The 144179-nt window shown below is 39.2% G+C and overlaps 4 protein-coding genes and 1 long non-coding RNA gene across 5 annotated transcripts; 2 read left to right on the top strand and 3 right to left on the bottom strand.

The window, feature by feature from the left end:
• Positions 1-43075: 43075 nt before the first annotated feature.
• Positions 43076-53927, bottom strand: LOC311056154 (somatostatin receptor type 5-like). Its single transcript, XM_084072576.1, has 4 exons — positions 53562-53927; positions 50314-51086; positions 49194-49622; positions 43076-45706 (listed from the first exon to the last, which is right to left on the bottom strand). Exons 2-4 carry the CDS (start codon positions 51028-51030, stop codon positions 45623-45625), a joined length of 1230 nt encoding a protein of 409 aa, XP_083928702.1. The 5' UTR covers positions 51031-51086; positions 53562-53927; the 3' UTR covers positions 43076-45622.
• A 3410-nt stretch (positions 53928-57337) lies between these two features.
• LOC311055617 (L-rhamnose-binding lectin SML-like) lies at positions 57338-64775 on the bottom strand. The gene is made up of 9 exons (XM_084071866.1): positions 64735-64775; positions 63651-63695; positions 63287-63337; positions 62457-62592; positions 61029-61138; positions 60882-60926; positions 60249-60381; positions 58274-58377; positions 57338-57957 (listed from the first exon to the last, which is right to left on the bottom strand). The coding sequence occupies exons 1-9, from the start codon at positions 64763-64765 to the stop codon at positions 57944-57946; spliced, it is 669 nt and encodes a 222-aa protein (XP_083927992.1). The 5' UTR covers positions 64766-64775; the 3' UTR covers positions 57338-57943.
• A 10957-nt stretch (positions 64776-75732) lies between these two features.
• Positions 75733-82552, bottom strand: LOC311054616 (uncharacterized protein; the record flags this gene model as incomplete). The annotated part of the gene is made up of 3 exons (XM_084070623.1): positions 75733-76623; positions 80743-81285; positions 82286-82552. The coding sequence occupies 3 exons, from the start codon at positions 82550-82552 to the stop codon at positions 75733-75735; spliced, it is 1701 nt and encodes a 566-aa protein (XP_083926749.1).
• Positions 82553-85961: 3409 nt separating this feature from the next.
• LOC311054618 (chemerin-like receptor 1) lies at positions 85962-87042 on the top strand (the record flags this gene model as incomplete). Its single annotated transcript, XM_084070625.1, has 1 exon — positions 85962-87042. The coding sequence occupies one exon, from the start codon at positions 85962-85964 to the stop codon at positions 87030-87032; it is 1071 nt and encodes a 356-aa protein (XP_083926751.1). The 3' UTR covers positions 87033-87042.
• A 15508-nt stretch (positions 87043-102550) lies between these two features.
• Positions 102551-104123, top strand: LOC311055666. The gene is made up of 3 exons (XR_014601816.1): positions 102551-102676; positions 103212-103298; positions 103456-104123. It is a non-coding gene; the product is annotated as an uncharacterized lncRNA (long non-coding RNA).
• Positions 104124-144179: the final 40056 nt, after the last annotated feature.

The following is a 144179-nucleotide window of genomic DNA, read 5'->3' on the forward strand; positions in this document are numbered from 1 at the left end:
TAAAGTAAAACATATCTCAAAATTGTACTGATAAGTAGGCTACTGTACTTGAGTAAATGTACTTAGTTACTTTACACCACTGGAACTGGACGACCATTTTCCACAGCAGGTTGAATCGTTGGTGTGTGCATGCATGGCCAGGAGACAGCAAATATGCTGATTGTATGACATTCTGTATAGTAGTGTGTATATCTGTCTGTCTCATATGTCATCATGATTTGTGTGCATGGGGATCTCATCTTAAACAAGCTCAGTGCTTAATGAGTCTTCCAGTTTAGTAGACCTTGTATTGTGAATTTGTACTTCCATGTACTGTTGTTCTCATGTCCTACTAAATAAAGTACATCAATCAATCAATCAAAATCAGCAGGAAGTTGACTTATTTTATTTTTTTAACAGTACTGGGTTTTGTGATGTGTATATTAGTATATATTTATTTTTAAAGCCATCTCAGGAATGCTCCCCCCTTTTTGTTCTATGTTGGATCAGAACCCTACATACCAGACCTGCTCGAGTGATCTCCTGACACTCAAGGTTCCTTTTGCGCAGACAGAGTCACTCACAGGCAAGACAGCATTTTCTGTCAGTGCTCCATCTGCCTGGAATGAGCTCCAGAGGTCCTTGAAAATCAAATCACTTCAATCCTTATAGGTTATTTCAGGGAAATGGTTTCCAATATTTTTGTTCAGAATTGTAACTGCTTTATTTAATTATCTAATTTTGGTATATCTGTTCTAGTTCTCTCTTTTAGTTTTTTAAGTGCTTCTGTATTCTGATTCATTATTCATATTTTTTATGTTGCTGTATGTGAAATGAATGTCCATTCCTGCTGATTACTGTGTTCTGTATCTCGGCTACATTGAAAATGATGGCCTGCCCCTCAACTGTACTCCAAGCTGAAATAAAGGCTATGATGATGATGATATAGGTGTCTATATAGTAAAAGAAATTCCAACGATATAAAATGCAATTCCAATTGGTATTAATGAAGGGGGGAAATAAAAATGACCTAAATAACGTTTATGTTTAAGTTTTACTATCCACAAGTTTCCTAGGGCGTTGTGGGCATCACTTCCTGTCGATTTGATCGAATCAAATCCATGAGAAGGATTTGTGTTTAAAACTTTAAAATAATGATCTGTTATCTATGGAGTTTGAACACAGGACCTTTGGACATGTAGAGACTAGAGAGCATCTAAACACAGTGAGCTATTATTGTGCTTGCTGTGTGTCTAAAGTCAAATAGATTAATCACACACACACACACACACACACACACACACACACACACACACACACACACACACACACACACACACACACACACACACACACACACACACACACACACACACACACACACACAAAAAAAAAGCCTATAGAAGCTTGTTACCATAGTGCTGTCTCCATATTCAAGCATCTAAACAAGGAACAAAAACAAAAATGAAAAAATTAACTGCATATCTTGATATATTTAGTTTGTTGTTAGTTAAGCCATTAAGACCGGGAACGCATGTGTGTCATTTTTAGATGTCTTTGGCTATTCAAAAATAGAAGATCTACAAGCTCATAGCATGGCTATGAGCTTGTAGATCTGCTATTTTGAAAAATCATGACCATCTTTGAATATACATTTTTTAAAGCAAACATTTGTAAAATATGTTGTTCCAGGAGCCAAATAAATCTAAAAATGACACAGATGTGTTCCCGGTCTTAATGGGTCAGGGTGGCTCACGGTGATAGGACACTGTCTACATAATCCAAAGCTTGTGGGTTCAAATCCTCCTCCTGCATCTCTGAAGCATGTGTTGAACACTGACATCCAGGAACCACACTTAAATGTGTCAAGGTGCCGTAAGGAAGTGGATAGTTGGTGGACACCTCTGTGGGCTTTGGCACAGAAAGCCACACGGCGACCAGGGCCACAGGTTCAATTCCCATCTCTGCAAGCAAGGCCACAAGTTCAAGTCCAGCCTAGCGCCGGCACCGAAGCCAATACTCATGGATGTACTCAGTACAGTGGGGGCGTTGTTTCCACAGTCCACACAGTAAAAGTGGGTGTTATGGCAAAATAAATAACACCCGCTTGAACTTTTATGAAAAACAGTGACTTGTCATCATGGACAGACTGGAAAACTGCTGTTTGGACGCCATCTAGTGTCCATCATCAGACACTACATGTGTATGGAGATTATTATGGATCTATAAATCAGTTCTCAAACTTCTTCATGTCAAGGACCCCCACATTAATGCATGCATTTGGCCACGGACCCCCATCTGAGAATATGTTGTGCCAGGGACCCCAGAAGAGAAGATTTATTAAGAAGATTGTTAAGAAATTCAACATTATTCAAACTTTTCCAAACATTTTCGGGATTTTTCAAAACATTTCAAAAATTGCAGATCTACAAGCTCACAGCCAGCCACGAAGTGACGCTGTGAGCTTGTAGATCTGCTATTTTTGAAAAGCCAAAGTATAAAATGTGGAGCTTTGTGACTCCACACAGGTGTAGATGGTTTAGTGTTGATGATGACTGATAGCAGTCTGGGGATCAACATCCGGTCAGAAAACGGAAACGGAAATGGTGCGTCTATGTCTTGTTCAGCGTACCGGATCCAGTAGGCGGGGCTTTGGACCGGATGTGAATACGGGTTTAAATTGGACCCAAGCGCAGAACGCCTGCTTGATTCGAAAAGTTTGGTGTGTGAACCGTGCCACTGTGCTTTGTAGAAGGTAACTAATGTTTGATTTGTATCAACATGACACGTTTTTATCCACTAATATTTAACACAATTATTATTTAAGCATTCGAGGTGTTGTAGGACTGTGAATTATTATGACACCAAACATGGACAAATATAAGAAATATTGTGTTTTATAACCGAGAGAGAAAATGCATCAAACTAGTCATTTTTATCGAGTCTTGACTTTTACTTCATAGATATAATATGCAAATGTAAAATCGATGAATTCATCTATTATAGTCTTGATTCAAGGCTGTAGCATCAAACATACATTACAAATGATCACAACTAAATTGTCACCTAAAGTTTAAACGTTAAACCACACTCACTGTGAGGTTTGTAGATCTAACACCGCCATATATACATTAATGTGCGTTTATAATCTATTTTAGCCTTGGAACAAGACGGTCAGGGATTTTATTGATGGTGATCGAGTCTGATGTTTGTTAGTAGTTTTGAACGGCTCATAAATCCCCATAGATGAACCTAATCCAACACATAAAGTGTTTAAACAAAGACACGGATGTAACTCGTCCATACGGGTCTGTTGTGTTCCGTAATATTACGTAAAGTTGAATAAAGACTCGTTTTAATCCCGTGTGTGTCGGAACGCAGTTCTATTTCCACATTTACATGGAGTGTAATACCGGCGTTCACCTGCTTTAACAGTGCCACTTACACCCATTGAATGATACAGTGATGTTCAGACAGACCAGATTGAAACATTTATTCATTGAATGATACGGAATATTACTGAACATAAGGGTCCGTATGGTGGGATAACATCTGTGCCTTTGAGATAAACACTTATATTTAGAATTGATACATTTATGGAGATGTTTGAGACTTTAACATGGAACTAACTACAAACACCATTTTGGAGAGTTCAAGAATGTCATAGATGAGATAATAATAATAATAATGTTTTATTTGTGCAGCACTTTTCACATTTCATACTTGTCATAAAATATCTAGAACAAAACAAATGTAAAAGCCTAAGGATAGGATAGATAACGGAGCTAAGTTGTAACGTAACATAACATAACACTCAGGCAGGAGAATAAGTAATCTAAACTAAATATCGATATCAAACTCGATAAGAAGAAATCTGAGTCTTGATCCAATGCTAAAATGAAACTATAATATAGTCTTTATCGGCAGGAAACCTCAGAATGTCCAAAACTGTTACTTTTCAGGATTCAAAAATGGCAAAAGTAGCAGATCTACAAGCTCAAACCGTGTTTTGTGCGTTTCAAGCTTGTAGATCTGCTACTGTTGATGCTTTTATGCGACGCTGTAGTATGATCAAGTAGGACGAGAGGTTGAACCACTTTAACCATTATCTTATGCTTTGGGCCATTCAAAAAATAGCAGATCTACAAGCTCATAGCGCGGCACCGAGTGCCACGCTACGAGCGCCACGCTACGAGCTTGTAGATCTGCTATTTAAAAAAAAAATCATGAACATTTTTCAAAATATGTTTTTAAGATTTACATTTTTAACTCTAATATTTGCTTCTGGGGGGATTCTACAAATGTCTTCTAAATCATAACAGTTTTTTGAAAATAACTTATGTTGCTATAATCAAACTTTTTCATGTCAAGGACAAGGACCACCCAGGACCACGGCCAAATACACGCCATGTATTTGGCCGTGGACCCCCATCTCAAAATGTTGTTCCAGGGACCCCCCAGAAGCAAAGATTTGAATAAAAAAAATATGCACATGTTCACGATTTTTCAAAAAATAGCAGATCTACAAGCTCATAGCGCGGCACTCTGTGCCTCGCTATGAGCTTGTAGAGCTGCTATTTTTGAATAGCCAAAGTGTAAGATAATGGTTAAAGTGGTTACACTGATGCGTTCCCGGCCTTAAAGGGTTAACACTATAGCATACATGGGCAACTGGTGGCCCGGGGGCCACATGCGGCCCTCACCTTCACTTAGTGCGGCCGCAGGTTAATAGTGATATATTATTGATTTCAGCTGTTCCAATTCCAAACATGCAATCATGACCCGCTTTAATTACTTCAGTCTGATATTATTAGTTTAATGACTGTCCAATGTATTTGTATTTAAGTTCATAAAGTTAACTTAAGTATAACTAAATGTATTTGAAATTGAATAAAAAAATATTCGTTTCAGGATTCCAATTAAAAAATACCAAAAAATAATTAAGGATTCAGAAATGGCAAAAATAGCAGATCTACAAGCTCTGAGCTTGTAGATCAGCTATTTTTTTTCTGTCCGACAGTAACAATATGCAATGTGTCCCTCTTGAGTGAGTGTGGAAATATAGTGGCCCTCTAGTCTACATCCTCAAAGTTGCATGACCCCTGCACTATAGCCTACTTAAAAACTCGATTTTCTATTATTGTTTTTATTATTATAAAATATATTAAATGTAATGTTGGTGTATATCTGTGTCTTGCAGGTTAATTATGTGGTGACCTTCTGCAGAGTGGACTAAATCTACTTCATACAGTGAGTTGAAAACGCTGAGTCATGGCTTCTAGCTATGACTCAGCGTTTGACTTGCTGTATGAATGCTTCAGGGAAGGTTCAAAGGATGGATGGAGTCATCAGGAGATAGCTGGTAATAGAGTGTCTGTAACTCAGGACAAGGGGCAGGAAGATGGAACCTCGACAACGCAGCAACGAGCCCTGAGAGCTGAAACGTATAACGGTGCCAACGAACGCTCTCCGTTGGAGATACAAGGCGTACGGTGCTCGGGACGTGGTGCCATACAACCTACGCGGCTCTATTAATACCAGCTATCTTCAACCACGCGGCGGGAGACCCCACACGGTACGTACCTGGATCACACCTAGCCAGCAGTGGTGGAAAGTAACTAGGTGCATTTACTTGAGTACTGTATTAAGTACAATTTCAAGGGATGTGTACTTTACTTGAGTATTTCCAAATTTCAATACTTTTACTTTTACTACACTACATCTCGGATCCAAATATTGTACTTTTTACTTCACTACATTTATTTGAAAACTTTAGTTTCCAGTTACTTTGTAGATATTAATTATAATTACAAAAAATGTATTAACCACTTCAGCCCTATATACATTTCGGCCATTTGAAAATAGCCGATCTACAAGCTCACAATGTGTTGCGATGCGACACATTGTGAGCTTGTAGATCGGCTATTTTCAAAAGATTTTAATATATTTTGAAATTTGTGAAACAGGATATTCTACATAATGAGTACTTCTATTTTTGGTACTTTAAGTACATTTTGATACCAGTGCCTTTGTACTTTCACTCAAGTTAATTTTAAATTCCGGACTTTTACTTGTAACAGAGTATTTCTACATTGCAGTATCGATACTTTTAATTAAGTAAAAAAAATCAGTATTTGTTCCACCACTGCTGACCATTATAAACTAGGGCTGTGTCACCATTATGTTATTATTATTATTATATATTATTAAATATAAGTTGACGATTCATTGTCACATAAATGATTGCGATCAAAGATTTAATTGTGTTTGACGTTGAGCATTGGAACATTATGAATACAAATGTAATTTATTTTAGGCTTTTAGGGCTTCGTAAATAAAAGTTGCACACGGCAGATATGACAAATAATATACATTATTTAATTACAAAAAAATACATTCATAGTGGGATTAGCAGAGTGGAAATAGCCAATCTACAAGCTCCAAACGTGTCGCCTTGCAACACGTTTTGAGCTGGTAGTTCTGCTATTTCCACAAAATGTTTGAAAATATTTGAACATTTTTAACATGGTAATGATTATGACGATTATGCAAAACATAATTGCAAATTCAAATAATTGCAATTAGGCTATTATGTAATAATTGTGACAGGTCTAGAATAAACCCTAGGGTTTATACTCATGGTAACTGATGACTGGTATTAGACCACACTTTGAGAGCCACTGGTCTAGCGGCTCAGAGCTGAACCAAGACGCCTGTGGTTTTATTTTCAAGCCGAATCCCAACCCTCAACATTCTGCCTCCACCAGTGTTATGGAGAAATTGGTGACCTGACAAAAGATGTGTCCATCTTGTGGACTTCACATGTCAAACATCCAAAGTCAATCGCTGTTAGTTTATGAACGGAGTTGCTCTGTTCATAAACAAACAAACGGTTGTTATTTACATTTGGACATGGTGATGTTTTTGTGAAGTCCACGAGATGGTCGCATGTTTTCTGAAGGTCACCAATTTCACCGTAACACAACACCTTGCTGGAGGTAGGAGGCACAAACTGGAGTTTTGGAATCAGCGGCCATATTGGAAATAAATTGGGCCTCTTCCTCACTTCCCTTCACAGGTGTTACCAATGGTGCTAATGAAGGCTCTGTTCCAAACGCACCCTTACGGGTGTGTAACTCTTGAGTGTACATGATGTAAACAAATCACAGGTCCATTTGGTTCCATTTGTACACTCAGAGTTATGGGTGTCCTTTGAGAACCACTGTGCTGCACTAAATGGAACAGAGCCTTCATTAGTATCATTGGTAACACATGTGAAGGAAGTAAGGAAGAGGCCCAATCCTTGGCCAAATGCATATTCATTTGGGGGTCCTTGATATGAAACTTTTGAGAGCCACCGTCTTTAGTTGTTTCTGGAACTTGATGAAATGATAAGCATTGTAGACTTTACTTGGTGTTTGATACAGGAATAGATGGCACCTCTTTGCTAAATTGGCAATGTTTCTCCCAAAATGTAAAACAAATGACGAATTTGCAAAATGTTCTTAAAGCAGGGGTCTTCAACAGGGGGTCTGGGACCCAGAGTTACTACAGGGGGTCCGCCAAATCTTTTTTACATTAACCACTTAAACCCTAGCATCCCTTTGCTGAGGAGAACTTAAGCCAAAAATAGCAGATCTACAAGCTCACAACGCCTCGGGCTGCAAGGCGTAGTGAGCTTGTAGATCGGCTATTTTTAGCAAAGAGTTATCTAGGTGTAGAGGGAAAAAAGAGCAGCAAAAGTTTATCTCAAACACAATTTTATACAATATAGAGGGGGTCCCTGCTTCATCTCTCTCTCAGCTAGGGGGTCCTTGGCCTGAAAACGTTGAAGACCCCTGTCTTAAAGGGATAGTTTAAAACACTTTTTCCTATGGATTAGTCACCCCATGGAGACTTGAATTCATGGATATGTTTTTGTCTGATTCCTAAACCAATAATTTGATGACCGGCAGCGGTTCCGGTAGGAAACACAAAGAGTCTCCTTTGTGTCTCCTACCGGAACCGCTGCCTACCGGTCCATAATTCAAGGCTCCATGGGGTGACTAATCGATAGAAAAGAAGTACGTTTTTGGGTGAACTATCCGTTTTTAAGTAATGTAAAGTATACATGATGTGAACATGTACGGGTGAGTACATCATTATCAGACCTAAAACGTATTGTTTTATGCCCACAGTGGCTGTAGGCCAGTCAAGCATCTTCAAATCATGTACTTAAAGGAGTAGTTCACCCAAAAAAATACTTATTTTCTATAAATTGCAGACCCCATGAAGCCTTGAATTCATGATTTTGTTTTAGTTTGTCTCATTACTAAGCCAATAATTTGATGACCGGGTGGATTTCCGGTAGGAGACAAAAATAATTTACTTTGTGTCTCCTACCGGATACATTAGCCGGTAGGAGACGGGAATATAATTATTGGCATAGGAATGCGACAAAAACAAATCCATGAATTCAAGGCTTCATGGCGTGTGCAATTGATAGAAAATAAGTCATTTTGTGGGTGAACTACTCCTTTAAGTTACTTAATTACTTACTTTGAGGAATAGAAATGGCCAATTACACATTGAAGTGCCCACTTTTCCCGGGTGCCCACTCTTCTGGTTACAAAAATGTTAATTTATTTTCAAACATGTTCAATGTTCATGTACAATACAATTAAATCCTTAATCGCAATTATTTGTGACAATTACGCAAGTAAAATGCCATAATGGTGGCACAGCCCTGTCAGTGACCAGCTTATGGCTCTACAGACCATCTTGGCTTCCAAAATGTCACCCTGTAAGGCCTGCTCAACTCAACGTTTTTGTTTTCTTTTTTGTGTCTTTACAGAACACGAAGAAGACGTCCGTAAGTGAAGATGGCAGGAAGGTAGGAACCTTTTGATTGCAGCTGCTGCTTGTTAAGGGGGCTACATGCTACATGCTACCATACCATGTATGTGGTCATTTGCGTTGTCTATCGTTTCACGTCATTTGCATCGCGTCATTTGTGGGTAAAGCTTCATCACGTCGGTCCACATCACATAGGACCATGTGCCTTTCTGTGATGTGGATTTATGTGATTTTATTTATTGTTTCACGTAATTTGCGCCCAAAGCTTTGATCACATCGGTCCACATCACATACGACCATATGTGGTCGTAACTTCTCCTCTTTTTCTCTATTCTTTGCTTTAATAAATTAATAACAAAATTATTTGTTTTTATTTACTTTTGTGTCTGAGTTATTTGATCGATTTTTTGTTTTAGAAAAACTTTCTTTCTTTTCACAAACACATTTCTTTCTTCTTGCCTGTCTATTGCACTAGTTCTTCACTAGTGGTTTGTGTGTACAAATGTATGTGATGTGGAGCTATGTGATTTATGTCTGGTATCATTATGGTAGCATGTAGCCCCATTAACACTGTGTTTACAGTCATCTATGCTGTAGGTCTGTGCAAACTAAAAGAGAAAGCAAATGATGTTTGTTGTGTCATTTGCTTCTTTCTTAGTGTTTTTTTTATTTCATTTGCTGTTTGAGTCGTGGCTGCTGTTGAAGGTAAGTGCTAGTAGTGACACGGTCTATCATTGGTTGTCGGGCAGAAACCTTGTATCTCCATATTTAAACATTATTTTTTGTAAATACATTTCTTTACTTGGTCATACTACAGTGTCACACACTAAAGCAGTACAAACAGCCGATCTACAAGCTCACAAAGCAAAGATCATGATAATTACATTGGATCCATTGGAACACAGTTTTATTTTGTGTCCATTTTAAAAAGTAACAGTTTTGGACATAAAAGGTTTCTACCTGACCTCCATACTTTAACTTTCCCTCTTTTCTCTTTATTATTTGCTTTAATAAAGTTATTACTTTTTTCCCCCTAGTGTGTCTTTGTGTGGTTTTTGTGTGTACAAATGGAACCAAATGGACCCGTCGCTGGTCCATTTGGTTCCATTTGTCGTACTGACAGTATACGTATACTAGGCTGTTTATGTAATGACAGGGTACAGTATATCTAGGCTCACGCTAAGCTGTATAATATAGTGACAGGGTACAGTATATGTGTACTAGGTTGTATAATATAGTGACAGGGTATAGTATATGTGGCTCTTGGTCACATAGCAAACTCACATAGTTAAACCTATTTGCGCTTTATCTATTTTTGATAAAGTTAAAAATATAGCTTTTTTTTGCCCTGTCATAGTATCAAGTAAACCTTTTTTAGTGTTGCTTGCGTTGTGTCATTTAACGGGTGGCGGGCCAGCGGTTTGCGTCGTTTGCGTTCAATGCCCGTCATTCGTGAAGAATAAGTAAGAAGGGACTGGACCAGTGTTTTTTTATTATTGGGTCACGGCCAGCGTTTTGATTTGATTTGCGTCGCGTCTCAGGATTTCACGTAACATCCGTGCAGGTAAGTCATCACGTCAGCCCACATCACATAAGTCCATGGTGTGGTGTAGTGTAGTGTAGTATGTGATGTGGATTGATGTGATGTATGTGTTGTCATTTCACAACACATGCGGGTAAAAATTACATTTGATTTCACGTCGCTTCCGTCATATGCAGGTAAGTCTTCATCACGTCAGCCCACATCACATATGACCGTACAGGGGGGCCGTATGTGATGTGCATTGATGTGATGTATGTGTTGTGTTGTGTTGTGTCATTTCACAACATATGCGGGTAAAACATCATCACGTTAGTCCACGTCACATATGAACATATGTGGAGGTATGTGATGCATGTCGTCCTTTACGTCGTGGGTCGTTTCGCGTAATTTGATTGCCGTTGTACCGTTTCAGGCTATTTGCGAGTAAAGCTTCATCACGTCAATCCACATCACATAATAATAATAATAATAATAATAATAATAATAATAATAATAATAATAATAATAATAACACATTACTGGTCGTATGTGAATTACTGGTCGTATGTGATGTGGATTTATGTGATTTTGTGATTATTTCACGACATTTGCGGATAGCTCGTCATTCACATCGGTCGGCAATTTTTTCTTTTAGGCGAGGTACACGCTGTTGTTTACAGTAGGTCAGAACAGGGAGAGATGTAGGGCCATCATTCATATCATATGTATTTAATGACTTTGGTTATTCCTGTTGCTTGTGTTGTATGTTGTGTATTAATGTTATTCATAGTGTTGTATGTTGTTTACTAATGTCATTCATAGTGTTGTATGTTGTGTACTAATGTCATTCATGCTGTTGCTGTATTGCTGACAAATTGGCACAATTGATTTTGCGTTGCGTCATTTGCGTTAAAGCTTAATCACGCCAATCCACATCACATATGACCAGTATGTGATGTGAAGGTGTGTGACGGATGTCGGCATGTGCATCACGTATAGTTGCTCGTTATTTGTGCCGTCATTTGCGAGTAAAGCTTCATCACGTCAATCCACATCACATAATAATAATATAATATAATATAAACGATACATACAACCATATGACCAGTATGTGATGTGGACTTCGTTTCACGTTGTTTGCGTACAATGCTCGTCATTTGGCAGGAGAATAATGAAGAAAATGGACTGATGCTGGACTGAGACTGATGCAGAGAACATGAAGCAAAGAATGCTGCTGCCATTGCGTCATATGCACCTCGTATAATTTATGTCAATCGCCCACAAATGATGTAAATTATACGAGTCTCTCTCTCTGTCTCTCTATCCCTCTCATCTCTCTATCTCTCCCCCTGGTGAGTAGGTTGGCGAATGTAATGCACATTACAAAGTGCTTTGGTTAAAGGTACTATAGATAAATGCACCATTTAAATTGTAAACTTTGAATTAAACTCATAGGCATCAGCTAGCAGCCACTGTGACACTGTGTAAGAGGCAGTTCAGTCACTGTAGACTGTATTACTTCTGGAAAATAAAATAAACATTAGTCATAACTGTGTGATTGCATTCTAAACATTAGTCATAACTGTGTGATTGCATTCTAAACATTAGTCATAACTGTGTGATTGCATTCTAAACATGTGTCATAACTGTGTGATTGCATTCTAAACATTACAGTCATAACTGTGTGATTGCATTCTAAACATGTGTCATAACTGTGTGTTGCATTCTAAACATTACAGTCATAACTGATGACAATCAAAATGTGTAAGCACTATATTTAACTGCTACCAGGCATTGACCCACTGCAGAGGGTCCCAAACCTTTTAGCTCCGGACCCAAACTAGTGAAAACAATAGATTTGCAAGCTCACAACAAGCTTGTAAATCTATTAACACAAACACTTTTTTTGGTTTATAATTTATTGCTTAGATTTCTTTTGTTTTCATGAAATAGCACATGTTCTATTTTTGCTTTCTTTTAATTCATTTTAATTGTACTATTTGACCCTAGGAAGAACAGTCACTAATGAATCTGGATCTGAAATTAACAATAAACAAATGATGGCAAAAACACCCTGGGATGTAAACATTTCAGTGTAAAGAGTATCATAACCTTTTAGCTCGAGACACGTGATGTCTCTCTGGGACCTAGTGAAAATAGCAGATCTACAAGTTTGGCTTGTAGATCTGCTATTTTCACTACTCTTAATATTTTAAACAGAATTTATTTGATTTGTTTTTAAATGTATGGGGTTCTTTTGAAAAACTTTGTTTACTCAAAATTGTTTTATAACCCTAACCTTTTATTTAAAATAAATTGTAGCAAACTAAAATGGAAAAGAGGAATATTTACTGACTGTAGCTGGTCTCAAAAACAAAGCAAAACTGGCAGAAATAAAGACTCACTTCACAAAAAACTTTAGGAAAACTCCTTAGATGGAGACCAAGAAAATCTATTTTTATTTTATTTCATGTTCATAAAGTGCTCCAAGTGCACTAAGTGAAAAGTGCAGCAACACACATTTAGGTCATAGGACCATCGTCAGTGCTATATCATCAGATCTAATCATTTGCGGTTAAAGCTTCATCACGTCAGTCCACATCACATATGACCATAGTGTATGTGTAGTGTAGTGTAGTGTAGTGTAGTATGTGATGTGGACTTATGTCTCGTATCATTTTGCGTAATTTTATTTGCGTCTCGACTTATCATTTCACGTCACTTAAGTCATTTGCAGGTAAGTCTTCATCACGTCAGTCCACATCACATATGACCATAGGCGTTGTATGTGATGTGGATTTATGTGTTGTCATTTGTGGGTAAAGCTTGATTATTAACGGCGGTCAGTAGGCGAGGCACTGACGATGGTCCTTTGACCCAAACGTTTGCTCCTGCACTTTTCACTTTTAGCACTTGGAGCTCTTTATGAGCATGACAAAATAAAACACTAATATATTTTCTTAGTCTCTGTCTAAGGAGTTTTCCTTCAGGTTTTTGTGGAGTGAGTCTTTTCTTCTACCGGTTTTCCTTTTGTGTAAAGATGTTAACATGGCTACCCATTCATGGTCTGTAAATGATTAAATTATTACAATAAAAAAAATGTTCGGAGGAGTCAAGATTTTATTTCAAACTTGTAAGTTCTGTGGACATTTTTGTTTTTTGATAAAAAATATGATCTATATATTTACCCAATTTAAAGCATTATCAGGTTTTTATTAAAACAACGTAAAACAATGTCCACCGAGCTTTAAAAAAAGTGTTGAATAAAATAGTTCCTCTAAAAATGATCTTGATTGCGAAAGTTAATTAAATGTTGCTCATGTGCAGAGCGTTAACCGATAGGGTTATGTTTTCATCTGCCGTACTTGTAGATCTTTGAAATGTGTAAATCAGTGGTTCTCAGCCTTATTCTGGATCTGACCACTTAACATGGCAGCCGTGTTAAGTGGTCAGATGGGTGGGCCTTGTCAGAGCATGCTTTAAAGACTAAGACCGATCAATCCATTGGAACTAACTTAGTACAGTATACTAAGTTATTTGGTATCACTTTTTTTTATATTAAATCTTAATGTTTTTGCCAATTATTTAGGTGGAGAACCACTGGTTTAAATTTTAACTAAATGCAAGTTGTATGTTAAACAAATGTTTACCCTACTTTATGGAATTGCTTTTCTTTCTTTTTTATTTACTTTATGAAATTCGTTTGAGCTTGTGAGCTTGTAGATCTTCACTCTTGTAGATTTTAATTATTTTCTTTTCTTTATGTAATCTTTTATTTAGCATTTTCTTAAATTACATTCTTTTGAATGTTTTTGATTATTTTTGTGACATTGATCTTGTAGATTGTCTATTTTCACTTTTTATCATGTTTTTTGGACATCAACAATATTCCAATATGTCTTATCTGCTGCTCCATGCAGAACAAACCGATGTAATTTTCAAATGTATTTAATACATTACAATGTTCAATGAACGGTAATCCATGGGCCAATCACCTGCTGGAAGCTTTTATTGAACACTTAATTAACAAGTTTGGGGGGTGGGGGATTTACTCATGACCCAAGAAAATGTGTCCACGACCCACTATTGAGTCCCGACCCATAACTTGGGAAACAGTGGACCAGGGTCCATTTGGTTCCATTTGTTGCCGTAAATGTATGAGGTTCCTTAGAAAAATAAACTTTTTATTTGTGTAAATATATATTTTTTAATTGTAGGAAACTAAAAGGAAAAAGAGGAATATTTACTGACTGTAGCTGGTCTCAAAAACAAAGCAAAACTGGCAGAAAAAAAGACTCCCTCCACAAACTCAGACGGAGACCAAGAAAATCTATTTTTGTTTTATTTGTTTCATGTTCATAAAGTGCTTCAAGTGTTCAAAGTGAAAAGTGCAGCAGCAAACATTTAGGTCATAGGACCATCGTCAGTGCTATATCATCAGATCTAATAATTTGCGGTTAAAGCTTCATCACGTCAGTCCACATCACATATGACCATAGTGTGTGTGTGGGGTGTAGTGTAGTGTAGTATGTGATGTGGACTTATGTCTCGTATCATTTCGTGTATTTGATTTGCGTCTCGTCTTATCATTTCACGTCACTTAAGTCATGTGCAGGTAAGTCTTCATCACGTCAGTCCACATCACATATGACCATAGGCGTTGTATGTGATGTGGATTTATGTGTTGTCATTTGTGGGTAAAGCTTGATTATTAACGGCGGTCAGTAGGCGAGGCACTGGCGATGGTCCTTTGACCCAAACGTTTGCTGCTGCACTTTTCACTTTTAGCACTTGGAGCTCTTTATGAGCATGACAAAATAAAACACTAATATATTTTCTTAGTCTCTGTCTAAGGAGTTTTCCTTAAGGTTTTTGTGGAGTGAGTCTTTTCTTCTACCGGTTTTCCTTTTGTGTAAAGATGTTAACATGGCTACCCATTTATGGTCTGTAAATGATTCAATTATTACAATTTTTTTTTAAATGTTCGGAGGAGTCAAGATTTTATTTCACACTTGTAAGTTCTGTGGACATTTTTGTTTTTTGATTAAAAAATATGATCTATATATTGTTTACCCGATTAAAAGCATTATCAGGTTTTTACTAAAACAAAGTAACAATGTCCACCGAGCTTTAAAAAAAGTGTTGAATAAAATATAGTTCCTCTAAAAATTATCTTAATTGTGAAAGTTAATTAAATGTTCATGTACAGAGCGTTAACCGATAGGGTTATGTTTTCATCTGCCGTAGTTGCAGATCTTTGAAATGTGTAAATCAGTGGTTCTCAGCCTTATTCTGGATCTGACCACTTAACATGGCAGCCGTGTTAAGTGGTCAGATGGGTGGGCCTTTTCAGAGCATGCTTTAAAGACTAAGACCAATCAATCCATTGGAACTAACTTAGTATACTAAGTTATTTGGTATCACTTTTTTATATTAAATCTTAATGTTTTTGCCAATTATTTAGGTGGAGAACCACTGGTTTAAATTTCAACTAAATGCAAGTTGTATGTTAAACAAATGTTTACCCTACTTTATGGAATTGCTTTTCTTTCTTTTTTATTTACTTTATGAAATTCGTTTGAGCTTGTGAGCTTGTAGATCTTCACTCTTGTAGATTTTTATTATTTTCTTTTCTTTATGGAATTTTTAATTTAGCATTTTCTTAAATTACATTATTTTTAATGTTTTTGATTATTTTTTTGACATTGATCTTGTAGATTGTCTATTTTCACTTTTTATCATGTTTTTTGGACATCAACAATATTCCAATATGTCTTATCTGCTGCTCCATGCAGAACAAACCGATGTAATTTTCAAATGTATTTAATACATTACAATGTTCAATGAACTGTAATCCACGGGCCAATCACCTGCTGGAAGCTTTTATTGAACACTTAATTAACAAGTTTGGGGGGTGGGGGATTTACTGACCCAAGAAAATGTGTCCACGACCCACTATTGAGTCCCGACCCATAACTTGGGAAACAGTGGAACAGGGTCCATTTGGTTCCATTTGTTGCCGTAAATGTATGAGGTTCCTTAGAAAAATAAACTTTTTATTTGTGTAAATATATATTTTTTAATTGTAGGAAACTAAAAGGAAAAAGAGGAATATTTACTGACTGTAGCTGGTCTCAAAAACAAAGCAAAACTGGCAGAAAAAAAGACTCTCTCCACAAACTCAGACGGAGACCAAGAAAATCTATTTTTGTTTTATTTGTTTCATGTTCATAAAGTGCTTCAAGTGTTCAAAGTGAAAAGTGCAGCAGCAAACATTTAGGTCATAGGACCATCGTCAGTGCTATATCATCAGATCTAATCATTTGCGGTTAAAGCTTCATCACGTCAGTCCACATCACATATGACCATAGTGTGTGTGTGGGGTGTAGTGTAGTGTAGTGTAGTATGTGATGTGGACTTATGTCTCGTATCATTTCGTGTATTTGATTTGCGTCTCGTCTTATCATTTCACGTCACTTAAGTCATGTGCAGGTAAGTCTTCATCACGTCAGTCCACATCACATATGACCATAGGCGTTGTATGTGATGTGGATTTATGTGTTGTCATTTGTGGGTAAAGCTTGATTATTAACGGCGGTCAGTAGGCGAGGCACTGGCGATGGTCCTTTGACCCAAACGTTTGCTGCTGCACTTTTCACTTTTAGCACTTGGAGCTCTTTATGATCATGACAAAATAAAACACTAATATATTATCTTAGTCTCTGTCTAAGGAGTTTTCCTTAAGGTTTTTGTGGAGTGAAAACATGGCTACCTATTTATGGTCTGTTCATGAATTTTCCATGGCCAGTCATTTGGGATCAATATAAGTAGGAAAAAAGGCCGTTATTCTAGTCCGGACTTGTCCTTTAACATGGCAGCCTTAAGTGGATAAACTAAATTGGTAAATGGATGAACTGTGACGGGATAGATTGAGGTCAGCAAGAGGGTTTTTTGTACAAATATTAATTTGAATATCTGTTAGTTTATTGTATCTATTATGTGTATTTTGTTTTAGTTTTTCTCCTTTTATTGTTGTACTGTTAATTATTGACATAGGCCTGTCAAAATTACATAATAGCATTAGTCTTTTATGGATAATATCATTGGAAATTATGTAATATCCACACAAAAAAATCAGTTGTAATGTATGTTTTGTTTTAACTTCCATTTACTGGATTTTAATGTGATGTTTTTTTTGTATTGTTTATTTATTGTATTCCTTTTTTTAAATAAAAGGCGCTATATCGCTAAACATTACCGTATCTAATCTCAGTAGACTCATTATCTGTAACTGTACAGCTGTGCTGCTTCAGGAATTCTATGTGACCAACAGCGTAACTCATCATTGTTGTAATGTGAAGACTCTCCTCTTCAGACTCCACCTCAGCCTGTAGCACTTAGATGCATTTTGAGCTTGTAGATCTAAGTTTAAATAGGGTTAATGTTTGTGTGTGTATGTTTTGTAGTAATCAAAATCTACAAAGTAACTAAAGGTTTCAAATAATCGTAGTGGAGTAAAAGTACAATATTTTCCTCTGAGATGTGGTGAAGTAAAAGTACTGCAAATTGGAAATACTCCAGTAAAGTAAAAAAAGACCTCAGATGCTGGGTTCATTTGTTGACCTGGTTAGTTGACCTATAGTTTCTATGTACAGATTATTCATTTATTATACTGTTTATTTATTATACTGTTTAGACTGATGCTATCTTCTTGGTTTACCTGTGATCCTAGTTTACTGAGACACTACACCGTCTCTGCATTCTATGTATGTGTTTACTTTGTTTATTGTAAGTCACTCTGGATAAAGAGTATAGATGAATATCTACATTGTAAATTGTGAAATGACTTTACTGTTGAAATGTAAATATGAGAATGGTACCATGTGATTGTAAATGACAAAAAAAAAAAAAAAAAGGCTCTGGTGTGGTTCTCCTGGTTTACCGGGATGGGGTTCAATTCCCTGCAGTGCCCTACTCGTAGTTGTATTTACCATTTATATGGTCTGTTTTATTTATGTTCATAGTGTTGTATTTACCCTTTATATGGTTTATGTTTTATTATTTACGCTCATTGTGGTGTATTTACCCTTACATGGTTTGTTTTATTCTGTGTTCATAGTGTTGTATTTACCCTTTCGTGGTTTGTTTTATTCTTTGTTCATAGTGTTGTATTTACCCTTACATGGTTTGTTGTATTCTGTATGCTCATTGTGTTGTATTTAGCCTTACATGGTTTGTTTTATGTTTATATTCATTGTTGTATTTACCTGGTTTATTCTTTATGTTCATTGTGTTGTATTTACCCTTACATGGTTTATGTTTTAGGTTTATGTTTTATTTTTATATTCATTGTGTTGTATTTACCTGGTTTATTCTTTATGTTCATTGTGTTGTATTTACCCTTACATGGTTTACGTTTTAGGTTTATGTTTTATTTTTATATTCATTGTGTTGTATTTACCTGGTTTATTCTTTATGTTCATTGTGTTGTATTTACCCTTACATGGTTTATGTTTTAGGTTTATGTTTTATTTTTATATTCATTGTGTTGTATTTACCCGGTTTATTCTTTATGTTCATTGTGTAGGGTTGGGATCCTTCATTATCATTATAATTTCTTGACCCAAGGAATCCAGGGAATAAGAAATTTTGATTTTACGACCTACGGTTCAAGAGTTATAGGCCAAAAGGTAAAGTGGGCTGTTATAGCGCCACCATGAGGCCGAATGGTGTAATATTTGTTTCAATAATTTGGCAATCAACTATGAACCTCCCCTCCAAATCTGGTAACTCTAGCTCTTACGGTTTCTGAGAAAAAAATACTTGAATTTGAGTTTTTTCACTTTTCCATTAAAGTGGATGGGGAAATTAAATGCACTAATAAATCAATATCAATAAAACTATGCAACCAATCTCTTAGCAAAATACAAGCACACGATTCCCGGTGAAGCCGGTCATTTTGACATATGGCACTAAATTGGGAAAAATAAACTGTGGGAGGAATAGCACGGCAAACTATTGTTTATATAGAAAGACCATGAAATAAAGAGTATAGAGTACTATAGTCTGGTTGCCCTGTTAGGGCAACCACACTAATAAAGTCGGTAGAGAACAATAGTCTGGTTGCCCTGTTAGGGCAACCACACTAACTAAACTATTTTGTCATTTGATAAACAAGCAAACAAACAAACAAATAAATCAATACATAGTGTTGGCTCCATCAACAGAACAGACACATGGTGCTGTCCAATGATAAGATTAGGATAACATTAGGAGATGCAGACAGCAGAGGGCAGTGTTGGAAAAGCTACATTGGCTCAATGCTCCATGCTGTTTGATTCACCAGCATCAGTACTATCTGTTTGTGCATAAATGATTTCCTGTTTCAATTCCACCTGATGATCTCTATATGACCAAAATGCTGGGCTAATTAATTGTCTAACAAAGGATGTAAGAGATCAGATGAAGTGTGATGGCCATATAATCTATATATCACCTCTGCCATCGCCTTCTATTTTACCAGCTCCAATCAATCATTATGTCCATGGTCCAGTTGGCTGATTACATAATTACCTGCACTGGACGGGAGCAGGAATGATCTGCTTCATTTGGTGCAAAACCACTGGCCGTTGATACACTCCACTCCAACATGGCTGATAGGAGTAATCTATTCCATTACACAGAGTCATTTCAACCCAATCAATGCAGATAGGATGCCATTTACAGTACACGAAGGCCGCTTGGCTCTCTGAATTCAGTTCCAGCAGAGTACATGCCGTACCAAACTGATAAGTACAGCAGCAGTGATATGCAGTTGTCTTCTTGTTTTTCTTGCTTGAGGGTATATATGTCCAAGTCCAAGTCAAATCTCCAGTATGTCAAAGTCACCTTATCTCAAAGAGGGGCGGCAGTGGCTCAGGGGTAAAGTGGCCGGGTAGTGTGAGCTGGAAAACCGCAAGGTTCCCAGTTCGATCCCGGGCTGGGGCGCTCCCCTAGAGTTAGTGTCGAAGTGTCCTTGAGCAAGACGCTGAACCCCTAATTGCATGGTTTCCTCCGCCATCGGTGTATGAATGTGTGTGTAAATGGGTTAATGGCACAATCAATGTAAAGCGCTTCGGATAGAAGCGCTATATAAATGCACCATAAAAAGAGAAATCTCCAGCATGCAGCACTCAGATCTGAGTTAGTCACCCAATTGCCAGCTTGAGTCCCATCCCCAGTTCTTCCAACAGCTCATCAGGAGGGAGGAAAAATGATGTCCAAAAGGCATAAAAAATCCAGGTCAAGGAACCTTAGTTTATAAGCAAAAGGCATTACATTTGGGCTAAAATTCACCAACGCGTGTCGGCTTGAGCCTTCTTCAGGGTTAGTGAAACAAAGAGACACAGAGTAGGCCTAATTGTGAGGACATACAGTGAATTCCTCTGGCCCCCTGAGGGCATCATACATATACATATAAACATGGAAAGAAACTACTCTTGTTAATGGCTTGTACGGTCCTGAAGTGTCAAACACTGATGAACATTTAATGGCTTTTTGAGTACTAAATACTGTAGCGGTTTATGTACCAACTAGGCGGCAGGAGGGATGTTTAACTTCATTGTATTACAAGTGTGTGGAGAGTAAGTCATGATACAGAGTGAACATCATCGAGATCAATGTAATATTACAGAAGATGATTAAAAATTGCCCTCTGTAAGAAAGTCAGTGTAAAAAGAACTCCATGTCTGAACATCTCCAGTCCAAAGTTACAGGCGAATTGAGTAGTATAAGACTGTTTGATGGATTAATTTAGTTGTTTTAATGGAGTCAGTGTCTTACTTACTTTCGCCTACTACCCCTTCTGGGGCATAGGCCGTCAACAAGCGATCTCCAAGCATAGGAGAAAATAAATCTATTGATTATTGTTATCAAGCCTGGCTGACCTTCTGCATTGATAGTGCTGAGTGCGCCCTGCCTATTGCAAGATGTCATAACAAACATCAACAATAATGAAGAGAATATAGCAGATCTACATCCAAGCATGGAGATTGGTTTGCTATTTTCGGGAAAGAAATTGAAAATGAAGATGTTCCACATTTGAATTGAAATTACGTTTGTGGATGTACGTAGTGAGACAACCTTGCAAACCGCTGGACCAGAAGTACCGGGTCACAGAAGTACCTTCATCACGCACGCACGCACACACACACACACACACACACACACACACACACACACACACACACACACACACACACACACACACACACACACACACACACACGTTTTCAGTTTTCTTAGCTTTCTTCTCCTTTTCAAATGCCCCACCGGCATCCCCTACAGCCCCCACTTTGAAAACCTGTGTTACAGTCAACAGATGAGTCAGACACCCTTATAAATCCAAAAGAATTTGAACGCCTGTGATCCTTCGGACGGACGGACAGACAGACAGACAGACATGTCAGTGAGTCATTATGACAGTCAGTGAGTCATTTGTTATCACTTATTTATCCGACCTTTAACAATATGTTTCTTTTTTCTCCTTCCAACCATGCCATTAGTCATTCTTAGTGTTTGACAGCCTTTGAATTTCAAACAGAAAATACAGACACATTTCAAGTGAAATTTGGCATGCATAATGTGTTGTGGAGAAGATGGGAGTTACCCCATGTGTGCGTGAGGTGTGTGTGTGTGTGTGTGTGTGTGTGTGTGTGTGTGTGTGTGTGTGTGTGTGTGTGTGTGTGTGTGTGTGTGTGTGTGTGTGTGTGTGTGTGTGTGTGTGTGTGTGTGTGTGTGTGTGTGTGTTTTATGGAGTTAGGAGGATTACAATTACGAAATCAGGAAAAGATTCAGGTCATGGTTAGGGTTAAGATTGGGCATTGTTAGGTTTAGGTGTTGGGGTTAGAGTTTTCCATACTTTATACGTAGTTGTGTGGCGATGTCACACACCTATTAGCCCATCTACACAACACATCACGCTGTGACATGTTGTGAGCTTGTAGATCTGCAATGTTTCTGCAATTTTCTGCCTATTTTCAGATATTTTCAATGCCTTCCTATAAGAGGTATAGTAATACAAACACGCGTGTGTGTGTGTGTGTGTGTGTGTGTGCGAGAGAGAGTGTGTATCATACTCACCGACTCAGAAGAGGTAAGAACCCCCACGAACGGCATTAACGATCAGGCCAAGAACTGAAAGGTCTAATCCAGCAAACAGCCAAGATTCAGAACAAGGAGATCCATAAGCCAACTTAATGAAACTCAACAGACGGGCATCAGGCCGAGCATCAGAGTCCAGGAAATCAGACAGAACTTCAGACAATGTTCAGGAATTCAACTGCTGCTTGGACACTGGTGGAAGGTTCTCAACCTTTTCTGGATCTGGGCCCACTTGAAAATCAGGAAAGTGTTCGCGGCCCACCCATCTGATCACGTAAATCACTTAACTTAAGTTATCAGATGGGTGGGCCACGTGCATTTATGTTCAATTTAATGGTCAATCAATCGATTGCGTTCCGCTTGGATCAATGATGGAACTAAACATAGTATACTTATACATAGTAGTTACTATTTATTGGTATCATAGAGAAAACTAATTTTCCCCCCCAAATTTTAAAAGAACAAATGCCATGATGACATTGTTTTTTTTTACATTATTCTTTTATACTAATGTTATATTATTATTACAATCTTAGTGTTTTGGCAATTATTTGGGGGCCCACTTGCAATACGCTCACGGCCCACCACCAGTGTACCCACAGGTTGAGAATCGTTGGTTTAGCATAATGCAAAAGACAATGGAGAACAGAAGGCTATATATGTTCACACTGGCAGCCCAAATCCAATGTTTGGCCTCCAGTATTTAGACTGGAATCAGACTGGTTTTCATCAAGTGTGTGTGAACAGAAAAAAATCCACATAGAAACTGATCGAATCAGATTGGAGCCACATTAGGTAGTTTGAAATAAGATTTAAATCTGATTTTTAGAGATCAGTCTTGACACTGATGCCTGATTTATACTTCATCATAGGGTGTCGCCAGGCATGCAATGCTCATTTGGTATGTTCTTGCACTCTATTTCAATGACGTGATGCGCACGTCGCTTAACACCTAACACTGCAAGTCACACAATGGACAATTGATATGCATCTAGGCATATTCCTATATTAATTCGCTAGGTGTGAGTCGGGAGCCTTTGAAAACTTTGTTGAGGTGCAAAAGTCGTTTTAAATACAGTATATGCGTGTGCCTGCGTGTGCTCCTGGTCAAATAGGTTCCGGCATGGCATGCAAGGCCGTCCAGTGAGCATTGCACCCCTGGGTGTCGCTCGCCAAAAATAGCTGATCTACAAGCCCACAACGCATCACAGTGTGTTGTGAGCTTATTGCTATTTTCAGAGTATACGTTAAGTGATAGTCTATGTTGTTACATCATTACCACAGCCAATGCAGATAGGTGGAGCTGGTGTGTCTGAATAATACACAAACACTCCGATCACTTGCAAACAACAGTGAGGACAGTCAGTCCAAAAGATCAGATCTGAGAAAAAAAATCTGATTTGCCCGCAATCTTTACAAAGACTTTATACTGTATACTGATGGTCTAGGGACAAGGGAACAAGCTGCAGGTATGGAAATTGGCAAGTGAGAAACCCTGGTGAAGGTAATAAGGTGACAGCATGGCATGAGGGACTGGCAGTCTCTGAGTTCTGCGTGCAGAGTTCTGCGTGCCAGTCTCGGTTTGGTGTTTGTCCCATTTCTCCCAGTTTGTCCCAGTTCTTGGTTGGCAAGGACGGAGTGCATATGGGTGCATACTGGGAAATCAAAGTGTCAGCTTGACATTTGGAGCACAGGGTCTCATATCTAAAACAAGACATCCATAAAATTAGCATACAGTAGACTACATGCGTGGACGCACACGTATGCAGCGCATGCACACACACACGCACACATGCACACACGCACACATGCACCAGTGGTGTTAAGTACATTTACTCAAGTAATGTACTTAAGTACAATTTTGAGGTATTTTTACTTTACTGGAGTATTTTCAATTTTCAGTACTTTTACTTCTACTCCACTACATCTCAGAGGTAAATTTTATACTTTTACTCCACTACAATTATTGAAAACTTTAGTTACTAGTTACTTTGCAGATATAAATTATGACTTTATAAAACATAGGCCTACATTAACCACTTTAGCCCTATTTCATACCTAGGCTATTTTCAAACATTTTGGTACTTTTACTTTTGGTACTTTAAGTACATTTTGATACCAACGCAACTTTTGTACTTTTACTCAAGTAAATGTTGAATTCCGGACTTTTACTTGTAACTAATTTTACTTAATAAAAACACTTGAGTACTTTTTCTACCACTGACATGCACGCACACACACACACGCACGCAGGCACGTACGCACGCAGGCAGGCACGCACACACGCACGCACACATGCACCTACACACAGGCGCCATAGGTATACATTGAGCTCAGCTAAAGCTTGCATATTCATTGAGGGTTTCATTAAAGGTCAATTATGCAACGGTACTCGTTAGCTGCATTTGAAGCTCCCTGATTGGGACCTGATTGGGTTTATCCGGACTCTGAGATGAGATCTTAATTTCCCCTCGCAGTCGAAGAGGACATTTCCACTGAGGGCGGAGTTGAGTGGCAGGCACACACAGGAGCAACACATGAACTTGATGAAAAGAAGCAGATGGCAGAAACGCAGAAGGTAATTTCTGTCATCAATTATAGGCTAATCCAGAAATAGAGGGATGGAAAGAGAGAGAGAGAGAGAGAGAGTGGCAGAGATGCAGAGACAGACAGAGGGACAGCTAGAGAGACAAGTCAAGTCACAGCACATTTTTTTACGACAAGCACAGACTCAGTTTGCTTCAAAAAGAACAAGAAAAGAAACGGAATAATGTAAAGGTTAACAATGACACAAAATACACATAATTATATATGATTAAAACGTAAGAATGAATTACAATAAAGTAACAGTAAGATAAAATGAAGTAAGAGAACTGCACACTTCAAACCTAGCTAAAAGCTTGTGAAAATAGATATGTTTTTAGTCTGCTTTTAAAAGAGGACACTGTTGTAGCACTAGCAGACCTTAGATCAATTGGTGTAGAATTCCATAGAGTGGAACCATATGGTGACTGAAAGCACCGTAACCTGATTTAGAGTCAATTCTAGGTTTAGAGAGGAGACCTTTATCTGATGATCTAAGGGATGTGGTCGGTGTGTATGGAGTGAGCATGTCAGAAACACAGGAAGGACCTAAGCCATTGATAGATTTAAAAACAATAAGAAGCACTTTAAACTGGATTCAATTATCAGTTTCACTGGGAGCCAGTGAAGAGAAGATCAATAGGAGTGAAAAAAGGATATTTACTCGTGACCCATACAAATGGTTTGGGAAACGGCCTGATCTATGACGTTAGTTATAGTCATTATAGTCATCAGTCATTGAGTTATTACCGTGACATAATCACCCATAACAGCTTCAATCCCAGGACCCTGTTTAAAGTGATTAATTCAGCTATCCCCCTGTTCTCGACGTAGAACAACCATCCCCTGAAAGAACTCCCTTCCTCAAAAAAGTCAACTCACCTCAACATTTCAATTTCACCGAGCATTCTAGATTCACTTAATCAGTTTAAACCCACTGGCTTAGTCTGTCAAGCTCTCGCCTAATCTCTCCAGAACCATATCTCAAATGAAATCCTCATCCCAAGGCTTAAAGCCTGCCTTGCCGACATGCACTGTTGCATGTCCCAGAACTTCCTTCAACCAAACACGGATAAATCAGAGATTCTCCTGTTTGGCCCCATCAGTTCCAAATCCTATATACAAAAATAGTCTTGTTTCTATGTCAGCTAATGTGAAACCAGATGCAAAAAAAACCCTGCATATTTTCTTTGAGTCTGAACTTTGTTTTGAAGCTCAAGTAAAGAGAGTTGTTCTTGCTTCCTGCACATGAGAAACATCTCTAAAATAAGATCCCTTTTCATCTGGCTGACATCCCAATAGAGTTGTTGATGTTAATCTCCTCGCCTCTCTTTTTGTTAAGGCAGCAGCTTTGTACACTTCAATTTATAGTCTACGTATAATTCCAGTTCTTCTGTGTGTTGCTTGTTTGAAATATTATTTTGGTATCAATGGTTATTGGCATTATGTACTGTACAATGGTATTATGTAACCTTGTTAAAGGCATTGTATGTAACTTTGCCCTGTGTTTACATAACAAAACAATAATGGTTTTACCCATCATTTCCCTCTATACCACCAGTTATCAGCCACTGAAGTAGTGTGGTAGTGTTTACCAGCAGAGACACATTGTCCTCTCGCTGTATTTTGGTGTTTGTTTTGGTTTTGGTACATCAAAAACATCCAGTCTACCAAAACAAACAATGAAAACACAGAAATACAGCAGTGTGTTTCTGCAGGTAAACACACTCACACTACTCCAGAGGCTGATAATTCCTGCAGTAGAGGGAAATTAGTGGTAAAACATTTATTTGTTTATTGTTATGTAAACATGGGGCAAAGTTACATACCGTATCTTTAAGATGCTATACAAATACACATTCATTGTCTCATTAACACCGTAGCCATTAATCATATTCCCTCACAGAGGACGTGAGGATGTGTGATTGACAGCTCCCCAGGTCAAAGGGGAGTTCGATGCAAAACAGAGCTCTGTGTGACCTACCATCTTTGTCTGCTTTTGGTGAGGCATGGATTTTGCTGGTGTTTCACTTCTCTAACCCACACCCACACACGCACACGCACACGCACACACACACACACAGAGAGAGCATATCGTGAGCTTTGTTTACCGGCCTTTGGTGTATTAGTAGTGTGTTAGAGTCAGTGGATGTGTCATCACTGTCGACCTTAGGGGACAGACCCAGTTTAGTCTCCCTGTCACATGCCTCATTTAAATAGGACCATGAGTCAACACACACTCACGCACGCACACACACGCACACACAAATGCACATGCACACGCACACGCATTCCTAGGAGGAAAATGGAGGTATGGTTGAGAATAAACAGAAAATTTAACAGGATGTGGAGGAATCCCAGGACAGCAGACTCAGTGTCCTGTTGAGCATAACATCACCAACCACTGGAAACCCCTGTCTGTACCCTGTCAGCGTAGGACATGTCCTCCATCCATCCAGTAACTGTATCTGGTAATACGTGAAGTGCAATCTTTAAGCCAAACAGCAGTGAATGGAAATTTGTTTGATGAAGTCCCATCCTGTGTACCTTTAAAACAATGGTTACAAATGTCCTACATATGTGAACATAGATAGGCCCTTAATTCTTAGATATTTCAAATTAAGTTTGACATATTTTGACTTGTTAGTAAGTTTGTTTTTTTAGTTAAGCTTAAACTAGGTATGGTATTCTAAATAAAGTCTTTAGGTATTGTATTTATTAGTATTTCTTTTCTGTATTTTGTTATGTTTGTATTGTTGTGTTTTTTAATGTGGGGACTATAAAATGAGCTTCTAGCTAAATCCGGCATGTTTACATGAGATTATGATTAGCGGATTAATTTCATACTTTCATGTATGGAATGTTCATTAATGTGCATTGTCCCGTCTAAACAAAAAAGTTATGATTGATTAAAAAAAAAAGAAAGATAAAACATTCAGCCACAGCTCAAGTCATAACCTTTGAAACAATCCAACAGCGAGTCTGCATCGATGCGAGGCTTGCATGAGTCATAACAATACCCCCAGGTCCATTCTGGAATGCCTGATTCTAACCCCAGAGACCCCCAAACCTTATTAGATCCTGTTTGACTCCCAAGCAGATCCAGCCTCCACAGATCCAGCTTCCACATCCTCACCTGATCGGCCAGAAAGCATGTCTGAATAGTGACCACCAAAGGGCTGATGGATAATTTAGTGATGCAGAGCGACGCCAGCAACCTACCAAACAGAGAAACTTCAAACCTTATTTGAGACTCTGGTGGACAACAGTGGTGGAAAGTAAACTAAGTATATTTACTCAAGCACTGTACTTAAGTACAATTTTGAGGTATTTTTTTTTACTTTACTGGAACATTTTCAATACTTTTACTTCTACTCACTACATCTCAGAGGCAAATATTGTACTTTTTACGTCCACTACAATTATTTGAAAACTTGAGTTACTAGTTACATTGTAGATTTTTATTATTATTATAAAACATGCATTAACCACTTTATCTCTATACTTTGGCTATTTGAAAATAGCAGATCTACAAGCCTACAAGACTTGTGAAATGGGACATTTACATTTTGCATAATGAGTACTTTTACTTGGTACTTTAAGTACATTTTGATGGCAATACTTTTGTACGTTTACTCAAGTACATTTTTTACGTGTAACAGAGTATTTCTGCATTGCAGTACTGATACTTTTACTTAAGTAAATCATTTGAGCACTTTTTCCACCACTGGAAACTTCAAACCTTATTTGAGACTCCTGTGGACAAGATGTGATTTTTGAAGTCTACATAATAATATATGTAGACTTCTAGATTTTGTTTATTTAGTGATATTATGTAAACTCTGAAGAAAGGGGTCGGTTGGACAGGAGCTTGTCAATGGAGAAATAATAAATACAATAAAATAAAATGTTTGACAATATCCCTTTGTGCATCTTACATATCAGAGACAAGGATGTTCACACCCTCTGGATGTTATATCCCAGTTAGTGTCATGACCTCTATCACCATTCTGAACTATACTTTTAGGTATACATAGTTTCAGGGGGAAAACGTTCATTAAAGCTACAATCTAAAATGTTAGGACCTTCATTTTATCATCCAGACAAACAATAATGTCTGTATAGGCCAACAACATGATCAGCAATAGTACTCAAATCTATTAATTTTGTCTTAAGGAGATGTAAATCCAAGTGCTAATTGCCAGGTTAGAGCCAGCCGGAAGATACAGGACGAAGATGGGACTGTTGAACAGAAACCTGACATCAGTGAGCTTGTAGAATGGCTTTTTTTCGGCAAAGAGATTTGACGTAGAGGGACTATAGGGATAAAAGGAAGGAACCATGTATAAACCCCCAGGTATGAGTGGTTAACACAACTCTAAGCCAAGGGCCTACAGTATATTCACTCCTATTGGCACTTATTGCAGGTTAAAGCCAATAGAGCAGATGACTCCAAAGGTAAAGTTGTGTACTTATAATGTGCTGCTAAAAGAAAAGCAGTGTCCCCGATCAGCAGACATGAGACAACCAACAGATAGAGCCTACGATAACGGCAGGAGAATAAACGACATAGCTCAAGGAGCGAGCAAGGCTATTAATCTATCCACTATTTGCCGTTCCCTTAAGGGCGTACCGGTCACACACGGTCATACCTAAATAAACAAGGTAAATAAAGTCATTGATTGATAATAAGAAGTTGTGAGTAAAAATACTGTTGTTGCAGATGCTGCAGATGCACAAACCAACTAGCAACCAGGCTTGCAAACAAAATAATATATACAGTAGTAGAGTGTACTATTGATGTCAGACAACATTTACATCTCATTTGCACAAAGCCCCAAGTTGTGCAAATACCCAAGATGTTCTTGTTTACCGCAGAATTCATGAACACATGTTTCCATTCGATGACATTGTGGCGACATATCTGTTTAGGATAAGTGTGTGGGGTATGCAGCACCCATCACCATTCTCTCCTCTCTGCCTCATCCATCAAGCACAGTGCTGATTGATATGGGCATTGATGAGAGATGAGTACAGATGTGTGTTGCTCTCAGTAAAGGCCACGGTAACAAAACAAACCAAAACAACGGGATGATGTGATAGTAAATATATCTGAATACAGCCTTTAAACCCGAGTAAATTGTGCTACTGAATCTCTGCATTCCAGACACGACAATCACAAAAACCTGAATGCAGGACTATTTTTGGTAAGTTTGTGCAATTCAGTTTATTATTGAATTATAATTTATCACAATTTCACACAGGTAATCTGTGATTTGTTATGGATTACAGATGGAAAGAAGGGGGTAATCACATTTGTAAGTGTTCTGTAAATGCTCTGCATTGAGCACAAGTGGTGAATGATGATGACCTTGCTTTCCTCATGATTTAGAGTAAAGATAGCGGTGAATAATAACTCAGTCAAGGCTCCAGACATCTCTGAGAGTCCTTGGTACTGCTTCTCGGCCCTGACATTCAGAATGGTTTAATTTCTTTTTTCATTTACTCCCGCACAAAGTTTCGCTCACTTATAGAAACTTTAGTTGCAACTGTCTCGGTCCATCCAACCTTCATCAGGTTATTTAAAATACTTTAAATGAGGGCGTAATGTATTTCCTAGATACATTTCTTCACACATTAGCAAGTGTAGAAGTGATCAGTAACAAGGCTCTAGTTTTCTCCCTCTCTCTCTCTCTCTTATCTCTTCCTTCCTTCCTTCCATTGTTTCTCAGTTGACCAGACTGAACATGTTACCCTGCCAGTGCTGATTGTTTTGTAAGGCTATGAGTGATGGGACACCACCGTACACAGACAGTCTGTCCCAGCACCACACTCCACTGTCCAGAGAGTCTATCACTCACATGTCAGCTTCAGTTGATGGAAAAAACGTACTGAAGGAAGTGTGTGTGTGTGTGTGTGTGTGTGTGTGTGTGTGTGTGTGTGTGTGTGTGTGTGTGTGTGTGTGTGTGTGTGTGTGTGTGTGTGTGTGTGTGTGTGTGTGTGTGTACGTGTGCTTGCGTCAGTGTGCATGTTTGCGAGCTGGTCTCTGAAGTGGGCAGAAGCATTCTCTTTTTCCTCATGGCAGAGGGAGGAGAAGACTCAGACAGAAGGGCAGCACACAGATTTAATTAGCCACACGGGGCTCCCTGTTCCATCCTCCTCCATCTCCTCCTCCTCTCCTCCTCTCCTCCTCTCCTTCTTCTCCTCCTCTACCTCCACCTCCGCCTCCGTCTCCTCTCTTCACATCCCTTCATCCGGTCCCTTCTTCTCCTCACAACTTTTCCCTGGCATAATTTACACCTTCAAGGCTTTTGTCTGTGAAGTGAGTGACTAACTAACTAACTTTACCTTTAAGCAGTGTGGGGCATCATTATTTTTATTTTATTTTTTGTGAAAGATATCTGATCAGGACAAGCCCGAGAGACTGAACAGACTTTAATGAGCACGTTCTGCGTTGAACAGACGGGTGACAGGGAGCAGGTGGCTGTCTGCACTCTGCAGACAGCGCTTCCTCTTCGCCTGACATCGTTTCACTGCTCTGTGTTCAGGAATTCAGGAGAGCAACGTGTCATCAGGAACCGTCTGTCATCTCATGTCCCTATGAAAGGTCCTGCGTCATGAATTTTTATTGATCCTGTCATGCTCTTTCTTTCTTCTTTCCTTCATCCCTTTTGTGTCCTCTCTCTCTCTCTCTCTCTCTCTCTCTCTCTCTCTCTCTCTCTCTCTCTCTCTCTCTCTCTCTCTCTTGCTCTTACACACGCACACACGCACCCACGCACTCAAGCATCATGCACGCACGCCACGCACGCAGGCCACACACGCACGCACGCACGCACGCACGCACGCACACCTTTACCATTACAATTTATCCAGAGAGACTAAATGGCATGGCATGAACCCTAATCAACAAATGATGGGGTAAATAGTCACATACATAAATTCATACGTAAATAGAGTGCAAAGAAAAACAGTTAAGTAACTAGGATACCAGGCAAACATCAAAGCTCTGCATCGATCATCTGTCTAAACAACATGCAATCTGCACAGTAAATAACATTCTTAGCATTCGTGTCTTCTTAAATAGCGTGCGAACAAAATGTGAAGAATAACCAGCGTACATCAGTATATTATAACACCTATCCAGAGCAGGCGACAAGACGTGATACAAGGAATGATGAGTGCCAGGGGGTGAGGTACTGCACGGTCTGAAGAGGTGAGCTTTCAGACTGCGGCGGAAAATGGGGAGTGAGTCTGCAGTCCTGAGGTCTCATTGCAGAGGGAACGCACGCACGCACACACGCACGCACGCACGCACGCACGCACGCACGCACGCACGCACGCACGCACGCACACACACACACACACACACACACACACACACACACACACACACACACTCTCTCTCTCTCTCTCCTCCCATCTCATTGACAATTTGCAGCATTGCTTCATTTTTTTTTTCTTCAATAAGTTCCAGTCTTACAGAAAACAGCACAGATGGAGCTCACATTGCTTCAGGCTTCATCGCTGTGGTGCCGGGTTCTCTCCCCTTGATGTCCTGCTAGTAGCCATTGAGATAGACACGGATGAAGTACTGTGGTGTCAGATAAGGTGACCTCCCTCAGGGTGTCCCACCTACTGTACAGCGCTCCCCCTTCTGCGTAGTGTGTATTCTCCTCATGCTCCTTCAACTTTCATTAATAGTAGAATTTGAGTTTTGAGTTTGAGCTCTATTTACTGTATCAGCAGACAAATCAGTACACATGTCCGGTGTCTTGTGATCAAGATGTGATCAATGTGATATCTTGCGGCTAATTTTGTCTATACAGAGGTATACAGGAGTATAGGGGGTTTAAGTGGTTAAACTGCTATTGCATTCATTTTACATCGATGCATATAAGCACACGTTGATATTTCAAGTTCTTGTAGTGGACCTGCCTTCAGTGGATGATCAATATTCCCCTCGTAGTTCAAGGACATAGCTACTGCCCTAATGTCAAGGTGTCTAGCTGTCATCTCAAAGTGAAATTACGAGACGAACCAAGAATTATTCATCTGTTTTGAATTATTCATCTTACAATCCCATGATGGACTAGTAAAACTTGAGAAAGTCCTTGTGATCGAACGCCAACCTTTTTTTGTGCAGGAATTAACTTTTTTCTTTGAACTTACATAGCAGCCAAATGTTTCGCCTTCTGCCTTCCTCAGTATGGCAAATTGTTTGGGCCAAAGGCCTTTTACGTCATTCGATAATGACCAGGGGGAATTATGTTCTGTAGACAGCAATTAGCATGAAAGAGTTCATAATTGTGATGCTCTGAACTTGAATGGAAGTTATGACTGGCATGATTACATATGGTCCACATCCATTTTCCTTTCATTTGTCTCTGCATGGGCAAAATCCTGAGTGTTTAACTCTGAGTGTAAACACTTACCTGCATCTGGCCCAGGTACCGAACCAGTAAATCGGTAGCTCTGGGCCACAATGACATCCCACAAGGCTCCCCTGGGCATCGCGCTGTCACCCTTCCTGTTCACCCTCTATACCTCCGACATTGGCTTCAACTCAAAGACGTGTCCCCTCCAGAAGTTCTCTGATGACACCGGCATCACCAGCTGCGTCATGGGTGACAGCACGGACGAGCACAATGCCCTTTTGGAGAGCTTTGTGAATTGTATTGACCACCTCCATCTCAACACAGGCAAAACCAAGGACTTTAGACTACTGCACGAGCAAAAGGATACACTCGGCCCCTAGCACCATACACGGGGAGTCGGTGGAGATCGTGGACACCTACAAGTTCCTAGGTGTACACTTGAACAAGACACTGAGCTGGTCTGACAACGCGCCATCTACAGTAAGGGGCGCCTCTGAGGTGGCGCAGGTCCTTCAATGTGTGCAACAAGATGCTTCGGATTCGGATGTTCTACCAGTCTGTAGTCTAGTGCCCTCTTCTTCGCAATTGCCTGCTGGGGGGGGGGTCACAGCAGCGTAAGGGTCACAAACAGACTGAACAGCCTGGTGAGAAGGCTGGAAATCAGTTGTCGTGGATTTTTGGAGCTCTGATAGCAAAAACCTAACCCCATCTTGAAGCGTGAGTGATTATATTGTGGCAACAATGAATACAAGACTGACAAGAACACTTGGTAGTAAGTTTAGTAGCCTGGGTCACAGGTCCAGGCCACAGGTCACTAGATACAAAGTTTACATTCCAGTGGAGCTACACACTCATACAACACACGTAGACTGATTACATTGAACTTTAAGAATTTCTTCCACGCGGTTTTACCACTTGAACTCTATTTTATGCTTCAGCAATTCAAAAATAGCTGATCGATCGGCTCTTTTTTGATACATTTAGAAAAATCATGAAAAATCATAAGAAAAAAAATGAAAATTTGAATAATTTTGACATTTTTAAACACAAATCTTCTCTTATATAGGGGCCCCTGGAACAAAATCTGTTCAGATGGGTGTCCGTGGCTAAATATGCATCAGTTTGGGGATTGTTGAAATGAAAATGTTTGAGAACCACTGGTCTACATCATTGCTGTCCTAACTGTTTCATCACCTTTGCATCTCATTGCATCTTTCTATCCTTATTTTTAGTAACCTAGTTGCTACCCTTTCTGTATTTTTCCTTCTGTATCTGGCTGCCTTGTGTAATACTGTGTGCTGCCCACTGAATTTACCCCGCCGGATCAATAAAGGTCTATCTATCTATTCTGGCCCGGGGCCAGAATAGATAGATATACCTTTATTGTGAAAAGTCAATCAGTTGTTCTCAAAGTTTTGCACGTGCACAGCTGCGCACGGACGCACACATCTTGAAGTGTTAACATACACAATAACACACAGCCACACATTTGCACACAATCCCATGATGGACTATAGAAAAACTTGAGAAAGTCCTTGTGATCGAACCCCAACCTTTTTTTGTGTGTTTGGAGGGATTCACTTTTTTCTTTGAACTTAGAAAGCAGCCAAATGTTTCGGCTTCTGCCTTCAACAGAATTGTTTGGGCCAAAGGCCTTTTACGTCATTCTGGAGGTGTGAAAAGTGAATTGGTACTTCTCAAAGTTTTGCACGCACACATCTTGAAGTGTAATCATACACACTGACACACAACCACACATTTACACACACAATCCCATTTTCATCTGTACTGAACTGCAACTCAAACAAGAGCCTGTCTAAAGGTCAGCGTACTCCATCACACTTTGTACAAGTCTGTCTGTCACGTTGAACACTGCACACCTCTGATGACAAGCAACTACCCACTCAAGACACCCCTGAGGTGCCTGGCTCATTGGCATCCCAAGGTGGGCTTGGATTGAGTCTCAGAGCTACTTGATAACGCACCCATTGCTTTTGTTCCAATTGGTGGTACATACTGTAGATGCAGACTAGCAGCAAAGCATTATTTTTTGTTGTTATCAATTGTTTTTATTCATCATAACACAACACCAATACAATTGCCAGTATACATAGATGCATCATGAATAATTAAAAACACACAAAACAAAAACATGATACATTATACACATACACAACTTAAAACTAACACAACAAAGGATCAAGAAAAATATATAATAATAAGCAAACCCACCCACTAGGGATGCCACCGAATATTCGAATTTTCGAATATTCGTTACAGTCTTCATAATCGAAAATGATTTTTAAAATTCGATTTTAATTATATATATTTTTTATTATTTTTTAAGATTTTTTTTTTTTTTTTACTTTTTTTTTTTTTTTTTTTTTTTACTTTTTACTTTTGTATGCCTTAGTTTCAATCAAAATATATGCTAATACTAATAATAGTAATATTATAGTCTTAATAATTGTAAATGGCCACAGTTTCAGAGCGTTTCACTGTTTCAGCCCAGCCCAAACATGAACTCTGCAGCCGCACTGAGGCCCCTGCTGGAAAGCATCCCAGCCCAAACATTAACGTAACTGATAATTGGGCCGCGCAACCCGGAAATGACCGTAATAATGCTAAAACAGGAGCGAAAATATTTTTCCAAAAAAAAAAAAAAAAAAAAAAAAGATTTTTTTTTTTTTTTTTGAAAAATATTTTTCAAAAAACGGCACTGTCGAATAATCGAAAAATATTCGCCAGGGCTGTCCGAATTTCGAATTGGCTGAAGATCAGATTGTGGCATCCCTACCACCCACCCCTCCCAGGACCAACGATGCCACGAGAAGCAAGGGCCAAACACCATGCATACCTGTGCAAAGTTATACCACTGTGTAAGGACAGCCTAAATCATGCCCTTAAGCTTATCTGCAATGCTAGACCATACGTTAACGTTTCTCTCGCTTGCGCCATCATGTAATCTCGCCGTTGACACTTCTGGATATACTATATCTAAAAAAGTCAGAGCAGCAAAGCATTTTATCTTCTTCTTTGAAAGAAACTGTTCAATTGTCAAAGAGTTCCAATTCTTGTCTTTGATACTGTCATATGTATTGCTTCTATAAAAAAGGTACCGTAGGTGTGATTAGCTTCCCTGGGGTAAGCGTTACAACCTCCCAGAGCGCATTAGAATAGTGATGACAGGGCATGCACAGGCCCATTATTATCATCCGTTGGAAATGACATATTGATGGATGGAAGCAGCACGCTGCACTAGACCTCATGTTGAGTGCTTGACACTTCTGGGTGGCATTCTGCACACATCAGCGTTTAAGACAAAGGATGTTTTGGAAAAGAAGCACGATTAAAAAATTACCCTGCATCACCTGACCCCCACACACACACCCACGACAATTTATTTGAACCCAGGGATACAGGATCATACAGGTTCACGACCTTGCAACCAAAACCACTTCACCCATTTTCAACCTGTCTTCATATAATTGGTCCTCACTAATGCTCATAATATGGCACCATTTTTGGCTACTCAAAAATAAATAAAATAGAAAATAAAAAAAAGCTTCCTAATGATGATGTCACTGGTAGACAGGTTTCTGAAGTGTCCACAGCCCTCATATGAGACACAGACTGAGTAGAAAAGAATTACACAATTTTATCAGGAGCATTAGTGAGGATCTATTATATGAAGATAGGTTGAAAATGGGTGAAGTCGTCCTTTAAAAGCAATTAGATCACTTCATAAACAGCCCTGGAAGTTCTGGACAGGCTCTACTACCAATATTTTATGTTAAGCTTTGACAACTTCATTTTGTATTTGGATTAAGATAATCCTTAAAGCCTTAAGCCCTCCACCGTTGAAGAGCTTTATACTCCGCACTGAACAAATGAGCAGAGCTTGAAGGTTTGTGTCAAGGGAAGACTGTAACATCCCTAAACGGCACAATCTGCTTTTTATTTTAAAGTTATTACAAAATGGAATAAATTCCCTGTCAGTCAGAAAGTCAGTATTGTCAGCATTAATTTGATATATTTTCAGTGGAAATGACACTGTGTTTGATTGTCTCTTACCTGCATGCAGTAACGAATTACTAATATACAGTTTACAGCTGTGATTCTCAACCTGTGGGCTGGCAAAACACTGACAATATAACATTAATATTAAAAAAGAATAATGTAAAAAATGTATCCAAGCTGTAACACAATCGATTGATTGATTATTAAAATAAACATGCTCTGAAAATGCACGTGGCCCACCCATCTGACCACTTACGTTGTTATGTGGTCAGATGGGTGGTTATGTGATAGTGATATAATAGTGATCCAGTGTGATCCAGTCAAGACAATTCATTAAATAAATGAATAAGTTAAAGTTCATAAGTATACATTTAAAAGCAAATAAATCTTGCTGAAACCGTTTTGTGACATTAAATAAATGTAAACAAGTCATGTGAAAGTGATTAAAAAGTTAAAAGGTGAACAGAGACAAAAGAGATCACTGAATCTGTTATCTACTAGTTTCTACTAGTTCACAGTTTTGGTGTTGGTAATCGATTGGTCACGTCTGCAGGGAGCAGGATATGTGGGAATGTGGGCCTGTTGCGTCATTCTCAATGCTGCTGACAGAGAACAAACACTGTGTCTACATTCTTACTGAGATTTCCCCTGTTTCAGGTACAAAACAGGCATTTCTGCTCATGAATGTTTGAAAGTGTTATCATGATGTTTTGTTTATGGTTTGAGTAACTTTGTGACCGAATATTGAGTGTTTTAAAAGCATTAGTTTAATGGATTGGATTATGCATTGATTCACTGCAGAATGCAGCAGGTGGCCATGATTGCACAATAGAGCAGGTAGCCATGATACATGCAGTGTATAAGATTGCTAATGGGTGTGTGGGTAACTTACATGCAGTTATGTTCATTCTCCAAGAGAATAAAGCACCAAGCAGTATTATAAAGTCAAGAGAAAATGATTGTTTGTGTTTACAGTGTTTTTGCACTTTAATATGATTAAATTCATGGTTATTGAAAAAGAGATGTATATTTACCTCTATAGTTACCTGTTGAGTTTGACCTGTTGAAAAAGAAAAGATAAATGGGAATACAATGATACCTGAATGTTTACCTGACTGAGTGTAACCTGTGAAAAGAAGATAAATGTTATTATCCTTACCACTGTACCTACCTGTGAAAAGAAATGTGTTAAGTTGGAAAAAGGAACATTATTGTGACTATGTAAATATTTCTGAACTAAATTGAAAGTAAAGATTCTCAATGCTGCTGACAGAGAACAAACACTGTGTCTACATTCTTACTGAGATTTCCCCTGTTTCAGGGTTTAACAGTTATGGGTGGGGCGCGAACGCTTTTGAGATTTACAAGTGGGCCCTGAACCATAAAAGGTTGAGAACCATTGATGATGATTTCCCCCAAAACAGAAGGGGATACGATTCAGGTTGCTCTTGGTTTATGGTAAAAAAAAAAAAAAAGAAGAAATGGGACCTATGAAAATTATATAGTTTTCAATTCAATACTGATTCTACACCCAGTCACCAGGTGGGGCCAATGACTAATTTGTATATAACTGTAAATAGAGATGTCACTGGATTATAAAAAGTGAGTTGCGAGCCTGAACTTTACAGTTTCCTGAACTTACTTACAGTGCTTTACAGTTTGGTTCAGCACCAATAGGGGGATGTGCGTTAAATTGATGAAGTTAGTTTTTCACTTCAACATCAAATAATCCATTCCGATGTTTCAATAAACTATTCTCAGATCCACTAGTTTAACAAATGCCATACATATTACATAAACACCTGATGACAGCTGGTATAAGGATGAATCACTATTCAGGATAGTCAGGCATTACAAAGGGACTATAGCGTTACATTTATTTCATGTCTGCTCTTTGGCTATTGGTTTTATATATTCCCTAAACAAAATGCACAATTGAACTTAACTCCATAATCCTACACACATACAGTGTGTTGTAGTGTTTTCAAGGCATAGAACAGATTTCGCATCCTAGAGATGGTGACGTAGAGAGGAGGACTTACTTAGTATACATGTAAGTAAGTGCCCCCTTGCAATAGTTACAAAGGTTTGCAATAATCAACTTTTGTGGATGTTCTTTCCTCAGTTTTCTGGCATTCTTTTAGTTACAGCACCACAGCTATAGCCTGACATTGGCCAGACTGATAACATGGATTCACTCTCACTTTCCTCCCCGGTATCAGTCTGGACTTAGGCCCATAGGGAGCGAGTATGAGAAATCAGAAAATGATTTTGATGCTTTTCACTGTTGTACGGACAGCAGTTGAAACGCATTCGCTGATTGGCCCAATAATTTTCTTATTTCTCATACTCGCTCCCTATGGGCCCAAGTCGAGACTTATTAAAAATAAAACTATAGCTTTGGAATAAAATTATGGCGGCTTTGGAAAGCCAAACTAAACCTTGAGAGTAAATCACTGCACCACACGTTCAGGCCATAATGTAGTCTGTTTTGTCTGTAGCCTTTGTTTTTGTAAAATAACACCTGGATTGACAGAATAAATCTGCATGCCTATTGAATGGAGCTTTCATTTATTATTTTATGTCTATAAGACAAGCACACATACTGTATCAAGTCCTGAAGCCATGATGAAAATGAATGAAATAGCAGAAGAGCTTTAGTGCAGGTCCTTGCTGCAATATCATGTAGGCCTACACATGAAATCCTGATTGTTCATTTTTAACTGAGTAAATTAATACTCAGGATTGTACAGTGCACACTAGTGATGCGCGGGTCGGGTTTTTTCATGACCCGCCCCGCCCCGCCACGGAACGCAACCCGCCTCAACCCGCCCCGCGAACCCATATATAAATCTATGGCTCAACCCGCCCCGCGACCCGCGATTTTTTTTAAATTCTGTAAAATTATGGTTAGAAAATAATCCCCAAGTGTATTCAAACTGTTTTATTGTTATTATTCTTATTCTTATTAGGAATAAAGACAAAACAAGAGCATGTTATTATTTTTATTTTTTTTGCGTGTGAGAGCGCGTGACCCGCTCACCCTCAGCCCGCATCATTTTCTCCGAAATTCTGACTTGACCCAGCCGCGCCGCGGGTTGACCCGCGGGTCCCGCGGGTTACGGGTCAGCCCGCGCATCACTAGTACACACTGTTTTGACCATTGCCTATTAGAAGCAAACAAACGAGAAAGAATACAGTGAGATGGCAGTTAGTGGGCAGTTATTTTAGAAACTGTATTCATGAAATGACCTGTAACTTTGACATGTAACTATAGGCACCTAAAGTTACTGCCATGTGTTGTTGTCAATACAGATGGAAAAATAAGTTAAACATAGGTTGTGCAGATTGTGTGACCATGTAAGAAAATATTGACATATGGATGTTTTCTGGCGCGGTATATTACTCTGCAGGACATGCTTTGGGCCAGACAGGATGTTCCATTACATTGCATTATACGGCTGCTACTCGAATACAAATCTCTCATACTTTGATCTTTGCCTAATTGTGTCTTTCTGTTTTCTGAGTATACCCAAATACTGAATTTCTTTGACAAACTGTTGCTATAATGATGTACATGGAAAGTGTTTTTTTGCATCGACTGTTTTGCACCAACTGACAAGCAATAAAACTGTTGTGGTCCCTGAATTTCTACAATGCAAGCAGACAGTGGTGGGAAAAGTTTAAAAAAATGGTACTGAAGTAAAAGTATCAATACTGCAATGTAGAAATACTCCATTACGGAGTGTATTAAGTAAAAGTCCGGAATTCAAAATGTACTTGAGTAAAAGTAAAAAAGAATTGGTATCAAAATGTACTTAAAGTACAAAAAGTAGAAAGTACTCATTATGCAGAATGTCCCATTTCACAAGTTTTCAAATGTGTAAAATGTAAAAAAAATCTTTTGAAAATAGTCGATCTACAAGCTCAAAATGTGTCGCGCGACACATTTTGAGCTTGTAGATCGACTATTTTCAAATGGTCGAAATGTATATAGGGCTGAAGTGGTTAATGTTTGTTTTGAAATGATAATCAAAATCTACAACGTAACTAGTAACTAAAGTTTTCAAATAATTGTAGTGGAGTAAAAGTAAAATAGTTGCCTTTGAGATGTAGTGGAGTAGAAGTAAAAGTATTGAAAATTGGAAATACTTTAGTAAAGTAAAAGTACCTCAAAGTTGTACATAAAGGTAGGGTAAGTGATTTACTTTGGTTAAAGTTACACACACACACACACACACACACACACACACACACACACACACACACACACACTAATACAACTGCATGTGTAATATTACAGTGCCAGAGACTAGAGTTACTTTGGTTGAGTAAGTACTCATTGCTATAGAGTGCCAGTTTGTTCAGTAAAAGGAGTCTCCCCTGTCTCTCCAGCTCTTTATTAAACAGAAAATACATTTTCAGTGCTCTCTCCTGATTGGCTTAAATTGAGTCACCTACCTGAAAATGTTCTTATATTCTGTTTACTAAAGAGCTGGAGAGGACCCTGTGACCGAACAAACACTCTGTAGCAATGATTACTATCAGAATATAGTACTTTAACCTTTTAACAAATAATATAAAACAAATATATATTGCTTACCCTACCTTTAAGTACAGTACTTGAGTAAATGTACTTAGTTACTTTACACCACTGAATACAAGCATGTGAGTCAGGTAAGGTCATACAGTTTGAGTTACTAACCGCCCTCCCAGGTACCTTACCTGCCCTGACCTTAGACATCGTTTCAGATAGTTTCAGTGCACCGTCCGCCTCGCATTCTCTTTGATAAAACAAGGGTTTCATTTCTGCCCTTCTGTCTGACATTGGGCTTTAATGGAAGATGCATGATTTGCCACAAACACCTGCAGGTGAGTGGATGTGAGGGTCCGTCTCTGAGGAAAGGGCAGCCCGTGTTTTTACCTTGACACCTGGCAGAGGCTGCCAGAAGAAAGGGTTGTCAGTAAACAAACGCCGGGAATAAGGGCAGTGGAGGAGAAGAAAGGCACGAGGACTGAGATGCAGTGGGGTGGGGTGGGTGGAGGGGTTTATTAAAGGGGAACTCATATTATTCTGTTGTGAGGAGACCAACAACTCTCAAAACGAAAAGCATCCCTTTTCTGGGGGGAGCATTGGCCGGAGAGATTTGGTGCAGAGTGGAAGAAAAAAAAAACTGAGGACCAAGTTCGGAGCCGAACCCTGGTCATCAAGTATCAGTTTACTTTACTTTACGTTTCAGTGTAGAGGGTAGTTTTAAGTGGTGTCATTATCCTTTGAGACACACTGATATTTGGGGACATGGCCAAATCTGCCATTGTCTTGGAGCAAACACCACAAGTATCATCCATGTGTTTGTGAAACAGATCGTGTACAGCGATACATAAAAGATGTGTTTTTTCCCCGGCTCAAACCTATGCGTAACACTGCAGGGACCTGCAACAACAACCATCTTATGAAAAATGAAGACATCTATGACTTCCAGATATGATTTTTTCAAGTGCCTGAGCCACAAAGAGGAGCCAAACCCATGCAAGCGCCTTTGTTTGCACCCACAACACTCTCACATGACATGACATCGATTCCCTTCACCTAGTCGCATGTATTAGCACTGGACATCACTGAGGCAAAAAATAATAGCCTTTATTTACATTTCAAAAATAGCTACAACAAATTATAAAGGACTTAAGTGGCTAAGAAGTATTATGTCAGATTTTCACATGTCCGAGAGAGGAAGGTGCAGGAATTTAATAAAAAGCAAAGGTTAACAAGAATAGTACATGAGGGGAAAAAACGTATCTAGACAGAAGCATTATGAAAATGAATTCAAATATGAGCCAGATCGCTCTAGTTTTACATATATTTATTAAGCTGCACCACTGAATGTGATATGCTGTTGATTTTTCACAATATTGAGATCACCGGCTTATTTCAAAACTAGACATTTAACACAAACCTTACAATTTCATTTTGATGATGTAGTGCAGAGGTTCCCAACCTTTTCTGGATCAGTGCCCGTGCACTTGAAAACCTTGAAGGCGTTCGCAACCCTCTGACCACTTAAGTGGTCAGATGGGTGGGCCACATGCATTTTCAGAACATGTTTATATTAATGATCAATCAATCGATTGTGTTTTCCGGCTTGGATCAATGGAACTAACGTAGTATACTAAGTTCCTATTTATCGGTATCACAATGAAAATAAAAAACATTTTTCAAGGTTTTAAAGAAATACAATACCTGACATTTTTTATTTAGTAATTAGTATTATCATTACAATCTTTTTCAATGATTTGGGATACTTGCAACACCCTCACAGCCCACTAGTGGGACCCGGCCCAAAGGTTGGGAATCGCTGATGTAATACAGTATACAGTAATATATAGAATAACACCGGGCTGAATGGAGTGTGCTGTTTAGTGCATAACCACATAATTACATATATTTTCATCCTGTGTGTACAGTTTATAACAAGTTCTTCTGAATGAATCAACCCTGTCTTCTTGTTTTATTTAATTTCACAACTTACACCTCTGTTACACTCTGAAATGAACACTCTAGAGTGTACCATTCATAATATTTATAGATACAACAAACAACTGAAGTGGATTCAAACGCTGAAACCAATTAGGTTTCAGGTTTTTCAGTTCAAACCCACTGGTCAGGTAGTTTTCATGATAATAACAAGTGTAGGCTGATGTTATTTACACGTCACTCAGTACAAGTCTGGTATGGATAAACGCATAGCTTCAGCATTACCTCAGCAAAACATTTATGTAGCATATATATATATATATATATATATATATATATATATATATATATATATACTAATACAACTGCATGTGTTATATTACAGTGCCAGAGACTAGAGCCTAAATTGTTCTTTGTTACTGTAGGTAGGTTACAGTAATCTTAAACCTACGTCCATTCTACTGTTTTGTGGCTCAGTCTGAAACGTAAATGTGCCCTAATATTGATCCATTTCTTTGCTAGCAAAGCATCATATCACTGAACTGACACAAAGCACAAAGCTCATTGGATCTTGCTACAATAAACATCATTCACCATTGAATAAAAAGGCACACATCAACATGCGGGGGTTGTACTGTATTTGTCAATACAGTGTGAGCATTCAGAGTTGAACAATTTTCAGTAGTGATCGTGGCTGCCTTCTGTTTGCCAACGTCTTAAAAGCACATTGCAAGCAAATTGTTTTAACATACACTGTATTTATAATGCCTGATTTATACTTATAGTTGCCCGCTGGTGTCACACACCGAAAATAGCTGACCTACAAGCTCACAACGCATCGCAGCGTGACGTGTTGTTAACTTAGTAGACACTGACATGCTAGCTACCAAGTATAACTCACGCTTAACACAAATAAATCTCATATTAGTTACAAGGCAGCATGCTTACAGGTTTAACTTCAGCTGGCAATGGATGAAACACTTCAGGTGGAAACGCGGTTGAGACTGTTTTTGGATAAAGCTTCATTTATGTATGCAATTGTCCAACACCACCTATGTGAGGTTGTCTTCGAGGTGAAATCTATACCCCCCAAAATGTAAAAGTGCTTTCCATTTCCTCTGGTGTTTGGAACAACGGGGAGAGGAGAGTGCAATAGTTGTGGGAGTGCAGACCTGATTGACAACAAAAGTACACAATTTCCCCTATTTTGTCCTGCCTCACAGCAACCTACACTGCCGTTTACTCAAATTCATTTTTAAAGATATTTTTGGGGCTTTTATTGAATAGTACAGTTGAGAGTGACAGGAAACAGGGATATAGAGGGGAAGTGACACGCAGCAAAGGTCGTCGGCCTTGGAAATCGAACCCGCAACTCGCTGTCAGGCATTGGAGCCTATATGTGGTACGTCCCTAACCACTTGGGCCATCGGTGCCCCAACGACCATATTTTAAACAAAAACTATTCTTTGCATTGATAAATCAATCAGACTCAGGCAAAAACAAGGAGCAACACAAAACAAAATGCATAATTCAGTACTGTATTGTTTTTGTCTGTTACCCTGCTCCTGTCTTGCATCAATATCTTTCAGTCAGACAGAAGTAGCAATGATTGAATACAGCGGGGAAAACGAATCAAACATCTTCAGGGTTCCAGCCGCAGATGTGTCAAATCCGGGTCCTGCTCGGAGACACCACTCATAGCGTTGACTTGTCAATCAGTACTGTTTCTGCAGGCAAGAGCTCCACCTTGATATTCCCACAAGGTCCCGTCTGGATGCTCTGTCGAGACAAGGTTATGGATAGAGGCATAAGTCACAAACAACAAGACATAATTGCTTAGTAAGCGAAAGCTTGACGTGGCTGAACTGCCTGTCTTATTTTATAAAAACAAGCTCCCCTCTCTCAGCCTTGCTTTGTTGGTATGTTGGTAGCCATTGTATCCGCTCACAATCATGCATCACCCTGCATGCAGGTTCAAAAAATCCACACAGAGTTAGGATGATCTGCTTTCTGTTACTTTGCCCGACATTCTTGGAATATACTTCAAAAACATAATTAGTTCCATGGCTTAATTGCCATTTTTAATTTTTGAATGCTCTTATATTTTATTAATCTATTTTTCTTTGCATGGTCAATTCACACTCATTCACACTCTTATTTATTTATATTTTTCCTTTAGTTCTGTTATATTTTAATAGTTTGAATCGTTCTTGAGCTCATTTGATTTTAATTGTGTTTGCATTTATTGTATGTCTAGCTCTGCACCATTGAAAGTGAGGGTTTGCTCTTCTGGGGTTTTAGATAAATAAATGAGTAATTCCTGTGAAATGTTTGTGTTGATGTTTAATGAACCCGGGGTCGTGTCTCTGCTCTTTGTTATGGCTAGCGGGCGTCAGGCAGACTTTGAGGAGACACAAAAACAAGCACAGTGACATTAACATCAGACTAGGAGTGTTCTGAGTGCTAGCTGCATTAACTCCAACCCCATGGAATCAGAGTGTGGTTCAGAGAACACGCACACGTACTGTACACGCGTCTCTCTCTCTCTCTCTCTCTCTCTCTCTCTCTCTCACACACACACACACACACACACACACACACACACACACACACACACACACACACACACACACACACACACACACACACACACACACACACACACACACACACACACACACACACACAGACTGAGACACAGAACACATTTTTGGGCGGTGTAACCGGCCCTATATGTGAGGTTTGGACATCGACATTCGCTGCACCGTGATTGGCCACCATTGTACCCCCCTAACCCTGCACCGTGATTGGCCACCATTGTACACCCCTAACCCCTACACATTCAATGCAAATCTATACTTTCCTTTAAGTGAGCTTCAATCACTGTGATGACCACTAGCTGCAATGTGATTGGCTGACTCTATTGGCTGACTCTATTCAGGACTGTGATTGGCTAGCGAAACACATGACACATGTGCAAAGCCCTATAAATAGGACTATGCACTTTAAAAAAAACACATTTATGTTTTTTTAAGTGAGTCACCCATTGTGGGTGGAAGGGGTATTAAAAAAAAAAACATTATTTTTGTAAGTGAACTTCCATCACCGTGATGACCACTGTTAAATAACAACAGTGACATAGTGCTCCAATTCCACATGCTGTGATTGGCTAGTGAGACACATGATGAAATGAATCTAAAACCACTTTGATGTGACACTAGTATATTTAACTTAGATGCTGTCCATTTCGTGAGAGCGGTAAAAAAGAACCCAAAGATCACTATGGCTGAAATGAGAAAAGGAAAAAACAATATTGAGAAGAAAATAGAAAGTCTTCCTAGAACTGGCCCTTTGAGATCAAAGGATATGTCAGAAAAGCTTAAAGACAGAATTGTGACAAAGCACAGATCTGGCCAAGGTTACAAAAGAATTTCAGCTGAACTTAAGATTTTTAAGAACACAGTGGCCAACATAATCCGTAAATGGAAGACGTTTGAGACAAGCAGGAGTCTTCCTAAAAGTGGCCCCTTATGCCAAACCTGGGTGGTGATGACCACTGTGATGACCACACATCGCCCACTTCACTCTGGGTGTGATTTTTTTACTTTTTAAACAAGGAAAAAAAGAAAACAACAACTAGAAAATACTGTATTTTATTTATCTTATATTTTTTATATCTAGATCAAATGAAAGAATGTTCAGATTATGGTTAATATACTGTATACTCTGCCGCGACGGCGTCACACATCAAAGATAGCCGATATACAAGCTCACAATGCATTGCATCGCGACCTGACAATCTATGCAGGCTCGTTACGCGTTACCTAGCCTCGATCTCCAGGCTTTTATTTTTTTGTTTTGCTAAAAAATAAAAGCCTGGACCAGCGAGTCGGTGTTTCGGGCATAGGAAGTGTTTCATTTCCCCAACCAACCAGAGTGTAGTGGGAGTCGCTCCAGATGTTGAACCAATGGGATCACACGCATTCTCTCTCCGGAGATGTTAAACCGGCCCATTTATGCCAGATATGAGCCACGCTATGGCAGTCTACGCGTTACCTAACGAGCGTCACCCAGTGATAGCTATATCTGGTCATTACAGCGATCTGTTATGCGATAGAAGTCCGTTTGAAATGAAACAGACTTGCTGGAACCATGCCCTGCAACAAATACAGCATGGTTTCAGCTGCGGAGCTCTGTGACAGTCATAACAAACAAGAGTAGGAGCATTTATTCACTGTCACATACACAGCAGTGTACATGTACTGTACACTGCTGCGGTCGCAAGGTAACAGCTAAAGCCTAATTCATACTCCGTAGTATGATGGTGCTGTATGCCCCCCCCCCCCCCCAAAAAAAAAACATAAACTAAAAAGAAAGAAGGGAGTGCATGCGGTGAACAAGCAGACTCAGATACACTTAACTACGATTGATTTTTCAATTTGTCGATTTGAAACGCCACACATTTATATCGACAATATCAAGTGGGCAGATATCTCTCTCTAATGAATTGAGCACATAAAATGCACGGTCGGTTTGATTTGGTGACGTGTTTCATGTCAGCATAAAACAAATCTTTAAGAAACAATGTTTTCTTTTTTTACATAATTGTTTGCATTATTTTGAGACCATATATAGTAGAGTAGAGGGACAAGAAACTAAGGGCAGATATAGGGAAGAACACACAACACAGGTCCCCTGCTGAGATCGAACCGGAGACATTGTGGTTATGCGGCAATACGCACCTCATCACGCTGCTTTCTTATTGCTACTGTACAGTGGTGTAAAGTAACTAAGTACATTTTCTTAAGTACTGTACTTACTTTACTGGACTATTTCCAATTGTCTATACTTTTACTTCTACTCCACTACATCTCAGAGCCAAATATTGTACTTTTACTCAACTACAATTATTTGAAAACTTTAGTTACTATTACTTTGCAGATATAAATTATTACGTTATAAAATATACATTAACCACTTTAGCCCTATTTTATACCTAGGCTATTTGAAAATAGCAGATCCACAAGATCACAACGCGTTGCATCGCGACGCGTTGTGATCTTGTAGATCTGCTATTTTCAAACATTTTAGTGCTTTTACTTTTGGTACTTTAAGTACATTTTGATACCAATACTTTTGTACTTTTACTCAAGTACATTTTTCATTCCTGACTTACACTTGTAACAGAGTACTTCTACATTGCAGTATCGATACTTTTACTTAAGTAAAACATTTGAGTACTTTTTTCCACCACTGCTTACTGTACCTGGCCAGTCTGCACGTGTCCATTCTGCACATGGCTCCTGGGTGAAAAGAGTTGACCGCGGCGCGGGTCGGCCTTCTGATCCCCTTGAAGCGCCGAAGAGCGCGACGTGATCTGCTCCGTGGTGCCGACACCGTTGGCCGAGCGGACGCAAAGCACCTTCCGGAAACTCTGCCTGAAGTTGTCGGAGAGGAAACCGTAGAGGACCGGGTTGGCACAGGAGTTGACGTAGGTCAGTATAACGAGGATGAAGTAGACGGCAGCCATGACGTCGGTCTCGGGGATGATGTAGACCAGGTTGACGATTTGCGTGACGAAGAACGGCAGCCAGCAGAGGATGAACACCAACACGATGATCACCACCATGCGCGTCACCTTGCGCTCTGACTTGCGTCGCTTCGTATGGCCTACACGCGCACTCGCCGTCCTCACCTGAAACGCAGCAGTTTTGTGATTATGTTTGTTTGAGACAGTGACAAGACAGAACAAAGTTCAGACATAGTACAAGTACAGACAATTGAATCTGCACTTAAAGGTAGGGTAAGTGATATTTTTTGGTTAAAATAAAAAGTATTTTGTTAAAAGGTTAAAACACTATATTCTGATAGTAATCATTGCTATAGAGTGTTTGTTCAGTAACAGGAGTCTCCCTGTCTCTCCAGCTCTTTAATAAACAGAAAATACATTTTCCGGTAGGTGTCAAAATCTCAGCCAATCAGGAGAAAGTACCCATTTTTAAGCTTAATTTGTATAGTGTTCCAGTTCCAATTTTGTCTGCTCATTTCTTAGTGTCATCACTTCCAATTCCACTTGTTTAATCTATATCCTGATTGAGTTCTCTATCCTGATTGGATACAATTGGAAATGAAACGAAAATGCATTTTCTGTTTAATAAAGAGCTGGAGAGACAAGGAGACTCCTTTTACTGAACAAACACTCTATAGCAATGAGTACTATCAGAATATAGCGCTATTTAACACTTATTTTAACCAAAGAAAATCACTTACCCTACCTTTAATGTCTCAGTGCACCCAATCATTCATAATGCACAAAGTTAATGTCAGCGGTCAGAAGAGGGGGCACAGGGGAGGGGGACTTGACAAACTGAATCCCACCCACTTACCTTAATGACAATGAGCAGATAGCACAGGCAGATGATGAGCAGGGGACCAAAGAACCCGAGGATGGCCGTGTAGAGGATGAAGGCGGTGGACCACGTCTCCTGTGGTTCGGGCCAACTGATGTTGCAGGAGTTGAACCGTTCCTGCACATCCGAGTAGATGGTGACCGGCAACACCACCACGAAGGACACCACCCACACCATGCTGTTTATCACCATGGCGACCTGCGGCCTCCGCCACCTGGAGCTGCGCATGGGGTGCACCACGGCCAGGTAGCGGTCGATGGTCATGACCGTGAGGCAGAAGGTGGAGGTGAACTGACTCATACTGTCGGCAGTCATGTACACCTTGCACAGGAACTCCCCGAACGGCCAGTAGGAAAGCACACTCTGGGTGCCCAGGAAGGGAATCCCTAGGATGTAGAGTTCATCAGCCAGGGCTAAGTTCAGAATGTACATGTTTGTCACCGTTTTCATCTTGGCGTAGCGCACCACAACGTAGATAACCAGCGTGTTCCCCAGAAGACCCACCAAGAAGACGGTGATGTAGATAACAGCCGTGGCCACTGTGCCGCTGCCATAGAAGGGCATTGTGATGCCATCGGAGACATTGTGATGTGAGCCGTTGGCGATGGTGGAGTAGCCTGTAGAGTAAGGTCTCAGTGTGGCCGCTGACGTGTTCACATCAGTCGCCGTCGACATCCAGCTTGAGTAATTCATCTTGGAGGTCAATTCAAGGGGTCGTTTTAGATGAGATTAATAAAAATCACTGAGCCCTAAGGGAAGAGGCACAGACTTTCATTTGCAATGATTACACGGCACACTTAAAGTAATTATGGTCTTGATCTGCTGTAGAGTAGGCTATTATGGAAAGTTTCATGAGATAACTTTTGTTATGATTTGGTGCTGGCTATATAAAAATGTACTTATTTTTATGTACTTAAAAAAATAAAAAAATAAAAAATAAAATAAAAAATATATATATATATATATATATATATATATATATATATATATATATATATATATATATACATCCACGCAAAAAAAAATCTAAACACATTTTAAATCTTTTTTTGCATAGTTTATTGTATTGCAATGATATGATTGCAATGTATCATAGGCTACAGTAGTCTATACAGCGTGTGGCAATAATTCTGACATTTACACATTTAATTTATACATGTGTGGTGAGGTATTGTTTTTTACTCTACTGTGCACAATTATTGCACCCACAGAAGCACATGGAGGTGTACATATTTACTGTACTAAGTGTGGGGGAGAGAATTTCCATTGGCATATGGCCAACCTGCCATTTCTCTTAATGGGAAGGTACACTTTGGAGCAAGACAGTGTTGGTTAAGCAGGTGTTCAAGCACTGCCCTTGCCAGTCAATGTAGCCCATAGTTAAAAGAAAAGGGTGAATTTCAATGAACCACCTGCAGTAACGTTGTAAAACAAACATACACTATAATGTAAACTAAGCAGTGGTTCTCAAAGTGGAACCCAGGGACTCTCAGGGTTCATTTGGGAACTAAATGGACCCTTACAGGTCTGTCAGAGTTAAGGGGAGACCTTGAAATGTTTTGAAAGTTTGAGAACCATTGATGTAAAGCACGTCTTGCGTGACCTTAACAGTCAGTTAGCTCATGACATGCTGTTCTGAGGCCACGAAACTGTGTTGTACAAACAGTGGTTTGACGTCGACAGTGAATTGAACCACACTCTAAAAACACAGCAATGACGCGCAGCCCGCGTCCCTTATACTGTTGGGGAAACAAACATTTGTGATGATGGCCAGTCCCTGAGCTGCAGCCTGGGGCTGGACACGTCTGTTTACTCAGGGGGGGATGTTGGGGCTATGCGAAGTGTTTTGAGACAACTTGTTGTGATTTGCCAAAATAACATTTAATTGAAATTGATTTGAATTTACAACCGGGCGTTTAACGTCGTGCACATAAAAAAAAAACACACACAAACACAAAAGTTTTCAGTGTGGTTGACTGCGTCATATAGCCCATTGTTTCCCAAACACGTACAGTAGTAGGCTATAGGCTACTGGGTCGGGACTCGGGACCCATTTGTGGGTCACGGACACATTCTTATGGGTCACGAATATAAATATCCCTTTTATTTTTTTCATTTCCTAGATTTAGTTTTTAATTAGCCTGTTTATAAATAAATTCAAAAAATGTCTCCCAAAAAAATCTACATTTTTCACAAATTAAAAACATTCAAAGTTTTCAAAATCATTTCATAAATATATGCCAAAAATACAAATAAAAATCCATACATTTGAAAACAAATATTTAAGAAGTAGTGAGAATAGTCGGCCTACAAGCCCACAACGCTTTGCATAGCCACACCAGTGTGAGCTTGTAGATCTGCTAGTTTCACTAGTTTGGGTACCGCGGGCAAACGTCATATTTCTCTTTTGGGTCTCCAGCTAAAAAGTTTGGGAACCACTGATCTAGCCTTTAGTAGGCCTACAGCCTAATATATCAAATGTTGATATATCTGATATATCTGATACAACCCAATTATTAAGCAGATTATGTCCCATATCATATAGGCTACACTAAATTGAATTGCTCTTGCTTGTGTTGTGTTATGTGATGTGAAACGATCAAAACGAATAATTATCAGACGTGTTTAGAGGAATTAGGCAAATATAGTGTTTTGCTTGAGATATCAGTTATAAAACTTGTGTCATAATCAAGCCGATTCGACTCTTCATGAAACCAATATTACCAATATTAGATACACTGCCTCATATAAAAATATTTTTCTTTCTTCCTGTCTTTCTTTCATCCATCAATTGTGTTCTGGAAGGACAGAATGATGACCACTGGTTCCCAAACATTTTAGCTCGAGATCCAAAAGAGAAATTTGATGTCTCCCCGGGACCTTAAGCTATAATGAAAATAGCAGATCTAGAGCTCATGTCACTAGGATGCGTTGTGAGCTTGTAGATCGGCTATTTTCACTACTTCTTAAACATTTGTTATCTAATTTATGGAATTTATTTGATTTTTCCCCCCTTTATTTATTCATGGGATTCAATTGAAAAAACATTAAATTTGTTTTTGATTCAGGAACAAATGTAATGTTTTAAATAACAATAATCAAAAACCCAAAATGGATGGATATTACTTGTGACCCATAAAAATGTGTCCGCGACCCACAAATGGGTCCAGACCCAGTGTTTGAGAAACAGTGGCCTAATAGTCTTGTTACTGTAGCCTACGTACCCGTGATGTTCTCTGGTGAAGCAGTGATTCGCTCTCCAAGGTACTGATCCGTTGGCACCGCTCGAATCTCCAACAAGGTTTTACAAACTTCTTCAACTGCCAAAATCTACCCTTATTTTATCCTCTGCGGTTTCAAATGACACCGTCTTACACCCGCATGCATCTTCAGACATTTTGTCAAAACTAACTCGCTCTAAATTCCATTTTTAGAAGGATCATGGTCGACTGAATTGACATTATTTTGTATGTATCTTTAACTGTCGTGTGTGTGTTTTTCTTTTTTGCCTAAAGTAGCCAACTAAAACAAAACAGATGTCAGAATTCCTGCAGAAACGGATGATGGTCTGAGCAGTGGTGCTATCCTCAAGGAGTGGGGCCACGATGCGCTTCGAGGAGCCTATTTATGAGTGGAAAACGTCACCGCACAAGACCCACCCATTGACATTATGAGAGAGCAGCACTCTCGACAAGCTCACAATGCAATCAATGTAACATGTTGTGAGCTTGTCGATCTGCTATTTTTGATGGGGAACTGGTTAAAACTCTTTCAGTACTGTGATATAAAAGAGTCTAGACTTTAAGATCCAAACGAATGACACATGCAGTTAGCCTACAGGCTTATAACAGAAGAGAGAGAGAGAGAGAGAGAGAGAGAGAGAGAGAGAGAGAGAGAGAGAGAGAGAGGGAATAGAGACAGCGAGAGAGAGAGGGAGAGAGAGAGAGAGAGAGAGAGAGAGAGAGAGAGAGAGAGAGAATGAAATCCAAAAATGATCTGTCCCACTCAATTCACTTTGATAACCCAGTTATCAGTGTGTGGCTGTGGGTCTGCTCAGCTCCATCCAGTGAAGTGGACAAATGGAGGGCATTGTGCACACAGCAGAACCCAGCATGTTAACCACAGTAACCCATGTTCCTGCTTTGGGCAGAGGCAAAGATTCAAATTCTTTCTTTCTTTTTCTTCAGAAATAGTGAAAATAGCCGATGTACATGCTCACAAGCGTAGATAAGCTATTTCTGCTATTTGTTGTAATAGCCTACGTAAGCTTGTATGCTTAGTCACAACACAAATTGCACAGCCGTCCCAACAGGAATGCCATCATGCTCAACACACAGAATACAAATATGCATTTTTCCTTTTCTTCTCAAGAGGAACGTTGTTCTGTGAGAAAGTAATTAATTAATCCTTATACTGTATAGGGAATAAGTCATTAATTTAACTCTGAGCATACAAATACAAAATTAACTAACTTTTGATTAGTTTCTTTTTAAAACCTCATAGGCCTAGACTACGTGAGTGGTACTGACCTGCAGTGACCCCATCAGATTTATGACAGTGCTATGTGTGTAAACAGTAGATGCTGACACACAGAGCGGTGTGTGAGGGTCTGTCCTGGAGTAACCAGCTGTTAGGAGGTGCTCCTCGGGTGCCAGGATAATGATTCTGCACGGTACAATTACAATATGACATCAACCTGGCAGTCTGGCACCAATGTGACCACTGCCATTATTCCTGAAACTCAGTGTGGAAGAAGTACTCAGATTCTTTCATTTAACTATAATGTCAACTTTGCGTCCTATGGGCTTAGGCAAACATTTACAGAAATGTGAAATATTTGAATATATATATAAAAATATAAAAATATTGAATATATATATAAAAAAAAAATATATATATGTGATTTCAACTATAGCAGATCTACAAGGTCAACACACATCACGTTGAGCCTGTAGATTGTCTTGACTTGACTCTCAAAGGCTCTCTCGATGTGTGTTCACGACAAATAACCCATCATTAATAAGTGTCTTACTGTAATAGCCTTGATGTGTTTTGGTGAATATGTCTAAACAAAACAATAATGTTAGAATAGAAGTAACATACACATAAGATTGAAAGGTTCATTTCCTCCCCCCTCTCCTGAGATTATAATACCGTACTTTAATTGTTATGCACACGGGAGAGACTGTCTGCGAATAGGTTGGATTTCCCTGGACGATGCGGGACTGACTTACTTGTTGTCTCCGCCAGGCCAAAAGGCATGGGCGAGACTATTTTTTTTTGCACCCTGTCCGTCCGTCCGTCCGAGTGTCCGTCTGTCGGTGAGCAGCTAATCTCCGGCACTGTTGGCACAGTCGCTGCGAAACTGTGCACACACACCACATTTTTCAGATCGGCCTATTATAGCGCCACCAGAAGGCAGATTCTTGTAAAACCCATTTTTTAATATTACTCATTCAGATTCTGTCCACAAATCACAAACATCGGTACACAGTATCTCTATAGTCATGTGATCAACACGGATCTGTCCGTTTTTCCATACTCCATCCTGATTGGCTAAGATTGGCTTCCAAAGTTTGCAGGATTGGTTAGTTTGAGGGAACAAAATCCCTCAAATCATTAACAAAGCATACAATTTCCATGAAATTTTGTACGCACATTCCCACTAGGCCGAGGAAGAAATGGCACCATTTTCACATTGGCCTGTTATAGCGCCACCAGGAGGCCACAATAACCTACCTGACCTAGCGGAGACCTGTGCTAAGAGGAGCACTTTTTCGAGTTATAACTGAGGTCCTCAAAAGCTCTGTTGCACTCCTCAGTCCACCTCACTCTATTCATCATCGGGCCCACTGCAACATCCTTCTCCTGGCGCTGCTGTCGTTCTGCTCCCCTCACTTGAGCCTGCATCTGCTGGAACTGGTGACTTATAGATTATAGATCTCTCCACCTTTGTTCTGGGTGGAAGGAGTCGTTCTCCCATTTCTGGTCTCTGCCGGCTGTCTGAGTCTGAATTAATTACTTAACAAGGCCTGTCAATTCATCCAGCCTATCTAGGGTTACCAGCTGCCATGGCTGCAGGCAATTACCTGGACGATACCATCCACTGGGGGTAATTCCTAACAACATAGATATAAATACATATATATATGACATGCCTATGCCCACAAATCATCACCATAGTTAATACAAACTACAAAATCACCCACCCCATAATAAGACCCACTACTAAACATAACATACTGTAATCCCCCCTAAGTCAATTAACATTCCACATTGTATTGCTCCGGAAACCTTAAAAGGTGCCCAGCCCCTTAAGAAACTATTTTGCTGGAACACCGTAGCAGACATGACAGGTGAGTTGTGCAAGCATTTTATTTTACCTGTATTGCTAGTATGTCAGATTTCAGCTTATGGCCAAACAAATTACAATTCACTATATTCACACTGTTTTCTTTTACGCAGGTGGGCTGGCCAGCCCTTCCTGCTCCTCTGCCTCCCAATCAGCAACAAACACGAAATACCCAAATACATATGCCCATTTCTACTGTCCATACAAACATCCCAAGTAACGGAACCCTTGGTCTCCATTACACACATGCTTGCTGTATATTAGTATTAAAGTACTTTAATATAGTTACAGATTTTATGCACTTTTATGATACTGATATAGTGGTTATGATAGATGTGAAGATGTATTGTCACATCCCCATGGATGGCCAGACTGAGTCGTAGTGACCCATGGTAAGTTTGAGACATAAGAGTTCATCTAGGTAACTTGGGTAAGATAAGGCAATGGTCAAGACATCTCCTCCTCTGATGAAGATCGTTCCAGACATCATGGCTGTTTGTAGGAGATACTACATTAATGTAGGTATTCCAACTGCCTGGGCTTTCCTAGTCGTCTATCAACATTTATATAAGGACAGGATCGCACTCAGAAAAAGTCATTTTGGTTAGTTTAATAGTTAATATGCCATAACACAAAACGTTTCCGGCCTTCATCGGTGCGTACAAATAATAGTATTCATTCTCTGTTTGAAGAGAAAGGGTATATTACCGGGCAAATCTTATTCCTCTGCGGTCATTATGTTGACTGAAATTATGAAGTAATGTAGGCATTATGAACAACAATAAAACAAAAAAAAACACAAATCTGTCTTAATATGTTCGAACACAATCATGGTTATCAATGAGGACCTCAAGTTATTCACCGTTCATAAATCAGTTCAAACACCATTAGTTGACAAAAAGGTATATTAAACATAACCAAAGGTTACGTTTGTTGGAGATTACACAATGGGGTGTTAGTTTTTTTTAAAGCAGAGATGGTGGAAATAAATGTAAGTATACATTATGGGAGTTGGGTAAGGGATCCAGTTAGACAAACAAGATGAGATAACAACTGACCCTATAGCTGGTAGAATGACCTATATAATGCCTGTATCATCTTTGTTCAAAACTTGTTCCAAGTTGAATCAATACTGTACTGCATATACGTATTGCATAAAGAAGTGTCTGCTGAAGCTCCATGTTCTTCGAATCGTGCATCAGTTATGCTTGTGCACTTCACTTCTCTTGCACAACATTCTTATTATTGGGACTTTTAGACCTCTGGATCTGCAGAAAAGAAATTGACAAAATACATTTAGAAAGATGTAGAAAAATACAGTATGTATCCGTTGATAGTAAATGTCAGTGCAATTAAGTACATGAACGAGGGGGGTAGACTTTAGTGTGTCTATTTTCTGGTAGAAAACATAGACAACCACTGCAGAATAGGCAATACTTTGCTGCATGCTCAAATGCTAACACGATTATGTTGATATATCCCTGTGATGTCACTTTTTCCCTAAAACATATTATACATTGACTCGACCATAAAGTCAAGTTTCAGGTGTGTGAAGCAGTTCAAAATAGTCTGGGAGATACTTACACACACATGAGTAAGCCACCTCCGTGTACTTGAAAGTGCCAACACAGGGGTCTCCAAACACTGAGTTGCTCACATAGATGGTACATTTATTCTTTCCATTGCAGCTGTGGATGCAGGAAAGGAAAGGCCATGAATGATCACAAGTATGAGCACGTAACCACATTATACTCAGGTGCTCTGAGATGGGGATGAAAGGCGATGCCATTCATATTTAACAAACATCTGAGAGAAAATAAAGTCTCACTTTTAATTCTCCCTTCAGTCAAATACTCAAAAATATAAAATTCAAAAAAGCAAGCAAATTAGCCTGCAGTTCTTAAGCAATAGTTTAAAGCTAGCACACACTCATTTTCATTTTTATGTGGCATATTATTATTGATAGTGTGTTCCCAGACAAATGTTATTTGTTTGTGAGTCTAGTTAGTATAATGGAGCCTGTTCCGTACAATCCTGGAGTTAATTTCCAAATGAATTTTAGTTTGGGATATTCATTGGTTCAAGGTGATCTTAATTGTTACATCTTGTGTACAGGTAGATAAAAGGTACAGGTAGGCCTAGTAAAAATCTATTTAGTTCGGCTCTTCTGACATTCTAGCAGCATTAAACAATAAAATAATTAGAAAAAACATAAAGCTACACACACACACACACACACACGCACACGCACACGCACACGCACACGCGCACGCACAACAATGTTGCCGTAATATATAGCAATGTTTCCAGTAGAGGGTAATGTGTCTCATATAACTGTTGGCTTACATTTTCTTAAACCCCATACGTTGTTGAGCGGAGTCCCTCAGGGCTCTATACTAGTGTATTTTCAGTTTCCGCTATACATTAAATATCTTCGCTGAAAATCGTCGATCTGCTATTTTCTGCGAGCGTTTTCCCAGAATACGGATGATGGTGTTTGAGGGGTTAAAAAAAGGCCACCTGAAGTAACTCAGTCAACACCCCACCTGCTAATGTATTTACCTGAGTTGCCAGGTGGAAACTTAATGTAACTCACTTTGTCTTTAAGACAGGATAAGAAGGCATTCTATTCCTATTCACCTGTTTCCTAGGCTGTGTGTTTTCCACTTCCTGTCGATTTCATCCAATGAAATCCAATGAAACTGGTCAGATGACCAATGATATCCAATGAAATCGACAGGAAGTGGAAAACACACAGCCTAGGAAACAGGTGAATAGAGGCGGAGCTTGTCTTTCCAGCATATGGGCAAGGCTAGCGAAATCATAGGCCTACAGATCATGATGAAATGGGAATAGCTATATAGCTACTGTATATAGGATCACTGGCTTCTTTCAAAACAGGCCTGAAGATCCATCTTTCAGGAGACCAAGAGGGGAGGTAAACTCACTTTCCCATAGAAAGGTGATGGCATTCACTGCCAACAGTTCTTTTTCTACTTTGTAAATATAGTGTTTTATATTTGTTGATGATATTGTGTTTTGGTGTTATTTTTACCAATGTGAATCTGGGAGGAGTCATTGTGATAAAGGAGGTAAAGCTGTGTCCTAAAAAATACAGCAGTGGGCGTAGCTTTGTCAACAGTCGCCTTCGCTGACCATCCAATGAATGAATTTAAATGTATTTATCCAGATAATTGGTAGGCAGAGATAGGTGGAGCTATCCGATTGTATTGCTATGCGAGACAATCGGTTATCAACATATTGATTGATTACACATTTATATATATATTTTTTTCAAACTCTTCAAACTGATATTGATCTGTAATGAAGTGTGAAGCAACACCTTGTCAAGGTATTGGATTATACTGGTTGAATGACAGACGTCATAGCCAATAGGAATGCTCTACAACCAGATGTGACGTAATTGAAAATAACGGGTATTCATCCTAGTCAAGTGTTGTTTTCATGTTATCCTGCTACACTGTTCTAATAAACCAGTGCTCCTGTGGAGTTCTGATAAACTTTATATAGGCCTCATCTGGCCTTATCTGACACACACCTTTCAGCAACTTTTGTAGCTGGACTTGAGCAGTCAACGTTTTGGAGTTGGGCTTCAGGGCGTTTGTAGGAGCATGTGGTATGATCACGGCGACCATAATCTGCACCTAGCACAGCAATGATCTGCCCTGCATCTGAGAGGAGGAAGACAAATACATTGGGAGAGAGTGAGATGTAAGGGTGCAACAGTTAATCAAACAAATTGATTTGTAAAAAAATATCGATAATCGATAATTTAATATCTGATTAATAATCGATCCCCATTTTGTCATTATAGGCAAACATTAAAAAAAATGCATTTATTGTCAAAGGAACGCGTTGTGAGCTTGTAGATCATAGTAAGTATAAAATGATGCCTAAGTGGTTAATTGATTTGTATATAATTGTTTAAATAAATAAAAAACACGATTCCTGATTATTCGATTAATTGAAAGTCAATAGAATAATTGCTAAGTTGTAGCTCTAGTGCATAGAAAAGGTGTGTGTGCGTGCGTGCGTGCGTGCGTGCGTTCGTGCGTGCGTGCGTGCGTGCGTGCGTGTGTGGGCGTGCGTGGGCGTGCGTGTCTGTGTGTATGTTAAGCATGCTGTTATTATGTGGACCACACACTGTATAATGGGAAATGGCATGACTTACCGCAATATAGGTGGGCCACAGAATGCTCACATGCCATAACAGAAACTGTAAAAGGATCATGATGATTAACATAGATTAGACATCGCTTTCAGTTATTTTTGTATGAGCAGCTACTTCATTAGTGATGCAAGCACCCATTCTACTGACTTGCTGGGAGGCAGGTGTGGGTAGAATCCAGGTATTTGAAGGTGCCAACGCAGGGGTCAGAAGAACGGAAGGCGTTAACGCTCAGTTCACACACTTTCTTACCATTACACCTGGGGGAAGAACATACTGTACAGGTTCATACTGTTCACTGTACAGTGTACATACTGATGGTCTACATGTGCTGGAATGTATCTTAGTACATTTAATCAAGTCCTACTTAAGTACAACTTTGAGATACTTTACATTTCCATTATCTATGACATTTTTTTTTATACTTTACTATACTTCTACACCACTAACCACTACAAAGACTGTAAAGTTGCTTTGCAGATTTAGATTATTAATGGAAAATAAACAATAATCAATTATGATGGATTATTATAGGTTAAGCTACCACAAACAGCACATAAAGTAATTAAAATAAGCCCCAACTTTAAGGTCCTTACATACCGGCGAATATACGCAAAATTCGGACTCGTTCCGAATAATTAAAAGACGCTTTACCGTAAGGACCTTTACCATCTTTTTACTAAAGTTATGAACATATTTAATGCATTACTAAGTCATTACAATCCAATGGGCTAATATGATTGTGATTTGGGCCATTCTGCATAATAGCTTACTTTTACATTGATACTGTAAGTATTTGAAGCCTCTGGTAAAATATTGTATGTGTTGTACGTTTCCCACCACTGCTGTACATGTGCTATTAGAGCATATACCTTATTTCTTACACCAAACTATTCTCTAGTTATTCGGAACAGGTGTCCAAACATTATCTTGGCATCTTTGCCAACTCACTTAATGTAATTAAGATGATGGGTGAAAAAAAAAGAGTTTGAAACAGAAATAGCTACAACTAGAAAAAGTGCTCCTCGGAGCACAGGTCTCCACCAGGTCAGGTAGGTTATTGTGGCCTCCTGGTGGCGCTATAATAGGCCAATGTGAAAAGGGCACACCTCGACCTTTCATGGCAATCATGGCCAAAAAAAAAAAATGCAAAAATTACCCTCCTGGTGGCGCTGTAACAGGACAATGTGAAAATGGTCGCATTTTTTCCTCGGCCTAATGGGAATGTGCATACAAAATTGCAATCGCAAGCTGTGTTTATGTGTGGCATTTTGTTCAAAACGGACCAATCCTGCAAACTTCGGAAGCCAATGTTAGCCAATCAGCATGGAATTTGAAAAAGACAGATCCGTCTTGATCACATGACTATAGAGATACTGTGTACCGATTTGTGTGATGTTTGGACAAAATCTGTAGGAGTAATATAAAAAAAAGTGTTTTGCAAAAATCGGCCTCCTAGTGGCGCTATAACAGGCCAATCTGAAAGATTTGGTGCACAGGTTCTGCTCTGGCATGCAGGGAGTGCGTGTGCTGTGTGCACAGTTTCGCTGCGATCGGGCCAACAGTGCCGGAGAGTACCTTTGTGCAAGGACGCCCAAAGTGCCATCCTGAGAGCATGCTGTGTTAGCAAGCTGGGCAGGAGGTCTGCCCTCACTGCAAGTCTCTCCATCTGCACGTCCATACAATGCTTTTTCCACACTGATCACTCCATTCTCTGTTACCCACAAAACAGATGGTTGTGGTGGTGGTGGTGGTGGTGTCAGGCAATGAGAGAAAAAAAGAAGGGAGACTTTGATTATTGTTTTTATTTGGGTGACATTGATGTATCACATATTGCTTTGCCCTTCGGATTCACTATAACCTCTTTTTCACTGTGCTTGCTTGCAATAATTTAAGGTTTGTACTTTGACCAGAAAATGCCATCGGTGAGTCTGCCTTGTACAAACAAAACCACTCAGTATCAGGGCTTGTACAGATAATTCACCAGTGGTGGGCAGTAACGAAATACATTTACAAACAAATAGCATAGTATCTACAAGCTCACAACGTTGACCTTCATTTCTACTAATTCAGCTAGTAAATGACTAGCCTAAACATAACCGTATGCAATTCCAGATTACATTTACTGTGTAACAAAATGCGAAATGATTAAGAAAGCGAAATTATGTATGATGAATATTCATTTTAAAAGTATTTTTCATAAAAAATCTCATCTTCCAATGTTTTCATATGTTACATTTTATTATTATTTGAACATCTTGCAAAATGTGTTTGTATAAGGACGTTCATTAAAAACACCATGCAGCTGTTCATGGTGAAATCATATAATAGTAGTTCAATCAGGCCAATCCAAATACTGTGAGTATAGTAGACATTGTAGATTCAGTACATTATCAATCATACAGTACCACAACTTAGGCGGTGAACGTTCTCTCCATTGTCACAGGTGATGAGTCTTTCTATATGGAAAGAACAAAGATAGTACACACTGTGCAGTATATACAGTCTGTCCTGCGTGCTTTCTTTTATTCATCATTTTTCCTCTCTTTCAGTGTCTCTGTCTCTCACTATCTCAGGCGCACACACACACGGCCACACACACACGGCCACACACACACACACACACACACACACACACACACACACACACACGCACACGCACACGCACACGCACACGCACACGCACACGCACACGCACACGCACACGCACGCGCACACATTTTTTTAACGTTAAAGTATGCATATGTAGATTATTCTGTAGGTTATATCTACCTTGCCCGCCTGCATTTGTCACCACACAGAAAGCGGCTGCCAGCACTGCAAAACAAATGTTGAGTAACAAATGTTACTCAAGAAACTCATGAAATATCTTGAGTAACAAATGTTACTCAAGATACTCAAGAAATATCTGACATTTTGTAGACACAGACACAGACACATTGTAGCCTATGTATTTGACCGCAGACCCCCATCTGAAAATTCTTTCAAATCTACAAGCTCACAAAACATCACATCAGGTACTTTTCTAATAGCCCGAGCATAAAATAGGGTCGAAGTGGTTAAACTGATTTTGATGCTACTGTACATTAACCAATTTAGCTGGGGAGCCCCTGGAATCCCCCTGGCACTTTGAGAACGACAGGTCAGCATACATACAGTAGCTATTGTGGACAGCACAGTACGGTACCTCTCAATTTAAATAAGCCCGTTTATATCTGCATAATATAATCGACCTGTATCAATATCGGCAACACAATTTAAAGGCTGTATAGAACCAATGAACAGATCAATACCTTCAAACAATAAATATTACCCCCCCCCCCACCCAAGAAAATCTTAAACATTTGAACAATGGCCAAATAAATACAGTAGTATTGCACAATAAATCCTCCTTAAGCCACGAAGGAACCAAAATGATCTCCAAACAAAACCAATTCATTTTAGTGAGAAGCTGATTTCATACAATTTAGGGATTTAGAGACGCTTTTATCAAGAGCGACTTACAATAAGCAAGGTAATCACATACTGTACATCAAATGCAGAGAGACAGTGTAGTGCCTCAGTGAACAAGGATCGCAGGTAAGCCAGATTATACTGTCAAAATAAGAATCTTTACATTGAAACTATAGGATACCAAGTAATCAATGAACCAGCATCCGTTTAAATAACATCTAAATTACATCTTAACATTGTGGTCAAGAAAAACAAGCCTAAGCAACAAGAACAAATGACCAGGGTCTGTCTGCATGGTCGTCATATCTAGGTCAATCGCTAGCATCAACATCCAGAGCATATTAACTTCATTTAAAGCAATAGTATTATTATGTCCAACCAGCCAGTTGTACTGATTACTCACACAGTGAAGTGGTAAATCTAATCGGCAGCATGGCTTCAAAAAGACAGTGACACAAATACTGACTCAAACTAGCTCTCTTGCTATTTATACAGTGAGCCGGGTCCACTTCTTGTTTTTTTTAAAGATCATGTCCTTTCCCACAGGCCTTGCACAATATTGCAATCTGAACAAACAATAAGGTTCTACGAGGATACTATATCCATGTACCCTGGTTTATTATCCAGTTATGACTGATACTTTTTTTTATCTGTCACAACTAAGCAGGAGTTTCAGGAAATACCTTTTAAAAATATGTTACGCAACACATCTATTTATTTATTGAAAACAAAAATAGCATACCCAGAAAGCAACCTTTGTTGTACAGAATAAAGTGCATCTCTCATTAACTTTACTGTAAATAAGGCATCAGTATTTTACTGGAACTAGAGGTCCTTTCCCAGATCTTGCTCATTAGGCTGTATCTGAACACACAATAAGGTTCTATGACTATGAGGAAACTATAGCCATGTACCCTGGTTTATTATCCAGTTATGACTGATACAAATCTTATAGCAGGAAGGCGATAAAACACAAACTAGAAAAGTTGCGCTTCTCAGAGTGCAGGTCTCCACCAGGCCGGGTTGCAGACCCAGGCCTACCCTGTATCAGTCATTTCATTTGATGTTAGGAAAAGAATGATCTCTCAAGTGCTACTTCCTAATACACATCTTGATACAACTTGTTATGCTTCTAAATTGACTGCTGGTAGGGATATGTATGCTATAGTATGATTGGAAAACCACTCAGATTGAAAAAGGTGCACTTGTTTTCACTGACCGCCGCGCGCCGTCTGAAGGGGCCTTGAGCCACGAGAGTCGCGGTGCAGAGCGAAAAAAAATCTGAAATAAGGTGTAGCAATCAGGACACAAGGAAGCTGCGGGGGAAATAGAGTTTGTAAGAGAGACGCTGCAACTGTGCACATATTGCACCACCAACTAGGCAGAGGTGAAAGCGATTTTGGAAGTGTGCTCTATAAAGGCTCTGCAACATACGATTCCTATTTGGGTATGACTGGATGTTGCATTTATGGCAGTATCAAAAACCTGTTTGACGATCATTGTCACATGACTCACATTTTATTTACATTTACATTTCTGCCTAATTTGGTGGGAAAATCACGTTTTGACAACAAACTGTTTTTAGCATTTGTGATGGCCTCTAATGGGTGGAAGTGAAATCACTTGAGCCAAGGAATCCTGGGAAAATGTTGACTGTACGACCTACAGTATAAGACTTATATGCCAAAACGTGAAACGGCCTGTTATAGTGGCACCATGAGACTTCACCATGAGGTTCATCCTGGGCCTACTGAGAGTGTGCGTGCAACGTTTCTTGCTGATGGGTCCAGCGGTGTCGGATATGTTGACAGTCAGACAGGCAGACAACAAATCCTTCGGCCCTCCGGCCGTAAGGTACAAAAGTATTGGCATCAAAATATACTTACATTAACAATCGTAAAAGTACTCATTATGCAGAATGACCCATTTAGCAATCATATTATTGAACAGTAATTTGTAATGCATGAATGTTTGAGTAAATATATTTGCCTCTGAGATGTAGTGGAGTAAAGTATAAAGTGTAGAAAAATGGAAATATTAAGTAAAGTAAATTATATATATTTTTACTTAAGTACAGTAGTTTAGTAATAGCACATAGTTACTTTTTTAACCGCTGGTCAAACTAGCCCATGCACGTAACTTAAAATAATGTTTAGGTCTGAGCTTACAACTTGGGGCTTTATTCACTGAATATCAAAGATTAATTCTGGACTTTTGAAGCTTCTACAAAATCCAATTTTGTCCCAAGTCTCAATGATCTTTCTCTCAGTCTCTGCCCTTAATTGCTCCCCCTGCCTCCCTGAGCCTTATCCTCTCTGTGGGCATGCGGTTTGACATTCTAGCTCAGTGCTGTCCGTCAGTGCTTGACTTTGTCTAATTGCTCACAAAGAGCCGATGAGAATCAATAGGAGGATGCTGCCTGCAGTAACTGGAGCGTTGCTGAGTCCTAGTGAGCTGCACCGCTGCGGTAGAGGAAGCACCAACGCTGTACCTTGAATCCATCCTCTAGCCCGCCACCCTTAGTCATCAAGGAAATGACTGGGAGAAATAGAGATTAATGTTCAATTTATGCTCTGTATACTTTACTGTAAGTATAAATCCTGCTTATGAAAGAAAGGAAGGAAGAAAGAAAGAAAGAAAGAAAGGCATGCAGACCGGGATGAAACTCATTTAGTTGATCTAGAGCAGATATGGATATAGCCCGTGCTCCTCCAAAACGATTCCTCTCGGTCAGAGTAATTTTAGGAATCCAAAATGTCTTCAAGTACTTCTTGGAATACTTTGTTTGGCCATGTTTTATTCTAACTTGAAGTGACTGCCAAGACCAGGCTACTCGATTCGGCATTCACAGTGTAGGGGGAACAATATATTGTGGCACCCAGCTGGATATATAACTGTATATAAACACATACTGATCAGTTCGGAACAAAAACCAGGCTTTCTGGCGCATCAGCCTGGTGATGCAAGGTTACATGTGGTCTAGGGGCGAGAAAGAAAGAAAGAAAGATCTCTGGTCCATCGGCTCGCAGCACAAGCTTTGACTCAACATGACTGACAACAACACAGGGGTCTTACGGGCTTATGTCAGTATTTCTGTCTAATTCCCTGCTTCCCTGGGCTAATTTATAGTTAGTTCACTGCGCGATGATGTCGCTCAATGAAAATAATATTTTTTTTGACTGGAAACACCTGCCACGTCTTTCATTTGAAAATCTATTATTTTCACGCTTGTGCGAAGAAGTAATTCATAAATTAGGCGTGACTGATGCACATCTCTCTCCTGACCACTTTCTCTGTCTCTGAAGTGTAGCCTACCGTTCCTGTCTCCTCTCCGCCCCCTGCACCTTGGCTATACCAAATACTTCAGAGAGATTAGGTGCCCAGGGAGACCTGTTGACATAGCCCTCTCCATGGATGACTCAGCTTGTCAGGCCTTTATTAGTTTCTAATCCCCGCCTTATGGGGGATCCACAGACTTTAGTACTTCCCTGTCTGAATACCGGTATGCATTTTAATTAACAAGTTAAATTAACAATCAGGATTTTACTGTGCAGGAACTATTTATATTTTTCTGTTTACTTTCAGTTGTGGACAAGTACAAAGTCATTCATCTTTGAAGACTGCATTTAGGAAAATAAAGTGTTACGGATGGATCAGTATAATTGAATAATAGTTATGTCCTTTTTTTTTAGGTATTAAAAAGGTCTTAAAGGTCCTTCTGGGGACCCCCCTAAAATCATGCCCCCCCCCCAATCAACCCTCCCCTTGGGGGCCCCACCCACAGGTTGAGAACCACTACTTTTTATTAATTTACTGTAATTGTGGTACTGATTGATTATGCCTACATGTGCAGGAAGCCTGCTATACGTGTACAAGTGGACGGGGCAACAACAAAAATGAGGCCACCATGGATGTACGTACAAAGGTAGCATGCAATGCATGTCATATTGGGCTGTGCACAGACGTTTATTTCAATTAGTCCACGTCTGGAAATTGGACTATTCATGAATGACATTGTTGTTACAAACAGTGTTTGAATTGAACACGTGCGTGCGTGCGTGGCGTGCGTGCGTGTGTGTGTGCGTGCGTGCGAATGAGTGTGTGTGTGAGAGAGAGAGCGCGAGAGAGAGAGAGAGAGAGAGAGAGAGAGAGAGAGAGAGAGAGAGAGAGAGAGAGAGAGAGAGTAGAGAGAATATATAGGCCTAACAATATAACTGACCACGGTAAGGGTCCCCAATTAAGCACAGGCTCAGAATGAATCAGAATCAAGCCCCCTACATACAGTACCTCATTGGCCGCTGCAATTCTTTGGAGCGACCTGTCTCCACGATCGCCATATTGGGGAAGGAAGCCGAGCCTTCTAATGCATTGAAGCAGGCGGTCTCGCCACTATTAAAAGCATCACAACACACTGAATTTTCAACCGATTTTCAATGTTCAAACCAAAATACTTTTATCTAATCCAAGTAACAGTAATAGTCACAAAACACGTCTGACTCCAGTCACTGAAATAGATAATAATATACATGAAATATGCAGGCCACATTGCAGAATTGCCTTTTCTGTCTATATCCAACATCATCTATCATGCTATTCAGGTCAGAACACATCTATGGACGTTTTTTAGTCCAAACATTAAATAATAAATACCACGATGAAATGAATATTTATTATAGCATTTTTTGTTTTGTTTTTGTTTTTACAAAAACAGCACTGACAAGTCTGTGTTCTATATTTTAATGGCACTGAAACCATTACACATAACACTCCAAGACAGTTGAAAGCAATTATAACATCAAAGTCGCAGAGCAGTATATTAATCGTCGCTGTCAGGCAGAAACCAGCTATCTCCATTTTTCAACTTTAAAAATAATCAGTGCTATTGTGCAAACACTCTTTATGTCTGTGTGTGAGTTTTACAAATATTGAACCAATGAAAAGCATTTAAAAAAGTCCTTCTGACTAAACCTCCCAACTCCATTCGATCCTCAAACAATCGGACAAACCGAGTTGATTAGAATGATGATGTCAAATGGGGGAAAAAAACTATCTCCACATTAATGGTCAAAAACCTCCTAACTCCTCTTGAGCTGTATTTGGGGAAAGGGATTATTGCGAACGCAGCGGAAGGAGGCGCGCCGAAGGCGCGCCTCCTTCCGCTGCTGACCGTGCTGCTGCTGACCATGTCTCTGGGGCCCTGTTGAGACTGCAGTAAAATCCGATTTATTTCACGCCGAGTGTGGAGTTTGGCAAGTTCCAACTAACTACGGTTTAGTTGCTGCGCTCCCAATGTGTTGCCCAATATGGCGCCTGTAGATACACACGCCCTAGAGTCGGAGGAGGCGTCTACCTTTTTATGTCTATGGTCATGCCTATGTTCACTCAGCCTTATAGGTTAGGCTTAGGGTTAGGTGTTAGGGTTGGGGTCACCAACCAGTGGCAGTTCACGCTTCACATCCATGTCCAGACTTATTTTATGGCCAAAAACATCAAGATTACAGGTAAGGTCATAAAACTGCTGTGCTGTATAATTCATGTTTTGCACCCTGTTCGCCTGTCTGTCCGTGTGTGCGTGTGTGTGTGTCCGTCTGTCAGTGAACAGCTAATCTCCGGCACCATTGGCCCGATCGATCGCAGCAAAACTGTGCACGCACACTCCCTAGATGCCAGAACTTTTTTATAGCGACACCTGGAGGCCCATTTTTGCTAAACACATTTTTTTATATCACTCCTACAGATTTTGTCCAAACATCACGTGAATCGGTACACAGTATCTCTATTGTCACTAAACCAAAAATCGTCTTTCAGATATTTCATATTCCATCCTGATTGGCTAAGATTGGCATCCAAAGTTTGCAGGAGTGATCCGTTTTGAACAACATGCCTCAAATCATGAACACAGCATGCGATTGACGTGAAACTTTGCACCCATATTGCCACTAGGCCGAGGAAGAAATGCCACCCTACATTTTTCAAATCGGCGGCGATGGTGGCGCTATGACAGGCCGATTTGCATTTTTTACCTATAACTGGACAGATTGGTGTGAAACCCCCTAGAGGCCAAGGAAAACCTCTGCCCTGAATTTTTCACATCAGCCTTTTATAGCGCCACCTGGAGGCCGATGTTTGCAAAACAGAATCTATATACAATGTCCCCTGAATAAATGAGAAGTTGAAATGATCAAAATAAAGACAGTTGAGAAGATTCCACATGCTGAAGCAGTTAGGAAAGTTGAAGTAAACAACGAAACAAGGATGGCAGAGGCAGGCCAACCGAAGCAGTCACAAAGTACATGACGGCTATGGCCAACCACGCAATGGGGTGTGCGAAACTAATGTAGCTCTTCCCCCTAACCAACCAAAACCCAAAGATATAATCTAAACAAAAACAAAACAAAACTCCAAAACTGGACTAGTGTAGATTTCCCAACCAAAACTAAAATAGCAAAACAAAACGCGTGCGTGCGTGCGTGCGCGCAGGTAAAGCAAAAGCAGGTAGAGAAAGAGGCAAGACCATACATAGTTCACAATTGTAGGAAAACAGACAAACAAAAAAAACAACAGAGGAGTGAAGTTTGACAAACAGAAAAAAATGCTTGTTTCTGAGCTTGTAGAGCTGCTACTTTTGAATTGAAATAGAAATGCAGTGAAAATTTGACCTTGTTTCGAATAATATTTACGTTGCAGCATCATCGCCTCATTACAATCGCGCTCAGTGTGCATGTAGGCCTACTCATAACACAAACAGCAGTTTAAATGAATGTGAATTAATCGCAAAAAAGAAACTAAAACTAAGCCTTTTCAAAAAAATTAACGAACCTGCTATAAAAACTAATTAAAACTAAACTGCAATTGAAAACAAAACGTCAAAGGAAGCATGGGGCAGGGATTGGAATGTTTCCAAAGCATTGCAGCTGTTAAAAGTGGCCCTTCAGGCTTTCCCATTAAAGCTGCCATCTTCTTGTAGTCAATGCTGCTATGTCAGCCTCCACCCACAGGAGGGCTAGTCTCTGTGAAACTGTGTTACGCTTCAGAGCCACTAATGAAGTGGAACTTTTACAGGAGATAATGATCACAGTGGAGGAGGGTGCATGACTCACACCGTTCACCATTACGTTCCAACCATGTTCATCTATTGCGCTCACATCAGTGGATCACAGTGTGTGCTGGCCCACGGTTTGTCTTAACACATGCATCTCACATCTTAGGGCCTATGTACCATTATGTCAAATACTCATATTTTCTTATACCCATGTATATTGAAACACATGACGACACCCATGTGCAATTGCACACATGCATACACACACAACTAATTCATGATTGATCAAACAGGCGCCAAAGTATATTGAGAAGAAGGTATAGGTTTGGCACAACATTTGGCTTTGAATTGTGCCCCAGTGATGTTACAACTATACAGCTTATATTGTTATAGCCTACACAGGCTGGATAATTAGAATATCTTTGTTTGTCCATCCCATCAAATACACCAGTATGGCATACAGTACAGCATTGGTTCTCAAAGTGGGCTCCGGGGACCCCCAGGGGTCCTTGAGGAGGTTCCAGGGGGTCCCCAGCTAAATTAGTTAATATAGCATCACAATCATTTTAACCTCTTTAACCATTATTTTATACTTTGGCTATTTAAAAATAGCTGATCTACACAAGATTTTTCTTTTAACAATAATCTTCTCTTCTGGGGGTCCCTGGTACAAAATATGTTTGTCGGTGGCCAAATACATATCAATTTAGGGGTGCTTGACATGTTTGAGAACCACTGGCATGCAGGATCTCTTAATGCTATACCACGTCATTTGAGTTTCGTTTGTTCTAAGCTGTAAACTGCAGAGCTGAACAGTTTCATCACCACACCTCTTTCACACAATGATTGACAGGGTGTGATCACAGCTTTCGTATGAGGTCATGTTTTCTGTTGGATAATGGAACGGGAAGCCTCATTTGTACTCCGTTGTACCACGGTGTCACTTGCCAAAAATAACTAATCTACAAACTAAATATTAGCTTGTACATCAGTTATTTTTGGCCAGTGACAGCCTCCCTCGATGGACTATAAATGTATCCAAACAGCACTTTATACAACAAGCCCCACTTCTGGGAAGTGTCGGTCGGTAGGGTTCAAATCATTATTGCAACACAGCAAACATGCTGCACTGTAAACAGAAACAATCAGAACTTCAACGATAATTATAAAGGGGTTATTTATACAGTTGCAGTTTTCAGAAGATCATTTTTCGGTGCACATTTGACTGCAGGTGCGCTCCACTGCTGCTGCACTGGCACTGTCAATCACTTATGTATACTCTGTCACGTTTGTTATTATATCTGCTGCTTTTGAACGGACTCATGTTATCGATATTGTAAGACCTGAGGCCAATTCTACAAATGCCTTCTAAATCAGTAGTTCTCTCACTTTCAAGATTTTTCAAAAACGTTCAAAAATAGCAGATGTACAAGCTCACAGCGTGGCACGAAGTGCCGCGATGTGAGCTTGTAGATCTGCTATATTTTGAATAGCAAACGCAAAAATCTAAAATGACACAGATGCTTTCCCAAGTTAAACTATACACCGTTAAGTACATAGCTGTTGTTACATCTGCTGCTATCTAACTGTCTCATTCCACTGCTATTTTTAACCACGCATCTTATCATGTATGCATATATTTCACACAGCGCATGTTAACATCGAGTCTGTTTTTCGGTTTCTTTCCCCATTTCGTTCCACCTTTCTTGAAGCTGCAATGATGGAGCTTTTACGACAAAGAATTTCAACCACTTTTCTTTTTTACACCTATAAACCTATGATGTGACAATAGAGTTTTGTTGAAGCCATGGAGAGAGTAACTCAATACTTTGAAAAGGTAAATCATTCGAATGTCAGGATGGCTCCATGTTTTAATGTGCATCTATCTCCCATTTTCTGTTCAAAGATGTTTCGGGCCGGCAACTTTGAATAATGGTTTACTTCCATTGTTCTGCTGTTTTTCAGACACCACCTGGCAGTAGCTAGCACAGAAAATTGCCCCTATTATCTGTTTTCTCTGGTTTCTGTGGCTGTTGCTGGTGGCACTCTAGTACCCACATGAAAGCAGAACGTGTCATCTGCCGCTGCCATATATTGACAAGACAGGACTTAATGTCTGTGGGAAACCATGCAGGGATGCTGTTGTCAACTGTAATGGTTGATGTGTGAACAAAAGGCCTGTTCCGTTGCTTGAGCAGCTCTTCCAGAACTAGGCCACTTAAACTGAACAGCACTCACACGGATTGGTGCAGGTGATACCTTATTAGTTAACTTCTAGGATTTAGAGCAGAATGATGTCACACTTTCTGACTCTTCATCACTGCCCCATTCTTGTGAGGTTAACAGCTCCAGATACTAATTAATTAAATGGAGAGTAAAAAATGGATTCTTACGGGTCAATCTTTTATACTGTGATGATACTTAACACTCTGGATTTTACTGGGATCATAACTTGAGGAGGGGAGGACAACCGTGGCAAGAAGTAACCCAACTACAAATGCTATACTCAAAAATATTCTCTCACTCTCCCACTCATCTCTGTCTTGGTTTCTTAATCATGAGTACCAGTTATCTCGGTCTTCTCTCCCGTTTTTAATCCATCTCCAACCTTCTCTCATTCACTTAAATATTCAGTCTGCCTAATTTATGCTCCATCGTGCGACAGTGTATACATCAGGCGCCATGCTCCTTGTCTGCAGCTCCTCTCGTCAGCTGTGGTTGATTCATCTGCCTGTTATGAGCCTGTTGATCGGTATTATACTGTACTGTAAGATGAATCATCACAGTAGGTGGTGTTTCCTTCCTACCACGTATTATCTGCTGTATTATGTGATTTTGATGGCTGTCACAAGAAGAAAAGAGAGCATCTGACTATACGTATGTTTATAGTTATTTATTGATTTAGGTTCGCCATTTGCTTCCTCAACAGTTCTTCCTTAGGGTCCAAACAAAATACATTACAAGACATTCAAACGTCACATTAAAAGAAACAATAAAAAGAAAATAAGTAGTTCTCTCACATTCATAATGTCGCCTCAACAGTAAATGATTAATATAAATAAAAGAGTTAAAAGGCTAGATATAAGTATCTATAAATGCCCAATACTACTAGTGCACAGTGAAACATTACCATGGTTAGCACCACAAATATAATAAACTACAATATCAAACTGATTTATTTCAGAATCTTTTTTTTCTATCCTCCTTTTTTTTATTTTATTTTTACACGTAATCTGGCTCAATATAGTGGTAGTTTATTTCAGTGTTACATAGAGGGAACGTGACACCTCCCACGAAGGCATGTCTGCTGTCTGGTGTCATAATAATGTCATTGGTGTGTGTTAGGTGCATGTGAAAATAAGTAAGATATATAATATATAATATATATACTGTACTGTATGCATCATTCTTAAACTCTATATACTTAGTTAACGGCAGTCCCCCAGGGTTTTATACTAGGCCCCCTCTTTTTTCCCTCTATACTAAATATCTTCACCTATAAAAGCCAATCTACACGCTCACAAAGTTGTGTGCTTGTAGATCTGCTATTTCTGTTATACTGTTCTACACTAGGATTCATGTGGTTAAGACACAAATGCTTCTTACTGGACCAGTCTCTCTTACACCCTCCTCCATGACAGCCTCGTATGGACTGATATGCATCCCTTACACACTGTCCATTAGCAGACAGAGCTACAGTACGTGAGCAGCTCTGTTTTGAGCGAGTTCAATCTTATTAAGCTCTTTTTTAAATAGACCAGACTGCTGGACAGTAAATCGAGGTTGAATAAGACTAAAGATTGTTTGTTGTCTCTGTTAAAAAGTAAGTACAACTTCTGATGCTGGAAATGCCTCTACTTATTTTGCCAGCCATATGCCTGACTTATATTTAGTTTTGTGTGAAAATAGCCGATCCCCAAGCTCAGAGGCACACTAGGTGTACAGTGTGTCAGGATACAAAGTTCTTTAACATGTTTAATTTTATCAGTGATACTATTAATCATTCACCAAACACCATTTGATCTGCATATGGGTTAGGCGTCTAGTGTTCCAAATCCTGTGTCCCCCGTGATTCCTCGACTGTGACATGACAATGTGGCACGTTTTGCTCCTCCTTAGCAAAACAGTTTGTGGAATACCCCCCCCCCCCCCCCCCCCAAACAAACAAAACAAAAAACTATATCCAGGTAAAAATGTTTTAAGATTAAAATATTTTACATTCTCATTGTCCAATTGATTTTCTTTTTCTGCAAGGAAGACGCATAAAACAGAACCAGTTGGAAACCGGATGGGAATTAGCCGAAAGAACAAGAAGAAGAATTGTCCAATTATCTCATGGTCCAGTTTGAAAGACGGATCTTAGCTATCCTTGGTAAAGAACACCAGACGTACGGAGTAGACAGCGTCCAAGGTATAAACAATGAAATTGACAATGGTCATGAAGGTCACCACCACCAGTCCATCCCAGGGACAGAATCGGGAACAGTTGGCGGGTCTCCCGCTGTAGCCCTTGAAGCTGTAGAGTGGCCAGATCACCATGGCCGTCGTGTACATCACCGCCGCCACGACATTGTAAACAGTCGCCAGTTTGTCAAAGGAGAACGGGAAAAATGACCGCAGCTCTCCGATAGTCAGCAGGACGATGAGGAGGGCAAAGATGAAGCACAGGGAGTAAGCAGCGATGCACCACTGGAGCGCCGGCGACATGGAGTAGTGGTTTGGTTCCAGCGATGTGAATATAATGCAGGCCACGAATGTCTCCAGGATCTTCAGGACCCCTGGTACCGTGGTGAGGAACCCGCTGACCTGCCCAGCGGGGCGAATACGGGCCAGGGCCACTATGCCCGCGTATGTGCCAAAACAAAACCAGGACACAACCGTGGCGCCGATCTGGCGGTAGCAGGTCTTGCAGGTGAAGAAGGTGGGATAGATGATGGAGGCGGCCAGGCACAGGAGGGCCGCCAGCATGGCAAAGGCTGTGGTGAAATCGTCCCAGGAGAAGGGCACTTTGGCACTGAGGGTGGTGAACTCCAGGACGAGGATGAGGAGGGTGAAGAAGCAGCAAAAACACCAGGTGAACATGCACCAGGCCCAGTACGAGGACGCAATATATCCTACCGACGCCACCAGGCTCAGAGACAGACAAGTGAGGACGGTCGCCACGATGCGTAAGACACCCTCGGGCTGGGTGAGTGAGCGCACGTCCACGTGTACCATGATGAGATGGGATCGGTGCGGAATGAGGTCAGTCTCTCACCTTGATGTGACTTTCATACAGCGCACGCTTCTTCTGCGTCTGGTTCAAAGTTCTAAACGTTTCAGAACCTCGATGATTCCTTTCGACGATCTCCAGGAACCTTTATCAGCCATGTCGTTCAGTAGACACCTTGGCACCTTGTTTCCTCTCCTCTTTTCCCTCCACTCATGTTCTTCTTGCTGTGCATGCCCCCTCAGCACCTTACAGAACCTGTCAGGAATTGAACAGGAAGAGGTTGGTTTTCCGCCCAATTTCCACACACTAGAAGCATTCCATGTAGACTACTATAGGGCCTAAAACGGGTGTGTTCTGTGAGTGAAACACTCAGGTGAATGATGGCATGTGTTCAAACAGAGCATCCTGTGTGTTTCTTTGGGCTTATCTGTGCAGTTTATGATCCTCGCTTCTAGTCCCTGATTGGACGCTGACAGACTGTTATCATGCTCACCTCACAGCACAAGCACTGGACTCTGTTCCCAAACCATCAACCACGAACTGCTTAGATGCTAATCTCCATCCAATCCCTCAAGCACGGGTCCCCGCCCAAGGGAGGTCTAATTTAAACTAAAATGGAAAAGAAAAGTCTCCATTTTTCCATTTTTGTCGAACGACACTTGCGATACAGTCTTTTTGTTCTAAAGTCTCAAGTTCAGCCACTTCAGTGCTGTCTTGGTCAAAGTGAAACAGGGAGTGGGGATGATTCATAGAAGGGAAGGGTACAGCAGAGTTGTTTCCACTGATAAGCAATATGATACGGTATGATGATAACTGATATGGTTATTGATTTATTGATTTCTTTTTATTGTTAATATGCCTCTAGGGATAAATCTGAAAGCTAAAAAGAAGCTGGAGACACATTTTACAGTATGTAAGGTATACATATCACATAATTATGGAACTAGTGTATTACTGTATGTAAATAAACATCTTGCATTTTTAGGGGGGGGAAGCATGACATAAACAAAAGGTAACATCCACAACATCTGCAACAGAGACCCTTAAAGTTTACAATGAATATAACAGCTATAGTCGGCTGGTTATATGGTTTATATATTTTCTCTCTCCCTCCTCTTCACCTTCCCTTTCCTGCCAGCAGGAAGTGCTGTAAGATCCTCAGTTAGACCTTTGAAGACAGCAATAATCCCCGGTCAGTGGTGTAAAGTAAGTATATTTACTCAAAAAATGTAGGTACTTTTACTTTACTGGAGTAATTCCAATTTTCAATACTTACTTACTACTACTCCACTACATCTTAGAGGCACATATTATACTTTTACTCCACTACAATTATTTGAAAACCTAAGTTAGTTACTTTGCAGATATAAATGATTATATTATAAAACACGCATTAACCACTTCAGTCCTATTTTATATGGATATTTGAAAATAGCCAATCTACAAGCTAACAACGTGTCGCATCGCGACGCGTTGTGAGCTGTAGATCTACTATTTTCAATCATTTTTGTACTTGTACATATTGATAACAATACTTTTGTACTTTTACTCAAGTACACTTTTAATTCCGGACATTTACTTGTAACAGAGTACTTCTTGGGGCTTGTAATTAATAGGCAAGACATTTCCAAAAATGCCAAAATGTTCAACAATAGTAGATAATCACTACACTTTAGTGAGCTTGTAGATCGGCTAGTTTCTCTATTCGTTGTGTGAAAAAATGTATAAAACGAATCACCACCATGAACATATAGCACACTAAGGAATTATATTTTACAAAGAATTTTGCTGTTTATTATAGTTAATTCATTGTAAATGGTTTGGATCACTTCATCATACATTATTTTAATTTTAAGGTGTGTTGTGTTCATAGTATACTTGTATGCACTACTGACATTAGTTAAAGCATCCAGCCGCTAGAGGGAGGTAGAGTGTTAGAAGTGAGGAGAAGGAGGAAGTGAACATGCTGCTCTGTTGTATCAAAGATTGTTAATATAAGAAGATACGCATTCTCCATTGGAGCCACTAGAGGCGAAGTGGTACACAAATCCTACAAATGGTCTCCTAAGTAGGCATGGTTGTCTTCTCCCCCAACCACCCCACCACCCTCCCCCCCCTCTCCCTGGCTGACAACGTCATGTGGATGTGTATTTGCGTATTTTCTTCATTAAAGAAAATAAATGCTTTAGTTTACATGTTTGAAAGCAAACTGTTATTGGCAAAGATGCTTTTAAGAAACCTATGAAATTCCCACTACAAATTACACACATTATTCAGTCTTATACTAGATGTGCTCCTGTTTCTGCTCAATGTTAACCATATATATATATATATATATATATATATATATATATATATATATATATATATATATATATATATATATATATATATATATATATATATATATATATATATATTTATAATTATAGTTATGTATATATATATATATATATAAAATATTATATATACCTTATAAATAAAAGGCCCTTATTTATAAGGTATATATTTTACCACTATAGACCATAGTATGTTTAGAAAATTAGCATGAATGTTATGTTTAGCAAAATGTTATGATTCCCAAATCATACCCCATCAACCAAGACAGTTAATAATGGAACATTATATTATTGAGCATTGGAACACACATTTTATTTAATTTTCAATATGTCCATAATGATTTTCACGTACTATATTCACATATATAATCTCAGTTAATCAGTTTTTAGAACATCTTATAGGGACAGAGCATAGAGTTAAAAAATAAGGGACAGAGCCCTCTATGTCTCGTCTGTCAGACTGCAGATGGACTCTTCAGATATCTCCCCAAATCTCGCGAGAGTGTGTTGATGGGATAGAGAAAGGTCGATAACAAAGTAGATTTTCTCCTAATTTGTGTCTCTAAAAAAATCCATTTTAGTATGAAAATATTGTACATATTGTGTGGCTTGTGATGATTGGGTCCAATATTTAGTTCAGCATCCATGGAGCTAAGGAATGGTTCAGAAGCTGTGTTCACGTTGACTCTTCCATTGGAATCAATAGACTCCAACTTGCTTCCTGTCTCCTAAAGAGGTGTCCACCTACGTCACGCAGAAACGGGAAGTAAACCGGAGATTGCGTATCTTGCTATTAAAAATCTTTGGTTGTATTCACCTGTTTCTTGGCTGTGTGTTTTCCACTTCCTGTCGGATTCCATTGGATATCATCTGACCGGTTTCATTGGATTTCATTGGATCAAAAGACAGGAAGTGGAACACAGTGAAAAGCCTAGGAAACAGGTGGATACATGTGGGAGAGAAGTAAAGAGATGGTCCCCTGAATACCTTGTCCTTGTGATTTATCTTTGCACTAACATAACAAGGTGTGCACATGATGTCCACCTGCCATGACAGTGAGGTTAACTGTTTGTGGAGTGTGACCACGGTCCAGGACCCCACCTCCTCCTACACATTCCATCCTAATGGGTACACACACTCAGACACACCTTGTCAAACACACCGGGACAAAGGGTGACAATGTACAAGGACAACTACACATTTTCACACCAATGTACTCAGTCAGTCCCATAGCAGCAAATTCATAATTGATATACTTATTTGTATCTATTATGGCTGTATGGATTTAATATGCTAGATTACAACTACAACTTAAATAGTGAAAAAAACAAACAGACAAATGATAAAACAACAACTTAAATAGCTTTATATCAAAATGCAAGATATGGTTCAAAGCTTCAAATTAAAAAGGCTGTCAACATTCCTATCCCTATGTTAAACAAACATAATATCTTCTACACTAGGGGTTCCTAAGCAGCGTATGACCAGGCACACTGGTGTGCGCAAAGTCCAGGTGTGCCATTGGGATTTTGTGACAAGCACACATTGTTGCAATATACAGTATACAACAATACAAAAAGTGATGAATTATTATTTTTAATTCACTACATTTGTGTGCACTCATTTCCTAATTAAGAGGCAGATTCTCTACCCCCAAAATTATATGCAGTATTTTAACCACTTTCAATCTGGCATGTCCGTATTTTGGGCTTGTCATTAGGCGAAACAAAGTAAAAAGAAATCTGAAAATAGTTGATCTACTGTAGTACTGTACAAGCTCAAAGAGGCAGGCAAACCTGCGACCTATTCTGAACGGACGAAAAAAGACAACTTGACAGAATAAACACTATCCACAATGTAAGCAATGAGGTTGAAACCGGTCAGGACGGCGACCACCACCGCCAGCTCGCTTGGATTTGGATTGTTCTTGAAGAAGTAATAGGGCCAGATCACCACAGCGGTCAGGTACATCATCACAGCCAGCACGTTGCAGCCGGTCAGAACTTTCTCAAAGGGCGCAGGGAAGAGAGTCAGCAGACGGCCGATGGTGAAGATGATGAAGAGAAGGGCGACGATGAAGCAGATGGAGTAGACGGCTATGCACCACTGGATCCCTGGGTGTGCGATTTTGCCGGAGCCCAAACACGTGAAGATAATGCAGGCCACGAACGCCTCCAGAACTTTGAGGAGGCCTGGGACTGTGGACAGGAAGCCACTGATCTCTCCAGGTTTGGCGCGGGTCAGCCCCACCTCTGTGGCGTACAGGATGAAGGCGATGCAGGAGGTAACCGTGGCTCCAATGGCCCTCCCACAGGAAGAGCAGGCAAAGAATCTGGGGTAGATGATGGAGGCTGCCAGCACCTGGTCGAATGAAAAGTCATAAGATGATATAATATGGAGGTGGTGTTTAGAAAGTACTGTTACTATACATAATTACTGTACCTAAGTACAATTTTGAGGTACTGTTACTTTAATGGAGTATTTCTATTTGTCAGTACTTTATACTTTATACTCCACAACATTTCACAGGCACTTTCTAATTATTTGAAAACCTTAGTTAGTTAGATGAAAGATTAAACCCTAGTATTCAATACCTTGGCTATTCAGAAATAGCTAGTACTGTAGATCTGCTATTTTTTGCATATAGTACTTTTACTTTTGGTGCTTTAAGTAATTGAAATAATTTTGTACAATTTTGAATACAGGACTTTTACTTTCTAGATTGTGGTATTGCTAATTTTACTTTTTAAATTGTCACTGCTTTGTCACTCTGGCTTGAGAAACAACATGATCAGACATAAGGTCAGACATGATGATGATGACGAACTTTAGACTTGATTTTCTTACCTTAATAAATATACATACTATATGCTTCCAGTCTCTAGTTAAAGTCTTCTTTCAATCATCATGATATGCGTTTTGGTAAATTATGTTCCCATTTATTTTAAAATTGACGATAAAGTAGGTTATGATGATTTGATTGACAAGCTACACAACCAATAGCATTCATTCCCCGCCCCCGCTCTTGATTGACAAGCTACCCAACCAATAGCATTCATTTAGCGATTGTTTTCCGGTTGCTTTTTTTGTATATATTAAAGATGGCGGATTTGAAATCGTTGAAAAATAGGCTTCATTTACGAGTCTAGGGGTGTGACTTTGTCCATCTCTTTTATACAGTCTATGGTATATATATATATATATATATATATATATATATATATATATATATATATATATATATATATATATATATATATATATATCCTTCCTTTTAACATGACACAACTTTTTTATTTGACTACCGTGTGGCTATCCCGTCCCCCAACCATCCAATAGTAGTCATTGAATGTCAACCCACCATGAGGGTGGCCAGCATGGAGAAAGCAGAAGTGAAGTCATTCCAGGAGATGGGTATCTTAGTGTGGAGCGTAGATAACTCCAGGCCCAGGATGAGCAGGGTGACACAGAAGCAGAAGCACCAGGTGAACATGCACCAGGTCCAGAAGGAGAAGGTGAAGTGTCCCACTGACCCCACCAGGCTGAAGGAGATACAGGTGAAGAGCAATTCCAGGAGCCTCACGATGCCCACGGGCACCGTCAGCGTGCCAACGTCCAGCGTAACCATGGTGATGGCGATCTGGTAGATAGTGTAAGCCTGTGCGTCAAAGCTTGGCTTCTTTTAGGATTCCCCAGCGAGTTGTCGTCTATGTTTTGTCTCCTCGGTATTGATCCGAGATGACTGCACCCTTGCGGTTTAATTCTCCCTTCTTGGTCTTTCAGTTCTTTGAATGAACATTTGCTCTCTCTCAGTGTCCTTCTGTTAGGTGTGTCTAACACACATTTGGAATATATAGCCGCTCCCTACACAACCTTATCAGTCTTTCTTCCTGAAATAGCCACCCGTGTGTGTGTGGGTGGGTAGGTGGGAGTGTGTGTGTGTGTGTGTGCGTGTGTGTGTGTGTGTGTGTGTGTGTGTGTGTGTGTGTGTGTGTGTGTGTGTGTGCGTGCGTGTGTGCGTGCGTGCGTGCGTGCGTGCGTGCGTGCGTGCGTGCGTGCGTGCGTGTGTGTGTGGAGTATTTGTGTTGAGGGGGATGTTGACTGTTCACTATTGTGTGCTTATCAGTTGCAAGGGTGATGCACATTCAATAAAAGGCAGTTACATCATAAACATTCATATCAGGCTAATATATAAGGGCAGGAGGAAGGAAGAAAGGCAGATTCTTTTTCACGTATGTAGCTTTAACATTTTGTGAACATCCACGGCTCTACAAAGCCAAAGTGCAGTAACTACGTTTTTGGACCCAATGACCTTATTTGTGGTCAAATTAGGCTTTGTGATTTGGGGGATAAACAATTACCTCACGAACAGATATACAATTAGTGTGAAGTATCTGAAGTCAGCCATATTTTAACCAAGGCGTAACAATACAGGTTGATTGGGGTCTATTAAATACCCTTATATGGGCATGTAGGAAGGAAAGGGGCCAATTGGTCATGAAGGAGGCCAGAGGTAACTCCGTGGGTGTCTGAGAATAATCAGATAAACACCTCTCACAAGATTAACCAAAGCGTCCCCACAGCGCGTACATCCAGAGAGTTACTTCAAGTGTAATATCACTTATATGACGATAACCCATTTGGCTGACCAATTGAAACAATTTGAAACCCTATTATCTGTTGCACTGCCTACTGAATGCCAGGGCTCTATAGACACACACACACACACACACACACACACACACACACACACACACACACACACACACACACACACACACACACACACACACACACACACACACACACACACACACTATGCCTATGCAATCTAGCACAGATTTATTTTCTTTTTTTCATCAAGGTCGTTCAATTCATACGATTTAACTTATTCAGTTGGTGTGACAACAGAGATTCATGAAAATCCATTATATTTGTGTTATGAAAATTGAGGGGAAATAAGTAATGGTTGCAAATGACATTTTCTTCTTTTTGATCGTCTAAAATTATGTTCTGAAATTGAATGGGTGTCCATTACAACATGACCTCTAAGAAATATGCAATCATCAATTACAGCCTTGGAGTGAGAGAATGATAGAAAGTACAGTAGCTGATGTTCAACACCTTGGACCTGATGCCAGTGAGCCAGAAGCACTCTTGCTCCCTCTGTCAGCAACATAGTGGTACTGCTAAACCTCAACAGCTGTTTCCTTGGGCCCTTACAGTTTTTCTTCTGAATTGCTGATACACTTAACCGCATTCTCTGAACCAAATGCTCTGCCAACTAAACCCATTTTCCGAATCAGTCACTCATTTGGTAAAACCTTCTTAGCAGGAGATGTCAAGTCAAATGATTTGTGGAACATGGAAAGTGTCCTTTCCATGTTCCCTTTAATCACCATCGCTGAAAAAAATATGTAAAGATGACCTGGTTATGCTCTGCTGATATCATATTACAGTCAGACCTTTGTCTATTATTAACATTTTAATTTGTCTTCTCTTTTATTTGTGAAAAAAAAAAATCCATGTGTGGTTTGCAAGGGGCGGGGTTTGGGGTTGGTTGGCTGTGGTGCCATACACTGTACCCCCCCCCCCCCCCCCAATGTAGATGTGAAACTTTACGCACATACACACCCATGTGATCTTTGCATTAAGGTATATCTCAGTCTATAGGATCTATGCATACAGCAGAAGGTTTTGGCATAGAGTGAAGTTTTAATAATCATGTCACTCCCACTATACTTCCAAACCAGTGGTGGAAAAAGTACTCAGATGTTTTACTTGAGTAAAAGTATCAATACTGCAATGTAGAAGTACTCTGTTACAAGTAAAAGTCCAGCATTCTAAATTTACTTGAATAAAAGTACAAAAGTATTGGCATCAAAATGTACTAAAGTACTAAAATGTTTGAAAAAAGCTAAGCTCACAACGTGTCGCGATGCGACGGGTTGTGAGCATGTAGATCAGCTATTTTCAAATAGCCTATGTACACAATAGGGCTATAGTGGTTAATGCATGTTTCATAATTCCGTGGCGTCAGCCGTATGTATTTGTTGAGGCGGCACTCCTTGCAGCTCACACATTTCAGAAGACCTTCAGAGTCATCTGAGCTCCTCAGCATTCATAGAGTTTGAACAGGACAGTTTTCTGGCCGACATCCCTTCGCCATATTGAAAGAGGTATGTTTACTTTTTAATCTAGAGCATGGGTTTTAGGGAGAGTTAATACAAAGGGGCTGTCAAATTTATTTTGAAAATAAATGTATTTAAAATGTCCTAATGTCTGCAATTAATTCTAAATACCTGGCAGTTGACAAACACTTTTCTTTTTAAATGTATTTCATAAAAGTGATATCACTGTTAATTGAGGCTTGTGCTGTGTGAAATTTGGGACAGCTGATTTGCATTAGAAATACTCTCAGGGCCTATGATAAGGATGTTTTGTCAGTGTTAAGCTGTCGGAAGTTTTGTGCCATCCAGTTAATTCCAGTTAAAAAGTCACGCATGACTGTGAATTTGCTGAGGTAATTTTGCTTAAAAGACACAACTGTGTATCATCAGCGTAACAATGATAAGAAATGCCTTCAAAACTGTTTATAAGAGCACCAAGGGGTATTATGTAGAGGGAGAACAGGACTATGATCAGACTGAATAGTTATTGAGATATAGCCATTTTAAGCTGTATGCTATTTAGCATGCCCAATAGTGTCAGAATCCATTGAAAGTTTTTGGGGGGTTCAACCATATTGACCTGTCTATACCCAGAGACAAATGAATCCTAAGACAACTTGAACAATAAATAATATAAGCCTGTATTTGTAAAATTCACCTGAATGTCCCCTGAAAGTGAAATGGCTAGGAAGCGAACAGATGGACAATACTTTTCACTCCTGCTGTACCTTTCCTATGGTGACCACACAATCCAAAAATGGGGCACGCGTTGAAAATTCTGACAATTCTCCTTTAATACTATTAACAAATGTGAGATAAAACCAAGCATGTACCTTTGTTTTGTTATTTTCAGGTTTTAGGACAATAATGGAGCTTATGACCACAGCTGCTGTCTATAACGCATCTGGTGAACACGACCCTGCTGAACAATCTCTAAAGATCATATCCATCATCGTTTTCAGCCTGGCCTTCTTGTTTGGCGTGCTGGGGAATGGAGCCGTCATCTGGGTGACAGGCTTCAAAATGAAGAAAACCATCAACAACATTTGGTACCTCAACCTCGCTGTGGCCGACTTCCTCTTCACAGCGTTCCTGCCCCTGACCATCACATACATGGCCATGGACAGGCACTGGCCTTTTGGCAAATTCATGTGCAAACTGAACTATACCGTTCTCTACCTGAACATGTTTGCCAGTGTCTACATTCTGATGGTCATCAGTGTTGATAGATGTGTCTGTGTGGTGTGGCCAGTGTGGGCCCAAAACTGGCGCAGCATGAGAAAGGCATCTTGCATGGTTTTGGGCGTGTGGGTTCTGGCCTTGGTTCTTAGCTCCCCAGACTTAATCTTTCGGGACACAGGGACCTACTCCCACAATAATGAGAACTTCACCGACTGCTACAACAACTTTGCATTCTCCGATGACAAGAAGACACCCGCAGTGGTCCAGCTGAGGAAGTTTCGACACCGGGCCGTGGTTATATCTGGCTTTCTCCTGGGATTTGCGGCCCCTTTCACCATCATCATCTCCTGCTATGCCGTTATCATCCACCGGCTTAGGAGGAATCGCTCGCTGACTAGCCACTCAAGTCGCCCCTTCAAAATCATAGCAGTTGTCATCACCACATTCTTCCTGTGCTGGGCCCCCTATCACATCATGGAACTCATTGAGTTGGTGAATTACATGGCGACAGAGCGCGATGAAACACTGGATCATGTGACCACCATCGGGATTCCCATAACCGCCGGCCTGGCGTTTATTAACAGCTCCCTGAACCCGCTGCTGTACGTGTTCATGGGCCGGAATTCCAAGCGTGAAGTTTGCAAGTCTATCCTAAAAGTGCTGGAGGTCACCTTGGAAGAGGTGTCTCGATCCAACACTAACTCTGAGATCACCAGTCGTAGCAGAGATAATTTTGTTTCTGATACAAGGGTATAGATTCATATATAATGCCTAGCTGAAAGGGTTGAGAAGCAACCTGGGAATCAGAAGGTCCCCGGTACGTCCCCTGGCCCCAGCACTATACCTTAGCAAGACGCTTCACCCCTAACTGCTCCATGGGTGCTGTATTAATGGTTACCACTCCATATTACTATTACTATTTGAATTTATTTTTAATATACACAATCGTAAATATAATTTTTTGAATTATTGCCAAAAATTGCCGAAAAATTGCCAAAATAATGTGTTGATAATCGTACACAGTCGCAAAACACATTTGAGTTTTGTGCTTGTTTGTTGGTTTTAGCCATTGTCAGGTGTAATAGTAAACAGAATAAAGGTCATTTCAGACGGGAAGCGGCCGATCGTGCTCGTTTGTGCACAATCCGAGCGGTAACGCCCGTGTCTACCGCTCACCAAATTGTTTGGTGTCCATATTAATAATGCCTACATTAAAAATAAAAATGTGCCTTTACTTGCAATTACAAATTTGTTTGGTGACCATATTTATAATGGCTATATTATAAAAGCGCCTTTATGTCTCCACTGAAGTCAATGATGCCATATTGATACCCATTACTCACACAACTTGAATGGTCATCTTTCTTCTGGATGCAAATGTGTAACATTACACATCGTAAAACTGCTACAATGGTTGATAAGGTGTAGTGAATAGGTTTTTTCGGTCCCCACTGTATCAAGGTGAACCCAGCATAACAGCAGGTCTTTTGTCCTCTCAGGACAAAAGAGGGGGACTGTTATATGTTTTAGGCTTGATGTCCTTAACCATTATCTGAATCCATTCTCATCTGTGCAATATAGATATTTGTGACACCATGGTCACTGCTTTATCAGGACTGTATGCCCAATGAAACAAGATGCAACTACTGTTGAAGAGCAACTCATCTACAATGTAAACATGTAAACATGTTTTATTGTGCATTTATTTATAGCATACTCTGTTACTATCTGTTCCTGTCTATATATCTCTTATGACTCATACCATCCAGTCATGTAATGCTTGCTGATATGCAAGATATTTTTTAGTTTTTTGTTGAGAAATGTCAACATTCAATATATCATTATCATTTATTTATTTAAAACCTTGGAAAACACGTTGATGACGAGCCCTCATTTTCAATGGTGCCGAGGTACAATACAAGCAATGCAGACAGAAAGAGCAGAAAAATGCGTGTGTGTACTCACACGCGAAATGGAAGGTTCCTGTTTTGATCCCTGGCTCGGCCTGACTTTGTGTCGAAGTGTCCTTGAGCAAGACACCGAACACGTTACTGCTCCTGATGCCTCAGTGTTTATTTAAAGAGTGTTAATATGAAGAAAATATAGAGCAGAGGTGGGCAGCCTCTTCAGGCACAAAATTAGGCTACTTAGCTGTTTTTCAAGTGTGCTGCTTTTACATAATTATGATACTGCAAAATTTGACTAATACGTTAAAGAATATATATATATATAAAAACAGAGTAAGTGAATGATTTAATATGAATAATACAGGCAGATATACTGAAAAAGCGTTATTATAATAAAATAATGGGATTTAAATTACTGTGAGCAGTTCCATCAAGTTTCATGTACTGTACCGTATGGTTGAGATTTCAGTTCCTTCTTTCTTTTCTCAGTTCACTTTTGGCTGAAAACATCTACAGTAGTCAAAAGATGTGGTTGTCTCAAAGTGTCTTTCCAAGTTCCCTTTCTTTGCCATTATTGCAGGTTGCTGATGAGACAAATAGTTAAAATACTGGTGACAGTTTCATGTAAGGTACACAGATATGTACTGGTTGATATTGGTTGATTCAGGTTCCTTCTTCCTTTTTCTTGGCAAGAGAAGTCTAGTCTAATGATTTGTGATTTGTCAGAAAGTGTTTTTCAATGTTCCCTTTCTTTGCCTTCGCTGCAGTTGTTCTGCAGCAATTATTATCTTCCCATTCTATATCAACATTCTACTGTCTTTTATTTCATAGCGTCTATTTCTGAACTCATCCTCAAATGTTGTCTCGTCTCATCTCATTAGTTGTGGTTGAAAAGTAGTAGTAGCCTGTAGGCTACAAACACACTTGGACCATTCATATGTCAGGTTCATTCATTTGTGCTGGCCACTTCAGATTGATTGATTGATTGATTGATTTATTGAATACTTTATTAGAAAGAAATGTAAACAGCACTGTGGTACAGTAAGACTAAAAGGATAACACAAGAAAGTCCTGGGGACTTGTTTCCATTGTGGTCCTATTACGCTGATATCATTCACCAGGGTTTACATTCAAACTAATGTCAATCGGCCAAAAAGCCCCTTGGTAAATGAGTAGCATATTTTTTATTATCAATTTCTTAATGTATATATATTTTTTAATATATTTTTTAAAAAGGAAACACATACAGCTCAGATCCTTAGATACAATATTAGTGAATTCACATATGGTCCATAGGGGTATATGCAGCATTCAGCTGATCTATAAGGTTGCATAGAGTTGCAGATAGTTTACAGCATTCAACAGTAGTAATTGTTAGAGTTTTAGATCAATATACAAACAACACTATTACACATGACCATGCCAGTGACAACCATGCAGTTGTCTTCATCCCACCTTAAGCTTTATGCCCAGAAAGTTCAGTGGTTTCTCCCAGATTCTAGAGAAATGGTGCACTCTCCTCCCATTAATACGGTATCTCAATTTCTCTAAAGTGGCGACATCGGATATCAAAGCTTTCCACAACTGAATAGACGAGAGTCATCTCCAACCACTTTGTCATTATCGCTTTCCTAGCTAACATTAGAAGGATTGGACTATTTATTTATGCACCTTCAAAGAATCTGGGATACTTCCTAAACACACAAGAGGATTGGGAAACAACTGTTGCGCAATAACTAATGTCTTTGCATATTGCCTTCCAGAATAATTGGATTTTTATGTACTCCCATAGAATTATCAATTTCTAATCAATGGAGCAACTATTATTGATTGCTCACCCACCTCTGGAGTTACATTACGCCAAGGTAACTGCACAGCCCAAACCTCTACCAAAGTGTCCTTGCCCTTTAATATGTTTGTTCACCTACGTACCCACCAGATAGTAGTGTGAATTATATATAAAATTGGGAACCAAGCAGCAACATTCTCTTAAATATGTCGTATTTTATCTCTTAATGGCAGGGGTCATCACTATGGCAGCTTGTGATGGACATTTTCATTAATATTTCATTTTTGCCACGGATATGCAAAATCATCATCTTACCAAAAACACAGTGGCCTAGCCCTAAATGTAGACATGTGTCATAGGGTCTATTCCAATGTGCTGCACATTTTAAAACAATAGTATGTGTGCATTAACTGAGCCACTTAACGACCCCCCCAAAAAAAATCCTAATTATTTTTGATAATAATAATTGAGTCTCATCAGACAGTGCTTCCATCGCAAAAGGGACACTTACAGTAGCTGCAAAGGTGTGTATTATACATCATATGACTAATATAGTTGGAGGAGGTCCTAGGCTGTGGGTGGAGGGTTACCATGGATTATGCTTGTGGAGTGTTATTATAGTTGTCGTTATTGTCATTATTGGACACTTTGAAACACTGTCTCTCAACTAACGACAACCAGCTTACTTTACTTTACTTGTCCAGTTCAGCCCTCCTTTGCCTTGGCAGCAAATAGCTCCTTCTGAACAGATCTGTTTTTTTATCTTTCCTACAGTTTATCTAGACCACACCACATGAATCCATTGTCTTAAAAAATAAAAGGTTTCTCCAACAAAGGATTAAACACATATTTTGCTATTTTCAGGGAACTAAGGTAGCTATTATCAAACAATGCTAAATCTCCTGCAACATATTAATGAGCATGTCATCCGACACTTTATGAGTCACCAAAATTATTCAAACCAATTTGAATTCAAAGATTAGATTGTGAATATTTAGTATATTTTTACATTATCATGAAAATAATATAGACAATATTTTATTTTATTTTTCAAAATAAAAAATAAATAAAAAAATGGGCCACGGACATAGACAAGTCTTGCCACGGACACGTCGTCCGTGTACGGACATGTTGATGACTGCTGCTTAATGGGCCTCATGCATGCAGCATTGTCTTAAAGTTCTCTTATATTTACTCTATATTTTCTGTTGAGAGAAGTCAACTCCAGATGCACCATTCTTAACATCCAATCAGGCGTACTGAATGATGAATCCCACTTGATGATAAATTGGAGGGGCATGGTTGATTGTTTGTTATTAGCAGAGGTAACACCCCTAAACATTGTAAAGTAAGGGCAGATCTTTGTGCCTCAAGACTCTGGCTCATGCCCAAGAAATGGAGAGATAATAACCAAAACTAGTCTGTATTTTTATATTCTATATGTTACTCAACGTTCACTCTTATTCTTATTTATTGTCTCCGCCAGACCGAAAGGCATGGCAAGAGAGTATGTTTTGCACCCTGTCCGTCCGTCCTTCCGTCCGTGTGTGTGTGTGTGTGTCATTCTGTCTGTGGACAGCCAATCTCCGGCACCGTTGGCTTGATCGCAGCGAAACTGTGAACACACACACACACACACACACACACACACACACACACACTCCCTGGGTGCCAATTCAGAACCTCTGCCCCAAATTTTTCACATGGGTCTGTTATAGCGCCACTAGGAGGCCGCTTTTTGCCACACACTTTTTTGACAGTGCTCCTACATATTTTGTCCAAAATCGCAAATCGGTACACACTATCTCTATAGTCATTAAACGAAACGGGTCTTTCAGATAAGCCTCATGGTGGCGCTATATCAGGCCGATTTGTGTTTGTACCTATAACTGCACCGATCTGTGTAAAACTGTGTATGTACACTCCCTAGAGACCAAGGAAAAACCTTTGCCCTGCATTTTTCACATCTGTCTTTTATGGCGCCACCAGGAGGCCGACTTATGTAAAAAAATAAATGATATTACTCCTTCAGATTTTATCAAAATTTCACACAAATCAGTACACATGATCTCTATAGTCATGCGATCAAGACAGATGTTTTACATTTTTCATATTCAACCCTGATTGGCTAAGATTTACATCTGAAGTTTGCAGGAGTGGCTCATTTTGAACAAAATGCCGCAAATCATGAATGCAGTGTTCGATTGCGGTGGAACTTTGCACACACATTCGCACTACGTTGAGGAACAAATGCCACCCTTTTAAAAAATCGGTATTCGGTACACATTATCTCTATACTCAAGTGATCAAGACAGATTTTTTTGTATCTTTCATATTCCATCCTGATTGGCGAATTCTGAACATTGCTGGCCCACAATAACCTACCTGACCCAGAGACCTGTGCTCCAAGGAGCACTTTTTCTAGTTACCACGCCCATTTGCGTCAGGATGGATTTTCCGCCATTTTTAATTTTCTTCAAAACACACTTTTAGCTCCTCCTCCCACATATTTTGTCCAAATGTCACACAAATCGGTACACATGATCTCTTGACCCATGCAATAAACATCTCCAAGCGGAATTTTGATAGTCCACGCCCGTTCGTCCGTAAATGGCTTCCAAAGTTAGCGCGAGGGTCCTGTTTTACAAAAAAGGTAAAAAATCACGAAGGAAACGTCCGGTCAATCCCAAATTGTAATCACATGTGGTGGTTTACTCAACAAATCCCTAAAAGCATTTCCACTTTGATCCATAGGAGGCGCCACAAATGCACAAAACGTAACCGTTCGATGCAAAAACATGATTTTTGGAGGGATAAATCCTCTCAAAATGAAATAAAAGCGATATCAGGAGTGACGTGACAATTGGCCCGTTACATTTGTGGGAGGGGCCTATTTATTTAGTGGGAGGGGCCTATTTCCTAAAATCTAAACGGCACGTATCACGAAGGCAGGATCCGATCGGCACCCGATTCGAATGGCACGTCGTCGGCGCAACCACACTTTGCAATTTCCCAGAATTGCAACGCGTCTAGTATTAACATTATTCCTGTACAATGTTAAACTTTGCCCCCCTACTCCTTCCACAGTTTTGGCAGCACACACTACAGTCATATGTCAAATGACCGGCTTCATCGGGAATCGTGCGCTTGTATTTTGCTAAGAGGTTGTGTAATTGATATTAATGTATTAGTGAATGAATTAATCCCCATTGACTTATAATGGGAAAATGCAAAGACTCCCATTCAAGTATTTATTTCTTGGAAATCATAAGGGCTACAATTATAGTGCAGCAGCTTAATAACATAATCGTTCACTTTGTGATACAAGCATGAAATTTGGCACAAATACTTTGTAAGGGCCACTCTGGTGGAAAAAGGCGCTGGCCACTCAAAAATCCAAGATGGCGACCGTTTTTTCAAGATGGCCCCCACCCACCTTAGCGGAGCAGATACTGATACAATCTTTTAAGTTGTGATACGGATGAAATTATGCAAAATTACTCCACTCGTATGAAAAAGGGCACTGGCCACTCAAAAAATTCAACATGGCCACATTTTTCAAGATAGCTTCCAGGAGTTGTACCAATATTGTCCTATTTCAGCTTACATACACACATAGTACAGTGTAGTGTAGTTTTTGTCATGACTATTATAGTCTGTGAGCCAGGACAAAAAATGTGGGCCATGGGTACCAGGTACCATCTGGGGGGGAATAATTCTCATAGTGATTTTTGGGAAGGTATACACCCCTAGTGCTATAGAGAATATGTGATAGCATTGCAGCGGTGGTAGCTTTCTGTGTTATCACTCTATTCATAACCCCATGCCAAAACACACTTTTAAAAATTATAGAGAAAACCGAATGAGGCATTCCACTTCAAACTGATTGTTTTATCTCATTATTGACCCTCTCTCTTTGGAAAATGGTGGGCATAGCTCAGACAATATGTTTTTCAGAAAAGTTGTTAAAATTAGCAACTCTAGAAATATATATATATTGACTATACATTACTCAAGGTGTATTTCTGTTTTCACGAAAGATGTTGAGGCAAATTCACACCAACGCAACTTGTCGCAACTTGCAACCAGTTGCAAGACATTTCAGCGGTTTGGACTGACCGGTTGCAGGCCTGTGCCTTTGGGGAAATGGTTGCAAGTTGTTGCAAGTATTGCAGTTGCACAATTGTGTTGCGAATCATTGGCGTGGACTGGCTTACACAAAGGTTTCCACTGTAAATAACCTAAAGATTTAACACCATATTTAGCCTACATTATTCTAAGGAAATTATGAAATTCAATAAACAAAATGTTTTGTGTGTGTAATGCATGGGATAACTTTTTACTTTACCATTACATACATGAATATCACCTTTGCAGCAGGTGCTTTTTCCACAACAGTTGTTTACATGCGAAGTACCTCTATGTCTTGCAGAATCGCTAATTCATTCATTTTTTTACTTACAGTAAGTGGGACAAATCGAATATCATGCAGGTTGCACCCTCAGTTCATGTAGTCCGTAAGCTAGGACCCCACATTTACCATCTAGGGGGAATAATTCTCAAAGTGATTTTTGGGAAGGTATACACCCCTCGTGCTAGAAAAGATGTGAATATTGCAGCGGTGGTAGCTTTCTGTGTGTTATCAATCCATTCATAACCCCATGCCAAAACACGCTTTTCAAATTTAGCCTATACCTGTACAGAGAACCGAAGCATTCTACTTCAAACTGACGATTCTCTCTTATTATTGACCCTCTCTTTTTGAAAAACGGTGGGCATAGCTCAGACTATATATGTTCTCTATCACTCCATCCATTCATAACCCCATGCCAAAACACACTTTTAAAAATTATAGAGAGAACCGAATGAGGCATTCCACTTCAAACTGATTGTTTTATCTCATTATTGACCCTCTCTCTTTGGAAAATGGTGGGCATAGCTCAGACAATATGTTTTTCAGAAAAGTTGTTAAAATTAGCAACTCTAGAAATATATATATATTGACTATACATTACTCAAGGTGTATTTCTGTTTTCACGAAAGATGTTGAGGCAAATTCACACCAACGCAACTTGTCGCAACTTGCAACCAGTTGCAAGACATTTCAGCGGTTTGGACTGACCGGTTGCAGGCCTTTGCCTTTGGGGAAATGGTTGCAAGTTGTTGCAAGTATTGCAGTTGCACAATTGTGTTGCGAATCATTGGCGTGGACTGGCTTACACAAAGGTTTCCACTGTAAATAACCTAAAGATTTAACACCATATTTAGCCTACATTATTCTAAGGAAATTATGAAATTCAATAAACAAAATGTTTTGTGTGTAATGCATGGGATAACTTTTTACTTTACCATTACATACATGAATATCCCCTTTGCAGCAGGTGCTTTTTCCACAACAGTTGTTTACATGCGAAGCACCTCTATGTCTTGCAGAATCGCTAATTCATTCATTTTTTTACCTACAGTAAGTGGGACAAATCGAATATCATGCAGGTTGCACCCTCAGTTCATGTAGTCCGTAAGCTAGGACCCCACATTTACCATCTGGGGGGAATAATTCTCATAGTGATTTTTGGGAAGGTATACACCCCTCGTGCTAGAAAAGAATATTGCAGTGGTGGTAGCTTTCTGTGTGTTATCAATCCATTCATAGCCCCATGCCAAAACACACTTTCCAAATTAAGCCTATACCTGTACATAGAACTGAGGCATTCTACTTCAAACTGACGATTCTCTCTTATTATTGACCCTCTCTTTTTGAAAAACGGTGGGCATAGCTCAGACTATATATGTTCTCTATTACTGGCAGTGACAACATAGTGACGATACATTACACAAGATGTACTTCTGTTTTCAAGATGTTACACAAAGGTTCCTCTGTAAATAACCTAAAGATGCAATACCATGATTACATAGATTCTCAATAAACTAAATATAGCCTAATGTAAGTGTGTAAGTAATGAATTCTAAATGCCTTCTAAATCCTAACAATTCTTTACAAAAACATGTTGCTATAAATATAAAGTCTAAAGTGACACTGATGCTTTCCCGGATTGAATGGGTTACATACTGTACATGAATGTCACCTTTGCAGCAGGTGCTTTTTTCACCTCTATGGCTGTCAAAATTGCTAACTCATTCATTCATTCATTCTTGAGTAAATATTAAGAATCGATTATGCAGCAGGTTCCAGCCCCAGTTCATTTAAGCCAGGACCCCAAATTTGGCCACCACCGGTAGGGGGGAATAATTCTCATGGTGATTTTTGGAAAGGTATACACGTACCCCTAGTGCTAGAGCATATGTGATAGTATTGCATAAGGAAATCTATTATGAAATTCAATACATCAAATTGAATGTACTGTAGGTGTGTAAGTAATAATAGCATTTATTTTACCATTACATATCTACAGCAGCTTTTCACCACCAATTCTTCACATGGCAAAATCACTAACCCACTGTACCACTGTACTATTTGCAAAAGGTTAATAAAGTATTCAATCAATAAAACGATAATTTAAAAAAACATTCACTATACCACTTTCCCCTCGTGCCAAACACATTCACGATCCTCTCTAGTCTATCCCAAACCAGTCAATAATATTATTTTCGTATAGGCTATTGACCCGTCTCATGTTCTGGTAGTGTTATAATACAAGACAGCACACATATAGCTACCACTGGTGCAATGCTATCACATCTTTTCTAACTCAAGGATGCCGTGTAAGATGGAGGCTGGAAAACTAGTTGCGATGATGTGATCTTTAAAACATAGAAATACAGTTTTTGTGTCTGTGTTTTTGGGGTTGTAGATTCCAATAGACATTAGTTTTCTTGTCAGAGCACAATTTAGTAGGTGGAGGAAAGCTTATTATAATAGAATGAATGAGTTATAGAGTGAATGTCCACATTGCACCAGTGGCGGACGCAGGATCTCTTTATGAGTAAGGCCTGGCAAGTACGAGGTAGGCCGCCCCCCCCCTCTTGTCTTTTTCAGAAAGACAAAAATAATGATGCCCTAGTATCACCTCCAACCCATCATGTTCCTCAACATTTAAGACAAAGTGGAGATGTACTGGCATCCATCTTATTTCTGAGAGCAGGGGTTATGTGCACACGGTGTAATATTCTGAACTGAATAGATTTAGTTCGGTTACAGACAGAAATCTCCTTCGCATAGATCCACATTTCCTGCCAGTCCACATCATCAATGGAAATGTCTAAATCTTTCTCCCAGGACTGTTTAGTAACAAGGGAGGTTAAAGATGAGTTAGATTTCAGAACATTGTAAAAAATTGAGATTAGTTTTTTGGAGAATTGCATAGAAAGAACCCTCTCCACCTGTGAAGCGGAACTATTGGTTAACAGTGTGGTGTCCTTAGTGATAAACTGTCTGATTTGCAAATACTTGAAAAAGTCAGATTCATGTTCCTCAACATGATGCCTACACCATGCTTGCCACCAATGTTCCACTCTTTCATGAGATCAATCAAATGCCAATGATCCTGGACCCAGGAAGGCTGGATGAAGGTGGTGGTATAGAAGCTACTTTGATCTTTGATCTACTTTTATGTTGGAATTTTGAGAGGCCAGTGCCTTTTTCCATAAGAGTGGCCCTTACAGAGTATTTGTGTCAAATTTCATCCTTGTATCACAACCTGAAAGATTATATCACTATCTGCTCCGCTAAGGTGGTGGCCATGTTGAAGAAATGGTCGCATCTTGGATTTTTTAGTGGCTAGTGCCTTTTTCCATAAGAGTGGCCCTGTATTTGTGCCAAATGTCATGCTTGTATCACAAAGTGAACAATTCTTATGAAATGTACCATTAATCTGATGTACTATTACAATACTTGGAGGGGAGGTTAATAGTCCAGTGCCCTAATTATGAAAACATAATTGCACCAGTCAGCCTCATGGTGGCGCTATAACAGCCCACTTTACCTTTTAGCCTATAACTCTTGAACCGTATGTTACCCCGCTACATAAATGTAAGGCAGACCAAAGTGTAGGGTATAAAAATAGCAATTATTTTATTATAGAAAAGCTTACAAAATGGTACTTTAATTTATGTGCATATATAGAAATGGTTAAAAGTGTTTGAGCAAATATAAAGGGAAGAAGACTGGTACAAAAAAAGTAAAGTAAATCAAACATAAATCAAGGGAAAAGGAACAGTGGTCCCTTGTGTGCCGCTTGTTCCACATGGACATATAGATCAATGACAAAGCAGACCTTTCACAATATACACAAAGCATGTAATACATAAACACAATATGCACTCAGCTACAAAATGTCACATGAGATACAATGGGCAAACCAAATACAATGGGATTACCTTACCAATAGCTCTTATTATATACACATCAGAAACCTCTCAATGTTTCCACACATCACACTCCCCTGTCTGCACCTGTTATACAATGACCAGATATATAGGTTAAACCATAATGTCATACAAAATCATAAACAAAACATACATAGACCATTGTTCTCCTTTGCACATACATAATCTGATACTCACATATCTCCAGTTTAAAGGCCCATTTCACTGGAGACTAGACCACACCCCAAACAATTTCTGAACACTGGACAGGCATGACAAAGCACCAACAGTGAGTGGCACAGACCTGACGATATAAAAAACATTGTAGATCATATAAAACAATACAACAATAAAAGAGAAGATACAAAAAAACACCAAAACAAACAGGCTTACCGAGTTAACAGGTCAACACTTAAACATCCTCCTCTCAACATGCTACCGGCAGTGTTGAGGACCCACAGATTACTGACCTGTTAGCTGCCTGTTCAGAAGGCCATAAATACCTGTGTCTATTACTATTACTATCACTTTCTCTGCCTCCCTCAGGGGCTACACGTAGGTCGTAGAATAAAAATCTCCTTTTCCCTGGATTCCTTGGGTCATGACGCAACTCCCCATATAGGCCACATCCATTTGCGATTTTCCGCCATTTTCAATTTTCTTCAAAACACACTTTTTGCAGCTTCTCCTACAGATTTTGTCCAAATCTCACAAAAATCGGTACACATGATCTATGGACCCATGCGATACACCTACCTAAGCGGAATTCCATATCGTTCGTCTGTAATAGGCTTCCAAAGTTAGTGGGAGGGGCCTATTTGACAAAAAAATCCAAAGATCACTAACAAAAGGTCTAGTCAAACCCACATTTTAATCACATGTCAAGGGTGGGTTACTCAACAAATACCCAAAAGCATTTCCACTTTGATCCATTGGGGGCGTCACAAATGCGCAAAATGTAACCGTTTGATGCAAAAAACAGATTTTTGGGCGGATGAATCCTCTCAAAATGAAATACAATACAATCATAACGGCACGTATAACAAACGTGGGATCCGATCGGCACAAAATTCAAATCGCACATCGCGCGACTCGCGTCGGCGCAACCACACTTTGCAATTTCCCAGAATTGCGAATATTCTAGTTCAAAATTAAACTGCAATTTGTGAGAAGCTTGGACAAAGGATTTCACCCACTTGGTTATACCTGGTGTAAAGTTGTGATGTAACTATAAACTGAAGTTGAAGTTGATGTGACTTACCAGAGCTTCAATACCGGAATGGCTTAAGCCCACACATTTCATTTAATAACAAATTGATTATATGGTATTTTTTTATGTCCCTCAAATTTAAAACTTATGTTTCCTTGATTTGGACAAACAATTTGTGGACAGTGAAAACAAGAAATTCCTTTCTTATCTTGCAATAAGAGTGCTCATGACCTCTCGTAAAAGTATCAGAAGAGCACAAATTAGAATGAATCATGGAAATCATAGGGTAATAACAAAATAAGAAACACATTTTTCTTATATTGCTTCACTCATGAGGCCCATTATCTGCTTAAAGCTGAAATTGAATTTAAGTATTTTATTTGTTGATATGATCAGAAATGAACAAAAAGGAATAATGATTAGCTGTGTGAAGAAATACCACTCTTTTGCTCCAGGTACCAGTAGGAGCAGCCTGGCAAGAGCAACAGCATCTGCAGGATGACCTGTGATACACAAGTGGATGCTGGAAAAAGTGTTACATATTTTTGATCCAACATAATACAGTACTGATTGGTTAGGAAGCAGACAACATCTCATGACAACATGATGAAAATCCAGAGGATAGCAGCATTTAAAAGCATTTACTACTTGTGTATAGTGCCATAAAAATAGGCATATCTATTCACTGTTGAAAACTTTGTGTTCAGTTGTGTTGCATACCTGCACTTGGCAAGGTAACCAGAAGAGTGGCCAACAGCACAATGTGGGCATCTCCGCGTGATTTACAGCACACATACACACAATTGACTGCAACATGCATATTCAGGCTCTGGTACCCCACGCCAGGACCAACACTATCCTAGAACCTACCTCCCCTTCTCTGATGACAACATGACCCTCTCATGTATCCTTCAATTTGTACTCTTCTGAGTTAATTTAACATTGAGGATTTACTGTGTAGAACTGATCACAGTTCTGGTTAGCGTGGAGGCATTGTTTGAGATGGGTCTTAAAACTGGATATGTTCAAGATCCAATATTCAGGATTTCTTATTGTTACGTCTCATGTACACAAGACAAGAGTACAATTCTTTGGTTTTAGTTCCTAAATATTGTATTAGTTATAGCACACTTTGAGGTGCTTGAAGGTGCCGTATGTATGATTCCCACTTCTAAATATTATACATACAGATATGTGTATGTGCAAACTGAACAGTGTGAAAACCTTTTGTTTTTGTTTGGCTTCTGACTGGTGTTTCTGGGCTGTCTTATACTTTGAATGGGAAAAAATAATGATACAGATCAACAATAGAAACACTCTCTCCCTTTCTCTTGAACGGCTGCTGAATGGACATCAGGCTACAGCACCAAACTAGTTGTGACACTGCATTCCTTCAAATCATGTCATGCCCTTCATTATCTAATCACTCATCATAAGTATCAGGTTTGACTATCAAGTTTATTTTCAAATTGTTTCATTGGAATACCTTACAACCACCTCATCAACATAATAGCAACACAAAATAGAGCTACTGTACCATGCCAAACAAAAAACGAGTTTAGCTGGTAGATCTCCTCTTGTCCTCAAGTGACACTATCTTATGCACCTACTGTATGCATGGTCCTACTGTATACAGCCATCTGTATAATCATAACGTGTCATAACGAGTGGATTACTATCGATGCACTTAATTATGTCGGCTAGCTAACTTTCTTAAATTTCATTTTTGATCACCTATTCATATAGATTTTGCTTTTCTTTTCGTGGTTACATTCAGCAGGAAACCTGAGAAGGAAGTGTGTGTGTGTGTGTGTGTGTGTGTGTGTGTGTGTGTGTGTGTGTGTGTGTGTGTGTGTGTGTGTGTGCGTGTGCGCGCGCGTGTGTGACACAGAAGCAACTCAATTTTTCCTGTGTCACAGTGTTTTCTGGCCATCACCACACAGGTATCCTGGCATCAAATTATTATCATAAAAAAGCAACACAAAAAAATCCCAACGTTACAGTACATAATTTTCTCAAAATACTATCATGTTAATGAAACAGAATGCAGTATATAAAAAAAAGAGGAAGAAAAATAACAATTTAAATTATTTTTTTAATAAACATTTTGAAAAAGCCAACACAACGTGTCGTATCACAATATTGTTTGTAGATCAAAAATGTGTCATGCATTACGTTGGAATGGTGATCCCTTTAATTAACAATGGCACTCCACCATTCTCCTTGTGGAGAAGTGTTAATCCTGAACAAAAATGTCACTAACACACTTGGTTTCACACTGACAACCACAGTAGGACACGCCAGATGTAACCACTAGACAGTGTTGGGCTCGTTGCAAAATATGAATATATTACCCGTTTCTCTTTTCAAAAGTGATATTGTTACTTTACTTACAGTAATACTCCCTACCAACAACAATAACGACTTACACTACTCATTACTTTATCGTTACAACCCACAACATTTGTATTTGTTTTTATTTTTTGTCTATAACTGTCTTCATTCTGACTGCAAAACAAAAGCTTTTTCGGCTAGAGTGGAGATTGAAGCCTGCCTGATTTACTAGTAAAAATAGTTGATCTATAAGCTCACAACACATTGCCGCAAGATGCGTTGTAAGCTTGTAGATCAGCTATGTCCTGTGCAAGACGCAGCGCGCAACCATCTATAAAACAGGTATATACTGTAAGCTGCTGTGGTATGACAACAGAACGTACTGTCAGGGGGGAAAGTCTCGGTCTCATTAATATTTATTAATATTATGGACTTTAAAACAAGGTAAGGGACATTGTAACTGAGCTTTCCTCATAGACCTACAAGTGTGGATTTAAAAGTATACGTTGCCTCACCATTTTTTGTCTTAAGTCAGTTAGTAGGCTGGTCATAGATGACCTGAGATGTCTAGCCAGTGTGTATGTAGCCTATTGTCATTGATGTGTGCAAAGCTGGTGCAACAGCCAAAGAAGAAGGACTGAGTTTTTTGTTCATTTAGCCCCAGGCCAGTAGACTACATTCCTTCAGCTTTAGCGTACCCTTTCCTACACAACCAATCACGAGGCTTATAGAATTCTTGGGTTGGTATATTAGGGTTGGAGCTGGTACTAGATGATATTGTTGAGAGCTGAATAATATCTGAAAACCAAATCAAGGCTTACAACGACCTGTACAAGTAAGTTTGTTTTTCTTTCTCTCTGACAGTTAATTTTATTAGGCTACTTGATGAAAAAACTGCAGAGCTGTGAATACATATAAAATAGATTTTGTAACCCCAGCCACTGTCCCCAATTTGCTTGTTGTGATACAAATAATTAAAGATATAACAATCTTATGAAAATGAGTGACTACTAACTTATTAACTTCACGTGCCAGTGGTGCCAATGGAGTTGCCACTATTTTAAGTTGATATAAATAATTCTGATGTTTCTAAAAGCCAGACCAAGCAAGTGTGGGGTGGGGGACAACTTTATAATTTTCATTGCACTTCTATCATTAGCAATGTTTTTTTGTATTGTGTTATATCTATGAAAGTGAAATGAATTCACAACTTTATGGCATAGGAAACATTAACTTTGGTTAGTGTCGGCCTACTGGTAATATATCTTGGTATATTCATAGGGGTTGATTTAGTCAAATTGCCTGTTCTGTATAATGTAATTTATTTTCATTTGACCAAAACATGCTTACTGTAATCCATATGTTTATAGGAATGGGAAAAGGACATTCAAAAAAGTTACTCGCACATGCAGAAACAGAAGATGCACATGCATGTGCACCTATCCCTGATCCTGCATGTAAGATTTGTTAATATAATTATAGAATGTTTAATGTTAAATTATCATTATATCTAAATGATTAGATAAGATAATGTATATGAATGTCATTAAAGCTACGTTTTGTTGCGGAATGCTGTCTTAACCTGCACTTTCTTTTGTTGTTGTTGTGATCCAGCGGGGCGGGTTCTCCAGATGGCTCAAAACCACTTGATGATGCCGTTGTACGAGGCAGGAGTTGCTGATATGTGGGCAGGAGAAACTGACTCTATGGGGATATGATTCATTATTTTGTATGCTCTGTGCGCTCAAAAAGAGAAGCTACAGTTGCTATTATTAAATCCTACATTGGTGACCTTGATGTTTGTCAGCTGTTTCCATGACAGCAAATTGGTTAAAATAAATTGATAAGAAGAATATTGTGGGTGCCGTATTTTTTGTATTTTTGTGCTGCCTTTGATATGGTTGACGTGACCATAAACTACTAACATATTATGTATTATGGTTCTGCCCCAGTGGCTTTATCATGGTTAGAAAGCTACAATAGGCATAGGCTATATATATATATATATATATCTATTCAATAGCTCTCAACAAGCTTTCTTTAATGGAAGCTTTAAAGACGCTAGACATGTTGAGAGCAGAATTCCAGATGGAAGTTTGTTTGGCCCTTTAATTTTCTCCATATTTACAAATGACTTTCCATTTGAGAAAGCAAATGTGTCTATGTATTCTGATGATACAACGATATACATACAGTACCATAATGAAATTACTGCAACTCTGATTAAATAATTACAAACTGTATTGGAATGGGTGACTAGCAATAAATTAGTCTTAACATTCCAAAAACTATTGTTTGGTACAAATCATTCATTGACCTAAACCAGCGGGGCCCACTGGTGGGCCATGAGGGTACTGCAGGTGGGCCCCCAATTAATTGGCAAAACACAAAGATTTGAATGAAAATATAACATTAATATTAAACAAATTATGTAAAAAAAATGACATGGTATTTTTTGTCTTTAAAAATAGTGATACCAGTATACCAGCCGGAACACTTATCGATTGATTGAGCATTAAAATACACCTGCTCTGAAAATGCACCTGTGAATGCTTTCAAGATTTGGGCCTTTATCCAGAAAAGGTTGGGAACTGCTGAGCTAAACAATGCAGCAGTTGAGCACGTACAGGAAACAAACCTTTTAGGTGTTATTTTAGATTGTAATTTGTCATGTACGGGACATAATTATAGATAAAGTTATCGTAAAGTTGGGATGAAATATATCTGTTATAAAAAGGTGCTCAGCGTTCCTAAGTCCACAACTGACCAGACAAGTCATCCAGATTCTTATCACACACCTTGACTAATTGTCCGGTGATCTGGTCAGGTGAGAAAGGATCTGGGATCTGCAGCTGGCTCAGAACAGAGAGCAGCTCAGCTGGCCTTTCTATGTACTTCAAGTTTTCTTTTAGTAATGCATGAGAGGCTGACAGTATGTATTGTTTTGATATATGTACTTACTGCAATATCCCAAATGTTTATTTATTCAACACTCAGCTTTAACGTACACCCAGGGGTCATCACCATGCCAACTTGCGATGGACATTTCCATCAATATTTTATTTTTGCCACGGACATGCAAAACAAGTGATCAATAATATTACCAGAAACACATATAGGCCTAGCCCCAAATATATACAGTACGAACTAACTACTAATGGATTCTTGATGTGTCGACTCTATTCCACTGCACTCCACATTTTAAAAAAATCTACTGTAGCATACTTATCAAAAGAAATTAAATAAAATCTAAATTAATTTTGGGGGGAAGCCGATCTACAAGCTCACAACACATCACGACATGTTGTGAGCTTGTAGCTCAGCAATATTATTTTCTTTTTAACCTATAATGGCATGCCCAAAATTGGGATGTCAGGGTTAAAGTGGTTAAAGGTTAAAGGTTTAACCTGACACGTCAAATGGAAGAAGCTTGCGACACACATTTGTTTCACAGCCTACTTCCTGAAATCAAATGCAAATGAGATTTCCTGAGGGAGGGGGGTTTACCAGGCTAAAAGTGGTTAGCTATACTTTGGAAAAACTGGAGACTGGGATGGTATCACTGTACACTACACTGGCAGGTGGCAGTCCTGAGACAGGCATTAAATGTGGTATGGTCCAAGTATATTCCATGTTTGGAATTTCAATAATTGGGTCTTATCAGTACATAGTGCTTCCATCTTACATTGCAGGAGCAAAAGGGCCACTTATATGCAAAGGTGAATGGGTGCGTATTATACTTCATATGGTTATTACAGTATATAGACAGATGGCTTTTCAGAGGACAGTATTACTTGAGGACAGGAGAAGTTCTACCTGCTAAACTATTTTTTTGTTTGTCAACGTAAATAGCTTCAAATAGTTGTGGTTTCCATTAAGGTGAACAGGTACAGTAGTCTATGTTGATGAGAAAGTATGCCGATGAAACATTGGAAGAATACTTCAAAACAGATAATTATGAACGTGATGAGTGATTAATGAAGGGCATGCAGGATTTTAAGGAATGCAGTGTAACAATAGTTTGATGCACAGGTGCCTAACTTTGATCAGAGGTGAAGGAGGTCTGATGGTGAGGCTGTGGATCAAGGGTTTCCATGGATTATGCTTGTTGAGTGTTATTATAATTTAGTTGTTATAGTTATTAATGGACACTTTGAAACACTTTCTCTCAACTGAATTAGCTTTAATTGTCAAGTTAAAAAAAGTCACTACCAATCAACTTTAAATTGCCTGAAACGTACTCCTAACAGGTTTTTGGGGGAACATTTTTTTTTCGTTTCGGTAGTGACACCATTGTGTCATTACCGAAACGGAAAAAAAAATTACTAAGTCCAGAGCTCGAAGAATGTTAGGGACCAAAAAAAAAGTCACTACCAATCAACTTTAAATTGCCTGAAACGTACTCCTAACAGGTTTTTGGGGGAACAATTTTTTTTTCGTTTCGGTAGTGACACCATTGTGTCACTACCGAAACGGGAAAAAAATTACTAAGTCCAGAGCTCGATGAATGTTAGGGACCGAAAAAAAAGTCACTACCAATCAACTTTACATTTTTCGTCACCAGCATTTTTCGTCATTTTTCGTCACCAGCATTTTTTCGTCACCAGCATTTTTCGTCATTTTTCGTCACCAGCATTTTTCGTCATTTTTCGTCACCAGCATTTTTTCGTCACCAGCATTTTTTCGTCACCAGCATTTTTTCGTCACCAGCATTTTTCGTCACCAGCATTTTTTAGTCATTTTCCGTCACCAGCATTCTTCGTCATTTTTCGTCACCAGCATTTTTCGTCATTTTTCGTCACCAGCATTTTTTCGTCACCAGCATTTTTACGTCACCAGCATTTTTCGTAATTTTTCGTCTCCAGCATTTTTTCGTCACCAGCATTTTTCGTCATTTTTCGTCACCAGCATTTTTCGTCACCAGCATTCTTTCGTCACCAGCATTTTTCGTCATTTTTCGTCACCAGCATTTTTTCGTCACCAACATTTTTCGTCATTTTTCGTCACCATCATTTTTCGTCACCAGCATTTTTTCGTCACCAGCATTTTTTGTCATTTTTCGTCACCAGCATTTTTTGTCATTTTTCGTCACCAGCATTTTTTCGTCACCAGCATTTCTTCGTCACCAGCATTTTTCGTCATTTTTCGTCACCAGCATTTTTCGTCACCAGCATTTTTTCGTCACCAGCATTTTTTCGTCACCAGCATTTTTTGTCATTTCTCGTCACCAGCATTTTTTCGTCACCAGCATTTTTTGTCATTTTTCGTCACCAGCATTTTTCGTCATTTTTCGTCACCAGCATTTTTTTCGTCACCAGCATTTTTCGTCACCAGCATTTTTTCGTCACCAGCATTTTTCGTCATTTTTCGTCACCAGCATTTTTTGTCATTTTTCGTCAACATCATTTTTCGTCATTTTTTGTCACCAGCATTTTTCGTCACCAGCATTTTTTGTCATTTTTCGTCACCAGCATTTTTTCGTCACCAGCATTTTTTGTCATTTTTCGTCACCAGCATTTTTCGGCATTTTTCGTCACCAGCATTTTTCGGCATTTTTTGTCACCAGCATTTTTCGTCATTTTTCGTCACCAGCATTTTTTCGTCACCAGCATTTTTTCGTCACCAGCATTTTTCGTCATTTTTCGTCACCAGCATTTTTCGTAATTTTTCGTCACCAGCATTTTTCGTCACCAGCATTCTTTCGTCACCAGCATTTTTCGTCATTTTTCGTCACCAGCATTTTTTCGTCACCAGCATTTTTCGTCATTTTTCGTCACCAGCATTTTTCGTCACCAGCATTTTTTCGTCACCAGCATTTTTTCGGCACCAGCATTTTTTGTCATTTTTCGTCACCAGCATTTTTCGTCATTTTTCGTCACTAGCATTTTTCGTCACCAGCATTTTTTCGTCACCAGCATTTTTTGTCATTTTTCGTCACCAGCATTTTTTCGTCACCAACATTTTTCGTAATTTTTCGTCACCATCATTTTTCGTCACCAGCATTTTTTCGTCACCAGCATTTTTTGTCATTTTTCGTCACCAGCATTTTTTGTCATTTTTCGTCACCAGCATTTTTTCGTCACCAGCATTTCTTCGTCACCAGCATTTTTCGGCATTTTTCGTCACCAGCATTTTTCGTCACCAGCATTTTTTCGTCACCAGCATTTTTTCGTCACCAGCATTTTTTGTCATTTTTCGTCACCAGCATTTTTTCGTCACCAGCATTTTTCGTCATTTTTCGTCACCAGCATTTTTCGTCACCAGCATTTTTTTCGTCACCAGCATTTTTCGTCATTTTCGTCACCAGCATTTTTTCGTCACCAGCATTTTTCGTCATTTTTCGTCACCAGCATTTTTTGTCATTTTTCGTCAACATCATTTTTCGTCATTTTTTGTCACCAGCATTTTTCGTCACCAGCATTTTTTGTCATTTTTCGTCACCAGCATTTTTTCGTCACCAGCATTTTTTGTCATTTTTCGTCACCAGCATTTTTCGGCATTTTTCGTCACCAGCATTTTTTCGTCACCAGCATTTTTCGTCATTTTTTGTCACCAGCATTTTTCGTCATTTTTCGTCACCAGCATTTTTTCGTCACCAGCATTTTTTCGTCACCAGCATTTTTCGTCATTTTTCGTCACCAGCATTTTTCGTAATTTTTCGTCACCAGCATTTTTCGTCACCAGCATTCTTTCGTCACCAGCATTTTTCGTCATTTTTCGTCACCAGCATTTTTTCGTCACCAGCATTTTTCGTCATTTTTCGTCACCAGCATTTTTCGTCACCAGCATTTTTTCGTCACCAGCATTTTTTCGGCACCAGCATTTTTTGTCATTTTTCGTCACCAGCATCTTTCGTCATTTTTCGTCACTAGCATTTTTCGTCACCAGCATTTTTTCGTCACCAGCATTTTTTCGTCACCAGCATTTTTTGTCATTTTTCGTCACCAGCATTTTTTTCGTCACCAGCATTTTTCGTCACCAGCATTTTTCGTCACCAGCATTCTTTCGTCACCAGCATTTTTCGTCATTTTTCGTCACCAGCATTTTTTCGTCACCAGCATTTTTCGTCATTTTTCGTCACCAGCATTTTTCGTCACCAGCATTTTTTCGTCACCAGCATTTTTTCGGCACCAGCATTTTTTGTCATTTTTCGTCACCAGCATCTTTCGTCATTTTTCGTCACTAGCATTTTTCGTCACCAGCATTTTTTCGTCACCAGCATTTTTTCGTCACCAGCATTTTTTGTCATTTTTCGTCACCAGCATTTTTTTCGTCACCAGCATTTTTCGTCACCAGCATTTTTTCGTCACCAGCATTTTTCGTCATTTTTCGTCACCAGCATTTTTTCGTCACCAGCATTTTTTCGTCACCAGCATTTTTTCGTCACCAGCATTTTTCGTCATTTTTCGTCACCAGCATTTTTCGTCATTTTTCGTCACCAGCATTTTTTCTGGTGACGGTAGTGTCACTACCGAAACGGAAAAAAAATTACTAAGTCCAGAGCTCGATGAATGTTAGGGACAAAAAAAAAAGTCACTACCAATCAACTTTAAATTGCCTGAAACGTACTCCTAATAGGTTTTTGGGGGAACATTTTTTCTTTCGTTTCGGTAGTGTCACTACCGAAACGGAAAGAAAATTACTAAGTCCAGAGCTCGATGAATGTTAGGGACCAAAAAAAAAGTCACTACCAATCAACTTTAAATTGCCTGAAACGTACTCCTAACAGGTTTTTGGGGGAACAATTTTTTTTTCGTTTCGGTAGTGTCACTACCGAAACGGAAAAAAAATGACTAAGTCCAGAGCTCGATGAATGTTAGGGACCAAAAAAAACCACCAGCAAAAATCACCAGCATTTTTTGTCATTTTTCGTCACCAGCATTTTTCGTCATTTTTCGTCACCAGCATTTTTTCGTCACCAGCATTTTTCGTCATTTTTCGTCACCAGCATTTTTCGTCATTTTTCGTCACCAGCATTTTTTCGTCACCAGCATTTTTCGTCATTTTTCGTCACCAGCATTTTTCGTCATTTTTCGTCACCAGCATTTTTTCGGCACCAGCATTTTTTGTCATTTTTCGTCACCAGCATCTTTCGTCATTTTTCGTCACTAGCATTTTTCGTCACCAGCATTTTTTCGTCACCAGCATTTTTTCGTCACCAGCATTTTTTGTCATTTTTCGTCACCAGCATTTTTTTCGTCACCAGCATTTTTCGTCACCAGCATTTTTTCGTCACCAGCATTTTTCGTCATTTTTCGTCACCAGCATTTTTTCGTCACCAGCATTTTTTCGTCACCAGCATTTTTTCGTCACCAGCATTTTTCGTCATTTTTCGTCACCAGCATTTTTCGTCATTTTTCGTCACCAGCATTTTTTCTGGTGACGGTAGTGTCACTACCGAAACGGAAAAAAAATTACTAAGTCCAGAGCTCGATGAATGTTAGGGACAAAAAAAAAAGTCACTACCAATCAACTTTAAATTGCCTGAAACGTACTCCTAATAGGTTTTTGGGGGAACATTTTTTCTTTCGTTTCGGTAGTGTCACTACCGAAACGGAAAGAAAATTACTAAGTCCAGAGCTCGATGAATGTTAGGGACCAAAAAAAAAGTCACTACCAATCAACTTTAAATTGCCTGAAACGTACTCCTAACAGGTTTTTGGGGGAACAATTTTTTTTTCGTTTCGGTAGTGTCACTACCGAAACGGAAAAAAAATGACTAAGTCCAGAGCTCGATGAATGTTAGGGACCAAAAAAAACCACCAGCAAAAATCACCAGCATTTTTTGTCATTTTTCGTCACCAGCATTTTTCGTCATTTTTCGTCACCAGCATTTTTTCGTCACCAGCATTTTTCGTCATTTTTCGTCACCAGCATTTTTCGTCATTTTTCGTCACCAGCATTTTTTCGTCACCAGCATTTTTCGTCATTTTTCGTCACCAGCATTTTTCGTCATTTTTCGTCACCAGCATTTTTTCGTCACCAGCATTTTTTCGTCACCAGCATTTTTTCGTCACCAGCATTTTTCGTCACCAGCATTTTTCGTCATTTTTCGTCACCAGCATTTTTTCGTCATTTTCCGTCACCAGCATTCTTCGTCATTTTTCGTCACCAGCATTTTTCGTCATTTTTCGTCACCAGCATTTTTTCGTCACCAGCATTTTTTCGTCACCAGCATTTTTTCGTCACCAGCATTTTTCGTAATTTTTCGTCTCCAGCATTTTTTCGTCACCAGCATTTTTCGTCATTTTTCGTCACCAGCATTTTTCGTCACCAGCATTCTTTCGTCACCAGCATTTTTCGTCATTTTTCGTCACCAGCATTTTTTCGTCACCAGCATTTTTCGTCATTTTTCGTCACCAGCATTTTTCGTCACCAGCATTTTTTCGTCACCAGCATTTTTTCGTCACCAGCATTTTTTGTCATTTTTCGTCACCAGCATTTTTTGTCATTTTTCGTCACCAGCATTTTTTCGTCACCAGCATTTCTTCGTCACCAGCATTTTTCGTCATTTTTCGTCACCAGCATTTTTTCGTCACCAGCATTTTTTCGTCACCAGCATTTTTTGTCATTTTTCGTCACCAGCATTTTTTCGTCACCAGCATTTTTTTCGTCACCAGCATTTTTCGTCATTTTTCGTCACCAGCATTTTTTCGTCACCAGCATTTTTCGTCATTTTTCGTCACCAGCATTTTTTGTCATTTTTCGTCAACAGCATTTTTCGTCATTTTTTGTCACCAGCATTTTTCGTCACCAGCATTTTTTGTCATTTTTCGTCACCAGCATTTTTTGTCATTTTTCGTCACCATCATTTTTTCGTCACCAGCATTTTTTGTCACCAGCATTTTTCGTCATTTTTCGTCACCAGCATTTTTTCGTCACCAGCATTTTTCGTCATTTTTCGTCACCAGCATTTTTCGTCACCAGCATTCTTTCGTCACCAGCATTTTTCGTCATTTTTCGTCACCAGCATTTTTTCGTCACCAGCATTTTTCGTAATTTTTCGTAACCAGCATTTTTCGTAATTTTTCGTCTCCAGCATTTTTTCGTCACCAGCATTTTTCGTCATTTTTCGTCACCAGCATTTTTCGTCACCAGCATTCTTTCGTCACCAGCATTTTTCGTCACCAGCATTTTTTCGTCACCAGCATTTTTCGTCATTTTTCGTCACCAGCATTTTTCGTCACCAGCATTTTTTCGTCACCAGCATTTTTTCGTCACCAGCATTTTTTGTCATTTTTCGTCACCAGCATTTTTTGTCATTTTTCGTCACCAGCATTTTTTCGTCACCAGCATTTCTTCGTCACCAGCATTTTTCGTCATTTTTCGTCACCAGCATTTTTCGTCACCAGCATTTTTTCGTCACCAGCATTTTTTCGTCACCAGCATTTTTTGTCATTTTTCGTCACCAGCATTTTTTCGTCACCAGCATTTAGTTTGTCACCAGCATTTTTCGTCATTTTTCGTCACCAGCATTTTTTCGTCACCAGCATTTTTCGTCATTTTTCGTCACCAGCATTTTTTGTCATTTTTCGTCACCAGCATTTTTTCGTCACCAGCATTTTTTGTCATTTTTCGTCACCAGCATTTTTTCGTCACCAGCATTTAGTTCGTCACCAGCATTTTTCGTCATTTTTCGTCACCAGCATTTTTTCGTCACCAGCATTTTTCGTCATTTTTCGTCACCAGCATTTTTTGTCATTTTTCGTCAACAGCATTTTTCGTCATTTTTTGTCACCAGCATTTTTCGTCACCAGCATTTTTTGTCATTTTTCGTCACCAGCATTTTTTCGTCACCAGCATTTTTCGTCATTTTTCGTCACCAGCATTTTTTCGTCACCAGCATTTTTCGTCATTTTTCGTCACCAGCATTTTTTCGTCACCAGCATTTTTCGTCACCAGCATTTTTTCGTCACCAGCATTTTTCGTCATTTTTCGTCACCAGCATTTTTCGTCATTTTTCGTCACCAGCATTTTTTCTGGTGACGGTAGTGTCACTACCGAAACGGAAAAAAAAAAATTACTAAGTCCAGAGCTCGATGAATGTTAGGGACCAAAAAAAAAGTCACTACCAATCAACTTTAAATTGCCTGAAACGTACTCCTAATAGGTTTTTGGGGGAACTTTTTTTTTTTCGTTTCGGTAGTCTCACTACCGAAACGGAAAGAAAATTACTAAGTCCAGAGCTCGATGAATGTTAGGGACCAAAAAAAAAGTCACTACCAATCAACTTTAAATTGCCTGAAACGTACTCCTAACAGGTTTTTGGGGGAACATTTTTTTTTTCGTTTCGGTAGTGTCACTACCGAAACGGAAAGAAAATTACTAAGTCCAGAGCTCGATGAATGTTAGGGACCAAAAAAAAAGTCACTACCAATCAACTTTACATTTTTCGTCACCAGCATTTTTTCTGGTGACGGTAGTGTCACTACCGAAACGGAAAAAAAAAAATTACTAAGTCCAGAGCTCGATGAATGTTAGGGACCAAAAAAAAAGTCACTACCAATCAACTTTAAATTGCCTGAAACGTACTCCTAATAGGTTTTTGGGGGAACATTTTTTTTTTCGTTTCGGTAGTCTCACTACCGAAACGGAAAGAAAATTACGAAGTCCAGAGCTCGATGAATGTTAGGGACAAAAAAAAAAGTCACTACCAATCAACTTTAAATTGCCTGAAACGTACTCCTAACAGGTTTTTGGGGGAACATTTTTTTTTTCGTTTCGGTAGTCTCACTACCGAAACGGAAACAAAATTACTAAGTCCAGAGCTCGATGTCACTACCAATCAACTTTAAATTGCCTGAAACGTACTCCTAACAGGTTTTTGGGGGAACATTTTTTTTTTCGTTTCGGTAGTGTCACTACCGAAACGGAAAGAAAATTACTAAGTCCAGAGCTCGATGAATGTTAGGGACCAAAAAAAAAGTCACTACCAATCAACTTTAAATTGCCTGAAACGTACTCCTAACAGGTTTTTGGGGGAACAATTTTTTTTTCGTTTCGGTAGTGTCACTACCGAAACGGAAAAAAAATGACTAAGTCCAGAGCTCGATGAATGTTAGGGACCAAAAAAAAACACCAGCAAAAATCACCAGCATTTTTTGTCATTTTTCGTCACCAGCATTTTTCGTCATTTTTCGTCACCAGCATTTTTTCGTCACCAGCATTTTTCGTCATTTTTCGTCACCAGCATTTTTCGTCATTTTTCGTCACCAGCATTTTTCGTCATTTTTCGTCACCAGCATTTTTTTCGTCACCAGCATTTTTCGTCATTTTTCGTCACCAGCATTTTTTCGTCACCAGCATTTTTCGTCATTTTTCGTCACCAGCATTTTTTGTCATTTTTCGTCACCAGCATTTTTCGTCATTTTTCGTCACCAGCATTTTTTGTCACCAGCATTTTTTCGTCACCAGAATTGTTTTCGTCACCAGCATTTTTCGTCATTTTTCGTCACCAGCATTTTTCGTCATTTTTCGTCACCAGCATTTTTTCTTCACCAGCATTTTTTTGTCACCAGCATTTTTTCGTCACCAGCATTTTTCGTCATTTTTCGTCACCAGCATTTTTCGTCATTTTTCGTCACCAGCATTTTTTCTGGTGACGGTAGTGTCACTACCGAAACGGAAAAAAAAAAATTACTAAGTCCAGAGCTCGATGAATGTTAGGGACCAAAAAAAAAGTCACTACCAATCAACTTTAAATTGCCTGAAACGTACTCCTAATAGGTTTTTGGGGGAACATTTTTTTTTTCGTTTCGGTAGTCTCACTACCGAAACGGAAAGAAAATTACTAAGTCCAGAGCTCGATGAATGTTAGGGACCAAAAAAAAAGTCACTACCAATCAACTTTAAATTGCCTGAAACGTACTCCTAACAGGTTTTTGGGGGAACAATTTTTTTTTCCGTTTCGGTAGTGTCACTACCGAAACGGAAAAAAAATGACTAAGTCCAGAGCTCGATGAATGTTAGGGACCAAAAAAAAACACCAGCAAAAATCACCAGCATTTTTTGTCATTTTTCGTCACCAGCATTTTTCGTCATTTTTCGTCACCAGCATTTTTTCGTCACCAGCATTTTTCGTCATTTTTCGTCACCAGCATTTTTCGTCATTTTTCGTCACCAGCATTTTTTCGTCACCAGCATTTTTTCGTCACCAGCATTTTTTCGTCACCAGCATTTTTCGTCACCAGCATTTTTCGTCATTTTTCGTCACCAGCATTTTTCGTCATTTTTCGTCACCAGCATTTTTTCGTCATTTTCCGTCACCAGCATTTTTTCGTCATTTTCCGTCACCAGCATTTTTTCGTCACCAGCATTTTTTCGTCACCAGCATTTTTCGTAATTTTTCGTCACCAGCATTTTTTCGTCACCAGCATTTTTCGTCATTTTTCGTCACCAGCATTTTTCGTCACCAGCATTTTTCGTCATTTTTCGTCACCAGCATTTTTTCGTCACCAGCATTTTTCGTCATTTTTCGTCACCAGCATTTTTCGTCATTTTTTGTCACCAGCATTTTTTCGTAATTTTTCGTCACCAGCATTTTTTCGTCACCAGCATTTTTCGTAATTTTTCGTCACCAGCATTTTTTCGTCACCAGCATTTTTCGTCATTTTTCGTCACCAGCATTTTTTCGTCACCAGCATTTTTCGTCATTTTTCGTCACCAGCATTTTTCGTCACCAGCATTCTTTCGTCACCAGCATTTTTCGTAATTTTTCGTCACCAGCATTTTTCGTCACCAGCATTTTTTCGTCACCAGCATTTTTTGTCATTTTTCGTCACCAGCATTTTTCGTCACCAGCATTTTTCGTCACCAGCACTTTTTCGTCACCAGCATTTTTTCGTCACCAGCATTTTTTGTCATTTTTCGTCACCAGCATTTTTTTCGTCACCAGCATTTTTCGTCATTTTTCGTCACCAGCATTTTTTCGTCACCAGCATTTTTCGTCATTTTTCGTCACCAGCATTTTTTGTCATTTTTCGTCACCAGCATTTTTTCGTCACCAGCATTTTTCGTCATTTTTCGTCATTTTTCGTCACCAGCATTTTTTCGTCACCAGCATTTTTCGGCATTTTTCGTCACTGGCATTTTTCGTCATTTTTCGTCACCAGCATTTTTTCGTCACCAGCATTTTTTGTCATTTTTCGTCACCAGCATTTTTCGTCATTTTTCGTCACCAGCATTTTTCGTCACCAGCATTTTTCGTCATTTTTCGTCACCAGCATTTTTCGTCACCAGCATTTTTCGTCATTTTTCGTCACCAGCATTTTTCGTCACCAGCATTTTTTCGTCACCAGCATTTTTTCGTCACCAGCATTTTTTGTCATTTTTCGTCACCAGCATTTTTCGTTATTTTTCGTCACCAGCATTTTTCGTCACCAGCATTTTTTCGTCACCAGCATTTTTTCGTCACCAGCATTTTTTGTCATTTTTCGTCACCAGCATTTTTATCGTCACCAGCATTTTTCGTCATTTTTCGTCACCAGCATTTTTTCGTCACCAGCATTTTTCGTCATTTTTCGTCACCAGCATTTTTTCGTCACCAGCATTTTTTCGTCACCAGCATTTTTTCGTCACCAGCATTTTTTCGTCACCAGCATTTTTCGTCATTTTTCGTCACCAGCATTTTTCGTCACCAGCATTTTTTCGTCACCAGCATTTTTTCGTCACCAGCATTTTTCGTCATTTTTCGTCACCAGCATTTTTTCGTCACCAGCATTTTTCGTCATTTTTCGTCACCAGCATTTTTTGTCATTTTTCGTCACCAGCATTTTTCGTCATTTTTCGTCACCAGCATTTTTCGTCACCGTCATTTTTTGTCATTTTTCGTCACCAGCATTTTTTCGTCACCAGCATTTTTCGTCATTTTTCGTCACCAGCATTTTTCGTCACCAGCATTTTTTCGTCACCAGCATTTTTTCGTCACCAGCATTTTTTGTCATTTTTCGTCACCAACATTTTTCGTCATTTTTCGTCACCAGCATTTTTTCGTCACCAGCATTTTTCGTCATTTTTCGTCACCAGCATTTTTCGTCATTTTTCGTCACCAGCATTTTTTCGTCACCAGCATTTTTTCGTCACCAGCATTTTTCATCATTTTTCGTCACCAGCATTTTTCGTAATTTTTCGTCACCAGCATTTTTTCGTTATTTTTCGTCACCAGCATTTTTTCGTCACCAGCATTTTTCGTTATTTTTCGTCACCAGCATTTTTTCGTCACCAGCATTTTTCGTCATTTTTCGTCACCAGCATTTTTTCGTCACCAGCATTTTTCGTCATTTTTCGTCACCAGCATTTTTCGTCACCAGCATTTTTCGTCACCAGCATTCTTTCGTCACCAGCATTTTTCGTCATTTTTCGTCACCAGCATTTTTTCGTCACCAGCATTTTTCGTAATTTTTCGTCACCAGCATTTTTCGTCACCAGCATTTTTTCGTCACCAGCATTTTTTCGTCACCAGCATTTTTTGTCATTTTTCGTCACCAGCATTTTTCGTCATTTTTCGTCACCAGCATTTTTCCGTCACCAGCATTTTTTCGTCACCAGCATTTTTTCGTCACCAGCATTTTTTGTCATTTTTCGTCACCAGCATTTTTTTCGTCACCAGCATTTTTTGTCATTTTTCGTCACCAGCATTTTTTAGTCACCAGCATTTTTCGTCATTTTTCGTCACCAGCATTTTTTGTCATTTTTCGTCACCAGCATTTTTTCGTCACCAGTTTTTTTCGTCATTTTTCGTCACCAGCATTTTTCGTCACCAGCATTTTTTCGTCACCAGAATTGTTTTCGTCACCAGCATTTTTCGTCATTTTTCGTCACCAGCATTTTTCGTCATTTTTCGTCACCAGCATTTTTTCGTCACCAGCATTTTTTCGTCACCAACATTTTTTCGTCACCAGCATTTTTCGTCATTTTTCGTCACCAGCATTTTTCGTCATTTTTCGTCACCAGCATTTTTTCTGGTGACGGTAGTGTCACTACCGAAACGGAAAAAAAATTATTAAGTCCAGAGCTCGATGAATGTTAGGGACCAAAAAAAAAGTCACTACCAATCAACTTTAAATTGCCTGAAACGTACTCCTAACAGGTTTTTGGGGGAACAATTTTTTTTCGTTTCGGTAGTGACACCATTGTGTCACTACCGAAACGGGAAAAAAATTACTAAGTCCAGAGCTCGATGAATGTTAGAGACCAAAAAAAAAGTCACTACCAATCAACTTTAAATTGCCTGAAACGTACTCCTAACAGGTTTTTGGGGGAATTTTTTTTTTTCCGTTTCGGTAGTGTCACTACCGAAACGGAAAAAAAATTACTAAGACCAGAGCTCGATGAATGTTAGGGACCAAAAAAAAAGTCACTACCAATCAACTTTAAATTGCCTGAAACGTACTCCTAACAGGTTTTTGGGGGAACATCTTTTTTTTTCGTTTCGGTAGTGTCACTACCGAAACGGAAAAAAAATTACTAAGTCCAGAGCTCGATGAATGTTAGGGACCAAAAAAAAAGTCACTAACAATCAACTTTAAATTGCCTGAAACGTACTCCTAACAGGTTTTTGGGAGAAAAAAAAATCGTTTCGGTAGTGACACCATTGTGTCACTACCGAAACGGAAAAAAAATGACTAAGTCCAGAGCTCGATGAATGTTAGGGACCAAAAAAAAAGTCACTACCAATCAACTTTAAATTGCCTGAAACGTACTCCTAACAGGTTTTTGGGGGGGAAAAAAATTACTAAGACCAGAGCTCGATGAATGTTAGGGACCAAAAAAAAAGTCACTACCAATCAACTTTAAATTGCCTGAAACGTACTCCTAACAGGTTTTTGGGGGAACATTTTTTTTTTCGTTTCGGTAGTGACACCATTGTGTCACTACCGAAACGGAAAAAAAATTACTAAGTCCAGAGCTCGATGAATGTTAGGGACCAAAAAAAAAGTCACTACCAATCAACTTTAAATTGCCTGAAACGTACTCCTGACAGGTTTTTGGGGGAACAATTTTTTTTTCGATCCGGTAGTGTCACTACCGAAACGGGAAAAAAATTACTAGAGCTCGATGAATGTTAGGGACCAAAAAAAAAGTCACTACCAATCAACTTTAAATTGCCTGAAACGTACTCCTAACAGGTTTTTGGGGGAACATTTTTTTTTTCGTTTCGGTAGTGACACCATTGTGTCATTACCGAAACGGAAAAAAAAATTACTAAGTCCAGAGCTCGATGAATGTTAGGGACAAAAAAAAAAGTCACTACCAATCAACTTTAAATTGCCTGAAACGTACTCCTAACAGGTTTTTGGGGGAACAATTTGTTTTTCGTTTCGGTAGTGACACCATTGTGTCACTACCGAAACGGAAAAAAAATTACTAAGTCCAGAGCTCGATGAATGTTAGGGACCAAAAAAGAAGTCACTACCAATCAACTTTAAATTGCCTGAAACGTACTCCTAATAGGTTTTTGGGGGAACATTTTTTTTTCCGTTTCGGTAGTGTCACTACCGAAACGGAAAGAAAATTACTAAGTCCAGAGCTCGATGAATGTTAGGGACCAAAAAAAAAGTCACTACCAATCAACTTTAAATTGCCTGAAACGTACTCCTAACAGGTTTTTGGGGGAACAATTTTTTTTTCGTTTCGGTAGCGTCACTACCGAAACGGAAAAAAAATTACTAAGTCCAGAGCTCGATGAATGTTAGGGACCAAAAAAAACCACCAGCAAAAATCACCAGCATTTTTTGTCATTTTTCGTCATTTTTCGTCACCAGCATTTTTCGCCATTTTTCGTCACCAGCATTTTCCGTCATTTTTCGTCACCAGCATTTTTTCGTCACCAGCATTTTTTCGTCACCAGCATTTTTTCGTCACCAGCATTTTTCGTCATTTTTCGTCACCAGCATTTTTTCGTCATTTTCCGTCACCAGCATTTTTCGTCATTTTTTGCCACCAGCATTTTTCGTCATTTTTCATCACCAGCATTTTTTCGTCACCAGCATTTTTTCGTCACCAGCATTTTTCGTCATTTTTCGTCACCAGCATTTTTTCGTCACCAGCATTTTTCGCCATTTTTCGTCACCAGCATTTTTCGTCACCAGCATTCTTTCGTCACCAGCATTTTTCGTCATTTTTCGTCACCAGCATTTTTTCGTCACCAGCATTTTTCGTCATTTTTCGTCACCAGCATTTTTTCGTCACCAGCATTTTTCGTCACCAGCATTTTTCGTCATTTTTCGTCACCAGCATTTTTTCGTCATTTTCCGTCACCAGCATTTTTCGTCATTTTTTGCCACCAGCATTTTTCGTCATTTTTCGTCACCAGCATTTTTTCGTCACCAGCATTTTTCGTCATTTTTCGTCACCAGCATTTTTTCGTCACCAGCATTTTTCGCCATTTTTCGTCACCAGCATTTTTCGTCACCAGCATTCTTTCGTCACCAGCATTTTTCGTCATTTTTCGTCACCAGCATTTTTTCGTCACCAGCATTTTTCGTCATTTTTCGTCACCAGCATTTTTTCGTCACCAGCATTTTTTCGTCACCAGCATTTTTTCGTCACCAGCATTTTTTCGTCACCAGCATTTTTCGTCATTTTTCGTCACCAGCATTTTTCCGTCACCAGCATTTTTCCGTCACCAGCATTTTTTCGTCACCAGCATTTTTTCGTCACCAGCATTTTTCGTAATTTTTCGTCACCAGCATTTTTTCGTCACCAGCATTTTTCGTCATTTTTCGTCACCAGCATTTTTCGTCACCAGCATTCTTTCGTCACCAACATTTTTCGTCATTTTTCGTCACCAGCATTTTTTCGACACCAGCATTTTTTCGACACCAGCATTTTTTCGTCACCAGCATTTTTTCGTCACCAGCATTTTTCGTCATTTTTCGTCACCAGCATTTTTCGTCACCAGCATTTTTTCGTCACCAGCATTTTTTCGTCACCAGCATTTTTCGACATTTTTCGTCACCAGCATTTTTTCGTCACCAGCATTTTTCGTCATTTTTCGTCACCAGCATTTTTTGTCATTTTTCGTCACCAGCATTTTTCGTCATTTTTCGTCACCAGCATTTTTCGTCACCAGCATTTTTTGTCATTTTTCGTCACCAGCATTTTTTCGTCACCAGCATTTTTTGTCATTTTTCGTCACCAGCATTTTTCGTCACCAGCATTTTTTCGTCACCAGCATTTTTTGTCATTTTTCGTCACCAGCATTTTTCGTCATTTTTCGTCACCAGCACTTTTTCGTCACCAGCATTTTTCGTCATTTTTCGTCACCAGCATTTTTCGTCATTTTTCGTCACCAGCATTTTTTCGTCACCAGCATTTTTTCGTCACCAGTTTTTTTCGTCATTTTTCGTCACCAGCATTTTTTCGTCACCAGCATTTTTCGTCATTTTTCGTCACCAGCATTTTTCGTCATTTTTCGTCACCAGCATTTTTTTCGTCACCAGCATTTTTCGTCATTTTTCGTCACCAGCATTTTTTCGTCACCAGCATTTTTCGTCATTTTTCGTCACCAGCATTTTTTGTCATTTTTCGTCAACATCATTTTTCGTCATTTTTTGTCACCAGCATTTTTCGTCACCAGCATTTTTTGTCATTTTTCGTCACCAGCATTTTTTCGTCACCAGCATTTTTTGTCATTTTTCGTCACCAGCATTTTTCGGCATTTTTCGTCACCAGCATTTTTCGGCATTTTTTGTCACCAGCATTTTTCGTCATTTTTCGTCACCAGCATTTTTTCGTCACCAGCATTTTTTCGTCACCAGCATTTTTCGTCATTTTTCGTCACCAGCATTTTTCGTAATTTTTCGTCACCAGCATTTTTCGTCACCAGCATTCTTTCGTCACCAGCATTTTTCGTCATTTTTCGTCACCAGCATTTTTTCGTCACCAGCATTTTTCGTCATTTTTCGTCACCAGCATTTTTCGTCACCAGCATTTTTTCGTCACCAGCATTTTTTCGGCACCAGCATTTTTTGTCATTTTTCGTCACCAGCATTTTTCGTCATTTTTCGTCACTAGCATTTTTCGTCACCAGCATTTTTTCGTCACCAGCATTTTTTGTCATTTTTCGTCACCAGCATTTTTTCGTCACCAACATTTTTCGTAATTTTTCGTCACCATCATTTTTCGTCACCAGCATTTTTTCGTCACCAGCATTTTTTGTCATTTTTCGTCACCAGCATTTTTTGTCATTTTTCGTCACCAGCATTTTTTCGTCACCAGCATTTCTTCGTCACCAGCATTTTTCGGCATTTTTCGTCACCAGCATTTTTCGTCACCAGCATTTTTTCGTCACCAGCATTTTTTCGTCACCAGCATTTTTTGTCATTTTTCGTCACCAGCATTTTTTCGTCACCAGCATTTTTCGTCATTTTTCGTCACCAGCATTTTTCGTCACCAGCATTTTTTTCGTCACCAGCATTTTTCGTCATTTTTCGTCACCAGCATTTTTTCGTCACCAGCATTTTTCGTCATTTTTCGTCACCAGCATTTTTTGTCATTTTTCGTCAACATCATTTTTCGTCATTTTTTGTCACCAGCATTTTTCGTCACCAGCATTTTTTGTCATTTTTCGTCACCAGCATTTTTTCGTCACCAGCATTTTTTGTCATTTTTCGTCACCAGCATTTTTCGGCATTTTTCGTCACCAGCATTTTTTCGTCACCAGCATTTTTCGTCATTTTTTGTCACCAGCATTTTTCGTCATTTTTCGTCACCAGCATTTTTTCGTCACCAGCATTTTTTCGTCACCAGCATTTTTCGTCATTTTTCGTCACCAGCATTTTTCGTAATTTTTCGTCACCAGCATTTTTCGTCACCAGCATTCTTTCGTCACCAGCATTTTTCGTCATTTTTCGTCACCAGCATTTTTTCGTCACCAGCATTTTTCGTCATTTTTCGTCACCAGCATTTTTCGTCACCAGCATTTTTTCGTCACCAGCATTTTTTCGGCACCAGCATTTTTTGTCATTTTTCGTCACCAGCATCTTTCGTCATTTTTCGTCACTAGCATTTTTCGTCACCAGCATTTTTTCGTCACCAGCATTTTTTCGTCACCAGCATTTTTTGTCATTTTTCGTCACCAGCATTTTTTTCGTCACCAGCATTTTTCGTCACCAGCATTTTTTCGTCACCAGCATTTTTCGTCATTTTTCGTCACCAGCATTTTTTCGTCACCAGCATTTTTTCGTCACCAGCATTTTTTCGTCACCAGCATTTTTTCGTCACCAGCATTTTTCGTCATTTTTCGTCACCAGCATTTTTCGTCATTTTTCGTCACCAGCATTTTTTCTGGTGACGGTAGTGTCACTACCGAAACGGAAAAAAAATTACTAAGTCCAGAGCTCGATGAATGTTAGGGACAAAAAAAAAAGTCACTACCAATCAACTTTAAATTGCCTGAAACGTACTCCTAATAGGTTTTTGGGGGAACATTTTTTCTTTCGTTTCGGTAGTGTCACTACCGAAACGGAAAGAAAATTACTAAGTCCAGAGCTCGATGAATGTTAGGGACCAAAAAAAAAGTCACTACCAATCAACTTTAAATTGCCTGAAACGTACTCCTAACAGGTTTTTGGGGGAACAATTTTTTTTTCGTTTCGGTAGTGTCACTACCGAAACGGAAAAAAAATGACTAAGTCCAGAGCTCGATGAATGTTAGGGACCAAAAAAAACCACCAGCAAAAATCACCAGCATTTTTTGTCATTTTTCGTCACCAGCATTTTTCGTCATTTTTCGTCACCAGCATTTTTTCGTCACCAGCATTTTTCGTCATTTTTCGTCACCAGCATTTTTCGTCATTTTTCGTCACCAGCATTTTTTCGTCACCAGCATTTTTCGTCATTTTTCGTCACCAGCATTTTTCGTCATTTTTCGTCACCAGCATTTTTTCGTCACCAGCATTTTTTCGTCACCAGCATTTTTTCGTCACCAGCATTTTTCGTCACCAGCATTTTTCGTCATTTTTCGTCACCAGCATTTTTTCGTCATTTTCCGTCACCAGCATTCTTCGTCATTTTTCGTCACCAGCATTTTTCGTCATTTTTCGTCACCAGCATTTTTTCGTCACCAGCATTTTTTCGTCACCAGCATTTTTTCGTCACCAGCATTTTTCGTAATTTTTCGTCTCCAGCATTTTTTCGTCACCAGCATTTTTCGTCATTTTTCGTCACCAGCATTTTTCGTCACCAGCATTCTTTCGTCACCAGCATTTTTCGTCATTTTTCGTCACCAGCATTTTTTCGTCACCAGCATTTTTCGTCATTTTTCGTCACCAGCATTTTTCGTCACCAGCATTTTTTCGTCACCAGCATTTTTTCGTCACCAGCATTTTTTGTCATTTTTCGTCACCAGCATTTTTTGTCATTTTTCGTCACCAGCATTTTTTCGTCACCAGCATTTCTTCGTCACCAGCATTTTTCGTCATTTTTCGTCACCAGCATTTTTTCGTCACCAGCATTTTTTCGTCACCAGCATTTTTTGTCATTTTTCGTCACCAGCATTTTTTCGTCACCAGCATTTTTTTCGTCACCAGCATTTTTCGTCATTTTTCGTCACCAGCATTTTTTCGTCACCAGCATTTTTCGTCATTTTTCGTCACCAGCATTTTTTGTCATTTTTCGTCAACAGCATTTTTCGTCATTTTTTGTCACCAGCATTTTTCGTCACCAGCATTTTTTGTCATTTTTCGTCACCAGCATTTTTTGTCATTTTTCGTCACCAGCATTTTATCGTCACCAGCATTTTTTGTCACCAGCATTTTTCGTCATTTTTCGTCACCAGCATTTTTTCGTCACCAGCATTTTTCGTCATTTTTCGTCACCAGCATTTTTCGTCACCAGCATTCTTTCGTCACCAGCATTTTTCGTCATTTTTCGTCACCAGCATTTTTTCGTCACCAGCATTTTTCGTAATTTTTCGTAACCAGCATTTTTCGTAATTTTTCGTCTCCAGCATTTTTTCGTCACCAGCATTTTTCGTCATTTTTCGTCACCAGCATTTTTCGTCACCAGCATTCTTTCGTCACCAGCATTTTTCGTCACCAGCATTTTTTCGTCACCAGCATTTTTCGTCATTTTTCGTCACCAGCATTTTTCGTCACCAGCATTTTTTCGTCACCAGCATTTTTTCGTCACCAGCATTTTTTGTCATTTTTCGTCACCAGCATTTTTTGTCATTTTTCGTCACCAGCATTTTTTCGTCACCAGCATTTCTTCGTCACCAGCATTTTTCGTCATTTTTCGTCACCAGCATTTTTCGTCACCAGCATTTTTTCGTCACCAGCATTTTTTCGTCACCAGCATTTTTTGTCATTTTTCGTCACCAGCATTTTTTCGTCACCAGCATTTAGTTCGTCACCAGCATTTTTCGTCATTTTTCGTCACCAGCATTTTTTCGTCACCAGCATTTTTCGTCATTTTTCGTCACCAGCATTTTTTCGTCACCAGCATTTTTCGTCACCAGCATTTTTTCGTCACCAGCATTTTTCGTCATTTTTCGTCACCAGCATTTTTCGTCATTTTTCGTCACCAGCATTTTTTCTGGTGACGGTAGTGTCACTACCGAAACGGAAAAAAAAAAATTACTAAGTCCAGAGCTCGATGAATGTTAGGGACCAAAAAAAAAGTCACTACCAATCAACTTTAAATTGCCTGAAACGTACTCCTAATAGGTTTTTGGGGGAACATTTTTTTTTTCGTTTCGGTAGTCTCACTACCGAAACGGAAAGAAAATTACTAAGTCCAGAGCTCGATGAATGTTAGGGACCAAAAAAAAAGTCACTACCAATCAACTTTAAATTGCCTGAAACGTACTCCTAACAGGTTTTTGGGGGAACATTTTTTTTTTCGTTTCGGTAGTGTCACTACCGAAACGGAAAGAAAATTACTAAGTCCAGAGCTCGATGAATGTTAGGGACCAAAAAAAAAGTCACTACCAATCAACTTTACATTTTTCGTCACCAGCATTTTTTCTGGTGACGGTAGTGTCACTACCGAAACGGAAAAAAAAAAATTACTAAGTCCAGAGCTCGATGAATGTTAGGGACCAAAAAAAAAGTCACTACCAATCAACTTTAAATTGCCTGAAACGTACTCCTAATAGGTTTTTGGGGGAACATTTTTTTTTTCGTTTCGGTAGTCTCACTACCGAAACGGAAAGAAAATTACGAAGTCCAGAGCTCGATGAATGTTAGGGACAAAAAAAAAAGTCACTACCAATCAACTTTAAATTGCCTGAAACGTACTCCTAACAGGTTTTTGGGGGAACATTTTTTTTTTCGTTTCGGTAGTCTCACTACCGAAACGGAAAGAAAATTACTAAGTCCAGAGCTCGATGAATGTTAGGGACCAAAAAAAAAGTCACTACCAATCAACTTTAAATTGCCTGAAACGTACTCCTAACAGGTTTTTGGGGGAACATTTTTTTTTTCGTTTCGGTAGTGTCACTACCGAAACGGAAACAAAATTACTAAGTCCAGAGCTCGATGTCACTACCAATCAACTTTAAATTGCCTGAAACGTACTCCTAATAGGTTTTTGGGGGAACATTTTTTTTTTCGTTTCGGTAGTGTCACTACCGAAACGGAAAGAAAATTACTAAGTCCAGAGCTCGATGAATGTTAGGGACCAAAAAAAAAGTCACTACCAATCAACTTTAAATTGCCTGAAACGTACTCCTAACAGGTTTTTGGGGGAACAATTTTTTTTTCGTTTCGGTAGTGTCACTACCGAAACGGAAAAAAAATGACTAAGTCCAGAGCTCGATGAATGTTAGGGACCAAAAAAAAACACCAGCAAAAATCACCAGCATTTTTTGTCATTTTTCGTCACCAGCATTTTTCGTCATTTTTCGTCACCAGCATTTTTTCGTCACCAGCATTTTTCGTCATTTTTCGTCACCAGCATTTTTCGTCATTTTTCGTCACCAGCATTTTTCGTCATTTTTCGTCACCAGCATTTTTTTCGTCACCAGCATTTTTCGTCATTTTTCGTCACCAGCATTTTTTCGTCACCAGCATTTTTCGTCATTTTTCGTCACCAGCATTTTTTGTCATTTTTCGTCACCAGCATTTTTCGTCATTTTTCGTCACCAGCATTTTTTGTCACCAGCATTTTTTCGTCACCAGAATTGTTTTCGTCACCAGCATTTTTCGTCATTTTTCGTCACCAGCATTTTTCGTCATTTTTCGTCACCAGCATTTTTTCGTCACCAGCATTTTTTTGTCACCAGCATTTTTTCGTCACCAGCATTTTTCGTCACCAGCATTTTTCGTCATTTTTCGTCACCAGCATTTTTTCTGGTGACGGTAGTGTCACTACCGAAACGGAAAAAAAAAAATTACTAAGTCCAGAGCTCGATGAATGTTAGGGACCAAAAAAAAAGTCACTACCAATCAACTTTAAATTGCCTGAAACGTACTCCTAATAGGTTTTTGGGGGAACATTTTTTTTTTCGTTTCGGTAGTCTCACTACCGAAACGGAAAGAAAATTACTAAGTCCAGAGCTCGATGAATGTTAGGGACCAAAAAAAAAGTCACTACCAATCAACTTTAAATTGCCTGAAACGTACTCCTAACAGGTTTTTGGGGGAACAATTTTTTTTTCCGTTTCGGTAGTGTCACTACCGAAACGGAAAAAAAATGACTAAGTCCAGAGCTCGATGAATGTTAGGGACCAAAAAAAAACACCAGCAAAAATCACCAGCATTTTTTGTCATTTTTCGTCACCAGCATTTTTCGTCATTTTTCGTCACCAGCATTTTTTCGTCACCAGCATTTTTCGTCATTTTTCGTCACCAGCATTTTTCGTCATTTTTCGTCACCAGCATTTTTTCGTCACCAGCATTTTTTCGTCACCAGCATTTTTTCGTCACCAGCATTTTTCGTCACCAGCATTTTTCGTCATTTTTCGTCACCAGCATTTTTCGTCATTTTTCGTCACCAGCATTTTTTCGTCATTTTCCGTCACCAGCATTTTTTCGTCATTTTCCGTCACCAGCATTTTTTCGTCACCAGCATTTTTTCGTCACCAGCATTTTTCGTAATTTTTCGTCACCAGCATTTTTTCGTCACCAGCATTTTTCGTCATTTTTCGTCACCAGCATTTTTCGTCACCAGCATTTTTCGTAATTTTTCGTCACCAGCATTTTTTCGTCACCAGCATTTTTCGTCATTTTTCGTCACCAGCATTTTTCGTCATTTTTTGTCACCAGCATTTTTTCGTAATTTTTCGTCACCAGCATTTTTTCGTCACCAGCATTTTTCGTAATTTTTCGTCACCAGCATTTTTTCGTCACCAGCATTTTTTCGTCACCAGCATTTTTCGTCATTTTTCGTCACCAGCATTTTTTCGTCACCAGCATTTTTCGTCATTTTTCGTCACCAGCATTTTTCGTCACCAGCATTCTTTCGTCACCAGCATTTTTCGTAATTTTTCGTCACCAGCATTTTTCGTCACCAGCATTTTTTCGTCACCAGCATTTTTTGTCATTTTTCGTCACCAGCATTTTTCGTCACCAGCATTTTTCGTCACCAGCACTTTTTCGTCACCAGCATTTTTTCGTCACCAGCATTTTTTGTCATTTTTCGTCACCAGCATTTTTTTCGTCACCAGCATTTTTCGTCATTTTTCGTCACCAGCATTTTTTCGTCACCAGCATTTTTCGTCATTTTTCGTCACCAGCATTTTTTGTCATTTTTCGTCACCAGCATTTTTTCGTCACCAGCATTTTTCGTCATTTTTCGTCATTTTTCGTCACCAGCATTTTTTCGTCACCAGCATTTTTCGGCATTTTTCGTCACTGGCATTTTTCGTCATTTTTCGTCACCAGCATTTTTTCGTCACCAGCATTTTTTGTCATTTTTCGTCACCAGCATTTTTCGTCATTTTTCGTCACCAGCATTTTTCGTCACCAGCATTTTTCGTCATTTTTCGTCACCAGCATTTTTCGTCACCAGCATTTTTCGTCATTTTTCGTCACCAGCATTTTTCGTCACCAGCATTTTTTCGTCACCAGCATTTTTTCGTCACCAGCATTTTTTGTCATTTTTCGTCACCAGCATTTTTCGTTATTTTTCGTCACCAGCATTTTTCGTCACCAGCATTTTTTCGTCACCAGCATTTTTTCGTCACCAGCATTTTTTGTCATTTTTCGTCACCAGCATTTTTTTCGTCACCAGCATTTTTCGTCATTTTTCGTCACCAGCATTTTTTCGTCACCAGCATTTTTCGTCATTTTTCGTCACCAGCATTTTTTCGTCACCAGCATTTTTTCGTCACCAGCATTTTTTCGTCACCAGCATTTTTTCGTCACCAGCATTTTTCGTCATTTTTCGTCACCAGCATTTTTTGTCACCAGCATTTTTTCGTCACCAGCATTTTTTCGTCACCAGCATTTTTCGTCATTTTTCGTCACCAGCATTTTTTCGTCACCAGCACTTTTCGTCATTTTTCGTCACCAGCATTTTTTGTCATTTTTCGTCACCAGCATTTTTCGTCATTTTTCGTCACCAGCATTTTTCGTCACCGTCATTTTTTGTCATTTTTCGTCACCAGCATTTTTTCGTCACCAGCATTTTTCGTCATTTTTCGTCACCAGCATTTTTCGTCACCAGCATTTTTTCGTCACCAGCATTTTTTCGTCACCAGCATTTTTTGTCATTTTTCGTCACCAACATTTTTCGTCATTTTTCGTCACCAGCATTTTTTCGTCACCAGCATTTTTCGTCATTTTTCGTCACCAGCATTTTTCGTCATTTTTCGTCACCAGCATTTTTTCGTCACCAGCATTTTTTCGTCACCAGCATTTTTCATCATTTTTCGTCACCAGCATTTTTCGTAATTTTTCGTCACCAGCATTTTTTCGTTATTTTTCGTCACCAGCATTTTTTCGTCACCAGCATTTTTCGTTATTTTTCGTCACCAGCATTTTTTCGTCACCAGCATTTTTCGTCATTTTTCGTCACCAGCATTTTTTCGTCACCAGCATTTTTCGTCATTTTTCGTCACCAGCATTTTTCGTCACCAGCATTTTTCGTCACCAGCATTCTTTCGTCACCAGCATTTTTCGTCATTTTTCGTCACCAGCATTTTTTCGTCACCAGCATTTTTCGTAATTTTTCGTCACCAGCATTTTTCGTCACCAGCATTTTTTCGTCACCAGCATTTTTTCGTCACCAGCATTTTTTGTCATTTTTCGTCACCAGCATTTTTCGTCATTTTTCGTCACCAGCATTTTTCCGTCACCAGCATTTTTTCGTCACCAGCATTTTTTCGTCACCAGCATTTTTTGTCATTTTTCGTCACCAGCATTTTTTTCGTCACCAGCATTTTTTGTCATTTTTCGTCACCAGCATTTTTTAGTCACCAGCATTTTTCGTCATTTTTCGTCACCAGCATTTTTTGTCATTTTTCGTCACCAGCATTTTTTCGTCACCAGTTTTTTTCGTCATTTTTCGTCACCAGCATTTTTCGTCACCAGCATTTTTTCGTCACCAGAATTGTTTTCGTCACCAGCATTTTTCGTCATTTTTCGTCACCAGCATTTTTCGTCATTTTTCGTCACCAGCATTTTTTCGTCACCAGCATTTTTTCGTCACCAACATTTTTTCGTCACCAGCATTTTTCGTCATTTTTCGTCACCAGCATTTTTCGTCATTTTTCGTCACCAGCATTTTTTCTGGTGACGGTAGTGTCACTACCGAAACGGAAAAAAAATTATTAAGTCCAGAGCTCGATGAATGTTAGGGACCAAAAAAAAAGTCACTACCAATCAACTTTAAATTGCCTGAAACGTACTCCTAACAGGTTTTTGGGGGAACATTTTTTTTTCCGTTTCGGTAGTGACACCATTGTGTCACTACCGAAACGGAAAAAAAATGACTAAGTCCAGAGCTCGATGAATGTTAGGGACCAAAAAAAAAGTCACTACCAATCAACTTTAAATCGCCTGAAACGTACTCCTAACAGGTTTTTGGGGGAACAATTTTTTTTCGTTTCGGTAGTGACACCATTGTGTCACTACCGAAACGGGAAAAAAATTACTAAGTCCAGAGCTCGATGAATGTTAGGGACCAAAAAAAAAGTCACTACCAATCAACTTTAAATTGCCTGAAACGTACTCCTAACAGGTTTTTGGGGGAATTTTTTTTTTTCCGTTTCGGTAGTGTCACTACCGAAACGGAAAAAAAATTACTAAGACCAGAGCTCGATGAATGTTAGGGACCAAAAAAAAAGTCACTACCAATCAACTTTAAATTGCCTGAAACGTACTCCTAACAGGTTTTTGGGGGAACATCTTTTTTTTTCGTTTCGGTAGTGTCACTACCGAAACGGAAAAAAAATTACTAAGTCCAGAGCTCGATGAATGTTAGGGACCAAAAAAAAAGTCACTAACAATCAACTTTAAATTGCCTGAAACGTACTCCTAACAGGTTTTTGGGAGAAAAAAAAAATCGTTTCGGTAGTGACACCATTGTGTCACTACCGAAACGGAAAAAAAATGACTAAGTCCAGAGCTCGATGAATGTTAGGGACCAAAAAAAAAGTCACTACCAATCAACTTTAAATTGCCTGAAACGTACTCCTAACAGGTTTTTGGGGGGGAAAAAAATTACTAAGACCAGAGCTCGATGAATGTTAGGGACCAAAAAAAAAGTCACTACCAATCAACTTTAAATTGCCTGAAACGTACTCCTAACAGGTTTTTGGGGGAACATTTTTTTTTTCGTTTCGGTAGTGACACCATTGTGTCACTACCGAAACGGAAAAAAAATTACTAAGTCCAGAGCTCGATGAATGTTAGGGACCAAAAAAAAAGTCACTACCAATCAACTTTAAATTGCCTGAAACGTACTCCTGACAGGTTTTTGGGGGAACAATTTTTTTTTCGATCCGGTAGTGTCACTACCGAAACGGGAAAAAAATTACTAGAGCTCGATGAATGTTAGGGACCAAAAAAAAAGTCACTACCAATCAACTTTAAATTGCCTGAAACGTACTCCTAACAGGTTTTTGGGGGAACATTTTTTTTTTCGTTTCGGTAGTGACACCATTGTGTCATTACCGAAACGGAAAAAAAAATTACTAAGTCCAGAGCTCGATGAATGTTAGGGACAAAAAAAAAAGTCACTACCAATCAACTTTAAATTGCCTGAAACGTACTCCTAACAGGTTTTTGGGGGAACAATTTGTTTTTCGTTTCGGTAGTGACACCATTGTGTCACTACCGAAACGGAAAAAAAATTACTAAGTCCAGAGCTCGATGAATGTTAGGGACCAAAAAAGAAGTCACTACCAATCAACTTTAAATTGCCTGAAACGTACTCCTAATAGGTTTTTGGGGGAACATTTTTTTTTCCGTTTCGGTAGTGTCACTACCGAAACGGAAAGAAAATTACTAAGTCCAGAGCTCGATGAATGTTAGGGACCAAAAAAAAAGTCACTACCAATCAACTTTAAATTGCCTGAAACGTACTCCTAACAGGTTTTTGGGGGAACAATTTTTTTTTCGTTTCGGTAGCGTCACTACCGAAACGGAAAAAAAATTACTAAGTCCAGAGCTCGATGAATGTTAGGGACCAAAAAAAAACACCAGCAAAAATCACCAGCATTTTTTGTCATTTTTCGTCATTTTTCGTCACCAGCATTTTTCGCCATTTTTCGTCACCAGCATTTTCCGTCATTTTTCGTCACCAGCATTTTTTCGTCACCAGCATTTTTTCGTCACCAGCATTTTTTCGTCACCAGCATTTTTCGTCATTTTTCGTCACCAGCATTTTTTCGTCATTTTCCGTCACCAGCATTTTTCGTCATTTTTTGCCACCAGCATTTTTCGTCATTTTTCATCACCAGCATTTTTTCGTCACCAGCATTTTTTCGTCACCAGCATTTTTCGTCATTTTTCGTCACCAGCATTTTTTCGTCACCAGCATTTTTCGCCATTTTTCGTCACCAGCATTTTTCGTCACCAGCATTCTTTCGTCACCAGCATTTTTCGTCATTTTTCGTCACCAGCATTTTTTCGTCACCAGCATTTTTCGTCATTTTTCGTCACCAGCATTTTTTCGTCACCAGCATTTTTCGTCACCAGCATTTTTCGTCATTTTTCGTCACCAGCATTTTTTCGTCATTTTCCGTCACCAGCATTTTTCGTCATTTTTTGCCACCAGCATTTTTCGTCATTTTTCGTCACCAGCATTTTTTCGTCACCAGCATTTTTCGTCATTTTTCGTCACCAGCATTTTTTCGTCACCAGCATTTTTCGCCATTTTTCGTCACCAGCATTTTTCGTCACCAGCATTCTTTCGTCACCAGCATTTTTCGTCATTTTTCGTCACCAGCATTTTTTCGTCACCAGCATTTTTCGTCATTTTTCGTCACCAGCATTTTTTCGTCACCAGCATTTTTTCGTCACCAGCATTTTTTCGTCACCAGCATTTTTTCGTCACCAGCATTTTTCGTCATTTTTCGTCACCAGCATTTTTCCGTCACCAGCATTTTTCCGTCACCAGCATTTTTTCGTCACCAGCATTTTTTCGTCACCAGCATTTTTCGTAATTTTTCGTCACCAGCATTTTTTCGTCACCAGCATTTTTTGTCATTTTTCGTCACCAGCATTTTTCGTCACCAGCATTCTTTCGTCACCAGCATTTTTCGTCATTTTTCGTCACCAGCATTTTTTCGTCACCAGCATTTTTCGCCATTTTTCGTCACCAGCATTTTTCGTCACCAGCATTCTTTCGTCACCAGCATTTTTCGTCATTTTTCGTCACCAGCATTTTTTCGTCACCAGCATTTTTCGTCATTTTTCGTCACCAGCATTTTTTCGTCACCAGCATTTTTTCGTCACCAGCATTTTTTCGTCACCAGCATTTTTTCGTCACCAGCATTTTTCGTCATTTTTCGTCACCAGCATTTTTTGTCACCAGCATTTTTTCGTCACCAGCATTTTTTCGTCACCAGCATTTTTCGTCATTTTTCGTCACCAGCATTTTTTCGTCACCAGCATTTTTCGTCATTTTTCGTCACCAGCATTTTTTGTCATTTTTCGTCACCAGCATTTTTCGTCATTTTTCGTCACCAGCATTTTTCGTCACCGTCATTTTTTGTCATTTTTCGTCACCAGCATTTTTTCGTCACCAGCATTTTTCGTCATTTTTCGTCACCAGCATTTTTCGTCACCAGCATTTTTTCGTCACCAGCATTTTTTCGTCACCAGCATTTTTTGTCATTTTTCGTCACCAACATTTTTCGTCATTTTTCGTCACCAGCATTTTTTCGTCACCAGCATTTTTCGTCATTTTTCGTCACCAGCATTTTTCGTCATTTTTCGTCACCAGCATTTTTTCGTCACCAGCATTTTTTCGTCACCAGCATTTTTCATCATTTTTCGTCACCAGCATTTTTCGTAATTTTTCGTCACCAGCATTTTTTCGTTATTTTTCGTCACCAGCATTTTTTCGTCACCAGCATTTTTCGTTATTTTTCGTCACCAGCATTTTTTCGTCACCAGCATTTTTCGTCATTTTTCGTCACCAGCATTTTTTCGTCACCAGCATTTTTCGTCATTTTTCGTCACCAGCATTTTTCGTCACCAGCATTTTTCGTCACCAGCATTCTTTCGTCACCAGCATTTTTCGTCATTTTTCGTCACCAGCATTTTTTCGTCACCAGCATTTTTCGTAATTTTTCGTCACCAGCATTTTTCGTCACCAGCATTTTTTCGTCACCAGCATTTTTTCGTCACCAGCATTTTTTGTCATTTTTCGTCACCAGCATTTTTCGTCATTTTTCGTCACCAGCATTTTTCCGTCACCAGCATTTTTTCGTCACCAGCATTTTTTCGTCACCAGCATTTTTTGTCATTTTTCGTCACCAGCATTTTTTTCGTCACCAGCATTTTTTGTCATTTTTCGTCACCAGCATTTTTTAGTCACCAGCATTTTTCGTCATTTTTCGTCACCAGCATTTTTTGTCATTTTTCGTCACCAGCATTTTTTCGTCACCAGTTTTTTTCGTCATTTTTCGTCACCAGCATTTTTCGTCACCAGCATTTTTTCGTCACCAGAATTGTTTTCGTCACCAGCATTTTTCGTCATTTTTCGTCACCAGCATTTTTCGTCATTTTTCGTCACCAGCATTTTTTCGTCACCAGCATTTTTTCGTCACCAACATTTTTTCGTCACCAGCATTTTTCGTCATTTTTCGTCACCAGCATTTTTCGTCATTTTTCGTCACCAGCATTTTTTCTGGTGACGGTAGTGTCACTACCGAAACGGAAAAAAAATTATTAAGTCCAGAGCTCGATGAATGTTAGGGACCAAAAAAAAAGTCACTACCAATCAACTTTAAATTGCCTGAAACGTACTCCTAACAGGTTTTTGGGGGAACAATTTTTTTTCCGTTTCGGTAGTGACACCATTGTGTCACTACCGAAACGGAAAAAAAATGACTAAGTCCAGAGCTCGATGAATGTTAGGGACCAAAAAAAAAGTCACTACCAATCAACTTTAAATCGCCTGAAACGTACTCCTAACAGGTTTTCGGGGGAACAATTTTTTTTCGTTTCGGTAGTGACACCATTGTGTCACTACCGAAACGGGAAAAAAATTACTAAGTCCAGAGCTCGATGAATGTTAGGGACCAAAAAAAAAGTCACTACCAATCAACTTTAAATTGCCTGAAACGTACTCCTAACAGGTTTTTGGGGGAATTTTTTTTTTTCCGTTTCGGTAGTGTCACTACCGAAACGGAAAAAAAATTACTAAGACCAGAGCTCGATGAATGTTAGGGACCAAAAAAAAAGTCACTACCAATCAACTTTAAATTGCCTGAAACGTACTCCTAACAGGTTTTTGGGGGAACATCTTTTTTTTTCGTTTCGGTAGTGTCACTACCGAAACGGAAAAAAAATTACTAAGTCCAGAGCTCGATGAATGTTAGGGACCAAAAAAAAGTCACTAACAATCAACTTTAAATTGCCTGAAACGTACTCCTAACAGGTTTTTGGGAGAAAAAAAAAATCGTTTCGGTAGTGACACCATTGTGTCACTACCGAAACGGAAAAAAAATGACTAAGTCCAGAGCTCGATGAATGTTAGGGACCAAAAAAAAAGTCACTACCAATCAACTTTAAATTGCCTGAAACGTACTCCTAACAGGTTTTTGGGGGGGGAAAAAATTACTAAGACCAGAGCTCGATGAATGTTAGGGACCAAAAAAAAAGTCACTACCAATCAACTTTAAATTGCCTGAAACGTACTCCTAACAGGTTTTTGGGGGAACATTTTTTTTTTCGTTTCGGTAGTGACACCATTGTGTCACTACCGAAACGGAAAAAAAATTACTAAGTCCAGAGCTCGATGAATGTTAGGGACCAAAAAAAAAGTCACTACCAATCAACTTTAAATTGCCTGAAACGTACTCCTGACAGGTTTTTGGGGGAACAATTTTTTTTTCGATCCGGTAGTGTCACTACCGAAACGGGAAAAAAATTACTAGAGCTCGATGAATGTTAGGGACCAAAAAAAAAGTCACTACCAATCAACTTTAAATTGCCTGAAACGTACTCCTAACAGGTTTTTGGGGGAACATTTTTTTTTTCGTTTCGGTAGTGACACCATTGTGTCATTACCGAAACGGAAAAAAAAATTACTAAGTCCAGAGCTCGATGAATGTTAGGGACAAAAAAAAAAGTCACTACCAATCAACTTTAAATTGCCTGAAACGTACTCCTAACAGGTTTTTGGGGGAACAATTTGTTTTTCGTTTCGGTAGTGACACCATTGTGTCACTACCGAAACGGAAAAAAAATTACTAAGTCCAGAGCTCGATGAATGTTAGGGACCAAAAAAGAAGTCACTACCAATCAACTTTAAATTGCCTGAAACGTACTCCTAATAGGTTTTTGGGGGAACATTTTTTTTTCCGTTTCGGTAGTGTCACTACCGAAACGGAAAGAAAATTACTAAGTCCAGAGCTCGATGAATGTTAGGGACCAAAAAAAAAGTCACTACCAATCAACTTTAAATTGCCTGAAACGTACTCCTAACAGGTTTTTGGGGGAACAATTTTTTTTTCGTTTCGGTAGCGTCACTACCGAAACGGAAAAAAAATTACTAAGTCCAGAGCTCGATGAATGTTAGGGACCAAAAAAAACCACCAGCAAAAATCACCAGCATTTTTTGTCATTTTTCGTCATTTTTCGTCACCAGCATTTTTCGCCATTTTTCGTCACCAGCATTTTCCGTCATTTTTCGTCACCAGCATTTTTTCGTCACCAGCATTTTTTCGTCACCAGCATTTTTTCGTCACCAGCATTTTTCGTCATTTTTCGTCACCAGCATTTTTTCGTCATTTTCCGTCACCAGCATTTTTCGTCATTTTTTGCCACCAGCATTTTTCGTCATTTTTCATCACCAGCATTTTTTCGTCACCAGCATTTTTTCGTCACCAGCATTTTTCGTCATTTTTCGTCACCAGCATTTTTTCGTCACCAGCATTTTTCGCCATTTTTCGTCACCAGCATTTTTCGTCACCAGCATTCTTTCGTCACCAGCATTTTTCGTCATTTTTCGTCACCAGCATTTTTTCGTCACCAGCATTTTTCGTCATTTTTCGTCACCAGCATTTTTTCGTCACCAGCATTTTTCGTCACCAGCATTTTTCGTCATTTTTCGTCACCAGCATTTTTTCGTCATTTTCCGTCACCAGCATTTTTCGTCATTTTTTGCCACCAGCATTTTTCGTCATTTTTCGTCACCAGCATTTTTTCGTCACCAGCATTTTTCGTCATTTTTCGTCACCAGCATTTTTTCGTCACCAGCATTTTTCGCCATTTTTCGTCACCAGCATTTTTCGTCACCAGCATTCTTTCGTCACCAGCATTTTTCGTCATTTTTCGTCACCAGCATTTTTTCGTCACCAGCATTTTTCGTCATTTTTCGTCACCAGCATTTTTTCGTCACCAGCATTTTTTCGTCACCAGCATTTTTTCGTCACCAGCATTTTTTCGTCACCAGCATTTTTCGTCATTTTTCGTCACCAGCATTTTTCCGTCACCAGCATTTTTCCGTCACCAGCATTTTTTCGTCACCAGCATTTTTTCGTCACCAGCATTTTTCGTAATTTTTCGTCACCAGCATTTTTTCGTCACCAGCATTTTTCGTCATTTTTCGTCACCAGCATTTTTCGTCACCAGCATTCTTTCGTCACCAACATTTTTCGTCATTTTTCGTCACCAGCATTTTTTCGACACCAGCATTTTTTCGACACCAGCATTTTTTCGTCACCAGCATTTTTTCGTCACCAGCATTTTTCGTCATTTTTCGTCACCAGCATTTTTCGTCACCAGCATTTTTTCGTCACCAGCATTTTTTCGTCACCAGCATTTTTCGACATTTTTCGTCACCAGCATTTTTTCGTCACCAGCATTTTTCGTCATTTTTCGTCACCAGCATTTTTTGTCATTTTTCGTCACCAGCATTTTTCGTCATTTTTCGTCACCAGCATTTTTCGTCACCAGCATTTTTTGTCATTTTTCGTCACCAGCATTTTTTCGTCACCAGCATTTTTTGTCATTTTTCGTCACCAGCATTTTTCGTCACCAGCATTTTTTCGTCACCAGCATTTTTTGTCATTTTTCGTCACCAGCATTTTTCGTCATTTTTCGTCACCAGCACTTTTTCGTCACCAGCATTTTTCGTCATTTTTCGTCACCAGCATTTTTCGTCATTTTTCGTCACCAGCATTTTTTCGTCACCAGCATTTTTTCGTCACCAGTTTTTTTCGTCATTTTTCGTCACCAGCATTTTTCGTCATTTTTCGTCACCAGCATTTTTTCGTTATTTTTCGTCACCAGCATTTTTTCGTCACCAGCATTTTTCGTTATTTTTCGTCACCAGCATTCTTTCGTCACCAGCATTTTTCGTCATTTTTCGTCACCAGCATTTTTTCGTCACCAGCATTTTTCGTCATTTTTCGTCACCAGCATTTTTTGTCACCAGCATTTTTTCGTCACCAGCATTTTTTCGTCACCAGCATTTTTCGTCATTTTTCGTCACCAGCATTTTTCCGTCACCAGCATTTTTTCGTCACCAGCATTTTTTCGTCACCAGCATTTTTCGTAATTTTTCGTCACCAGCATTTTTTCGTCACCAGCATTTTTCGTCATTTTTCGTCACCAGCATTTTTCGTCACCAGCATTCTTTCGTCACCAGCATTTTTCGTCATTTTTCGTCACCAGCATTTTTTCGACACCAGCATTTTTTCGTCACCAGCATTTTTTCGTCACCAGCATTTTTTCGTCACCAGCATTTTTCGTCATTTTTCGTCACCAGCATTTTTCGTCACCAGCATTCTTTCGTCACCAACATTTTTCGTCATTTTTCGTCACCAGCATTTTTTCGACACCAGCATTTTTTCGTCACCAGCATTTTTTCGTCACCAGCATTTTTTCGTCACCAGCATTTTTCGTCATTTTTCGTCACCAGCATTTTTCGTCACCAGCATTTTTTCGTCACCAGCATTTTTTCGTCACCAGCATTTTTCGACATTTTTCGTCACCAGCATTTTTTCGTCACCAGCATTTTTCGTCATTTTTCGTCACCAGCATTTTTTGTCATTTTTCGTCACCAGCATTTTTCGTCATTTTTCGTCACCAGCATTTTTCGTCACCAGCATTTTTTGTCATTTTTCGTCACCAGCATTTTTTCGTCACCAGCATTTTTCGTCATTTTTCGTCACCAGCATTTTTCGTCACCAGCATTTTTTCGTCACCAGCATTTTTTGTCATTTTTCGTCACCAGCATTTTTCGTCATTTTTCGTCACCAGATTTTTTTCGTCACCAGCATTTTTCGTCATTTTTCGTCACCAGCATTTTTCGTCATTTTTCGTCACCAGCATTTTTTCGTCACCAGCATTTTTCGTCATTTTTCGTCACCAGCATTTTTCGTCATTTTTCGTCACCAGCATTTTTTCGTTATTTTTCGTCACCAGCATTTTTTCGTCACCAGCATTTTTCGTTATTTTTCGTCACCAGCATTTTTTCGTCACCAGCATTTTTCGTAATTTTTCGTCACCAGCATTCTTTCGTCACCAGCATTTTTCGTCACCAGCATTTTTTCGTCACCAGCATTTTTCGTCATTTTTCGTCACCAGCATTTTTTGTCACCAGCATTTTTTCGTCACCAGCATTTTTTCGTCACCAGCATTTTTCGTCATTTTTCGTCACCAGCATTTTTCCGTCACCAGCATTTTTTCGTCACCAGCATTTTTTCGTCACCAGCATTTTTCGTAATTTTTCGTCACCAGCATTTTTTCGTCACCAGCATTTTTCGTCATTTTTCGTCACCAGCATTTTTCGTCACCAGCATTCTTTCGTCACCAGCATTTTTCGTCATTTTTCGTCACCAGCATTTTTTCGACACCAGCATTTTTTCGTCACCAGCATTTTTTCGTCACCAGCATTTTTCGTCATTTTTCGTCACCAGCATTTTTCGTCACCAGCATTTTTCGACATTTTTCGTCACCAGCATTTTTTCGTCACCAGCATTTTTCGTCATTTTTCGTCACCAGCATTTTTTGTCATTTTTCGTCACCAGCATTTTTCGTCATTTTTCGTCACCAGCATTTTTCGTCACCAGCATTTTTTGTCATTTTTCGTCACCAGCATTTTTTCGTCACCAGCATTTTTCGTCATTTTTCGTCACCAGCATTTTTCGTCACCAGCATTTTTTCGTCACCAGCATTTTTTCGTCACCAGCATTTTTTGTCATTTTTCGTCACCAGCATTTTTCGTCATTTTTCGTCACCAGCATTTTTTCGTCACCAGCATTTTTCGTCATTTTTCGTCACCAGCATTTTTTCGTCACCAGCATTTTTCGTCATTTTTCGTCACCAGCATTTTTTGTCACCAGCATTTTTTCGTCACCAGCATTTTTCGTCATTTTTCGTCACCAGCATTTTTTCGTCACCAGCATTTTTCGTCATTTTTCGTCACCAGCATTTTTCGTCACCAGCATTTTTTCGTCACCAGCATTTTTTCGTCACCAGCATTTTTTGTCATTTTTCGTCACCAGCATTTTTCGTCACCAGCATTTTTTCGTCACCAGCATTTTTTTTCATTTTTTCGTCACCAGCATTTTTCGTTATTTTTCGTCACCAGCATTTTTTCGTCACCAGCATTTTTCGTCATTTTTCGTCACCAGCATTTTTTCGTCACCAGCATATTTCGTCATTTTTCGTCACCAGCATTTTTCGTCACCAGCATTTTTCGTCACCAGCATTCTTTTGTCACCAGCATTTTTCGTCATTTATTGTCACCAGCATTTTTTCGTCACCAGCATTTTTCGTAATTTTTCGTCACCAGCATTTTTCGTCACCAGCATTTTTTTGTCACCAGCATTTTTTCGTCACCAGCATTTTTTGTCATTTTTCGTCACCAGCATTTTTCGTCATTTTTCGTCACCAGCATTTTTCGTCACCAGCATTTTTTCGTCACCAGCATTTTTTCGTCACCAGCATTTTTTGTCATTTTTTGTCACCAGCATTTTTTTCGTCACCAGCATTTTTCGTCATTTTTCGTCACCAGCATTTTTTAGTCACCAGCATTTTTCGTCATTTTTCGTCACCAGCATTTTTTGTCATTTTTCGTCACCAGCATTTTTTCGTCACCAGCATTTTTCGTCATTTTTCGTCACCAGCATTTTTCGTCATTTTTCGTCACCAGCATTTTTTCGTCACCAGCATTTTTCGTCATTTTTCGTCACCAGCATTTTTCGTCATTTTTCGTCACCAGCATTTTTTCGTTATTTTTCGTCACCAGCATTTTTTCGTCACCAGCATTTTTCGTTATTTTTCGTCACCAGCATTCTTTCGTCACCAGCATTTTTCGTCATTTTTCGTCACCAGCATTTTTTCGTCACCAGCATTTTTCGTAATTTTTCGTCACCAGCATTTTTCGTCACCAGCATTTTTTCGTCACCAGCATTTTTTGTCATTTTTCGTCACCAGCATTTTTCGTCACCAGCATTTTTTTTCATTTTTTCGTCACCAGCATTTTTCGTTATTTTTCGTCACCAGCATTTCTTCGTCACCAGCATTTTTCGTCATTTTTCGTCACCAGCATTTTTTCGTCACCAGCATATTTCGTCATTTTTCGTCACCAGCATTTTTCGTCACCAGCATTTTTTTGTCACCAGCATTTTTTCGTCACCAGCATTTTTTGTCATTTTTCGTCACCAGCATTTTTCGTCATTTTTCGTCACCAGCATTTTTCGTCACCAGCATTTTTTCGTCACCAGCATTTTTTCGTCACCAGCATTTTTTGTCATTTTTCGTCACCAGCATTTTTTTCGTCACCAGCATTTTTCGTCATTTTTCGTCACCAGCATTTTTTAGTCACCAGCATTTTTCGTCATTTTTCGTCACCAGCATTTTTTGTCATTTTTCGTCACCAGCATTTTTTCGTCACCAGCATTTTTCGTCATTTTTCGTCACCAGCATTTTTCGTCATTTTTCGTCACCAGCATTTTTTCGTCACCAGCATTTTATGGAGAAAACAATCCTCCTGTGAGCCTACTGTACCTTTAATGAATTAAGGTTATGATTTTATTGGGATTATTAACATATGCATTTTTTGTACGCTACTGGCTACTTATTGAGGGAACATGTAGCTTGTAGTAGTACAATATCATACTTGACATTCATTTAATGTGCCATGTTCACCCAAGTGCCCACTAGGTGGGAGTATTTACCATTTATTAGCGCACAAATGGTAATGTGAACTTTTGACACAATAAATCAAGCCTCCACAGGACTACCACATATAACTTTAATTTAAACACAATATCAAGAATCGAGAAGGGTTTTATTTGTCACTTAGCCTACTTAAACAAGTACAATGAGCGAAATGTTGATGGGACCTGTTCCACAGATCTGTGGCAACATAAAAAGTAGAAGGAGTGGTGTGATTGATTGCATATTCAATCACATAAAATAATTGCATAAAAAAGCGCAGGAAAGAAAAAGTACAGTAAAAAGTACAGTTCAATACAAGGTCTGCTAAGGGGATTTTAAACCCAGGAAAGCCTATGGCTTGTTTCCATTAGGCTCCTTTGCACTCAATTCATCAAAACATTATGACACAATGATGCAAAACATCACATAAACATATTTTGTCCAAAATCGCAACACAGTATCTCTATAGTCATCAGATTTTTCATATTCCATCCTGATTGGCTAAAAATGGCTTCCAAAGTTTGCAGGAGTGCTCCGTTTTGAACAAAATGCCTCAAATCATGAACACAGCGTGCAATTTCCGTGAAATTTAGAAAGGACATTCCCACTTGCGGTGGAACTTTGCACACACATTCGCACTACATTGAGGAACAAATGTCACCCTTTTAACATTGCCCTATCATAGCGCCACCTGGAGGCCGATTTTAGCAAAACATTATCTTTTATATTATTCCCACACATTTTGTCCAAACATCACGCAAATTGGTACACATTATCTCTATACTCAAGTGATCAAGACAGATTTTTTTCGATCTTTAATATTCCATCCTGATTGGCGAATTCCAAACATTGCTGGCCCACAATAACCTACCTGACCTGCCGGAGACCTGTGCTCCAAGGAGCACTTTTTCTAGTTCAAAATTAAAATGCAATTTGTGAGAAGCTTGGACAAAGGATTTCACCCACTTGATTATACCTGGTGTAAAGTTGTGATGTAACTATAAACTTAAGTTGATGTGACTTACCAGAGCTTCAATATCGGAATGGCTTAAGTCCACACATTTAATTTAAATTGATTGTATGGTATTTTTGTATGTTCCTCAAATTTAAAACTTATGTTTCCTTGATTTGGACAAACAATTTGTGGGCAGTAACAAGAAATTCCTTTCTTGTCTTGCAACAAGAGTGCTCATGACCTCTTGTAAAATTTGCTATAACAGAGAGCAAAAATGAGAATGAATCCTAAAAATCAATGGGTAATAATAATGTTACCGCGCTACATAAATGTAGCGCAGACCAAAGTGTAGGGTATAAAAATAGCAATTATTTTATTATAGAAAAGCTTACAAAATGGTACTTTCATTTATGTGCATATATAGAAATGGTTAAAAGTGTTTGAGCAAATATAAAGGGAAGAAGACTGGTACAAAAAGTAAATCAAACATAAATCAAGGGAAAAGGAACAGCGGTCCCTAGTGTGCCGCTTGTTCCACATGGACCTATAGATCAATGACAAAGCAGACATTTCACAATATGCACAAAGCATGTAATACATAAACACAATATGCACTCAGCTACAAAATGTCACATGAGATACAATGG

This window comes from Gymnoscopelus microlampas, assembly GCF_963454915.1.
Source record: "Gymnoscopelus microlampas genome assembly, chromosome: 11".
NCBI lineage: Eukaryota > Metazoa > Chordata > Actinopteri > Myctophiformes > Myctophidae > Gymnoscopelus > Gymnoscopelus microlampas.

What these genes read in the sequence shown, in the direction of transcription:
- LOC311055617 (XM_084071866.1), bottom strand. Translation starts at nt 64,765, where the DNA reads ATGCTGCCGATTAGATTTACCACTTCACTGT. An exon ending in TTGGGCGTCCTTGCACAAAG is followed by an intron (nt 61,139 to 62,456) that starts GTACTCTCCGGC and finishes TTCTTCCCCCAG; the next exon opens with GTGTAATGGTAAGAAAGTGT. An exon ending in CCACACCTGCCTCCCAGCAA is followed by an intron (nt 60,927 to 61,028) that starts GTCAGTAGAATG and finishes ATCCTTTTACAG; the next exon opens with TTTCTGTTATGGCATGTGAG.
- LOC311056154 (XM_084072576.1), bottom strand. Translation starts at nt 51,030, where the DNA reads ATGAATTACTCAAGCTGGATGTCGACGGCGACTGATGTGAACACGTCA. An exon ending in ATCTGCTCATTGTCATTAAG is followed by an intron (nt 49,623 to 50,313) that starts GTAAGTGGGTGG and finishes GCTGCGTTTCAG; the next exon opens with GTGAGGACGGCGAGTGCGCG. An exon ending in GACACGTGCAGACTGGCCAG is followed by an intron (nt 45,707 to 49,193) that starts GTACAGTAAGCA and finishes TTGTCTCGACAG; the next exon opens with AGCATCCAGACGGGACCTTG.